Source organism: Coptis chinensis, chromosome 9, assembly GCF_015680905.1.
Source record: "Coptis chinensis isolate HL-2020 chromosome 9, ASM1568090v1, whole genome shotgun sequence".
Taxonomy (NCBI): Eukaryota; Viridiplantae; Streptophyta; class Magnoliopsida; order Ranunculales; family Ranunculaceae; genus Coptis; species Coptis chinensis.
This window is the reverse complement of record NC_141464.1, coordinates 74,444,061-74,588,239: the sequence shown is the minus strand read 5'-3', so window position 1 is coordinate 74,588,239 and position 144,179 is coordinate 74,444,061. Positions and strand designations below refer to the sequence as shown.

The following is a 144,179-nucleotide window of genomic DNA, read 5'->3' as shown; positions in this document are numbered from 1 at the left end:
TATTGAAATGTCATATAATAGTAACAACCTCAAACAATAAAACTTTATATTTACTTTAGTCATGCTATCAGAAACCCTTTTATTTTAGTATTTTATTGTATCTACAAATGTTATTTCTTTGCATTATCAAACAAAATATTAAGGAACTCTAACTCAACTTCATGCAACTATCATTCATCAACATGAGAGGAAGATAAACAATCAAACATATAATACTCTCATTCAAGCAAGAAAAAATGAATCATTTAAAACTATATAAATCATGAACATGAAAACAACCATCGAATCCTAATTAAGGAATGCAACTAAATCAAATATAACACGTATTCAAAAAAATAATTTTTCATATCTATCCATCAAAATTATATAGATTGAAACAAAACAATTAAGAAGAAATTCTCAACGTTCATTGTTATTATTATTATTATTACTAATTATTTTAAACGGTGAAAATGTTCAAAAATTAATCTCCATATACAATGACAATTGAAATAAGACTTGCTACCATATAATAAAATTTTTAAATTTTTTAGGATAATATAAACTCACTTCTAATATATCACCCACAACAAGTTATATTGGCATGAACAAAGTTCAATATATTAATTAAGAACAATAAATCTAAGACATATGTTTAAAAAAAAATACTTGAAGATGCAAAAATCAATGTGAAACTAATGTAACAATATAAATCAATCATGTCATAATTTATAGGCACGAAACACACTTATAAGACAAAATAAAAATTTGTTTGCTGTTGAAGTAAGATCATCATTATATTAAAACATCCTTTACATAAATTCTAATATGGTTTACGACTACCAATTATCATAACTATTTTAATTGATTATTACTAATGCGACATTAAGAAAACAACCTACACATGCATATTTTATTGGTGAAACAATATTATCATTATATACACACGGTAATAGTTCATCTATATACAATAGTATAAGAAAGTGTGTATATGCAAGTATACACATCTCAAAAGGAATATACACGTTATATTTTATTTATTTTTCTTTCTATTTCTAACTAATCACATCTAACAAATTAATCTTTTATACTTTAAAACATTATTCATCCATTAAAGTGTACGAGTGAGGCGAGATAGTTCCTCCAACACAGAGGCAATTAATTCCTTACTTAGTACGTCACAAAGCAGTTCATGAAGCTCATTCAATATAGATTAAAATATCTCTTGTTTCTTGAATAATAACATAACACTCAAATACGAAGTTCACAGACATGTTATTGCACTTAATCCATAATCCATGTGAAAAGGAACACCAACAATAAAACAATATTATAGCAGCATACATCATTTTGATCAAATCCGTAATAATTAACATATAACAAATGTAACTACTCCTTATATGATATGGAAAATAAAATCATTTCATATGCACTCCACAAAGTAACTAGTATAAATATACACATCACACCTACAAACAAATCAAGAAAAATATTGACTCACTTTATTTATTTATCTTTTTTTTTTTTCTTTTTAAAAATAAAACGACTAGCGCAAATAGTTGTGAAAATAATACTTCCTAAACACTACCCATAAACCACGATCTGAGGATTACTTAGATTCACCTAAGTCTAAGCTAACCAAATGCTCTGATACCAAACTTTCGCATTCCGAATTTCGACAAAATTGGAAAAACAATATTTGTTCCCGACTCTTCGATTTTTGAGATGTGATGCACTCTCAACTTTCAAAAACCCATAACCTGTTTAATTATTCCAATAATTGGAAACCAATAAAAAATTTTAAATAAACAAAAGTTTCTCTTCATTACAAAAAAAATCTCAAATATGATTCAGTTACAAATTTTCTTTCAACAACTCTTTAATTATAATACAACAAAAAACATTGTCTCAATTAAAAAGCTATTGCACCTCAAGGGAAAACAAAACATATCCTGAAATGAGACACTAGCGCAAACCACAAGCTGCAACCAACCTTCTTCAACACTAATCCTGTCAAGACTTATCAACTAGGTTCATTTTATGAACACACCCGATAAGCAAACATGCAAATCGGGTTAGCATTATAAACGATGCTGGTATGAGTAGCCCTAAAATACAAAATATACTTATACATATATATACACAATCAATAAGGTAGCTAGTTCCTCCACCGAGGCACCTTAACTTCCAATGACTAATACAATAATAATAAGGCATTTAGTTCCTCCACTAAGGCGTCTTAGCTTCAAACCGTACTAAATCAATTGCATCTAATAATAAAATAACAAAACTAAAACTTACTCTATACTTAAACTGGTATAGGCTTGATCACAGAGTGGGTCACCCCTGCATAAATAATCAATCCAACCCACCCTTCCACCTTGTGAATACAACATAAATTACAATAAATCATTTATTATAGATTTAACGTACACTTTGATATATCATCACCATTATTGTTTAGAGTTTCTTCAAGTGTCTCTAGAATCACGTCGTCTCTATGTCTTACCTAGTTTCCCTGGCTACCACAATCGCTCCCCAACGCCGAACATGTACATCCACATGCCTCCCCTCACGTAATAAACCACTCCGTGCGTAATTACCCTAACCGGGATATCGCATACCAGGTAACCCCCACACGAACGTCATTACATGAGTACTGCCACTATTCAGCATAAAATATCGCGCGCCTCGTTCGAATTTTGCAAATGAGAAAATCAAGTTATTATTCGGCTACGATTGCCCAACACATGGGTCAATCAACATCTTATATATACACCCTATACAAGAGTCAATCATATCACATACTCCCATCACAAGGACCAAATCACATGAGTTGTGGTAGCTAGGTTCTAGGATTTTTGTTACGTAATTTATTCAGGTGTCATACATATATATCTCATAATCATTCCACACTCTATCCGGTGTCAATAAAATTATTGCACTAAGCCACCATATTTGAAAATATCTCAATACATCTCATAACAATTTTCATTATTTCGCGTGCCAAATAAATTATTGCACTAAGCCACAATCCCGTGGGAAATATCCACAAATATTATACCACCTCATAGTAGCATCTCACAGATATAATAATGGAGCATTTGCATTTATTTATCAAAGATATTGTATTTAATAGATAGCCTAACATATGATATCATTTAACAGAACAACAATTTCAACATACCACATAATGTCACAATTGCTCCAAACGTATCGCATAATATTTTTATAGCATTTTAGGAATATTATGTCTCCTAAAATTGCACTCTCGTCACGTGTCAAAAATACACAATATCAACGTCAAATCTTTCTTAAATAATGACAAAAAGTTTATACAGAGTTCCACAACATTCTACCATTTGATTAGTCCATACAATTTAATATATAAAAAAATTGTAGCACAATTAAACAGTCAACAGTCAAATGTCAACGGTCAAAGAGTTGACCGGTCAACAGGTCAAGCATAACAGTCAACATTCCTAAACCGGTAGTCATCCAAACAGGTCCTAACCCAAACCCATATTTAAAACAGTTCAACCCATTGTCCCAATCTAATTAAACAAGACAAAGGCCCAAAACCAAGGCCCAAAACCAAAGCCCAAAAGTCTAAACACTTAAAGACTAAAACTGACCCATCTTAAGTCATATGGACCGGCCTAACACAAAAATAGAATTGGCCCAAACAAAATAAATGAAACTGGCCCAAAACACAAATGGGTTCGGCCCAAAAACAAAAGAAATGAAACTGGCCCAAAGAAAACAACCCAACTTTGTTCCGACCCAAGCCCAAGCCCAACCAAGTTAACAAGTCGTCTCCCTTCCCTCACCAACGCTCTCCTCCACCACCATCTCAACTTTCGGCCACCAACTCTCCTCTTCCTCCACTCTCATCCCACCGGTTTTACTCCTGATGAAAACCCCTAACACTTTAACAAACACAAAAATAAATTTCCTCACCTCACTCACTCTTTCCCCAATTGGATCGCGCCACCATTAATGCGTCTTCAAGCTCCCAATAGCCCCCATTCGACAGCCCTCACACACACTACACTACCCCATCACCAATCAACCAAAACAACTACAAAATAATTAACATCAATAACCCTTCCTCCACACTGGATCGTCCGCCATTAACGACCCCTCCAAGCTTTGACAGCACCCAACCAAACACCAATTCACATATCCAACACTTTACAACAACAACCAAACATCATTCAACCATACCACAACAAAACAACAAGATTATCAAGGTTCAAATCCAAAAATACTATACAGGGCGATTTCTGTGGGCTTGCGCCACCATTAACGGCCTATAAAGCTTCAGTCGTTCACTCTCAGAGTTTTAGAGTTTCAATAGTACTAAAATTTAACAACTTTTAACAATAACGATAGGACGAAGAATAATGACAAAAGAATAAGGAGAAAAAAAAGTGAAAACCTTGGACAGTAAAGCTATTTTTGTATATACGTGAAATAGAAAAAAAAAACTAATTACTCACCTTCGTATTCTGCAGAAAAAATATATATAATAGAAGACCAAAAATCAGATCCACAGCCAGATAAGAGATGCACACTCTGGGCTCCGTTCTTCTTTGTTTTAACTTGTCTAGTTCTAATGAAAAAATTAGTTTTCTTAAAAATCCTCCATTTTTGATAAACCATCCCATTCTAAAGAATTCTCTTCCATATTTTACTTTAAGAAACTATCCATATTTTCTCCCATAAATTACGAAATTATTCTCTCCATGTTTCTTTATTAGTAAAATCTCTACACTTCGTTTTAAAACTTAAAAACTTTCCTATTAAATCATTTTCAAACCAAACAAACTATTTTCCTTTTTTTTTTAAAAAATCAAGCCCATATTTACTATCCCGTTGACCAAGAAATAAATATCAAATTCCGAAATACTAACTATTGTTACAAAATAATATAAAAGTAATTGGGGTCTTACAATCCAGCTGACAAGCACCAGCTACAGGCAAGCTCAAAGTGAAGCAAGCACAAATCGAGCCTAGAGAAAAAGTCAATTTGGGCACAAATGATGACCCAAAGTTTGTGTATGTAGGGGCTGATTTAGACCCCAAGCTCAAGGAGCAACTTCTCAAATTTCTATCTCTCAATAAAGACGTTTTTGCTTGGTCGTATATCGATATGCCTGGAATCGACCCACAGGTCGCTTGCCACAAATTAAATGTAGATCTAACTGTAAAGCTCAAACTGGCACTCAAATTTCAAAAAGTCATCAATAAAGAGATAGAAAAGCTTAAAATGTTGGATTCATCAAAGAAGTCAAGTACCCGACTTGGCTAGCTAACATCGTAGTCCGTTCCTAAGAAGAACGGCCAGGTATAACTCCGCATAGACTTCACAAACGTCAACAAACACTACCCAAAGGACAGTTTCCCCCTACCAAGGATTGATATTCTGGTATATCAAACTTGCGGACATGAACTTCTATCGTTTATGGACGTATACAGCGGGTACAATCAGATACCACTTGTAGAAGAAGATCAGGAAAAAATGTCCTTCATAACCGAACAAGGACCGTTCTGCTACAACATCCTACCATTCGGCTTGAAGAACGCCGGTGCGACCTACCAAAGACTAGTCACTACAAGAAAGCATACATTTAGCCATGTCCAAATCCGTGGGCAAAGACCTTTAGCCACGGATATTGACTGACGGAAGACCATGGGGTTTCGACCTGTCGTTAAAAGTTTAGCTACAACATAAGTCTGTGGGTACATGCTATGGTCCATGTGACAGCTCAAGCCGTGGCAACTTCCCACTGATAATGACCGTGGGGAAAGCTATAGCAGTTGCCACTGACAATAGCCGTAGGAACAATAGTGGCAATGTCCACAGCTAGTGACCGTGGCATAAGCTGTAGCAAAAATTGCTTTGCTACGCACATTTTTGTACTATAGCTACGAACATTGGACGTGGCTAAAACATTTTAGATTTTTAAAAAAAGAAATATATATAATTATTGTTTTATCATAGGTCCACTTTTGCCTTTCAATCCACCTAATAATTCATCCATCCTAATAACAATACCATAAAGAAGACACATGCCCAATCACTATTCCTTGACCGAAAAACAAATGATAAAGAGATTAATATTCATACAAGTAAAAAAAAACACATAGCATTTACCATCCAAGGTCAATATAGATATGAATTTCCAAATGTTTCCCAAAAAAAAAATTCACCTCGTGCATGTAATAGCAAAATTATTGAGTATTGACCTTGCAGGTCCTGAAAATGTAATTAAACTTTTCTAACTTCCAAGAAATTTAGGTAGAAAAAAGCACACGTATTGACCTTGCAGGTCCTAATGACTACTCCTTCAGGCTTGATCTCGCCAAACTTCTTCCATTCCTGCTCAAGGTCAAAAGCAGAAATTGTAGACGATAGATTTCTAACATACACAGACTTTCCTTCACCTGACAGAGAACAAGATATTATAATAAGTAAAGACTCATTATGATCAGAAGCTCGTGAGAACATATTCATAAACCACAATAAAGCTCCACAAATGACAGTCCTCAATCAATTTTTTTCAAATTATGATCTAGTTGATTGAGTGAAACCGTTGTAGCATAGTAGTATATGTCTTAGATGATAAAAATCTATTTTCTTGTTTGTTATGAGAAAAATCAACTGACCTTTCTTGAGATCTAGTTGAGTGCATCGGCATAGCTTATGTCCAACTTGTTCATCCTTGCTGCTTCATCTCGCAGGATTGAATAGATTTCTGATATTGCATCTAAACCAGATTTCTGTCTATAATCATAATACAGGGAGAACTTTGACATCTGCATCAACCTCAGAGCCTCATCCACGTCACTCTGAGCTACAGTTTTTGAAAACCTGAGCCTTGCTAGAGCTTGTAAAGATGTAACTCGGTCAAGCTAAGCACTTGTACCGTCCAGCACATAATAACCCGATTTCATGAATGTGGTATATGGCTGTAGAATGAATGTATTTGAAATAAGGGAACAAAGACAATAAGGAGCTATGACTTACAGAGGATATCCACAGAATGCTGAGTAGGGTTCATGTTGGCAGATGCTGGAATATGCACTTGCAATATACTTTTCTAGGTCATTTGGGACGTATGGGGACACTTTCCTAGCAGCGGAAATATAAGCCCTGGTAATCAGTGGTAAGGCAAGGTATAAGTATCAAAGAAAGCAGTCCTCTCCGGAAGGTTAAGTCACTTCACAAATTGATGATAGCTGCATTGTATAGCAAACTGAAAATGGATTGGAAGAAAAATAATGGTACGTTATAGCGGATTTCGACACATCATGAGTGTCCTCTTTGCAAACATGCACAATTTACCGATCAAATTAAAAGAAAAAATGGAAAAGGTGGCAATCTTTTCAAAATCAATTGAAAGAATTTAGAGTGGAATTATCAACAGTCTAATGACAGTCTAGGGAAAGTAAGAAAATCATTACGGATTGGAAGAGTGCAATCTTAACAACTAAACTGACCTCTTCAGCTACTGTGGGATCTGACTGCACTCCTATAACTAGGATAGAGTCATCCATGAAGTGACTGGCCTGTAGAAAATTCCCATATCCACATCAAGGACTGGTTGCATTTGATTTTTATGTAAAAGGCCCCCTAATCACTTATATAGCAAGAAGAACCTCCAGAATACTCAGACTTCTCATGATACTAATAATTCTCACCTGCAAGAAACTATCAAGACATTTAATGTTCGTTGGAAGAAAAAAAAATGGATACGCATCAAAGTAACATAGCTATACGCAATAACTTACCAAACACTTGAATTGCATACACTATCTTATTCAACTCGAAAACTAAATCTGCATATTCTTGTGCTTCAAGGGACATGTGAGGTTGCTCTCACTTCATAACCTGCAAAAACCAATCAATTTCAATATGGCATTTTCCCTCCTTTATATGGGCTTGGGACCTGCAACACAAATATCTAGTTTGTGTTGGCGGAGCTCAAAAGGGGTTAGATTAGTACCGTGAATCCCGCCACCTGAAAAAGAAAACACACATCCACATAGCACAACCAAAATATCCATCAAACAAAATAACACATCCGAAGTATCCATACCAAAAAAACATATCCAGAAAGCAAAATAACATGTCCAAAATCCGGACTTGACTACAAAATAAAATACTTCCAAGTCCAAGATGAAAATGACACTATGTGTCTACTAAAAGAGGAGAAATGGCCTTCAACAATGAGGGGGGAGAAACTGCAGAAACTCCTTAGGCCAAATAATATTTCCCTGCCCAACTTCACCAAGGGTCCAAGGGTACGAAAGTGATTATAGTCCGGGCTCAGGCAATTCGCAAGAACCTACAGTAATCGCCTCAAGTTTTTCAATGGAAAACAGAAAAAAAAAAAACATTCTAAAATCATACAGATAACACAAACGTATCACTGACTAAGCAAACACTTTTAAATAGTATATATATATATATATATATATATATATATATATATATATAGGTGCTACATTGACTAAGCAACTAAGAAATAAGCTAGCTTATAAAATAAAGACTTACCGCCAAACCCTGTCATTGAGGTGTACCAGTTTTTTTATGTGTGTGCATTGTTACGTTCATATCACCCCGTTCAACTTCTTCCGCTGACACACTGTAGCGCCCCAAAACCCTATAACCTTGTTAGACACCTTGACAAAAAACATAAAAATTTCGACAGAATCTCCTCTGTATTTTCAACATTTCATTGACATAAATTCTGTCATAACCTGAAAATCAAATAATATATTTTCATGGCATATATTAAAATCTCATACCTCGGTCGTAAACCCAACTACTCAAATATATATTGATTCGTAGAACCAGCTACTTAACCATCTTGACCAATGCCAGTTAAGTTAAATAACCAATCCTCAAATAAAAAGACACTATAAATTATTTTTTACAAAAAATATTAGTGATTTGAGTGATCCAACGGCCAGATTTCTTCATCTAAAAAAAAAATCATCTCAGAACCGTTGGATCTTGCAATTGGGGGTATCACTAATATTTTTTTGAAAACAACTAGTAATGGGGTAAGTCTAACTAACCCTAAATTATATACAAATATTAAAATGAAAATAGCCTATACCTCACTTCTACTTATATCAGTGTTATACACCTCTATTAGTTCCAACTAGAGACACCACACTTCAAATATATATACAACAGACCTTCACACTACTCACATGTAAGAACCTATCTTCCAAAACAAAACTCATGAATTTTCCAACATCCGCATAAAATTGTCACATATGAAACGAAAGAAAACTACACGAGGACCTTACCTTTCATTAACTGCTAGGTCTCCTGTTGCTGCTCTCCATCTATATTCCATCTAAAGCTAGTTCCTCACTCAGAGGCATTTTAGTTCCTTATTCTCCTAACAAAATAACCAAAGTAACATATACACGATTATACAAAATAACTACATTTAACTTTACTTATACCTTTACCCGAGTTAGTTTCATAGGGTAGACACGCTCCCTGTACAAAGAGTTAGAAGGGTCTACCCTCCTGCAGATCACTGTTCAATCAAGCAAAAATAACTAATACTTAAGACTTTTATAACTGAACAATATCAATATATTTTATTCATAACATTACAAAAAAATATCTAATATAAAGGTTGCACCTTTACTACAAAGCTGCCAACGTATCCAAATCCTTTAAGATTTGGAATCAAGCCTTACGTAGCTCTTAAATTATCCTGTACCACAACTCTATCAATAATCAAATTTCAACGAATCCAATCTAAATGTAAACCCAACTCTTGGGTTTAACAAACCATGGGCAAAGAAAAATCAATAAATACAATGGAAATAACCACTCACAAATAATACTTTACCACTCATACTTTGTCACTACTTTAAAGTTTTCCTGTGGCTAAACAAATAATCATACATAAACCATATGACCCTATCGCACAAACCATGTCAAATCCTCAATTAAAATAAATGAGTAACCACTAACATTAGACAAATATAAAATAAAATAAGCACACAACCATTCTACCAATTTTGACAAATAATAATAATAATAAAACTATTTCTACGACAACCCAACAACCAAATTGTAGGATTTTGAAATCACGACAAATCATTAGTGAAAATAAGATCAAAACACTCACCTCTACGAGGATCGAAACTCAAAAACCCAATTTATTCCTTGTGGTTCCCCTCTGAATCCCAAGAGAGAGAGAGAGAGAGGACTAAGAAAGAGTAGGAGAAAAGAGTCCGAGTGCCAGAGAAAACCGATCCTGAGAGGGGACCCCCCCCCCACGAGACTTTTCTCCTGCCTTCTATTTTTCAGCCCACAAACCCCTTAAGCCCAAGGCCCAAAATAAAATACGGGGTTTTACTCAATAGTGATAAACTTGTGCTAGTGTCCTTCCCCACAGTTTGGTTCCCTTTGCTTTGCAAATATTTCTTGAGTCATAACATACACAAAAATAAATTACAATTTGTAAATGACTATAAACTGCCTAAGATAGTACCTTAAATTCATCCCGAATGACAATGATTAACAAAAGCTTTCCAATCCTCCAAAGGGATTCCATCCGTGCCTTCATTTTCACAATTTCCTCCTTACCAACAACATATTTCTTTTTAGTTCACCCTTTCCAAGCCGCTATGACTTTATCCCAAACATACTTACATAGTCCACCCCCCTTGTGTTCGTCAAAAAATAACAAATACAAAAAAGTGTCATTCGAGCTTTTAATGATTTTGTTATTCATAGTTAGCCAATCCTTATAGAAGCAAAGGATCTCAACAAACGACCACTAGATAGCCCACCGACACCTTCTTCAAAATCAAGTTGGTTATAGATATTAAGCCAAATTTAACTCTCTACCCCTGAAATGATCGGTTATAGGTAGAGAATGTTATCCGAAATACTGCCTATGTCAACAACTGGAGGTGATAATCCGGGGCTAAAATATTTTTCTTGTAGTGAGTCGAAGATGTTCAAAGACTTGCTAGGAGACACTATGGAAGTCTACATAGATGACATGGTAGTCAAGAGCTTAAAAGGTCGATCATTTTGGGGTTGCTCCAAAACAAGATGAAGCTCAACCCAACTAATCCTAACGCTTATTTGGAGTAGCCTCAGAAAAATTCCTAGGTTACCTCGTTTCGCAAAGATTCTAACCCGTAACAAATACAAGCTCTCCCCCCGAAATGCTTTTAAAGCAATAAATCCATTTTTGGCATGGTTTCAGCCCTCAACAGATTCATCTCACGGGCATCTTATATAAGAGCATTCCCAATGCAGGTGAAAAAGAGGGGGATGTGAAAATTTTCACCTCCTTTTGGTTCAAAACTAGTGCCCAATGCAGAGGTGAAAAAGATGGTGACCATTTTCCCAAGTCATTCCTAAGGTGAAACCTTCAACCGAGATAGTGGCTGACTTGTGAACTTAGGATGGGATGTGGGATTGTAGTTTTTGAAAAAATAAGTGTTTCATTCCGTCTCGCATGTTTTTTTTATTTTTTTTGGTTTTTTTAAACTTCAGACAAAATACCAAATGGGATGTTACATTCCGTCTCGATAAAAAAGCCTCCAGACGGAATCCAACATCCCGGCCGAGATTATTTTTCACCTTTGCATTGGGCAGCTTCACCTTATTTTTCAACAAATCGGTCATAAGAGGGAGAAATACTGCCTACGTGGAGGTGATAAGAGGGGGAAAATATTGACTTGCATTGGGAATGCTCTAATCGGAAGGAATCCAAAAAACATTCATTTAGCAATCATTTTGAAATGTATTAATTCAGTAAACAAATTAGACCTTTTAACACGTTTATTTAGCAAGTTTTTTTTTTCATGTTAATGTATTAATTCAGTAAATAGGAAGATGGGAGAAATTGAGACATGTACTAGAATGACAATATTGATTTTTTGAAATTGTGTGAGAGACAATGCTCTACTTCTTTAGGGTTTTTATTTGGTTTGTAAACTATCTGCAGTTTTAATTTAGTAACTATATGAAATAGACCGCTATATGTTAAAAATTCGGAAATTAATCGGAAATCGGATCGAATTGGATTTTGAAAACACATCCAATTCCGATCCAATTATTTTTTGGAAAAAATAGATATCGGAATTTCAGATATCGGAACACAAATATCATGACCAAATTCGGAAAAATATCGGATCGGAATTCGGAAAAATTGGGTTTTTGGAAAAAAGAGGCACCCCTAGTCAAAATACACGCTCATGTAGAATCACAAGTGGCTTTATAAAGCCCTGAATTTCCAAACGGTACCCAAGACAATATATATATATATATATATATATATATATATATATATATATATATATATATTTTTTTTTTTTTTTTTTTATTTTTTTTTTAGAAAAAATACTTAGCACAATATCCCCACTACAAATTTAAAATTCAAAGTTCACTCCACTAAGAACCAAACATTTCAAATGTCAGTAGTACTAACCAAGGATTAAATGGGTAACAAGAATTCATTGGGTGCCACTAATATTGCTTTCAAATAGAGTGACGAGTTCAAATACAAATAGCACCACCAACCAATTAAAGGTTAAATTCTTCCAAGGTACATAATGTGATCATGAGATCCAGTATCATGTGTATGAAAATTTACACTATAGATTAATGTTGGAGTTATCCTCACATAAAGAAGAATAGAGAAACAGTTACTGTTCGTGTGAAGAAGTCAGAGCGTGTGCTCAAATTGGTCGTGACCAAGGCGCGCCCACGCCCTTGTTGTGAAAAAGAAGATAGTTTTTTTTCAACCTCTCACGAAACATGTGTACTGGAGTTTGGGAACTGAAAAAATATGTCTGAACAAACCGAGTTCTTATTTTTCTACAGTAAACACAAAATTTCGCAGACGCGCCGAAATTTCAAATTACTATAAAAACAAAAGTTAGGTTTTGGATGAATAGAAACCCAATTTTGAGAGAAACCAAAATTGAGAGGAAACTCTTGCAAAGAGAAAAGCTTGTAAGGAGAGAGGAGTAATCTAGTAAGTTTGGAGAGACTTGAGAGAAGTGATTGTAATCTTCATTCCTATATTTATAAAAGGATTAGCTCTTGTGCAAGGGCGGACCCAGCATTTCAACTCTTTCTGGGCTAAACAATGATAACCAGAGTCTTAAACAAAAAAAAAATAATAGACACATTCTCTTAACTATTTGTTGAGAAGCCTAAATGAAAACTACATGCAGAGAGAGAAAGGTGGTACAAAAAATTAAATGACGGAAACGCAGCACATGGATTACTGAAAGCCTCAATTGTTATCGTCACTATCCATATATGTTAAACTAAATGAAAATGATAACTATTAATTAAAATCTAGATTGTTAATTTTAATTCCCATCATGGTGAGGACCAAAAGAAATGCCCACAAGTTTCTCAAATGTTTGCTCAAACATGAAACTTTACAGATTACTCCTCAAAGAAAACATGGTTTCAATACACTTGCACAAAAAAATCCTACCCATGGGGAGGCAGAAATGGTTTTGTAATTCATGAAATATCTTATTCACCCAATTCAAATTCAAACAACCATAACAAGATTATACTATAATTAGACCAACTCATGCAACTAAAGTCTATAAAAACAACAACTAAACCAATGTAACAAATTAAATGAACAACAAATCTAATTACCTGCCAATCTCGACAGCAAAATCACAACAAATAGTTCCAGGAGCAGACTTTGAATAGAAGAATCAAGAGACAAAGAGATAGAGAGAGACTGAGAGAGGGGGGTTTTGTAGTCGGAGGGAGAAAGAATCACCTTTAGTTTTTTTTTTTTTGGGCTAATGGGCATACTACTTTTTTTTTAACGAAACGACCCCAGGCTGAAGCCTGGTGCAACCCTCTCCTGGGTCCGCCCCTGCTCTTGTAGAAGTAAACATCATTGGTCGAACCACAGTACATTTTTGTGTTGTGGTATGTTTTACTTTCTCTATATTTCTATTGCTTATTTTGTAATAGTTATATTCATAGTTTAGGTTGTGGTTGTTGGTTGTAGTTAAAATTTAGATTTTTTTTATTGGAGTAATAGATTGTCCAAGTGCAAGCTATCTTAGTGGGGATCGATTGGTATCGTTTTCCCCAACAATTAAGTAATTCAGCAGCATTGTCGCACCACTATGCCTGAAAATGACATAGTATGCATCTAGGATATACTACTAGCCTCTTAACATGATATCTAACATGAGATTATATATACATATGCCTCGTGTGAACTAATAACTACATGCCACAACATACCATTCCCAAATGCTAATAACAAAATTACAAAATACTCTCAAATTTCCGATTTACTTCTGTATTTTGTGGATTCCGAAATTTTTGAAAATTTTCCGATTTTCCGAACTTTCCGAATTCGGAAAAAAAATAGTCATTCGAAAAATAATTGGATCAGATTTGGAAAGGATATTGCCATTCGAAAAAAATTGGAAATTTTTCTGAAATCCCTTTATCCGATCTGATCCAAAAGTCAACCTTAATTTTGACTCTAAGGAGCTCTGTTGAGCATATTTTGACTCATTTGGAGCGTAATTCACCCTTTGGTGCGTACTCTGACTCTTCATAGCGTGTTTGAACTCATTATGAGCATGTATAAATGGAATTTGCCAAACGAGTCCTTTTGTCAAAACTTTACATCTTTTGTGTGGTTAGAAGTTGGATATATATTTGTTATTGTATTTCTTGGAAGGGCAGACTAATAGCCTTAGGAGTTGTACATATAACATGTTTATTTGTCAAGTCAATGTTTCCTTTGAGATTGCATTGATGTTAGTAAGTTTTGTTTGTTGAAATTTTATTAGACACTTCTGTCTTTTCCGGTACTGAGTTACTTCGAATTTCGGGGACGAAATTCCATTTTAAGGTTAAGAATGTAATAACCCGGATTTTTTTTTCAATTTCTAATTATTCTTTTATATTTCAAAACGAAGAAATAGGCCTCACATCCCTGATTCTGATTCGGGTACATAAAAAACCCTCCCGTTCGGCCCGCACCACATAACCTCAGCTCTCTATAATTCATGCGGCGTTAAATAACCTCCCTATTTTTGAGAAAAAAGAAATCATGATCTCTTTCATTTATCTTCTTATTTTTTTTTCTCATCTTTTTACCCTTTGAAGAAAAAAAAAACCCATTTTCACTTATTGTTTCTCCTTCAATAAATTTAATTTCTTTACTTTCTCTTCTATTATGTTCAATTTTGAAAGGTCTTTTTAGAAAGTTTTCATTCATGATTCAAAAATCACGAATGATTATACTATAAAGGAGTTTGGTTTATTGGAAGATTTGATCTTGAATCAACTCATTCATCTCTTCAACTTGTTTTTTGAATGAAAAATAACGGTCTTAACTTCCAATTGGAGGGGTGGAATCAATTTTTAATTTCTTTTTCAATTCAACTTCATGTGTATTGAAAAAGATTATTAGTGCAAATTTATCTTTTCAACTAGTGGATTTGGATATGTTTTCTTTCATTCTTCTTTGTTTCTCTCTGGTTTATTAGTTTTTGACTTTTTGTCAAAATTTGATTTTCTTTCAATTGATTTATTTCTTTTCCAGTGTTATATATGGACATTTCAATGTGCAAAAGAAAATATGCATAGCAAGTTGACTATGTAAATTTATTTTTGCATAGAAATTTGACTATGCAAATTTAGTTTTGCATAACATATCGGTATATAAATTTATTTTTGCATAGATATTTGACTATGATAATTTAGTTTTGCATAGCATTTCGGTATGTAAATTTATTTTTGCATAGAAATTTGACTATGCAAATTTAGTTTTGCATAATATTTTGATATGTAAATTTATTTTTGCGAAGCAAATTGACTATATCAAATCGACTGTGCAAATTTATTTTTACATGACAATTTGATTATGCAAATTGATTTTTACATCGTAATTTTGAATTAAAATGTATTTTTGCTTAGCATTTTAACTATGTAAAATTGTTTTTGCATATATTTTTCAATATGCGAAACAGTAATTGTAGTGTATTATGTAAAAACAAATATGATTTTTCAAATAAATTTTGAATTATTTAGCTTTTGCTTTTCAAAACCACACATTTCTTAAAAAAGCATATGCTTTTAAACTTTTATTTTTGTGTTGAGAAATAAGTATTTTTACATTTATCTTCATCTTCATCTTCAGTTTTTATTTTTATTTTTTGAGATTTTTTGCAAGAAAAAAAGTTAGATATTTGTATTGGGTTTATTATTTCTTTTTATTTTTCAATAGAAAAAAGGACGTAGAAAAAGATGAGAATTTGGTTCTTTGTTCAGGAGCTAAGTTGCGGGAGGAATTTGTGTCCATTTAAGTTATGGTTTTGTTTTTTAAAAAAATAGGGAGGTTTTATAGACCTAATTATGCATAGACCTAATTATGCACTCAGGGAGATTTATCGTAAAACCTAATTTCAAAACTAGTGTTTGTGCGTTATATTGGGGTTGGGACCATAGGATAGTACCCTTAGTAATTTTGTTTTATCAACTTAACAAGACAGCTCGCTTTCCTTACTCGCGGCTGGGATTCAATCTAAGGGTGGATAAATCGAGGGCGAGGAGACTAGGACGCGTTGTAATGCAAGATTAGCATGATTAGAGGCAATAAATTAGGAATTAATTAGAGTCTTAATTATGGAAACCGAATAGATAGAAACCTTTTGTTATGTCATTGGGACTTTATGGTGAAAACCATCGAATTTCCTCTCCCTCCAGCAAACTCATTTCACACCAGCAAACTTCACTCGCAAAAACAATGCGAAAGAACTTGCCATTTTGTGTTAGGTCCCTCTCATTCTCAATCTCTCCTCTTTTTCGTCTTCCGCTTTCTCACTGCTCCTTTTTCACTTTTGTTTCATTCCAATAAATTTTCTTTTGCAATAATTGTAATTGAAGAGAGCTGCATTCCGAAGAAATTTCTTCTGATTTTGAGATAGACTTGGGGTTCTAAGTAAGTTTATTTTTCCATTTTATTCGAACTTTTCTTCTGTTTATTTCAATGGGTTTCTCTAATTTACTAATTTTTTTGTTCTTTTTTTCTTTGGCAATCCTATGTAGGTTAATGAGTTTGAGAACAAGGTATAATCTTATTCTACAATTTTTGTAGTTACTTCGATTTTGTATTATGGCTTCTACATTTGTACGTATTTGTGGTTTGCATTAAACAAGATACAACATGGTTCATTGAAAGTGGGATTTGAATTTTTTTTTTTATCCTCATGCTTCCACTAATACAGTTGACATCTTCAACCGAATGCATGATTATTTTTTTTTCCAGTTAGCAGTTAAGCTTTATTTGAATTATGAAGGGTTATGACAGACCATGGTTTTCATTCCATTATTCTCTGTGATTTTTTATCTGAGCAGATCATCAATGACAATGACTGATCAAGTTTGGGAGGCAGGTGGGTAACTTCTGGAAGCAGTTAGAACATCTATATGAAACAAGTTTTTCATCCGATGCCTACTACTTTAATAGTTTAATCTTCAAATCTCCCACTTTGTATTTTTTGGCCAAGCATTCTGGGACTATATATTTTGTCGTTGACTGATGAGAATAACCTAACCAAATGTTTCATTTTGTTGTAGATAGTAAAACTCAAACAAAAGGGACTATCCGATTGGTGTGATAGATGGGTGACATGCTACTTTGAGTATCATTTGAGGCTTTTGTTAATGATTTTATGCAAACTTTCATGTTGCATTGAGATATCATTCTTGTGATCCATCATCTAGCAAGGTGTTCCTTTGTTTGGGTCCCTCTTCGCTTTTCGATTTGTCTATGCTTTATCATTCTGTCACTTTTAGAATCACAAATTATGCTTTCTTATTACATATTACTTTGAAAACTTGGTCATTGTTATTGAACAGTTCAAGTGTCGTGTGTAGTTTTATTGAATGGATAAGTATAGGCATAGGGAACCAATAGTTTCTCTTGCTCCACTCCAGCTGATTGTGAGCAACGTTGGTAGAAGTTGTAATTTGTTATTTACGTGGCCGTGAAAGACATTGTGGTGGAGCTTAATTGGAGTTATATCATTCTGTTCAAGTTGTGAAGACCATCTACTGATTTGCATTTTATATATACTTTTTACTATTTTGACACTAATAACTATCGTTGATTAGAATGTAGTCATTTGCAATTTAGCAAATGCTGTTTTTCTATCAAAGAAATCATGGAAGAGCAAAAGGATGTAGTAAATCATTACAAAATAGGTCCGCCATTTATTTCAAATTTAAATTACACTATTTATAATTGATTTTCATTCATTGGGTTTCTATTTTCATATTTCTTGATTCATTGGATGATTTTCGTGTAGCATTCATGGGACCGACAAGTGATTTCTCTGAGTGTGTTGTGAGGTTAGTTACACCAATTATTTTTCTGTCGCAGTATGCCATTAATCGTTATGCAACTTTGCTAGCTTCATACTAACATTAGAGGCCAAGTAAATTAGAATTAAAGTTCACTCGACACTTAATAAAATAAAGGCCACTATATTAATTGGCCATAATTACTAACAGTTATCCCAATTTACAAAACCCTTCGTCTCCCCAACTCCTAATCACTCTTCTTTTCCTTTCTCGAATCAGCATTTTTGAAATATATTACATGTTCCAGGATTCTCTCATGTGCCTCGAAAGCCATGTGAGCAAGTTTACAACTACAGTTGAAGTTCATTGAATTCATGGAGGGAGTTAAGACCATCGCTTGGGTTTTCTCATAACCCAACTCCTTTCTTCTCCCTAAAACCTTTCTCACATCCTCCATGAACAATGTGCCCATTAAAAAAACCTCTCTCCCTTTTGCATGCACAAACTGTTGAAAAACATCTCTTCATATCAGTTCTCAGAGAGGATTTTCCTATAATCAGGTTGAGACTGAGGTATGTGCTCTCTTTAATTTTGTATTAATTAATTGGTTTTGATTTCATTTGATTGCCTTCTTTGTTATTCAAAATGCACTATGATTATTGGTTCAAATGTCAAGTAGTTACTGACTATCTAAAAATTTTCCGACGGTTTTTAGTTTTTAGACTTTGTTTTGGGCGTTATGTTTGTTTTGGGAACTCTAGAATGCACTTTTGGGTTGGTTCATCTCCATTGCACTTTTATCGCCATATTCTTTTTGTTCTTCTTATCCAGAAAAGCTTGACCAAGGAGAAAACTTGGTCGTTCTTCCAAATTAGGCAATCCAGCAACCCAAATAATAGCCAGGGATCAACGAAATAACTAATTGAGTATATATACATCTTATTGAGTTGATCTTTGTTTTTAAAATTATTGATTTATTTTTCTTCCTTTTTGTGGTTTGAATGCAGAAACGAAAGCATAGTAAAATTTTTGTAGCAGTATGACATGAATCGTTATCCAACTTTACTAACCTCATACTAAGGTTAGTTAGTTAATTGTTTGATTTATTTAATACTTTTTCAATTCCCACCATCAGAATCTCAAGAGAACTGACAAATTATTTCAGCATCCTATTGGAATTCCATGTAGCAAAATGGACGTCTTCATCGCCCTTTCGAGCTAGATAGCGTAAGAACCGATACCATGTTGAATTGTTATTTTTTTTGGTAGACGGGGTCAATGGGTGATCAAGATATACCATGCATGTTGAGACATTTTAATGTTACGCAGTCAAATTTGTAAATGTTAACTGGATAAATGGAGACCCTTTGGAGGCTATTGGAAAATAAGTCCATCCCCAAGATACTAAGTACCTTAGGCTAATCAAAGGTAACCAATTTGACTCATTTAATCTATTTCTCATTTTTCTTTCTTGCAAACATTAGATGAAGTATTGAATGCCAAGTCTATTAAGTGGACATTTTTGTCGTATGTAGGTAAAAAAAGGAGCTTAGTTTGCACTTCTGCATTTCACCTTTGTGGGCATGAAGCAGAGAATGAAACTCTTCATAGGTGTGGACCGGCTCAAATTTAGAACTGACGTGTTATGGTTGTATTGGTGAGTTTATGCCTAAAGTAGTTAAGTAGTTAATCATGAATTGTAAAAGCGCTTGAACTTTTAATAGCATTTTCCAATTAATTTAGTATATACTACAGGGATTACGTCTTTGATTAGCATTACCTCATTAGGCAATTGCATCCCATAGCTTTGTTTCCATAAATATTGTTAAACAATCGAAAAATGACCTTGAGCCTAATCCCCAAGGAAGAAGCTTCCAGAATATGACGAAGAATAGATAGTTCTCAACGAAGTAAAGCAATTAGAAATTTGTTATGTACCCTCTTTCCAAACATCATTGCTTTTGTTCCTAGGCCTCATAATTTGTTGATCTATATATATCATATAATTAAACTCAGTTTTAGTACATGAAAAGTTCCTAATAAAATCTTGGACAATTTATGAGAATACTTATAAAGTCGGTTGTCTGAAAGGAAAAAAAATACTTAATAAGTTGTAAAGCTAAGTCTGTTACTGCTACATGATCTCTTTGCTCATGAAACTGCATGAAAGAGAAGCAAGTAACCTTGGGATGACATAGTATTAACAAGAAGTAAATTGTAAAGCTTGCATATCCAGATTTTGCAAACCTTTGGAAACAAAGAAATGGGACTATTTACGCATAATACCAAACTATTATGTTAAGTTGGGTATATCAATTAGCTTAACTAAATCACTGACGCACACATGCTAACTTAGGCAGGTTGTTCTATTTTATTTGAGTCTAATTCATTGAACTTGGGTGGAAGAGATTTGTTTTTGGCAGGTTAAGCCAAAAGAGATCCATTGACATTTCGAGGGAGTTTTGATCATCTTGCAATTGCACCCGTTTGAGCTACATACATATAAATGTAAGAATCCCAACTACTACCTTTTTCGTCTTGCTTCAAATTCTTATTGTGCTTTTGTTTAGTTGAAGTTGAATATTGTCTTCCATAAGTCGCTTGCATGTAATGCCATGAGCATTGTGATTTGAATTTAAGTTGATCAAACCACTAACGATGATAAAGGGTGAGCAAACCATGTGAATCCTGGAGTCATTAGTTATTTATGTTACTTTATGAATACCTTATATTGGAAGAATATGTTTGTTCTCTTTTAATTAAGTTTCCTATTGCTGGATGACTTTTGTTGAAGCTAGTTAATCAAATTGTCTCATTCTTCAATTATTTGATAATATTGACATTTGTTGTAATTATTAGTTGGTCATTTCAGGGAGGAGATTAGTTGTTTGTGATGCCTTGAAACAAATGTGTAGTTGCTCAAATCAATCGTGGCGCTGGAAGAGGGGTCAACAAGCTAGGAAGTTAGGTTTGGATCTTCAAGGGTTTGGATAGAGTTATGTACACTCTCATTAACCATGCCCAATGGTAGTACAGGAGTGGTTTAATCATTCATAACTGTAAAGATGAACTATTGTCAATCCATATTACACACTTAACAAGGTTTTGCTCATAATTGTGGCAATACTTCTGTTTTGTATATTCTAATTTTATTTTCATTTGGTACCTACTGAAGAAACTTTACAGCTTTCAATATTTCCAAAACACAGATACTACTATTTTCAATATTTCCAATTTTAGTTTTCTCGGTTTGTATGGTTTCACAGTGGGTATACTAAATGCTGCTGGGTTTTGAAGTCGCTGCAATTACATGCAATGTGCTTCGGACTAAAATATATTCTTAAGCGGGTATGCATGGATGCAGGTCCTTTAGTTCAAATGAATGCATCAGGCCTTGAATCAAATAAGCATCCTAATTTAAATATAACACAATCACCAGAAAAGTAAAACGAACTGTTTTCTTACACGAAACTTGGCCAATGATAGTACAAAAAATACTTTTATGCTTATAGAAACTTCATTCAAATTATCATCTCCACTTTTTTTGTACTAAACATATTTGATTGGTGATTAAGAAGGTCATATACCCGGCCAATAAATCTTTTTTGTTGTTGTTGTTGTTGTTGTGTGTTGATATGTTAGGAACATACATACTAAATCAAAGGACTCTAAGCTGTGAAAGCACAAAGTTATGGTCAAAGACATAAGCGTGCGCGATTGGTCTATATTGTGTTGGTGGACAAGCAAAAAAGTTTGTTCCCAAACAAGCAGGTTTGATGTTCATGCGCTTCATTATAGTGTTAATTTACATATTCGTTTATTTTTTTTTTATTTTTTTTTTTTTCTGATCTTAAAAATATGGGTTATGAGTAAAGGAACTAAATTTTAAAGTTTGCAGTAATATTTTTTTATTTGTTCTTGATATTAGGCAAATCAAGAATCATCAAGAACATTTTGTTTCGAAGGCACAGAAATACCTATGTTCCATAGAAATGCAAATCAAAACAATATCGTAAAGACATCTATGCCGAGAAGGCACTATGTTCTATTGTTATTCCGGAAGCTTGAATTCTTGCACTGTCAAAATACTAAGCCGCTCCATTCAAAAAACTGTGTTGAATTAGTGTGGAAAGTCGGGTGGAAAGAGAGAGGACCAAGCTCCAAAAGTTTGTGATTCCGCCTTTGTGGTGGGTTTCTGGGGTTGAGGAAACCTTCGTCACGAGGAGTTGCCTTATTTTTGCTCAATAATTTATGAGACCTTTCTCCCCCTTCCCCCCTTCCCCCTTTTTTTTTTAGGTTGAGGCGAGTACAATGAGGATCGAGAACCGAAACCCCTTTGGTTAAAGACCCCCCATGCAATTCGAAAAACGCTAATCTGTGCTAAATAGTTATTTTTTTTTATATTATTATTAGGACGCTATGCATCTGCTCTTACTTTGTCTTTCATGTTTTTTTCACTCTGAGATTGTTCATCTCATTTTTTTTATGCACACAAACCCTACACATTCTTCTGCGTGCATGAAAACCTTATAACCTACATCTTCATTACTAACACTCTTTGCATCATACTACTTAACATGATGCTTTCTTCCTCTTTGTTTACATACATACATATATAATTGGTAATTTGTTTACTTTCCTTAAGGGATTCCGATTTTTCTTTTCTCTTTTTAAAAGTTGGCAAAAGAAGTTACTTAGAGTATTTCTTTTTTTCCAAATTCGATTTTATTCTATCTGTTGATTGGCATAGTTGTTAATAGTTATTTATGATATCCTGTGTGTATATGCTTTTTGCAATTCGGGGCAAGTGCATTATTACTCTCAAGGTGATTTTCGAATATTAGATTAAACAAAATTGGGGCCAGAAAATGGAAATTTAGAGTTGTCTCATTCAACCCAATGAGCTTTGCCACAACTATTTTCCAAAATTCCTTTAATGATATTGATTCCCTAAAGACTAAGACCCTCCCCTTTTATTGTGTCAACAAATACATTATGTGGACAACACATCAACAAATACATTATATGGACAACACATAAAATGATGTGATATGAATACTTTACTGGGAAATGCCAATTGGAGAATGACTTTTTCTTAATTTATTTAGTTGAATTTTTGTCTACAAGTAGAAGCCAACTGTATGAGTGTCATAAGACATTTTTTTTCTTAATTGTTTCTATAGACATTTTACGTTACACGATGTAATTAGTTTGACTATATAATGCTTTATGAATTCGTCCCTACTATCTTTCTTCTCCTTCCAACATTTGGGCAGATGGAAATGCCAGAGTAGTTAGCTAATTAACCAAGCACATTGCACTTTCTTCCTTAAATATTGTTCTGAATTGTGGATGAGTTCAATCATTATTGCATTAGACACGCACTTTGTTTAATAGTAACAACATATTCAAAGACAAATTGGGTGGTGGAGTGCGTGTTTGCATGCCTTGCTATTTTGAATAAGGTATGTGTACTATTTGACGGCATTTTTACCTTTTTGTTTAAGTAGATTTTGTATTGTTACCCCATTTGGTTAAAAAAAAACACAACCTATTCTTCTATTTGTTCTTTGTTTTCAGATTTCCTGTCCCACAGAAAACCTTTCTTTATCAATGTACTTTGAGATAACTTACACTTTTATGTTAGCTTGATTGAAACTATACTTCATTTATGTTATGTTTCAGGCCGTGGCTTTTACTAAACTCAAATAAGAACACATTAAAAAATTGTTGAAGTAAAATTAGGTATGCATTGCCACCTTTATTTTCGTTATTGCTATTATTGTTTTAATTCCAATTCAGGTTTTCAACTAGAAACTAGCGTCAAGCAAAGTGGATATTTTAGAACATTTAAAATCCCTTCAAGCAATGTTTATCATGGTTTTATATTGTTACTGTGACATTATATTGTTGGGTTGTCCATGATCAATTTATGACTGTACTTTTTTGGTTTTTAATTTGTTCCGGTGATGTTGCAAACATATTTAAGGAACTCTGTATGACTTTCAAGGGGGAAAACTTTTCCAGTGGAGATTGGACTAGAGGTGGAGGAGAGCTAAAAGTACTTTGCAAGCATGGAAATATGGTGCGAAGCGTTTGTTGGGTGCTTATTTGCTAGGATCTTTGGTGGAGCCCTGGCCTAAAACTTTTTTTTTTAAAGTATGTAGACACTATTATGTACTGCTCGAATGGTATTAGGAGGAAGTGATGGATTTTTTTTTTATGTAATCTCATCACTATACATTCTTATTAGGCTATTTTGCGAACAAAGCAGCCCTGTTTTGTTAACCACTTTTATGACAAGAAGTTAGCGTAATCTAACATTTGGATCTCTGCTTTTGTATACAATTAGTCAAAGAAAAAAGATCATGCCAATCCTCCACTTCATATTTCTCTTTTTAGTTTTGGTGTTTTTCCATGTATTCAAAATAGAAACAGAAATATTTATTGACATAAACAAAATTCAGTTTCTTGGAGGTTTTAAATATGATTAGTTTTTTTTGAATTATATTGACATTGCCCCATTATATGCACAACAAACTTTGCCATTATTAGAGGCATACATTTGATAAGAGCCTTTGTTTTATTTATTATTTTATTATTTTTTTTTTTTTTTTCCGATAATAAACATTTGATAAGAGCTTATCTACACAACAAACTTTTTATGTTAGAGGAAATCATTTGATAAGAGCTATCCATGCCAAAGTTACAACAACTATCTTGCAGGTGTTAATGCCAATTACAATTAAAAGACATAATAACTTTATGAAATCCGGCACGGGCATTAACTAGTCTATTATAATAAAACAAAATGGGGAGACAAAGGATGGTTGGGATCGTCTTGGGATCTGAGTTAGATGGCATAGGGATTTGTGTAGACCTTTTTAATGAGAGGGTTTTTTAATACAAATTCAATGCACACATTGGATGCCTAATGTAATTAATATTTCAATTAATAAAATATAATGGGCTAAAAAAATCATAATTTGTATTCAATTCATACACACATTTAAACAGATCAATTTAATACACATTTATACACATTTTAACTATACATTGGGTGCTATCTTCTATATTTGAGTTGGATGGGGGACATGTGAGTTAATTTCTACATCACTAAAATCATTAATTCCTAAAAACATTAAATTACTAACATTATTTCATTTAATTCCTAAAAAGGTTAAAAAAAAAAAAGGGCTTTGAGCCTAGATGGGCTGCGGTTTATATGGGTGATATACGTTTCCTAAGCACTTTTAAAGTCTCTTCTTAAAAGGAGACTCTAAATATTTGGCCATTCACATATGAAAACCAATCAAAAGAGTAACGTATCAATAAAAGAAAAATAACAGGAGAGGAGGCCAGGGGTTTCAGTTTTATGATAATGAATAAAATTAAGTACGGTAATTAAGGCGTTTCCAAAAGGCTTCAGCCGTGGGGCTTTACTATAAAATAGTCGAAAAACTGTTTATGATTTTCAAGAGTATGCATAACTCCACTCAATTCACGTCTTCCTCTCTCTACTTAAACAGAAAATTTTAAAGAATTTAAAGAAAGCTTTCACACAATTCTTCATTTTACAAAAAGACATGAGTGAAACTGAATTTCGCCTCTCACATCCTCATGCAGCTCTTAGGTAATTTCAGATCTGATTTAAGCTCAAATAGATTTGATTTTCGTTCGGTTGGATTTGGTGAAATAAAATCTTGAAAATTTGGTTGCAATTTGATCGTTTTAAATCAAATTTTTTTTTTATTGGTTATGTTTGATGTTGGAAGGACAGATTTTCATCAGTGAGTTTTTGAAGAAGGAATAATTAGAAAAACATTGATTGTTTAATCGTCAACGATGACAAAAATTGAATGGAGGAGGTTCTTTCCGGAAGAATGTGATTCTGACTAACTAATTATGCAAAGAATGAAGATCAGTCAAGCAAGGTATGAACCTTTTTAGATTTGCCAACTAGCAAAAATCTAATCTTATTGAACTTCTCTAATTGCGACAATTTTTACTGACCAAGCTTAAACCTAAATGCCTGGTACAATAGTTTATTGACACTTTTGCTTATTAATTTATTTTTGTTGTAGCTCAAAGTATAGCTTATTGATACTCAAAAGGTCAAAGGAAATTTCTGTATTCATGTTCAATGGGTGGATTTAACTTCTCCTTTTGTTTAGTATATGAATGTTCATGCTCTACAGTTTTTGCTGTTTTTCTTACAGTCATTTATAAGGAACTATATTTTCTCAATTTTGTTATATGAGCCTAGATTCTTAGACTCAAATCGTATAATGTGATTTGTTTGGTCAAGGTACAGTCCATCATACCAAGTTCCCATTGTAATTTTGATAGTTACATTTATTGTCTTTCCTGTTGTCATTTTGATGCAGGTACCTAAAACACATGTATTCATCTCTCACCATCAAAATTGCTTGGATAAAGGCTCAGAATTAAATGAGGTGCAGTTCCCACTTCCCAGATATAACCGAGTCTTTTAAATGGTCCATTCCAAGATTCCTTTTGGTATGTGCTTTGTCTCAATCTCTATTTTTTATATCTACATCTTCTTTATTTTAGCGCAAAATGTATTATTTTTATTAATTAGGAAATGAGTGTACATATGAAAATAGTCATAGAGGGAGCATTGTAGATGGAATGTGGCTTCTGAAGCTATTCAATGCAGGTTTTTGAATCTTGAAAAAACCAAGTTATGAAATTTCAGGGTTTGTGTGTTTGTTGTACGCTTGATTTCTTTTCTTCTTCATCGTTCACTTTTACAGATTTTTGGCATCATTCAATTTTCTTCTTCATCGTTCACTTTTATAACTACGATTACATATATTATTAAGGATAGATTCTATACGAACAAAGGACATGACGTGATGTCACTGTTTATGCATTATTATGTTTATGGAAACATAGGAGGATCTTATGAAATGTCTTCATTTTCTGATCTCATTTTATCTTCATGAAAATTGGCAATATCATAAGTGGAATTATTTTGGCTCTTTGTAGCAAATGGACTGCTTCAATTATTTTCCTAATGAAGGAAGAGAATGACAACTGAGTACATCTCTCAAGGTTGTAAGAGTTGCAAAGTAAACTGAAAGAGGGATTCAACAGGTTAGTGGCCGGAGACTGGAACCCATCTTGCAAACTGGCTGAGAGTAGAAGTGATTTGTTTTAGCTCTAACTATTACGAATTTGAAGTGAACCGCTTCTTGCTTTATACCTTACCTTATCTTTTTTTTTTGATGATACAGGCGCTACAACAGAGAATTCAAAGGGTACTAACTATACTAGGTTAGATGGCAACCAACCTATGGATACTAACTACAAAGGAGATGGAAAGGTTGCCATACAAAATGATATTTGGCTACACAATGAGAAGTGATCTTTCAAACCATGTGACTGGTGGGGCCTCTCTGTGATGTGTAGATGTTGACCAGCTTGATTGGCTCACCATCTCTCACTACATGACAACCTTGCAAAAGCTACCTCTAACATTAACTTGAAACAACCAAAATTTGTCGTTGGCCGCAGTTGTACCTGACTATGCGAGGCCATTAGACGATGACCTTTATGTGGCAATTGTCAATCAACATATATTATCTCGGTAATGAATCATAATTTTTCTTCATCTGCCTGTACTACTTCAACAAGTAGGTTTCATTCCTATTCATGTTCCCTATGCATGTTATCAGGAGATTGTGAATGCATATTGATAAAGGCACGATTAACTGCTATTTACGTTAATCTATCGATAAATGAAAAATCTAGCTAATGGTTATTCATTAGTCAACTCAATGGAAACAACATCATCTAAATGGACTGAGCAGTGACTTACTAAAAATCATATTATTTCTTAAGTGGTTGGTATTTGAAAATAGCTTGACATATACGAGTATTTGATCAATTTGTAGCATATCCTCTTAAGTGAATTAGGTGTCAATTGCTATAAACATATGTATGCACACTGATGCTGCAATTCTACAGGCACACCCATGTGTCACAGAATCCGAGAAGGAAGAGTTACGCTAGCTGTTGGACTGCCAAAAACTATCATTAAAACATTGCCCACACTTCCCCTCTGAGTGGTATACCAAGTGCTTTTTTTTTCAACAGCTCCAGTAAAAGACTTCAATTGCAGGTTGCTTCCATTGCACACATTGAAAGACTTCAGTTTCTCCCGCAGCTGCACTCAAAGCTTTTTGGCACATTGAAGAAGAGTGTCCCATACTTTTACAAATCACCTCAGTTCAATGGGGATGGCCAAATGTACGGGTTATACCTAGGTAAGCAAACCACCACTATTGCTTGGGAGTCCTCATGCAGTCTTGCAAGCTCCAAAATCATGAATTCTTGCCACTATTACAGAGAACGTTTTAATTTGTGTATGTGTGTTTTGCTTTATATAGTACTTTGGTTTCGGTTCTGAAGACCTCACATCAATGGGTTGAAGCCAATTCTGTTATTGTTAAAACATTTCTAACTTTTTTGTGTTTTAATTTCAAATGATTGTACGAAATGTGAGATGTCTCTGATTGGATTGTAATTATTATGGGAATCAGGTATAGAGAATTATATTTGAGAAAAATCCACCTATCTCAGGTTCTTTGTGCTTTTAATCTCGGAAAGTCTTAATTTATTTGAATTTTGCTTAATGGATCTACTCACTCAAAATATTAAATTGTTGAAGGAGCATTCACTGTTAATATGTTGAATGCATGCCAAAGGCAAATTGAAATTGGTAGATAATTTGTCTCATTTGTCTGAATTGAATATCAAAAGTTTTGTAAGGCATTGTCAGCTCAATAATTGCCAAAAGATTATTTGATTTTTCGGGTAGGATCCAATTTATAATTTATAATTGTCTAGAAGCTAAGAAAAACAATGTCAATTGCCATTCATGGGTATATGCACATAATAGTTCTACAAAAGTATTTGTTTGGGAGTGATGGAGCCCTAGGTTACATTTAGAATCACAATGGAACATCATATTGATTGCCATTGGCAGACCAATATGCACACTAAACTTTTGCTAATAGAACAAAGACTTAGAAATTTATTTTTCTTTTTTATTAACGATACAATTCCAATTCACTTGGCTGGTTTTATATTTTCTGATTTCTACAATTTAACAAGTTCAACAAATTCGATAAGCATTTGGTAAGTTTTCATTTTCATTAATTGTTTTCATTTCGATTACAGCTATTTTAGTTTGAATGAAATTGTGCAAGCCTTATTTCAGGTTGCGAAATGATTTTAGATTGCATCGTTCAACTTGGATAACTAATGAACTGACGTAGATTGTTTTTTGTTTTCTGATTACGTGCATTTCATAAAGACCATTATAGGAATCAAGGTTTCCATATATATATTTTTGCTTTTGTGGTGTTCTCGATTGTTAGTACAATATTGAGAATTGATGATGTAGACTAGATGTGTGCTCCATCTTACTTTTATAAACCAAGGGTCACCGAGGTGTTAAATATACTCGGTTTGCGATTATATTGGAAAAATTGACAATTAAGTTTAGCTTTTTTGCTACTTCAAATTCACTGGCCATGGATAGTTTTTTGAGTGTATGTGCAACCCAGATCCCCTTCTCCAAGTGCAAGTGATGCTTATAAGGAGTGGTGCGAAGGACTATGTGGACTTGGTATTTCAAGACCTCATTGGACTTCCTAATTGACTTTTGAAATTAACAACTAGAGATTAAAAGGTAAGTATGTTGGAAAGTGTTCCCAGCTTACTTTTCACATACGTACTATTTGTTACTCAAGCTGCTTAATTTTGATATTTTCTTGGTTGAAATTGTTTCATTTATCAAAATAGAGGGTGCAACAGCCGTGACCTGTGCTCCAGTTCTATGTGAGCCAGTGGACATCATGCCAGATCTGCGGTGGTGCTGAAGAAATACCAATTTTACATAATATTTTAGTCATGTTTTTCTGTAAAAGTATAGGTGTTTTAGTGGGGATTAACTTGTTAATAATGGTGGAATGACTTTGTAATGTTATTAATTTTGGGGTTGAATTTTCAGGGTTTTGGGTAAAAGCTTCAGTAGATATATCTAACAAAGGTTTTGCATGATAACTGACTTGAGAAGTACACTCATGTGTTTGATGCCACCGTAGTCTGTTTTTGTTGAAACGTTTGCTCAGTTTGGCGAAATGGCTTTGTTATCTCAGTTATCAAAGAAAGTTAAGACATGATGAATCTTCATAATTATTTTTTATCAATGGTCAATTTAGGAATGTTTTTTTTTGTATGTTTGCAACATTATTATGGTATGTAGTATTTTACTTTGAGTAAACATATTTGAACACATGCAAATAGTAAAGAACTGGTTCCACTAATTCAATATTTCAATGAGGTCCAGGCTACGAACACAAAGCTGTAATTAATAGATTTCAATGTGGTCCAGGATAGCCTTGAAAACAACTAAGCAAACTTCTTTTTATAGTCCTAAGGTTTTTCCTTAATAATCAAGTAATTTATTCATATATATTGTTTGATTATGTGAGTGTCATTTTACTTGAGAATATGGCTCACAATATGCTCAGACTACTCAGTGTAATTTTATTTTGAAAATTAGAAGATTGTCTTGAAAATCAATATTTATGTTTCCGTCTCTTGAGAAAGTGGGGGTGATTATTTAACATTTTTCCATGAATCATGTACTGGACAATGTTTTATATGACTATATATGAAGTAATGAACAAGGTCATAAAAAAGTGTTGAGGGTGTGGTAGAGGACAACTAGGGGTGTAAAATGGGCGGAAGGGCATATGATTTGAGGGGCCGGGCTGGCCCAGCCCCTTTATGTTATGAGGGGGTCGGGCCTGTGAGGGCCAACACTTAAATTATATTTGCCCCTCACCCCTCTTTAAAAAATCAAGGGCGGGCCTCGCATGGGCGGGTTGTACAACTTGTCTATTATTCAAACTCTTAATACAAAGTTGTATCGAATAGGCCACTCTTTTTCCCCTTATAAATTACATAATACATAAAAGCAACGCAAGTAGTAACGAAATCTTGCCTCATGGTGGTGGTTATGAAACAAAGCAAGAGTGATGAAGGAGACAAGGTGGTCGGGTGCATCCATAAATTTGCTTTTGATCTAATATGTTTGTTTCCATATTAGCGCTTAGAGTAGTGGCTTTAAGTTAAAATCACTTCACTTGTAGCATTTTTCTTACATAAGTTATGGGGCAATTTAGATGAAGCACCTAAACTTCCAAATTCCTCCCAAGAGTATCATCATTAAATAAAAATACTAACTACCCTATGTAATAATAAGTAAAATCTAAAAATTTTACAACTAAAATTTAAATTTTCTTACATACTATTATGTAATAAAAATTTACATAAAGCCACTACGTACTAAAAATTTACATAGTGGCTTTAATACCCCTATGTAATAATACTAAAAAATTTTCTTACATACTAAAAAAAATTTATATCAACCACTATACTTGAAATTTACATTTCTACCCTATGTAATAATAAGTAAAACTTAAAACCCTAAAGGTATTATATGTAATTTTGTTTAGAAAATCTAAATATTAATGAGGGCCTTAATACGGGCTTTGTGGGGGCCTTAGAGGGTCGGGCCGGGGGCAGCCCTCATGTTTCCATCTAGGCCCTTTTTTTTGAGGGCTTTTTTTGTTCATGGGCTGGGTCGGGCCGGGCGGGCTGAGGGCTTGAGGGCCGTTTTTACACCCCTAAGGACAACGTCCATGTCAATTTTTTCCTGAATTGACTTTCAATTGTTTTTGCTTATTTTTTTTCTAGTAATTTATGGATAGACTATAATATTGATTAGGTACAATTTATGTACCCAACTATCATTCATGTCTGAGTAATCAAATTATTTTGCATATATCAATATTCATATATTCAATTCATTACAATTTAACTTTGAAACCAGAAGTGAAAGAGTAGATGCATTTTGAAAAAGTGAAATTGTATAACCATATCAACTTTTTATTGTAAGATACATACCTCAAAGGCTTCAACTATCAAAGGGTACAATGTTTTGGTTTGAGACACAACCACATACTGGCATCCACAAAATAAACAACCACTTCAAAATAAATTGTCTACAAATTTCCACATAGGCCACACATTTGAAAATGCTAGGGTGTACCAAAATTAATATCCACAAGCAACATGATAATCACCTCATAACAAACCGTGTCGTAGACACAGATTATACCTAGTCTATTATAATAAAACAAAATGGGAAGACAAAGGGTGGTCGGTATTTCATGGGGATCTAAGTTTAATGGGTGGCAGATGTACGCTTTGAATCGTTTTGAAACATCTTTGAGTAGTAATTCTTAACTATTAGTTTTAATTTGTTAAATGTAACAGTTCTGATTAAGGGTCCAAAACACAATTTGTGAGTTAGCACATTAAAACATTATATATTGTTGACGGGTTTGTGGGTTGGGCCTCTAATAGACTCTTCATTACCTCTCATTAAACGGACTTGCATCGAATACTTTTCCTCTCCCCTATTGCTACAATTTCCTTTTTCTTCACCAAAAAATCAATTGGATTATTCAAGACATAGCCGTTACTCCCACTCTCATACTTATTAAGAGTTAGACCACCAGTGATCTTTTTGCCACCTTTAGACAAAAAAAAATGTATGAACAGTTTTAAGGAGTATCAGGAGGACATTAAACAATGAAACATTGCTACAATATATTAACTTGATGAAAACTGAAGGGGCAATGGGTGTTCTTAGGTCTCAATAAAAGCCTTCTTTTTGACCTCTCGAGCAACCCTATTGAATTTCTTCCTTCCTCGATTCTCCCATTGAAGATTGAAAGAGGCGAGTGGTAAGAGGAGAATCAATACACATTCTTTTACTTTGTTCCCGTATTTCATTGGTATACTCCCTCCCTTATTTTCATTTTGTATTTTAATTTTTCTTATTTCACCCATTTCAATTCCTATTTCTCCTTTTATAGTATCATAACATGTGTTCAACCAAAAAAACACAGACACGCAAACACATTATGTTGCCGCAATTCCAATTGATCAAGCAACGTATGTTATTTGGTTTTGGTCTAATTTTGTTGGCCTGACGATTTCTGACTTAAATTTGGTTTGATAATTTCAATTCATGTGGTTACCGATTTGTTCTATTCCACTTATCTTATCGTTAAACGACTTTATTGAGTGGAAGCTTACTTACGGATGTGAATTTCAGTATTTACTCATTGATGTTTTGGATCAAAAGATAAGTTTTCCATTTCTATATTTACTCATGGACTATAACCTCACACATTGTACTAGGTTTTAGAAAAAAGACACCTACCCAAACTGGTGCAATGTACACTATGTTTAGTAAAGCATTCTTGGAGCAAAGTATAATCCAATTGAAGTACCAATTAGCAAATCAAGTGATCCCCGTTGCCACCTTTTGACAATAAATAGATGAATCATAGATAGAAGGTACATGGTGTGTGCTTGAGATCCGCTAGCTATGCAATTCCATACTCTGTTGTTGTGATCTTACTTTTCTTTCCTTCCTCAAATAAATAGGCCATCTTTGCAATTCATTATATGTACAATTATTTATTTACTTACAAGTGTTCAATACTGAATTAATTTTTTTAAACCACGAGCAACATATATACATGTATTGTATGACGATGGCCACATTCGCAAATAACTTCTCAAAACTACTGGACATAGTGTTGCTTTTGTTTTAGTTTATTTTGTTTATATATTTCAGGGTAGTGTTGGTGGTACTTATATAACCATGATCCCTATTGCTACACATTTAATTAGTGTTTCATCATCATGGGCATTTATCTGATCTAATATATATTGTTATTTATATATATATATATATATTGTTATTTATTTTTTTTTAGTTTTGAATAAGTTTGCTAGCCATATTCTTATGCTTCTTATGTTTTTAGACATGCTTTTTGTAATAGATAATATGTGCCGATTGATTATTCTTTTATCTTTCTTTTTGTGGATTGATATATATGTAGGTTGTTATTCATCAAAAAGTCAACCACGACAAGTTTTCTACCCTCCTTCACGATACCTATTTTCTCATTTTGTGGTCTTTATGCATAAATGATTCTAAACGAAATATTGGACGCACATTTATTTTCATGGTATTTGTTCATGATTTCTGGTAAAAAAATGTTTTAACCGTTAGTGATCGACTTTAGTCATGCATCTCTTTTCCGACTCAAACCAACAAAGGCTCCGGTAACTTTTACATTACATATTACGTGTCCTCCTTCGTCACTCACGCTTGACAAAATGAATTTTTGCTCTGCTTCTTACTGTTTTTCTTTATGTTGTTAGTCCATTTTTTTTCCCGTGTTCAGTCTATAGTGATCATCGTCGTGAAACTTTGATTCAGTCTACAAGTTCAACATTGCGAAGTATTTGTGAAAATAACTATATGGGAGTTAAATGTCACTTTCAACATTTGGTTTATAACTACTTAAATGTCATTTTCTTATTCTCCATCTCCAAAAAGCATTTGCATTCTCCGTGGGATTGGGCTTGGCTTGGCGTATAACGCTCACCACACCTCAAAGCCTGAAACACACACCTTAAAGCCTGAAACACATGACTGTTTTTCTTTTCTACAATTCCACACTTCCACCTCTCACCCTTCTTACAAAGACACAAACTATCGGTCACCATCACTTTTTATTCTTCTTTTTCTCTTCATTCAATTTAGTTTTTTCTAATAAAAAATTATGATTAACAGGTTATTGGTTATTATTTCCCCTGTCACCCTTTACTGGTTTGCTGATGCAGCAAATTTCCTTGCTGATTAAAGTCATTCGATATACACACATTCTCAAGGTACAATAACATTTTATTTATATATTACTTCTCTGTTGATTTAACGACTCTACAATTTTGCCTAGTATGTAGTTCAAATTGAGATTGTTTGTCTGTCTTTTTTTTATGCCACAAACCCTAAAGATTCTTTGCTAGCATGCATGAAAGAAATGTAACTTACATTGCCATGACAAATGCTCTTTTCATTAGACTATATGAATGCAAAGTTAGATGAATGTGTGGCAATGCAAATATTATACCCTCCAATAATCTCATTGAAAAGGTGAGTGCATTTGGATACTCACTTTATTGTAGTACGTGGAATAAATGTATTTGTATTGATGCACTTTATAAAAGTTAGTTCTTAACTAATAGGAAGACTCATGATGTTGTCACTGACATGGTTTACGTGGTATTTGAGATACACATGGAATGGTTGTATGAATCTAGCTATGGATTGGTAATGTCCTATATAGGAAGAAAGCACAATATTGGAATATTAGGTTGAAACATTTTGGGACTGTTTTTGTTTCTCTCAACGGTTATTACAAGGTAATGGTTGAATTCCAAGATTTGGTTAAGTAAGCTCTTGGAGATTGCATTGTAGATTTGAAATTGGTGAAATTCCTGTTGTAGCTATTTTTGTTTTACACCTACCTAACAAGCTTCGGTGGAAACAAGTTTTTGTGGCTGTAAAATTTATGTAGAGACAAGTCTATACTGTGAATGTGATATGGAGAATAAACTTTAATTTTGTTCTTATATTTATTTTTTCCCATGAAATGTATTATGATATCATATGAGATTAGGTATGAACATTTGCATGCATTAAGCTAATTTTAGTGTGTTCTTCTTTAACAGGTATAATCAATTGGTTGCATTACAGGAAACAGTAGTTGTACAAAATGGAGGTCAGATTTCTTAACTCTTGCTATGTGCCCAAGGCAGATTGCTTTTTTGGTAGTTCTTCGTGAAACGTAGTTATATTGTATTGGCACATTATCTACAACAAGGACGTTTATACTGGATGAAGCAGTTGCAAACATGGTATTATTGCTACGTTTGGAGGATGCTTATTGATAGTTGAGGTCTATGGATAAGTTTGGAGGACACTAAGTAACAGCTGAGGGCATATGTCGTTGCTTATTATTCTCTTTCACATAATGAATACTTCAGGCTTACTGTCCAATCTCTGACCATTGCTTATTTTAATAGTTCTCATTATTGAAATTCTGATGGTGTTTTCTCCCTATTACAAGAATGTGTTATGGCCGCTATCTAGATTACAGACTTTTAATTGTTACTGCCTGATTATCTGGCTCGCACACATTTTACTTTAATTATCTAATTTGTGATAAATACACTTTTTTGAGTGAGTGTGAGGAAATAATATTAATAATTTTGCAAACCACGACTTCTCATGGGGAATGCATTCTTTGTCATCCCATACCCCAAGAATATATGTTATTATTGTCTTTCATTCTTTGTCTATGTTTTTCTTTTTTCATTACTTTTTGGTCAATCCTGATTCTAAACCAGGTAATGGACATCTGTGCAACAAGGTAACCTCAGTTTAGGAAATACATTATATTAGTGCATTGTTAATATAATTCTTTATCTGTCAAAATAAAAATAAAAATAGTGCATTGTTGATAGGAGACAATATGTGTAGCTCCAATTCAAAATAAAATACCTACAAATTCCCACATATGCCACACATGAAAATATTAGGGTGTACCATGATTAATACCTACAAATTCCCACATAATAAATACCTCATAACCAATCGTGGCTACGCCACGGGTAATACCTAGTATCAAATAAGGATTTGAGTCCATACACGACTCTTTTTGAAACCGAGAGAAACCTTTTTTTCTTCTCTCTCAATATGGAGGCAGCTTCTCATCAATCTTTTCTCATTAAAAGAATACTAATAAAAATAAAAGGTAGGAACTAATTAAGGATTAGATTGATCGGCAAAGGTTCCTGTTAAGCAAGTCATGGAGGGGATTATAGTTTGATTCTAGCATGATTGTTACCTTCTTCGATAGTCGTCTTTTGTTTTCGCTTTTGAGACAAGTACTCTACTTGCACTACCCTTTTCTTCTAGACATAGAATTTCACTCTTTACTGTAGTGATTGATTTAATACATGTTGATTTTCAAAATATTATTTGTGAATGGAATGCATCGATCTATTAGCACTTTGTGTATTGTAATGGTTCAGTATGATTTTGTGTTAATTTCACCATGATAATGAATACGTGATATATAAGGTTCAAATTATAATTTTTTATTCATATGTGTAAAGGAGCGTTTTTAGTTTCCTTCACATACAAGGGAGGAAGGAGAATGGAATTGGAATGGGATGAGGAAAAGGGTTTAGACTGAGTTCGTTGTTAAGCGAACTGCCTACGTATCTTCTCTTGATTATGGGGGGAGAGAAGAACCAGGTCTGACGTAGTTCCAGCGGGGGATATTTATAGCTGTTGAGCGTGAAGATCTGCGCTACACGTGTACTGATGAGTACAAAAGTGTGGTCGAGATCAGGGATGCGTGTAGGATTGGTGGTGGTAGGAAGTCCGCAATGATGGGGAGTGGTTGGGTTATGTCAGTACAGCTCTGGTAATGATTGCATCTGGATAATGGATGATGTCACTAGGTGGAACGTTTTGCGTGAGGGTGTGCGAGTTGAGCTACTCTGGAGCGAGCTCGGAGGGTGAATACCTTAGATCGGGTGTGCGAGCTGATGATGTGAGTCGCTATGAAGCGAGTTGCGGACATGAGGTCAGTGCGATATTTATAATTATGATGGACACGTGTGTGGTATTCATTGGATGTGAATACTACTCCCTCACACAGCCCCCTCTCAGTAGGTCTCTTTGTACAGCGAAGCGATCTGCTGAGAGAGAATGATAGCACGTGTTTAGCACATGTGAGGAAGTGAGTAATTGTGAATGGAAATAGTAACTGCCTCATTTTACAGAATTTGTGATGGGTTTCGACTGAGTTCATTCCGGACGAACTGCCTATGTATCAAGCTCTCTTTGGGGGAACCTGAATCAAGTCAAACGTAGTTCATGTAGGGATGATTTGGTGTGGTTGGGGAGAGCGGAGAAGATAGCGTGCGAGGCGTAGAGCCTAGGGCAGATAGAGTGGTCTCCTCTGGAGAGCGTGGAGGAAGATGGAGTAGATCTGGGCGTCTCGCGGAGGGAGTCGATCCAGCCCCAGTGGATGGAGAATAGAGTCTGCTTTTCTAGTCTTCTTGGTTATCGTTTGCCTTCTTTGATGGTGGCAGTTCATGAATAAGTATTCGGGAGACCTGCTCGGAATGGCTAGGTGATCTCACGAAGAGACTGTTGGTTCACTATGAAGTGAGCTGTCTTGAGCTCATCGGGAAGATGTTCTCTGAGTGACCGTTTGGTAGATCGGGTGACATTTCAATAGATTGAGTGGTCACTCCAACGTTGAGTTGCTCCTTGGTTTAGATAGAGTGACCGTTTGGTAGGTCGAGTGGCGTTTCTATAAGCCGAATCATCGTGTGGTAGGTCGGGTGGTGCTTCAGTAGACTGAGTGGCCACTCCATCGCTAAGTTGCTCCTTGTTTTAGATCAAGTGACCATTTGGTAGGCCCCAAGATAGCATAGGTCAAGGGACCTGTTAGCGTAAGAAAGCGTGCTGCTCGTGGAGAGCGTTTTCGCTGAGTTGATCCTATAGGTGTAGGTTATCAACTAGCAAGAACTGGAGAGGCTATGGAGTCTGGTAGCTCAAGAGAGTGTAGGTCAAGGGACCTGTTAGCTAAAGAAAGCGTATTGCTCACGGAGAGCGTGTTAGCTTAAGAAAGCGTATGGCTCACGGAGAGCATTCTCACTGAGTTGATCCTAGAAGTATAGGTCCTCAACTAGTGAGAATTGGAGAGGCTATGGAGCCTATGAGCTCAAGAGAGCGTGCTGCTCGCGGAGAGCGTATTAGCTGAAGAAAGCGTATTGCTCCTGGAGATCGTGTTGCCCGTTGAGAGCGTGTTAGCTTAAGAAAGCGTATGGCTCACGGAGAGCGTTCTCACTGAGTTGATCCTAGAAGTATAGGTCCTCAACTAGTGAGAATTGGAGAGGCTATGGAGCCTATGAGCTCAAGAGAGCATTTTGGGCATGAGCACGTTTGAACTCCTGAGAGTGTTTTGTTCTATAGAAAACGAGCTGTGAGTGGTTTTCTCATGCTGAACTGTTGTAGAAGATGAAGCGACCTTAGCGGAGCTGGTCTTGGGTGATTGTTTCTCGACCGGAAAAATGGAGATCTTGGGAACAGGAGTTGGTGTGACCTATGGGGTCTTGACAACAAGAGCGGAGGCGACCTCTGGGGTCTTACCAACAGGAGCTGGGGCGACCTCTGGGGTCTTGATAATAGGAGCGGAGGCGACCTCTGGGGTCTTGACAATAGGAGCGGAGACGACCTCTGGGGTCTTGTCAACAGGAAAGAAGTGGTGATGCTATGTAGCGTTTGAGCTCGAGTGAGCGTTATATTCAGCTGGGTGTTGTAACCCGAGTGAGTCTGTGGGCATCCTGCTTTGGAGATCGTCGTCAATAGCTAGCCTTGAATTGGCATGACTATAGTTAGCCCCAGTTTTGGAGCTTCATTGACCTGTAAAAATGCGAGCTAGCACCAAAGAGTTAGTACGAACTAACAGTAGTAATTTTGGAGATGCATGGATCATAATAATAGAATTGAACTTGTTTAGATGGCAACAATGAGCCCCAATCCGGAGATGGTTGTGGCTTTCCCCCAGTGTGCATTGGAGCTTGATTGACTTGCACTAGATCGAACTAATATCCAAAAGAAATTAGAACCAAAAACTGCTAATTTGGAGACTTTTCCCGCCGGAGCAGGGTAATGTGCCCGTTCATTGTGCCTAGTTAACCGACTAAACTCTGGACTTGAGCTTCGAGGCTTTCCATGCTTCGTGGGCTTGAGAATTTTTCTTTTTGGTGGTAGGATTTATGAAGTGGTTCTCAAGGAATTGAGACCACAGACGGCGCCAATGTAAATGAGCGTTTTTAGTTTCCTTCACATACAAGGGAGGAAGGAGAATGCAATTGGAATGGGATGAGGAAAAGGGTTTAGACCGAGTTCATTGTTGAGCGAACTGCCTACGTATCTTCTCTTGATTCTAGGGGAGAGAAGAATCAAGTCTGACGTAGTTCCAGTGGGGGGTATTTATAGCTGTTGAGCGTGAAGATCTACACTACACGTGTATTGACGAGTACAGATGTGTGGTCGAGATCAAGGATGCGTGTAGGATTGGTGGTGGTAGGAAGTCCACAATGATGGGGAGTGGTTGGGTTGTGTCAGTACAGCTCTGGTAATGATTGCATCTAGATAATGGATGATGTCACTAGGTGGAACGTTCTGTGTGAGGGTGTGCAAGTTGAGCTACTCTAGAGTGAGCTCGGAGGACAAATACCTTAGATCGGGTGTGCGAGCTGATGATGTGAGTCACTATAAAGCGAGCTACGGACATGAGGTCGGTGTGATATTTATAATTGTGCTGGACACGTGTGTGGTATTCATCATCACGATAAGGCGTGAGAAACCCTGACACTAAAGCGAACCCAGCATCCACAAGATAGTACTTACCATTTGGAATAGTAAGTTTATGCCCTGGACGAGACACTGCACTCCTCAATAACCTTCCATCGTGGAAGGATCCCTCCCACCCTGCAAGCATGTATGTGAATCTCATGTAAAATGTGCAAGCTACGAACACATTTTGGGTGACTTGACCTTTCCTATTACGATACTAGCCTGTTGCACCAATTCAATGGTAAAGTAATTTGAAAGTGTGTACCATCAACCGCACCCACCGCATCCTAACATAAAAAAACTTGATTAAGATTGACTAAACTACCAAACCTTGTAATCAAAATGATCCTAACAAATTTTCCAAAAGTTGACTCACCTTAAAATAGCAATGCCAATGATGTGTGTTGGAACAGTCGCGAGGAGAGTTCTCAACGATAGCATTTCTTACTAACTCTCTGAATAGACGAAGGATTGCAATCAACACAACATGGAAATAGCGGTGTACTATTTCTCCCGAACGGAAGAATTGAAATGTTTCATTCTGATTGCGCATATCATGCCCAACTGTGTTGAGAAATAGGGCCACTTGCTCTTCCACCGTAACATGTCTGCTATCAGCTAGGCCATGACCACGCAAACGATTGCACAATTGACAAAACATTGACCGTCTCATCCTCAACTGCTCATGGCAGAATCGGTCAGTGGTTGTATACATCCTACGCAAAATCAATTCTCCGCACTTGATCATAATTCGTACGAGGAGCTCTAGTAAGAGTTGGTGGAGCCCTATGCCTAGGCCTATACCTCCCCATATACCTTCTCCTATACCACCATGTCATCATCATATGGGCACCCATAATTATAATTAGAAATGCCACTAACCTACACTCACGTTCAGTCATCATTCTACAATACCTCAAAAAATAAAAAATTAATAAGGTATACAAATTATTAATTGTGTGTCCAATATCCACATATACAAAATCATATATCAACGTTCTTAAAGTTATATAGATTTCACAATATGATCTATGAAAATATTTGGCATGATTATTAACAATTAAAGACATACTAATTTCAGCACACTCAGCACCTCCACTAGCACACACAAACAAGTTCAAAATAATTTCAAAAGAGACGTATAACGAGTTCATAACGAACACAAATCCCAAACACAAGAGACAGTTTCATAATAAGTTCATAAGTTCATAAGTTCATAACAAGTTCATAAGTTCATAACACAGTACCATCAACTGCACCCAAGATAGTAATATCTAAAATAAATTAGCACTCCCAAATACAAACACGTTTTATTTTCAAAACATGACCACCCCAAGATAGACCAAAGCCTCACAACCCTGCTTGGTCAAGTGTCCCATCTTTCTTCATTATTTTTAACTTTGATCGGACATTGTCAGATACAACAGTCATATTTAGTCGTCGATTTATTTCATTAGCAATTCGCTTCAAGCTCGCTGTCGTCCACCCATTAGTAATGACAATATAAGTGTTCCTTCTCCCACTAGAAGCCTCCTCCAACAACACCTCAATCAAGATCTCTTCCATATTGGCATTCCATGTAACTCGGGAATTACCACTCATTGGATTAACACCACCACTTGCCATACCTAGTTTGAAACAAATAATAAAGAAAATAATTGACTTCCAAAGAAAATAATTGTTTGGATTCACAAATAATAAAGAAAACACCGACATCCTGTATGGAAAAAAGCACTCAATAAAGCAACATGCCAACCGACTTTCCCGCTTAACATTAACCCAAGTACCAAACAATTAAAAAAAATATTTAGTACGTTAAGTACGCAATAACACTTCATCCAAAGTCTCAATCTCACATCACTTCCATCTAACCATCCCTTATTTGAAGTAATTCTCTAACCTTTGATTGTAGTTTCTATAGCATGCTTAAAGAAACCTAATATTCGAGGCATTTATGCAGTGAATGACACATAAAACCCTCTAAAACACCCAATTCGAGGCATTTCCACTATGAAGGAAAAGTTCCTATGAATGAGTTTTGAAACGAACTTATATTAATGCTAAAGCCAGTAACATATCATAATCTTAATGGTTACCCTTACAAACAATTTGTGCCGGCGATGCTATGATTCTGTTTTATCTATAGTCATCTTAATTATTGATCAAAACTGCACTTATCTTTCTATTTAAACAAATACCTAACTATATGTCAAAGGAGTTGCTGATGCTCCAACATCAAGGCTTAAACAATAGTACAATACTAATCACTAGACAATTAATATGATCATCTTTATTTTGTCCACTTTACATCAGTACTGAAGACTACTAATAAAATTTGTTACCGTCGTTTCTGAAATGCCCGACACGCAAAATGGCAAGGTTTCCAAAACTTTCGGACATAACAATTTGTGGTTTATGTTTTTTAATCCAAATGCGTGAGTGTGAATTCGATGAAAAGTATCAGAAGAACAGATGGAAAGTCCAATGGTCATGTCTTTAAAATATTCTTAAAATCCTATTCATTCATAATAAGAGAAAGAGACTATATTGCCAGAACACAATAACAACGCATAGTTCTAAACAAGCAAGAGTTCTAAACAAATCTAGCAACAATACCATCCTTAAATAAAAAAAATAGTCCAAAACCAAATTTGTACCTAACGCAAAGAACTAGCAACCTTCTTCAATTTCTGAAAGTAACCAACAAAAAAAAAAATAGATGTTATCAATTAGAGAGAGAGAGAGAGAGAGAGAAAATTAATGAAGGAGAGATAGAGAACGACCGAGAGAAGTGAGAGAGGAGAGCAGATGAAGAGAGATGAGAGAGAGAGAGAGAGAGAGAGAGAGAGAGAGAGAGAGAGAGAGAGAGAGAGAGATGAGAATGAGTGATTACCTCTTGAGAGCTAGGGCTTGAGAGAGTTGCGGCTGTGAAAGAGAGCATTAAAGATGGTGGCAAATTATTATTGCCCTAATGGGAAAATAAGGGGTGGCAAAAGAGTTTAGGGGGGGAGCTGGATTCTATTTTCCCACTTTTAGTTGGAAAATATCATTTGCCGGCAAATATAGAATAGTGTTTGCCAGTGTCCTTAAATACACCCAAACACTGGCAAATTGTGCATCTAGTGGGAAAATTTTATTTGCCACCCCCATTTGCCACTAAACAAACACAGCCTAAGTACTTACTATAAAACTTTCTAAAAGAGATACAAAAGAGAAAGATACTAAAGTGTCTTGACAAGTGCCAGATAACTTGAGTACCAAACTAATATTGACTAAACAAATAAAAATATCTCTAACATAACAACCGGGTGGACACAAACACAACTAGAATTAATGACACTCTTAGCGATAAATATTTAAGTTATAGTAAAAATTACTCTTAGTGCCATTCCTGTACCTGTCTATTTATAACTAAATGACATACGTAAAACATTAAACCTGAATCACTTAATATCAGTTCTTCTAAGCAAAAAATAAGTGAGGACCCAATATTAAACAGATCACACTAAGCACGCTCTAACATATATAGTTATGAAATAAAACAACGATCAAACATCATAAACGAAGAACTCTACGGGGTGGGTATCTACCTACGGAAGCGGATGTGCCGGATGGCTGCCTACCTGTGTTGCATGGGTACGCCAATATTTCCTCTGTGTCTCATGTCGTGTCGTGTCGACATCGACACCGACACCGACATAATACAGATTCGTGATCTGAGTAGAAGAAAAAAAAATAAACTTTTTCAGAGAGGTAGAGAGGAGATATAGAGATAAGAGGTAGAAATATTGATTGGAGAGTCTCCCTTGCGCAAAGTTATTCTCTTGCTTTGGTCTTCATTCTTCTCTCTCTACCTTGTTTTTTCATGGACACTAAATCTAGGGTTATGCAAGACAAAAGGAAGAAGATGTAGTTAAGTTGGTGATGTAAGTAACTTAAATTGGGTGGAAATGGGCGGGCCAGTCTTGAAACAAATAATATGGGCTAGGCTTTTTTAGAATGGGTGTTCAAACTTCAAACTAGTAATTAATAATTGGTTCAAACTTTCAGTGCCCAATGGGCCTTATCCTGTGGATACAACCAAATTTGTGACCACAATTTCAAACATTATCATTTATAATCAAAAATCCAAATGCCTTAAGCCTTGTGTTTTTCAAGATTCAATGTTTTATAATTAAAATAATTTCTTTATTAAACAAAATAAAATAAATAAATTATACTATTAGCCGTGTCCCCGTGTCTTGATTTTCAAACCTCACCGTGTCCATATCGCCGTACCCGTGTCCAAACCCGACACTCGTACCCGTACCCATGCAACATAGCTGCCTACGTACCCTTTTAGGGATCAAGCTATACGTAGTTCTTCCAAAATATAGCACATCGACGTTATAACTCAACAAACCCATATAACAATTCAACAATTCGGTATTATATTTTGACAGTTCAATATAATAACTCGACAATTCAATATTAGAACTCAACAGTTCAACATCAATCAAACAAATGTTACGACAAACAATATATTGCATAGCCGGACTGTAGCGTTCATTTACAGATAAATAATTCAAATAATATCAGAACAATGTGAGGACAAAACCATAAAATCAACAACCAATACCAATTCAACTAAGCAAACTTTCAAACCTAACATAACTGTTCAGGTAGACAATAACATGAATAAACACATCTTCAATAATGCACCAATTTACTTAATAAAGAGAATATAACACACATAGATTTCTACTCGAATCAATAGCGAATCTTAATTAGAACTGACAAAGAGAGGAGATTCACTTCTCTTTAAATTGGAAAGAAACTCCCCCAAGTCAACTAGCTTCCAAACTAACATCGTCCTCTAAGCAAAATTCCACAGTCTTATGGTTCCATAGAGATTCACATGTTCCATTTTAGCAAAACCCCCAATTTTCCCATCCAAATCAAAGTCACTATCCTTGAATAATTTTCCCCGAAATATTGTTTGCCCAAAACCCTTACTCTATCTCATCCCCACAACAACCCTAATCTATCTCTTCTCCCCTCATAACAAACCCTAATCCATCTCTTGTGAAGACATTAGAGAAAAAGAGATCGAGATGAGGTCGAAGTCGAGAATCAAGGTAGGTACGTCCTGTTTTCTCTTTCCTTTCTTTTGTATTTAGAGCCTCCCCGTGGCTCATTACCAGTTGGTCCTTTTTCTTGACTCATGCCATGCATTTAGCGCAAGAAGCACCCAGAAATGTACTTTTGTAGAAAAAGAGAATTTAACTTCAAGCAAGGTTCAACAACACCAGATATTTCATATTTTTGAAACGCAGAGGTTTTATTTACATATTTGTTTACTATTTTTGCATCTCAAAATTGACATCAAGATTTTGACAACATCCTTACTACTTATGCTACGTGAAATCAAGTTAAAATAGAGCATAAGAAAGTACCTTCCTAAAGCCAGATGGAGATGGCTGGAATGCTAGCATTTGTTGCTCTGAGGGAAGAGATGAATACATAGGAACAGTTATAATATTTTGATTGCCTTGAGGTAATTGCTGAACTCGTTCTCTGACAAGCCTTTCTACTACATATTCTATCTCGTCTTTCCCAATCAAAAATATAAGTACATCACCAGGGCCTTCCTCCAGATGGATCTAAAATTGAGAAAGGAATTATGCTTCAGGAGGAGTCAATTTCATTAAACATTGAGTGGTTGAGCCCCTATGAAGAATTATTAACAGTTTAGCAACTCTAATTGCTTCTTTGGATCAACGCATAATGTCGAAGAAGAAATGGTAGACTACAAGGCTATTGCATTCTTCCAAAAAAAAAAAAAGGAAATGCGAGGAGTCAAACCTCGAAGGCGCTTGCAGCCATGGGCCAACGGCAACTCCATCGGACTTAATGCTAGAGTTCTAACCAATGAGTTTAGCTACATCCCCCTCAGATTTTTACAAATTAATCTTTATATATTGTAAAAAAAAAAGGGTTAGTTTGACTTAACCCCCTCACTAGTTGCAATTAGTGTTACCCAAATTTGTAAGATCCAATGGTGATGATTCTTCATCTGAAAAAAAAAAAATCATCTCGTAGCCGTTGGATTTTATAAATGGGGGTATCACTAATATTTTTGAAAATGGGGGTAACACTAATTGCAACTAGTAATGGGGGAGTAAGTCAAACTAATCTTAAAAACACACACACACACACAATCAATCAATCAGAATTTATGGACAATTTTTCACATTTTTGAATTCTAATTTCCAAGTAATGAACTTGAGACATAACCAGAGATTAGCTGCAGGCATTTAACAATAGGATGGTGCAACACCTTTAGAGAGAAGTTTAAACCGATAAATGGTGTTGGTCCAGACTTCATTCCTTGCATTGTTACTAAAAGTCTAAAACTGACACCCAAAGGTAAACCGAGATACTTACATGGAATTATGAATTTTGGAAGCATACCACCACTGCAACCCTTTAGATCAGAATGGACATTAAATTTTTTTGGCATTATACCCCACATACTCTATTTAAAAACTTTGCCATTTTTGCATTTATTATGTATAGTTTGTGTTACAAATGGATTATGGATAAGCTCAAGTCAACTCAAATTCATAGGAACAACCGAGCAAATACGAGCCTTGATTGCTTCTTTGTTGAACACTCAATCAGGCATCACCTAGCCAAATTCAGCTTGATGAAAAGTTCAAAGTCGGTGAATGGAATTTCGTGGAAAACTGTCATTAACGTGTTTCAATAAATAAAAGAAGACAATTAGGCTTATACATATACCTAACTGGCTATGGCCAGAAATCGTTAACCAAAGTACAGATGGCTAGGATTCTTCATGTAATTAGTATTGGAGGTGGTGGGAATTCCTTGTCTCAAGTTTCAGGGACCTTGCTTTTGCTATGCATGATTGTTGCATCTATCTCAATAATATCAATGGTTATCTTGGCATGTGGCCGTGAAGCTCATTATCCAGATAAACATCACAAACGATGTAGTCGTGGGTGGTTAGGAGTGGCTGTGGAGGCGGATGTGGTGGTGGTTGTGGAGGCTGATGAGGTGGTTGTTAAGTATCATATCAATGGTTACCTAGCTAGATATTCTATTTGCACCTGCTAAATATATAGTAGTACCATACCAATAACCAATTTGATTACATGTAAAATGAGAAGAATCTCACAGCAACATTTATTAGGGTATAGAATAACAAGAAATCACTAAGCCGTTTATGCTTATTACGTGTCACCCACGTGTCTCTCAGAAAGTAACCGATACTTTTCCTACTTAACGATAGATTTTCCACCTTCACTTAGACAGATAAAATGCTTTAAACAGGGGATTTGGTTTCAAATTAAAGTTTATTGATTTGAGCATTGGTAAATTATTATCAAATTATATAGGATTGGTAATTAGAAACTTGGTTTTGGAATCTTGGGAAGGTTTGAGGGTGACTGGATTTGCTTTTACAACATTGAAAAATGCTTGGAAGAATATTGATGTTATTGGCATTGGAGATAAAATCATGACCAACTTGAGGGGTGTCAGTACCCTCCACTCTCAACCACTCGTGGTAGACCACGTGTCCAGACTACAAGCAGGTCGTGCATACGACCTAAGGTCAGGTCGTCCAAATGACCTAGGAAATGTAACCGCTACAAGCTAGTCAACAACATCATTAATGAGAGATCATTACTTCGTAATGGAAGGAGTACAAACAATCGTTAAGACAGTGCAAAAGTAGGATCTACACCTATAAAAGGAAGCGTCTTCTCCATTCTTAGGGGTGGCTAATGCTCCATCTTCTCGATCATCTATCTCCATCTCCCATCCAATCAACCAATCAAAAGCTTGAACTACATCCGACTTGATTCGAGTTCACTAAAGAACTCGATACATAGGCAGCTCGACATAACCAAGTTCAGTCGAACAAATACTACCTCCACAATGGCGCCGTCTGTGGATCGAAATACTTGAAAATTCATCCACTCAACCTCTCTAAAATTTTCAATTTTCAAGCTCACGAAGCGTGGTAATCGAAGGGAAAAGCTACCGAAATCATAGATTTGCAAGTGACAATTGGAGAAAAACAAACTACAGAATCGATGAATGGCAGTTTAAATTTAGCAACTAGGTTAGGTTTAGGATCCAACAAGCACGTCATTGAAGTTTCCATGACGTTGGTGTCGATTATCAATGGCAGCAAGCGAAAAATCAACGTTCTAAGAGATAAGTTTACATTCAACTATCATTCATTTATACTAATCTTTAATCTTTGGATCAGTTCAGATAATCTGCGCACACTTATATGTTGCAAGATATACTTTATACTTACAGATCACTTGCAGTCGATCCAGTACAGACCCGAGGGCTGCAACTACCACCATGTCACACTTTCCTTTATGGCAAATTGGTGACAATACAGATTCAGGAATCCAGTTTACAGGTCGCTCCTTACCAGGTCAACTAAGGTGTTGGGTCTCCGCCAGGTCGTTCATCAGCCAGGTTGTCATCAGTCATGTCTTCCATCAACCAGGTCGTCCTCCGCTAGGTCGTCCATCAGTTTACCGCATCATCAGCTCAGGTCGGACAAAAATATAAAAAGATGAATTTGCAAGAGAAAACAGTGAATTTTGACCTAAAAAATGGCCACCACGGAGCATAGCTCAGCATCATCTGACTCAAATCCTCCTACATCCTTAGATCAGCTCATCCTCAAGTCAAGTCATCCTCAGCCAAGTCATCCATCAGATCAGCGCATCATCAGCTCAAGTCGGCCTCAGCTCAGGTCATCCTTAGATTAGCTCATTGTCAAGTCATGTCGTCCTCAAGTCAGGTCATCCTCAGATCAGGTTATCCTCTGATCAAGTCGTCCTCATCCAGGTTGTTCATCAGATCAGCGCATCATCAGCTCAGGTCGGTCTCAACTCAAGTCATCCTCAGATCAGCTCATCCTCAAGTCAGGTCATCCTCAAGCCAGATCATCCTCAGATCAGCTCATCCTCTAATCAAGTCATCCTCAGCTCAGGTCATCCTCAACTCAGGTCGTCCTCAGATCAACTCATTTTTAAGTCAAGTCAGAGCATGTCTACAACCTGGAAGAAGCAACCAATATTCCAACTATCAGTTCAACTCGAACACAATCATTTTCAGTTCAGCTTGTACACAGGTTGTCATCAGGTCACTGTAGATTGAACGAACATCAATATTCTAAGATGTCCCAGACTAACCACATCGCAAAGTTCACATCAATAATGTCAATCAATCTAAAAAGCTCGCTCGCCATGGAGTTATACCACACAAAAAAGGTTGACAACATATCCATCATCAGTTGAAATAACAAATCAAGGGGAAGCAATACTTTGTCGAATATACGAATCAACAATTCCAAACCGAGAAGCATCTAAGTGTTCCCGAATCAAATATAACAATTCAAAGCACGTAGTTCCCTCCTCGACAGTTCGCATATACTACAAACCAGTGAGTCGCTCGAATTGCAAAATGGAAGCTCACTCCCTTGCAGTTTATTGCAAGCCAATCAAGCTGGGGGACTAGCCATAGCCATTTCTGAACTGGGACAAGTCATTGCCATCTAAACATGTTAATCAAGCTCTAACACTGGGGCTAAACAATATTAACACCTACAAAGGGCTGCTTCTACTATGAACTAGGGGATAGCTACAACCATCTCTGACTTGGTCGCTCAAAGCTCCAAAACTGGACCTAGCAACATACATAACTATGGTGTCGCCCCCAAAAGGCTAGTTATCAACCATAGTGACGCCCCCAAAAGACGTACAAATCAACGTAACACCAATGCCAGGGCTAAGTTTGATCTAACTGTAATTACTACTCAAATGTTAATTATCAGTCAAATCCAATCCACGGTACCCCCAAAAGGACCACAAATCAACTTAAAGCTTCTGATAGGGTTAAATTTGATTCAACTATAATTACCACTCAAAGGTTAATTATCAGTCAAATCCAATCTACGAACTACAATCTACATACTACGAGCTATGACATACGATTTACAATCTATGCACTACGAGCTACGATTTGCACACTACGACGTAGGACCTACCACATCAACTCACAACAAAGCTCTAAGCAACAAACAATATCCAACCTACAAACATAGAAAATTCAATTCACAACAATCTCCATTTTCAACCAAGTAAGACACGCAGTCTCCTTTTTATTATCTTTCTTTACATCACTATTCTACAAACAATGATATAAAGAAAAGGGGTGCAGCTCCCCCGAATTTTTCCGACAATTGAATATTTAGATAAAAGAGCTCGATCCAAATATTCAACCGTCTAATAAACCAAGACGAGAGCGGGTTCGACTCACATGAGTCCAATTAAAACTAAAATATAAAACACCCTTTGAACATCGTGTTTAAAGAAATTTCAACAAAGTTTCCTCTGTATTTCCAACATTTCATAAATTTAAAACTTGTCATACCTGAAATTCAAATAATATACTTCCATTTAATATATAAAAAAACCTCAGCCGTAACCCAACCATTAAAAGATATATTGATTCGTGGCACCGACTACTTAACCATCTCGACAAATGTCAGTTAAATCAAATAGCTGCAGTGCCCCAAAACCAATATCTTACTCAAGCTCGGTCTTTCACACTTGGAACGCTCATTAACGTCATAATTTCTACCTAATGGATGTATTCTAATATGGATTCATTTTTAAAGACAATAAAGAAATAATAATTTATTACAACACACACTTAGAAGAAATAAATTTAAAATTTAAAATAAATAGGTGAAGGAACCGTGATATCTCTCAGAGTGCGCTTCATTCACGTTAAATTGTTCTTAACTTGCCCGTACGCCTTTTCTTATCTTATGGGAGCACCTGTTCATCCCTATGAAGATACTCCAATGCTCAACATTGGATACGTAGTCAATATATAATAATCAACTTGAAATGAATTGAAAACAAAAGACAAGGTTAACACATACCTTAAGCTACTTAATACCACTTACCGTTTCCTTATTAAATCCTCGTGAGTGCATCGATTAACATAATCTCAAGAAAAACGTTAGTATTCAATATAATTCAATATATCCATGCATAACACGTACAATTATATATTTCTCATGCCCAACTTTAACAGCGATAAAAGAATATTAAACATTCGTTTCCTTTCTCAAAGGGGTAGGGGTTTTTATGGAAGCGGCTGAGCCGGGTGGCTGCCTACGTACCCATTAAGGGATCAAACCAATCGTAGTTCTCCTATTTGGGGTAAGAATCTATGGGAATGGATTAAGCCATTCCGATAAGGAAGGCGGCATGGGCTCTTCACTCCCGTTCTAATCATGTAACGTCCACTAACCGATTCTCAATCTTGAATAGGTATACTATATCGTACATCCCTTTACTTTTAATCTTTCGAGGATTTTGCCGAATTCTTGAGCAAACGCGCAATATATATATATTACTCAACCTAGATAAAAGAAGTAATTCATGTAAGAGAACCTATGACAATCGCATGGCATTAATATACTTATCTCAATACTATTCTAACAAATAATTAATTAAGCAGGAAATAAAATATGCATGAATATATTAAAGCTTGTTGCGCTTGTGGCAGCCCGACAATGGCTTACAGTGACCTAACATGGCATGTAGCGGCCTGACAAATGGCATGGTGATAGACTCCTTGTGGCCTGACAACGGCCTATTGTGGCCTTTCGGAGCACAACTCTCAATTCAGATATCGAAATCAGTTCTTGCTTTGTTCCAGCAAGTGGTCTAGCTATCCAATTATTAATTTAAGATACAAGGAATTGAAATCTAGAGGTGTAAACCCTATAGCTGCAGGTCGCCACACGTAACTCCTCATATATATTCATGAGAAAGAAATTGTGTTATATATATATATATATATATCGGTTTAGCTAGGGTGACATCCTAACTGTGACATCCTTATTGTACATTCTATCAAAAAGTGCATTTTAACAATGAATTAGTGTATGATTTTTTGTAGATATAATCTACTCTTCATGGAAAAAAATCGAACATCCCCCAGATACCTCCTCTTGTATGCCTGCATAAAACTTCATTTTCTTTTTCTGTTCCAGCTAAAGTGTAGAAAACCCCCATACAATGACTGGTATGATGATTTAATGGAGAGAGTTCCTTTCTATTCACTAATCACTCATCACTATTCCCGTACTAACCACTCACCAGCTGTAGAGGTTTGGTGTTTCTGGACCAACGACCTAAAGTTGGGATTGATAGGAAGTGGCTGCACTTTTTCTTGGGATAAGAGTTGCCTACGTATCAAGTTTCTTAGGGTAAACTTGAATCAAGCCTTACGTAGTTCATCTCTCGCTACTTATAGATGTTTGAGCTGACTTGTCTTATTTGCTTCAGACCATTGTCAAGGGCAGATCCACATTGTGTGCAATCTTGATGATTCGCCATTACTCCTAATGTTACAAAGTAAATGTCTCATTGATTGGTGCGTTGACTGAACTCCAAGATTACGCTAGATGATTTGCTTCCATATATGGCCGGAACTGAGATTTGGGACGACTTGAGTTTGGGTCATTATAACATGTTGGTCAAGTGGTACGAGCTGGTGGGGATACGACCTGGTGTGGACACGTGTGTTGTAGTGACATGAGCGCAGAATGGAGGGTACTTACACAATCCCCTTTATTTTATTTGTTCTTTGGACAGCTATGTTGTGAAAAAGAAAAAAAATAGAATAAATGTCAACACGTGTCGCACAACTAGCTTTGCTAGGTTTTAAAAAATGTGCGAGAACTGTTGGATCTGACCTATGGGACCAAAATCACGACGGTTTGTGGGTGAGTTATGATTGCTTTCATGGGAATACAAAAAGGTTTTGTTGGTTTTCGAGGTTTGGGTAGCTAAGGGGTTTTGGTTTGTGAAAGGTTTCCATCTGTTCATTCTACCAAGAAAGAAAAAGCAGAGCGAAAGAAAGAGAGAAAAGAAAAAACTTTTCCACCCTTTGTTCTCAGGTGCGTCTTTTTATCTAAAAATTTGATCTTTGTTTCATTTCTATTTTAGTAATGTCGATCACTAGTGATAGCTTGAGTGGAGAAGTTGAGGTTGATCAGTGGAGAGAGAGAACTTTGAGTGAGGTTAATGATGTTGTTAGGACACGCAGTGGAGGTGAGGCGTCATCGTCCTCTTCATTGGAGACGATGAATGACGTGGCGGTGTCTAGGTCGATGTTGGATAACTTTGGGAATTTGAGAATGGAGTTTGGGATTATTAGCCCCAACCTGATGATATACGACCTGAGCGGTGAGAAGAATGTGTTTGGCTGTGATTATGTGCCTCGACACGGTGGGGTTGTAATTACGTATGGACAACTGAAGGTGGGGTTGAGGTTACCGTTCTCATGTCTGACCTTGGACGTTTTGAACTTTTGTGGTAAGCCTCCCTTGCAATCTGTGGGTAATAGTTAGAAGGTGCTCCACGTGCTGGATTTGTTGAGACTCAGAGGTTACAACATCTGTTTGTCTGATGTGCTAGAGCACTTTGCTATAAAAATATCTTCGCTTTGAATTTTGGTTTTCAAGTAATGAGGGGTAAGTCACCGGTGATTGTTAGTGTGAGTAAAGAGGAGTGGTGGAGTAGGCCTCTGTTGATTGTGGGGAATTATTGTCCACCTGGTTATGTGGTGTAGAATCGTAGTGTGAGAACTGATGGTAGGTCGTTGTTTTGATGTGGGTCATTTTTATGTTTATAAGCTGTAGGTTGCAGGTCATTTGTTTTGGTAATACATTTGATATGATAACGTTCTGATGTATATTTGTTTTGTAAAGATTGTAGTTCGGAATCGTACGTCCTCGAGAGAGATTGAAGAGTTCACTAGGCTGACTTTGGAAGAGAAGGCGTCTTTGTTGGGTGAGGTTGCGCACTACTTCAAGAGACAAGGTGATGGTAACCTAGGAATTTTCCTAAAGATTAACAAGAAGAAAGATAAAGTCTTTGAACATCTTTGCTCACTACAAAAAAAGGGGCTTTAGCCACGGATGACCCAAAGATGCCACGCAAAAGCATTATTAGCCACGGTCACCAGTTGTTGACATAGTTATAGTTGACGAAAAGGCACACTTTTTGCAACCTTAAGAAGGCTCGTAAGCTTGTTCTTGATTTTGTGTATGTTATGTAGGCATTAAGTGCGAGAAATATTCATAACCATGCAAAGCAAACAGAACCAAACTGCAGGGGAAGGACACCAGCACAAGTTTATCACCGTAAAATTGCAAAGGAACAAGGTGTGAGTAAAACCCCGTATTTTATTTTGGGCCTTGGGCTTAAGGGGTTTGTGGGCTGAAAAATAGAAGGCAGGAGAAAAGTCTCGCTGGGGGGAGGGTGGGGGTCCCTCTCTCAGGATCGGTTTTCTCTGGCACTCGGTCTCTTTTCTCCTACTCTTTCTCGGTCCTACACTCGCTCTCTCTCTCTCTTGGGATTCAGAGGGGAATCACAAGGAATAAATTGGGTTTTGAGTTTCGATCCTCGTAAAGATGAGTGTTTCGATATTATTTTCACTAATGATTTGTCGTGATTTCAAAATCCTACAATTTGGTTGTTGGGTTGTCATAGAAATAGTTTTATTATTATTATTATTTGTCAAAATTGGTAGAATGGTTGTGTGCTTATTTGATTTTATATTTGTCTAATATTAGTGGTTACTCATTTATTTTAATTGAGGATTTGACATGGTTTGTGCAATAGGGTCATATGGTTTATGTATGATTATTTGTTTAGCCACAGGAAAACTTTAAAATAGTGACAAAGTATGAGTGGTAAACTATTATTTGTGAGTGGTTATTTCCATTGTATTTATTGATTTTTCTTTGCTGCCCATTGTTTGTTAAACCCGAGAGTTGGGTTTACATTTAGATTGGATTAGTTGAAATTTGATTATTGATAAAGTTGGGGTACAGGATAATTTAAGAGCTACGTAAGGCTTGATTCCAAATCTTAAAGGATTTGGATACGTAGGCAGCTTTTTAGTAAAGGTGCAACCTTTATATTAGATATTTGTTTGTAATGTTATGAATAAAATATTATGATATTGTTCAGTTATAAAAGTCTTAAGTATTAGTTATTTTTGCTTGATTGAACAGTGATCTGCAGGAGGGTAGACCCTACTAACTCTTTGTGCAGGGCGCGTGTCTACCCTATGAAACTAACTCGGGTAAAGGTATAGGTAAAGTTAAATGTAGTTATTTTGTATAATCGCGTATATGTTACTTTGGTTATTTTGTTAGGAGAATAAGGAACTAAAATGCCTCCGAGTGAGGAACTAGCTTTAGATAGAACGTAGATGGAGAGCAGCAACAGGAGACCTAGCAGTTAATGAAAGGTAAGGTCCTCGTGTAGTTTTCTTTCGTTTCATATGTGACAATTGTATGCGGATGTTGGAAAATTCATGAGTTTTGTTTTGGAAGATGGGTTCTTACATGTGAGTAGTGTGAAGGTCTGTTGTATATATATTCGAAGTGTTGTATCTCTAGTTGGAACTAATAGAGGTGTATAACACTGATATAAATGGAAGTGAGGTATAAGTTGTTTTCATTTTAATATTTGTATATAATTTATAGTGTCCTTTTGATTCGAGGATTGGTTATTTGACTTAACTGGCATTGGTCGAGATGGTTAAGTAGTTGGTTCTACGAATCAATATATATTTGACTAGTTAGGTTTATGACCGAGGTCTGAGATTTTAATATATGCTATGGAAATATATTATTTGATTTTCAAGTTATGACAGAATTTATGTCTATGAAATGTTGAAAATACAGAGGAGATTCTGTCGAAATTGTTATGTTTTTCGTCAAGGTGTCTAACAAGGTTATAGGGTTTTGGGGCGTTACAGTGTGTCAACGGAAGAAGTTGAACGGGGTGATATGAACGTAACAAGGCACACACATAAAAAAACTGGTACACCCCAATGACAGGGTTTGGCGGTAAGTCTTTATTTTATAAGCAAGCTTATTTCTTAGATGCTTAGTCAATGTAGCACCTATATATATACTATTTAAAAGTGTATGCTTAGTCAGTGATACGTCTGTGTTATCTGTATGATTTTAGAATGTTTTTTTATGTTTTACATTGAAAAACTTGAGGCGATTACTGTAGGCTCTTGCGAATTGCCTGAGCCCGGGCTATAATCACTTTCGTACCCTTGGACCCTTGGTGAAGTTGGGAAAGCAAATATTATTTGGCCTAAGGAGTTTCTGCACTTTCTCCCCCCTCATTGTTAAAGGCCATTTCTCCTCTTTTAGTAGACACATAGTGTCATTTTCGTCTTAGACTTGGAAGTATTTTATTTTGTAGTCAAGTCGGGATTTTGGACGTGTTATTTTGCTTTTTGGATATGTTTTTTTGGTATGGATACTTCGGATGTGTTATTTTGTTTGATGGATATTTTGGTTGTGGTATATGTGAATGTGTGTTTACTTTTTCAGGTGGCGGGATTCACGATACTAATCTAACCCCTTTTGAGCTCCGCCAACACAAACTAGATATTTGTGTTGCTGGTCCCAAGCCCAGATAAAGGAGGGAAAATGCCATATTGAAATTGATTGGTTTTTGCAGGTTATGAAGTGAGAGCAACCTCACATGTCCCTTGAAGCACAAGAATATGCTGATTTAGTTTTCGAGTTGAATAAGATAGTGTATGCAATTCAAGTGTTTGGTAAGTTATTGCGTATAGCTGTGTTACTTTGATGCTTATCCATTTTTTTTTCTTCCAACGAACATTAAATGTCTTGATAGTTTATTGAAGGTGAGAATTATTAGTATCATGAGAGGTCTGAGTATTCTGGAGGTTCTTCTTGCTATATAGGTGATTAGGGGGCCTTTTACATAAAAATCAAATGCAACCAGTCCGTGATGTGGATATGGGAATTTTCTACAGGCCAGTCACTTCATGGATGACTCTATCCTAGTTATAGGAGTGAAGTCAAATCCCACAGTAGCTGAAGAGGTCAGTTTAGTTGTTAAGATTGCACTCTTCCAATCCGTAATGATTTTCTTACTTTCCCTAGACTGTCATTAGAATGTTGATAATTCCACTCTAAATTCTTTCAATTGATTTTGAAAAGATTGCCATCTTTTCCATTTTTTTTTAATTTGATCGGTAAATTGTGCATGTTTGCAAAGAGGACACTCATGATGTGTCGAAATCCGCTATAACGTGCCATTATTTTTCTTCCAATCCATTTTCAGTTTGCTATACAATGCAGCTATCATCAATTTGTGAAGTGACTTAACCTTCCGGAGAGGACTGCTTTCTTTCATACTTATACCTTGCCTTACCTCTGATTACCAGGGCTTATATTTCCGCTATTAGGAAAGTGTCCCCATACATCCCAAATGACCTAGAAGAGTATATTGCAAGTGCATATTCCGGCATCTGCCAAGATGAACCCTACTCAACATTCTACAGATATCCTTTGTAAGGCATAGCTCCTTATTGTCTTTGTTCCCTTATTTCAAATACATTCATTCTACAGCCATATACCATATTCATGAAATCGGGTTATTATGTGTTGGACGGTACAAGTGCTTAGCTTGACCGAGTTACATCTTTACAAGCTCTAGCAAGGCTCAGGTTTTCAAAAACTGTAGCTCAAAGTGACGTGGATGAGGCTCTGAGGTTGATGCAGATGTCAAAGTTCTCCCTGTATTATGATTATAGACAGAAATCTGGTTTAGATGCAATATCAGAAATCTATTCAATCCTGCGAGATGAAGCAGCAAGGACGAACAAGTTGGACATAAGCTATGCCGATGCACTCAACTGGATCTCAAGAAAGGTCAGTTGATTTTTCTCATAACAAACAAGAAAATAGATTTTTATCATCTAAGACATAGACTACTATGCTACAACGGTTTCACTCAATCAACTAGATCATAATTTGAAAAAAATTGATTGAGGACTATCATTTGTGGAGTGTTATTGTGGTTTATGAATATGTTCTCACGAGCTTCTGATCATAATGAGTCTTTACTTATTATAATATCTTGTTCTCTGTCAGGTGAAGGAAAGTCTGTGTATGTTAGAAAATCTATCTTCTACAATTTCTACTTTTGACCTTGAGCAAGAATGGAAGAACTTTGGCGAGATCAAGCCTGAAGGAGTAGTCATTAGGACCTGCAAGGTCAAGACGTGTGCCTTTTTTCTACCTAAATTTCTTGGAAGTTAGAAAAGTTTAATTACATTTTCAGGACCTGCAAGGTCAATACTCAATAATTTTGCTATTACATGCACGAGGTGAATTTTTTTTTGGGAAACATTTGGAAATTCATATCTATATTGACCTTGGATGGTAAATGCTATGTTTTTTTTTTACTTGTATGAATATTAATCTCTTTATCATTTGTTTTTCGGTAAAGGAATAGTGATTGGGAATGTGTCTTCTTTATGGTATTGTTATTAGGATGGATGAATTATTAGGTAGATTGAAAGGCAAAAGTGGACCTATGATAAAACAATAATTATATATTTTTCTTTTTTTTTAAATCTAAAATGTTTTAACCACGGCCAATGTCCGTAGCTATAGTACAAAAATGTGTGTAGCAAAGCAATTTTTGCTACGGCTTATGCCACGGTCACTAGCTGTGGACATTGCCACGTCTGTTCCTACGGCTATTGTCAGTGGCAACTGCTACAACTTTCCCCACGGTCATTATCAGTGGGAAGTTGCCACGGCTTGAGCTATCACATGGACCGTAGCATGTACCCACGGACTTATGTTGTAGCTAAACTTTTAGCGACAGGTCAAAACTCCACGGTCTTCCGTCAGTCAATATCCGTGGCTAAAGGTCTTTGCTCACGGATTTGGTCCGTGGCTAAATGTATGCTTTCTTGTAGTGACTAGTCTTTGGTAGGTCGCACCGACGTTCTTCAAGCCAAATGGTAGGACGTTGTAGTAGAACGTTCCTTATTTGGTTATGAAGGACGTTTTTTCTTGATCTTCTTCTGCAAGTGGTATCTGATTGTACCCGCTGTATATGTCCATAAACGATAGAAGTTCATGTCTGCAAGTTTGATCTACCATAATATCAATCATTGGTAGGGGAAAGTTGTCCTTTGGGTAGTGTTTGTTGACGTTTGTGGAGTCTATGTGGAGTCGTACCTGGCCATTCTTCTTAGGAACAGCTACGATGTTAGCTAGCCAGGTTAAGTACTTGACTTCTCTAATGAATCCAACATTTTTGAGTTTTTCTATCTCTTCATTGATGACTTTTTGAAATTTGAGTGCCAGTTTGAGTTTTACAGTTGGATCTACATTTAATTTGTGGCAAAGACCTGTGGGTCGATTCCAGGCAATGATTCCAGGCAAATAGTTTGTTTGGTTTGAAAATGATTTAATAGGAAAGTTTTTAAGTTTTAAAACGAAGTGTAGAGATTTTACTAATAATGAAACATGGAGAGAATAATTTCGTAATTTATGGGAGAAAATATGTAAAGTTTCTTAAAGTAAAATATGGCAAAGAATTCTTTAGAATGGGATGGTTTATCAAAAATGGAGGATATTTAAGAAAACTAATTTTGTCATTAGAACTAAACAAGTTAAAACAAAGAAGAACGGCCCGGAGTGTGCATCTCTTATTTGGCTGTGGATCTGATTTTTGGCGTTCTATTATATATATTTTTTCTACAGAATACGAAGGTGAGTAATTAGTTGTTTTTCTATTTCACGTATATACAAAAATAGATTTACTGTCCAAGGTTTTCACTTTTTTTTCTCCTTATTCTTTTGTCATTATTCTTCGTCCTGTCGTTATTGTTAAAACTTGTTAAATTTTAGAGTGATTTTGAGTTATCCCCCCAAAGTTATGTCAAGTTTTGTGTTTAATTAACCCCCAAAATTTGAATCATCACAATTAGACCCTCAATCTGTCTCAGACATCTAAAAACACTGTTCATTTTTTCCATAATGCCCAAACTACCCTTTTAAGAAAATTGCGGGAGCAAATTATTTTTCCCCCCAATTAAACATGGCCCACTCCAATAACTTAGATTAAAACCCCCAACTTAGAGGGTTTTATTTTGCTTCTCACTCTATTTCTCATCTCCTCGCTCGGCTGTTGAATTTAGGATTATTTAGTGTGGAATCCATGATCTTAGGGTTCTTACACTACTTCTCACTACTTCTTACACTAGAATCCACAATCTCAAACTCGAATCAACAATCTCACAGTCAAGGTAATTTTCACGTGCCTTATTTAGGGATTTTCATTCTAAGGTTTTTTTAAATTATATAATCAATGTCTGATAAAGTTTAAAGTTTAAATTATAGGGTAAATTATATAATCAATGCCTTATTGATAGCACAGTTTTAAAGTTTGGTTGTTGTGTCTGATTATTGTTTTGGTTTTGGCTTGGTTACGTTGCTGCAAATAATGGCCTCAATTAGGATCTTTAGGTGTCACCATCGGGGTAAATGGGTAGAGGATGGACAATATATGAAATATGTTGGTGGACAGTATGTAGATTCTGAGGAATGGGATTATGATTACGCAAATTTGATAGACCTTGTTGCTTGGATCACTTTAGCATTTGGTGTCCCATCTGGAAATGTATTGGAAATATGTTGGTTGCATGATGGAAACAAAACAAGTCTAGATACAGATAGAGATGTGTTGTTCATGTGGGAATATGCAAGAGTTGATGCAAAGGGGTTCACACATGTCTTTGTAAATTGGCATGAGTTGGATGTCATTTCAAGTGATTCAAGTGATGATGAAAATGACTCTGATGAAAATGAGGGGCAAGGTGAAATACCACATGTATATATATATATGCATGGCAGAAAATGTAGAAAGGGGAAGTTGTTTGACTTGGATGACTGGCCCACTACAGAAGACTTTGACTATGTTATGAAAAAGACAGCAAATTTGAGGTCCCCACCATTGCTATTATCATATTATTCTGAAGACAAGAAAGATAGTGGCCCTAGTCATAAAGTAAAGGGAAAGAGAGTTGTTCGAGAACAAGATCAACAACCCACATCCATTGAAGTTGAGGAGCTATCTACATCTACTAGAGTTCAGGTATGTGTAATTACATCCAAATTATTTTAGTAGCTGTCTACATCCAAATTTTTCCAAAGACTTCATTTGTAATTCTTGTATGTTGCTTGAATGATTTAGGTCTTGATGCAACTCAAAGTTCTAGATGTGAATTCAACATTGACCAGATAGATGCAGCAGAGCATTAATACATTCAAGATTCATCTAATGAGGAGTATGTACCTTCTGAAAATAATTCAAGTGGTGAAGAGTCTTTGTTTGATGAGGAGTCTTTGTTTGCTAAAAAAGAGGATGGAAATGGTTCAATTGCTGAAGAAGATGAACCAATACAACTAACTGTTAGGACACAAATAGTTGAGGATGATGATGTAATAAATGTGTTGGTTGAAAACACATTTAATATTCCAACTGATGAGGGAGAGACTAGAACTGATGATACATCAGTTAGGTTGTTTGTAGGTCAAAAATGGGCTGATAGATTCTTGTGTAGAGATTATCTGAGGTTGTGTGCTATTAAAAGAAAATATAGTATGAAATTCAAGAAAAATGATGCTCTGCAGATTGAAGTTATGTGTAAGGAGGAAGGTTGTAAATGGAGGGCTTATTGCAGGTGCATGACTAAGAGGAGTACATTCAGATTAAGAAGGTTGAATGATGTTCACACTTGTACAGCTGATAGAAACCCTATGGCAAATGCAGCTTGGATAGCAAAAGATATTGAGAAAGACATAAGACTTCATTTCAAGAGCTACAAACCAGCTTACATCAAGAAAATCATTTGGAATAGATATCAAGTTAAGATTAAGTATTGGCAAGCTTGGAATGCTAGGAACTTAGCAATGGAAATGATTCATGGAAGTTATGATGAGTCTTATGCAAAGGTTCATCAGCTTTGTTTGTTTATTCTTCTCACTCAACCCGTGTTCTATTGCTAAATTATCTAGAAATGCTAACTACATGAGTTTTGAATGGGTTTGTATTGCTTTCAAATCATGTTTAGATGGGTTTGTCAGTGGGTGTAGGCTTTTAATAGGTCTTGATGGATGTTTTTTAAAGGGGAAACATGGGGGGTGTATGTCTGTCTGTTCTAGCATTAGATGAAAATAATGGATTGTTTCCACTAGGTTTCTTTATTTGTATTTCAAAAAACACTGAGAATTGCACTGAATTTCTAGATATTATGGCACCATCCTTGAATTTACATCCATCTAGACTAACCATAATTTCTAATAGACAAAAAGGTTTAGGTAATGCAGTTGCCACAGTGTTTCCTGATTGCAATCAAAGATATTGTTTTAGACACATGGTGCAGAATATGAAGACAAGGTTTAAGGGTCTTGAAGTGGAAGCATGGAATGCAGCAAAAGCATTTGGGGAAGCTGACTTTAATAAAAATATGGAGTTGCTTGAGAAAAGATGTAGTGATGCCAAAGACTACTTGATGACTGAGGAGCCTAGGTTGTGGGCAAGGTCACACTTTGACACTGAATGTAAAGCTGACCACCTCTCTAATAACTTCTCTGAATCATGGAATAGTTTTATAATGGATGCTAGAGACAAGCCTATTGTGAAGATGGTTTCCAAGATAATGATGTTACAAATGAAGTTGATCTATGATAGAAAGGGGAAGTTTGTAGACTGGAATGAGAATGATCTAGTACCAAGGGTGAAAGATATCTTAGCAAAAAGAGAGAATGCAATTGGTGATTATGAAGTTGCTGGTTCAAATGAGGATAAATTCTGTGTGACACATAAGTCTGGACATTGGTGGATTGTTGATTTGGTACAATTAAGTTGTACATGCAAAGAATGGCAAGTGTGTGGAATTCCTTGCATTCATGTTGTGGTTGTTATTAAGCCAAGGAGAGACACTTGGACACAGTAAGTTTAAATTTGATATGTTATATTGCAATTTGTTGTGTTAAATTACATTATTTATTGTAATTTGTTGTTGTACTTGTTTTTAGATTTTGTAGTCCTTTTTCACTATTAGAGCATATAGAAATGCACATAGTCAGCACATAACTCCAATGGTTCATGAGGATGATTGGCCAAAGGTAATTCTTATTCCAATTTTCAATTCTTTTAATTTCTAGTTTATTGATTGAGTATTGACATGTGTTTTGTTTAATTGATGCAGCTTGTAGCTGCAGATTATGTTTATCCTCTAGTTAAGCATAGACAACCTGGAAGGCCTAGAGTTAACAGGAGAAGGAGTGCAAATGAAAATGAGAACTCAGTTAGGTGTTCTAGATGTGGTGTACTTGGCCATAATACAAGAGGGTGTCAAGGAGGTGAAGTGGGTGGTAATGTTGTTAGAGGAAGAGGGACTAAAGGAAGACCAGGTAGGCCAAGAAAAAGACCACTTCCAAATCCATTCTTGCAGGCACTAATCAACCCTGAAGATGGAGCTCAAGTTGCTCTACCAATAAGAGGCAGAGGCAGAGGTAGAGGCAGAGGCAGAGGCAGAGGTAGAGGCAGGGGCAGGGGCAGTAGAGGTAGTGGAGAGGCAACTGAAACTCAAAATTTCACTAGAGGAGGCAGGGGAGAGACTAAAACTGAAGATGGAGGAGGCAGAGGAGAGGCTCCCACTGAAACTATTAGAAGAGGAAGAGGAAGTAGGGACAGCAGAGGTGGAAGAGGAGGAAGGGGCAGCAGAGGGGGAAGTGGCAGTAGAGGAGGAATGTGTGCTTCTAATAATGCAACTGAGGCCTCATTTGCCTATTCCCAGCCCAGTCAGTCACAACCATCTCAGCCACAACCATCTCAGTCAGAACCTCCAGCACAACAGACTTCAAATGTCAGACCTCCATTGGTGATACCTACTATGCCTCCCATACAGCCACAACAACAGAGAAGGTACAACAATAGAAAAAGTACTTCAACAGAAAAGGTAATATCAAGCCAAGCCTCATGCTCAATTAATGAGAGACCAGCAAAGGGAGCAAAGAAAGGGAAATAGTCATGTTTTTGGTGATGGTGCTTATTTTGTGTTAGTTGCTATGTTGTATGTATGTTTTGTGGCTTTTATATTTTTGCCCAAAACAATGCTTTCAATGTGTTTTTTGTTGGAATTTTCTTTCAATTGTCAAGACATGATTACTATGTTGCTATGATATGTTTAGTGATTAGTATGTTGCTATGATTAGTTATCAGGATTACTATGTTGCTATGATTAGTTGTCAGGATTACTATGTTGCTATGATCTGTTTAGTGATTAGTATGTTGCTATGATCAGTTGTCAGGATTACTATGTTGCTATGATCTCTTAAAGATTACTATGTTGCTATGATCAGTTGTCAAGACATGATTACACATAACATTTATTTCATTTCCATTCCTCTCTTTCATACACAATTCATCCATGTGACAACTTTTTCACAAGTTCAGTTACTTCACTAGCATTTCCTTTCACCTTCATTTTAATAGGACCCTCAATTATGACCAGTAGCTTTCCCTCCTGGCACTTCATATCCTCTTTTGAAGCCTTTGAAGTACTGGCAGCAACTTCTTTGTTCTTGTCTTTGTCTAGGTGTCCCTTGTCTATCCAAATAAAACCCTTACATCCATCTCTATTGCATCTTAGAAATCTCTATCCAAAATTCCATTCCCTAGTACTCTTGTACATTATTTTCATAGTTTTTCCACAACCCCAAGGGCAAATGTGAGGGCATATATCTTTCCAATGGTTCAAATCACCACATTGAAAGCAACCAGTAGCCTAAAAAAAGAAAAACATAACCCTCAAATCATGTGCTAAAATTATGTTATTAACCCTTACTCTTTGTAACTAATTTGTAATTAACCCCCAAAAAACCAGACGAAAAAAAACGAGGAAGGAAGCTATAATCAAGAACCTAATCAAGAACAGTAACAGTAAGGACTCTAATAATAACAACTGAAGAGTCAAAAGTGATACTTACCTCAAGTGACATCTTAGCTGGTTCACCACCACCCATTAGTTGTTGTTGGAGAGAGAAGCGAGCTGGATTTTATATAGTTGGGAAAGAAAGGAGTTAACCAATATCGGATAAGTCAAAGAGGATGTCAAAAATTTCAAACGGCTCTTTAACTTTCTAACGGTTCTTTCAAAGGGGTAGTTTGGGCATTATGGAAAAAATGAACAGTATTTTTAGAGGTCTGAGACAGATTGGGGGTCTAATTGTGATGATTTAAATTTTGGGGGTTAAACACAAAACTCGACATAACTTTGGGGGGATAACTCAAAATCACCCATTATATAATTTAAAAAACCTTAGAATGAAAAACCCTAAATAAGGCACGTGAAAATTACCTTGACTGTGAGATTGTCGATTTGAGTTTTAGATTGTGGATTCCAGTGTAAGAAGTAGTGAGAAGTAGTGTAAGAACCCTAAGATCATGGATTCCACACTAAATAAAACCGAGCGAGGAGATGAGAAATATAGTGAGAAGCAAAATAAAACCCTAAGTTGGGGGTTTTAATCTAAGTTATTGGAGTGGGCCATGTTTAATTGGGGGGGAAAATAATTTGCTCCTGTAATTTTCTTAAAAGGGTAGTTTGGGCATTATGGAAAAAATGAACAGTGTTTTTAGAGGTCTGAGACAGATTGATGGTCTAATTGTGATGATTCAAATTTTGGGGGTTAAACACAAAACTCGACATAACTTTGGGGGGATAACTCAAAATCACTCAAGAAAAAACCCAACTCAAGTTTCTCTTATTTTATATATTATCGTTAGACCCCTAAAATGGAGGAGAGACAAATCCCCAATCACAAAATCACAAAATAGAGATCTCTTACATTAACATACAATAGACATCAAACACCTAATTACACCAAAACCATGAAGACAATCCCCGCGCCAACCAACCAAATTACAATTTTGGCAATAAAAAAGATTTTCTTTATTGAATCATTTTCCTTCTTCAATTCTTCAACAATCTTTAAAAGTTTCGTTTTCTTTCTCGACAAACGAATTACTCTTCCTTGATATCGATCATTAACTATCTTCAATGTTTCATTGCGACGTTGAAATTAAATCACTCAATGTATCACTGCGGCGAGGAAAATCAGTACAGTGCATCTGGTCAATTGATCTTGTTGGTGTGTCAATCCAACGAAAATAGGAACAAGTTTTAGGTGAGGTCTGGCTATATTTGCCACAACCAAAAAATCGGCTTTCTAGGTTTCGTGAAGTGGGCGAAACCTTCAAAGCAATTGGATATCCACATTCACAAATTTGACCTGAAGTGACCAAGGAATATGACATACTTTTTAGTTTTAGTTGAGTAAGGGCATCTCCAATAGGGGGTGTAAACCGTATAGAGTGGAAATTTTACACCCCAAATATAAAAAACTCTATCCAATGGGGGTGCTATACCATAGGTAATAGTGTATTAGCTAATAGAGAGGGTGAGGAATTCTCCCTCTCGCTATTAGTTAATAAAAAGCCCGGACGACACTCAAACTGACGTCTGAGTGAAATAATTTTCGGACGTCACTTGGACTAATGCCCTTTCTAATTCTAAAGTAATTTTTTAACTGGGACGTCACTTGGGAGTGACGTCACTTTAAGTGACGTCCCAGTTTAAATTAAAGAGGAACGTCACTTAAAGTGACGTCCGAGTTTAAAATCTATATTTTTTTTATACTTCTCCATTAGGGAGTATAGAATGTGGATATTTATAAGCTATACAATAGTATATAATTAGAGGTGTAAAATCCTAATGGCACCTACGTGGAGCCTAGGTGGAGGTGTAATTTTACACCCCCCATTGGAGATGCCCTAACAAATTTAATTCCTTAATTATTCTTAGTTGAGTAACCTAACCTTAACTTTAGTTCTAATAAGTAAACAAAAGGGGAGGAAAAGTTTGAGAAAATGGGGGAAAATTAGATGTTGTCATGAGTGACATGATGTGATAAATGTTTTGGTCAAAGTGTCAAATGGTAAAAAATGGATATCAAATTTTTGTTTAGTGAAAATATCGGTATGGTGATATGTGTTTGTTGTAAGAAATATTAGTTGGAGTCCAGATCACCGTGTCCACGTCAGCAAAAATGATTTGGGGAAATACTTAACAACGTAAGCATGCAGTCGTCTGATTAAATTTAACATCATGTCTAGATTGAAACTTTTTGAAACTTTTTTGTTTTTTTGAATAAAAAAAAAAGTACGTTCTTGTTTTTTGAAATCAAAATGAAAGTTTGTTGTATTTTTTGGTTATAATCTCGAAATGATTCATAATTTATTTTACAAGTATTTTATCCAAAAAATTGTGGAGTGAGAGATCGAAGTTATTATTAGGAAAGGAGGTTTTTGTTACTTTTAGGATATAAATAGTGTAGATCATACCTAATGAAGTAGATGGGATACATATATTTGATTAGTTAAGCTGGTTACTCCTTAAATTTACTTTGAAACAGTATAAAGCTAAATTAGGAAAAGCTCGAGCCAAACAAATTGGCAGTTATGTGGACATAAATCAAGGGTGGTTGTCATGAGAATGGAAATATAAATTGGCCAATGAAACTAAAGAACAGAATAATCCACAGTAAGAAAAAGGAGAAGGACGCGAAAAGTTGAGAGATAAGTAACAATCGAATGGCTCGTCCATTATCTCTCTCTTTTTTTCATCCTATTTGCATATACCCTATCCCTCACGACCATTATCCATGGATCAAAATATTATGGAGAAGGAATAGGAGAGGCATGTGGCGAGATTTCTTTTTCTTGGAAATGCCGGTGGAGGATTGCATAAAATCTCTCGGCATAATCCCTGTGCAGAACAGAACTAGTATTGAGAACATTTGTTCTGCTGCCATGACTATAAGTTTAAACAAAGCGAGAAATGTCATGAATTTTATGGAATCATACAGAAACAAGGATGGTTGGGTGGATGGGGGGATAGAAGTTTGTCTTAAAATTTATACTTTTGCAGTTCGGGACATTAAATTTGCAAAACGAAGCTTCGACTCCAAAGATAATACTACGGCTTACATAAAAATGATGGATGCATTGCATAGGAAAGACGAGTGTTCAACTATTTATGTAGACCTCAAAGCAGCAGATATGCCGGCTAGTGAAATAGAGCAAGATTACTACACATTTACCAAATTATCTCATGCCCTTGCCAAATATTTTTATGGTGGTTATATGTAATTCTTAGTTCTGAGAAAAATGGATGTAACAGATAAGAAGACCATATATATCTCTATTGGTAGTATAGCCTATAATGATCGTGGCCTCTTAAATTCATCCGGGTCTTTTTCTGACGCATAATACCCTTGATGAATAATAAAATTAGATGCCTAGATATTTATTAATGAGGACTACTTTGTCTTTTTATGCCTTTATAAATGTTCAGTACCGATATTGTCCTTAAATAAAAATATTGTTTAACACTTTTAAATAGGAGCAATCAGTCTTTTCATGTGGCAGTATATTAGAAAACCAAATCCACGCCATTCTCAATTGTACGCCTGACTATAAATGCTATAAATGCAATTTAATTAGCAATAATTGAGTTATTTAATAAGAGATTAAGAAAAGGAAAATTCTAATCAGAGAATACGAGCCGATTCTTTTCCCTTCTCTCCCATCTCTTCTGTTTCTCATCATTTTTTTTTCTCTCCGAAACTACTACTCTCATTCTTTTAATTTTGGACCATAAATACACAAAGCCCTTTCACTTTCCATCTCCCTCTCAATCTCCACTCTATTATCTCCCACTTTCTTAGTAAAAGATAATCAAATGAAAAAAATTCATATTTTCTTCTGCTCTTGAAGTTTAATTCATACTTCTCCTCCTTTTTGCTTTTTGCTTTCTCTATTTTTTCTGTTATGTACAACTACAAAAGCCCAACTCTTACTTGAAGTTGCTTCCAATGGAAATCTATGTCGTCTCAAGAGTAACAGCTTCACTTTTAACTTCTCTACATTTTTTTGGAGTAGATTTGGCTGTGGAACTTGATGTTGGAAAGGGAATAGCGGCAACAGTTGCCAGTATTAAGAATTCAAAAGGCGAATCGGCTCTTCATCTTGGATATGAGCACATAGTCCTTGTGCATTATCGTGAAACTTCAGAGGTTGGTCTGAACATTACCACTGCACTTTTATATTACCTTTGTTCACTCTTTGTTTCAAACGGTCAGCATACATAATTATAACTTATTAAATGTGTGGTTCATTAAGTGGCTTTCTTTTTTAGATGAATCTGTTCACAAGCGCTCCAAGTTTCTTTTGTCAAATTATCCTTTGAGTTTGATGTGATGGAGACAACCCCAAACAATTTAAAACAATAGCAATGTTGCTCCCTATTTACAACTGCAGGATTCTCCAGTCACACCTGTTAATTCAAATTATGCTTCCTCCTACTCCGATACATCTGTGCCAAGGCCTTTATCAGACGAAACTGATAGCGAAGCTAGTCATGCACTCTATATGGGTATGATAGATGTTTAATGATGCATTTCTTTTACATAGATATAGGCATCAATAACCCCCTGCCCTTTAATTTGAGCTACATGGTGAGCAATAAGAAAAGCTCTTAATATTTCATATTATATTTGTAGTGGCAGGATGTAGCACCGGGATATCAATGGTGAGATGGGCCGGGTCAGCATAGCACATAAGTCCGCGATCCACCGAATCGGGGTGACAGCGTGTGGTCGCGGTACGGAAACCCTACACATGGAGCTAAGAGGACCGCGAGATGGAGGGACAGGTGGAGGGCCATGATGGATGAAAAGAAAGGTATAAAGAGTAATAGTGGGGGAGAGAAAAAAAGGGGGATCCATTAACCTAAGAAAATAGGAGACCTAGGAGAGAAAGGAGAGTGAGAGGGCTGAGAAGGAGAATAGTGCTTAAGGGCTAGGGAATAGTGCTCATAAGAGAATTAAGGTTGTAACATTTGGCGCCGTTTGTGGGGAAAACGAAGTAGAAATGGCACCAAAGAAGGTGGTGGTAGGCCCCGAAAAGATAAGGGTCCCGCAACGTGATGCCTAAGCGGTGGTAGAAGAAGGGGAAGGACGAGAGGAGGGAAGAGCAGAAGAAGAAACGCGGCTTATGCGGGAAGAGATTGAAAGGCTGAGGGAGGAAAATGAGGAGCTGAGACGAGAGAAGGAGAGGGTGGAGGAGGAGACCGAGGAAGAAACAGGGGAGGAAGCAGAGAATGAAAAGGCGGAGGATGAAGAGGAATAAGGACCGACCCTAGTGGATAATCCGGTGACCGGGTTAACGGTCGAACAAGTACAACAAATGATTAACAGTGACCGAGTGGCGAATCTTCAACAAACAAGGGTCCAAACGGGCGCGGCCAGTCAAGTGGTGGCGGGGCTGAACCGCAACCCGCTTGCAGATACGATATGGACGTCGGAGGTACCAAAGCGCTTTAATCAGCCGAGATTCGAGAGATATGATGGAACGGGTGACCCGGCAGATCACATCCATCATTTTAGACAGCAGATGCCTCTTTGGCAAGAGGCGAGGTATGATGGTCTGCGGTGCATGATGTTCCCGGCCAGTCTTAAGGGTGGGGCTTCCGACTGGTACTATCGGTTACCTTCGAAGAGCATAACCAATTTCAAAGAGTTAGAAGCGGTTTTGTCGACCACTTTATACATCGAAGAGGAGGGTTGGGACATCGGCCTTATTTAACGTTAGACGAGATCCGCGAAATCGGTCAGAGAGTACTTATGTCGCTTCAAGGCAGAGACCCTAAAGGTAGAGAATTTGGATGAGAGGACAGCGGTAATAGCATTCGAAAGGGGGCTGCGACCTGGAACGGCAGTTCATCAGTCCGTGGCGAAGAACGAGATAGCAACATTGCACGAGTTATATCCGCGGGTAGAGAAGTATATAAGATATGAAGACACCATGCGTAAGAGTCAAGAAAGGAAGGAAAAGACGATATCGGCGTAGAGAAAGGGGGTGAACGCAGAAAGACCGAGGGAAGTGGCCGAGGCGGGGAGAGGTATCGCGGACAGTCCTCAAGGCCGGAAAGAGGAAGGGAGATAGCGCGGAGAGAGCAAAGGGAGCGGAAGCCATACCGCGAGGTGGAACATGTCCCGTTGGCGAAACCGTTAAGTGAGATACTATCGCTGATTAAAAATTTGCAAGGATATGAAGGGCCGCGAACCATTCCGGCCGAAATGCCCAACAAGCCATACTGTGAGTATCACCAAGTGCGCAATCACGAAACCAATGATTGTTATGCCTTGAAATGGTTAGTCCAGAGATTAATAGAGAAGGGCATGCTGAGGGAATTTGTTGGGGAAACTCCAGACCGGGAGCCTGGGCCTGCCGCGGAACGAATATTGGGAACCATAAATGTTATCTTCAGTGGAGAAGCGTTGAGTCACAATGCCCACCGGGATAAGGTCGAGAGGACAAATGAGTATTCAAGCAGTCAATGTGTCCCACGAGGGCAAAATACTGAGCGATTTAATGAGCGGGGAGGAGGAAATTACGTTCTCCAAGGCAGACCTCCGAGGCGTGGATACGCCACACGAGGATGCGTTGGTTATTACAGTGGCGATGGGCAATTATGTGGTCAAAAGGGTCCTGATAGACTGTGGTAACGCCGTGGATTTGCTATTCAGAGGAGCTCTTGAGGAGATGGGGATCAACCCGGGGCAACTGAAACTTTCGCGGACAAATTTGTATGGATTCAATGGAAGTGTGACAGAGCCTATGGGGGAACTTCTGCTGCCAGTAACAATGGGGCCCGTGACAGTGTTCTCAAGGTTCATGGTGGTCGACTCCAATTCACAATACAATGCAATCCTGGGGAGATGGATACATGAGATGAGGGCGGTGCCGTCGACTTACTATCAAGTTATCCGATTCCCTACCCCAACGGGAACATATGAGGTCCGCGGAGATCAGGTGGCATCCAAGAACAGTCACCAGAATACAATCAAAAGGATGTCCCGCGGACCAGAAGAGGAGTCGACGAGCTCAAGGAAGAGGCCGGCATAGCAATTACAATCTTGGAGGGCCGTGGAGGAGAGGAGGTCGCGGAGGATCCCAAGACTTTAGGCGAGATAGAGATAGTAAACTTGGGAGAGGGCGAAGAGGAAAAGTTCACATCGATAGGGTCGAGTCTTACAGAAGAATGGAAGGATAGGTTGGTCCAATGCTTGGTGAAGAACAGAGACGTCTTTACGTAGGGGATAGAGGATGTCACTGGGTTAGATCCGGAGTTTGCATGTCATCGCCTGCACATGAGGGGAGGACGCTGGCCGGTGAGAGCGAAGATGAGAAGCATGAGATCCAAATATGCAGAAGGAATCCGAGAAGAGGTTGCGAGGCTAAAGGGTGCGGGGATAATAAGAGAGGTGGAGTTCACAGACTGGTTGTCCAACGTAGTCGCGGTCCCGAAGAAAAATGGAAAGGTCCGGATGTGTGGGACTTCCGCGGACGAAATTTAGAGTGTCCGGCGACGGTTATCCGATACCACGAGTGGATGAGTTGGTAGACAGGACGGCGGGGTTCAGCTTCTTCTCGTTTATGGATGCGTCTATGAGGTACAATCAGGTGGCAATGTATGGACCTGATCAGGAAAAAACTGCCTTCGTAGTGGAAGGGGGCACATACTGCTATATTAGAATGCCATTTGGATTAAAAAATGCAGGAGCCACCTTCTAGCGTTTGGGAGAGAAGATGTTCGAGGGCAAGATCCGAAAAGGCATTGAGATATACATCGATGATATGGTGGAGAAGAGTATGTCAGAACAGGAGCACTTGGAAGGGTTGGAGGAGACATTTCAGATACTGCGAACACACAATTTGAAACTCAATCCCGAGAAGTGCACATTTGGAGTCACCACAGGGAAATTTCTGGGGTATATTGTGACACAGAGAGGAATAGAGGCCAACCCAGAGCAGATAAGATCGTTGGTGGAGATGCCATCACCAAAGACATGAAGGAGGTGCGGTTGTTTTGGAAAGGGTCGCGGCTCTCAACAGGTTCATCTCGAAATCATCCGACAAATGTAGGCCGCTGTACAGACTATTGAGAAACACCACAGATTTCACATGGACGGCAGAATGTGAACAGGCATTCCAGGGGCTTAAAAGGTATTTAGAGGGTACGCCGCTGTTGTTGCGACCCTAAGAGGGAGAAAAATTGTATTTGTACCTGGTGGTCACAGATTATGCAATCAGCTCGGTCCTCGTTCGAGTTGTGGATAAGATAGAAAGGCTAGTATACTTTCAGAGTAAGACTTTGATGGATCACGAAAACGGATCTGATCGGGTGGAGGAAATGCACCCCACCTTGATATTTTTGGCTCAAGTCGAAGCCCTATTTTTGAAGCCCACGCAGCGATCGTGGTCCGCGAACTTGCCTCTTAAGCGGGCTTTGAGAGCGAGAAGTCGGGAAGAATGTTGAAATGGGTCGTGATGCTAAGTTAAGTATGACATCCAATATCGAGGTTAGGACAAATGGAGAAGGCTTTCCGAGCGATGGCGGAGTTCTTGGCGAGTTCCCCGCAGAGGATCCTACATGGGGGGAGATGGTTTTGGAACCGAGAGGAAGAGGAACCGGATAGCTTGAACCCATGGGACGAACGAAATGGTTGGAGAGTGTTTGCTGATGGGTCAGCAACGGATGCTGGCAGCGGAATTGGTGTAGTATTGGTCACCCCAGACAACAACAGGCTAGAGTTGACAATGAAATTGGGTTTCGCAGCATCCAACAACGAAGCGGAGTATGAGGCGGTAATCGCCGGCATGAGAATGGCAGAAGGCCTAGGGGTGAAGGAACTCACTATATACTCTGACTCCAATTTGGTAGTGTGCCAGGCAAATGGAGGGTTCGCGGCGAGATGCCCCAGGATGGCAAGATATTTGGGAGTCCTGCGAAGCTGGGCGTCGAAGTTCGCACAAATCCGCTTTGTACATTTGAACCGAGGGGAGAATCGCCACGCAGATGCTCTGGCTTATGTAGCCGCGGCCATGCCAGGGTTAGAGGAAAGAACCCTCGAAGTGAGGAAGTTGGACAAGCCAAGTATCGAGGAAGCATTGGGAGTGATGAATACTGCGGAGGGTGACGAAGGATGGGTGATGCCAATCAAGCAGTTTTTGACAGGGGGTGAGGGGATTTGTTCCAGAGAAAGACGAAGGTTGGAACAGATATCCCGAAGATACACGTTGGTAGGAGGGGAATTATATTGGAGGAATTTCAATGGACCGTTGTTAAGATGCTTGGGGCAGAAACTGGCTCAAGAGGTGCTCAATGAGTTACACAAAGGGGATTGTGGGAGCCACTTTCGCCGGGTAACAACAACGATTACCGCGGTTTGCTAACACAAGGCTACTTACGGCCTCACATGAAAAGAGACGCCGTGGAATTAAGCCAAAAATGTGAGAAGTGTCGGAGGTTTTTCTCGGTTGATATTGGCCCCAGCCAGCCGCCGACCCGCGTGTAGTCTAGCCCGTGGCCATTCGCGATGTGGGCCCTAGACATAGTGGGACCGACTGCCCCATGGCTCGCGGGTAAAAGGAGATTCTTATTGGCGCGACGGACTATTTTACAAAGTGGATTGAGGCCGTACCATTGCAGCGGTGAAAGAGGTGCAAGTGATCAAGTTCTTGTGGGAAAAATCATATGCCGTTTCGGGGCCCCATTCTATCATTGCGGATAATGGAACCCGGTTCACGGGATCAAGGGGTTAAGAATTTCCCGCAAGCGTATCACATCAAACAGGGGATCTCGGCCCCTACAACCCCGAGGGAAACGGACAAGCGGAGTCCTCTAACAAGACCATACTTAACAATCTCAAGAGGAAACTGGAGGGCAAGAAGGGGACCTGGGCCGACGAACTAAATCGGGTGCTTTGGGCCTATCGGACAACCCCACGAACCTCGACCAAGGAGACCCCTTTTGCATTGGCGTATGGAGTAGAGGCCGTGATACCGATAGAAATGGTGGCGGCAACCACTCGGACCGCGCCTGTCAAGGATAGGTCAAACTGGGGCATTCTAGCTAGAGACATGAATCTAGCAGAAGAAAGGAGAGACACAGCGCGCATCAAACTGGAAGAATATCACCGCCGCCTGCAAAGGCAGTACAACAAGAAACTGAGAGTGAGGAAATTTAAGGTGGGAGACAAGGTGCTTCGACGAGTGACCCCCAGCACCAAGAAAGCCAGCGAGGGGAAGTTGGGTCCGACATGGGAAGGGCCTTACGTGGTGGTCGAGGTGGGGGGAACAGGCACCTATAGGTTACAAACTGTGGAGGGCACAGTGCTGGATAGGCCGTGGAATGTAAGGTTGCTGAAAAAATTTCACGAGTAAATGTAATGAGAGAAATTGAAAATGGCATGAGCTATTTGTACATATATAAAATCGTAGCACTTTTGAGTTAAGTATTATTGCATGAGTTTTCATTGCCCCTCAGAGTGAAGGGAAGGGAGGGGGTGAGCCCTCCAAGGACGAGAGGTCCAAACTTTAGTGGGGCAAAAAGAGTTGCCACACGAAAATGAGGTCCCACAGTGCCGGGGTGAGAGGAGTTGCCCCGGACCTATGTGAGATAGGGGCAAACGGAAGCGAAGAGGCTTCCGCGCCCGCCCACATGGCAGCAGGAGTGCCCGCCAGAGGTAGAGAGAGGCGAGAGGGCACAGTGCGGGGGCGTGGGGCAAGCAAATCAAATATTCCCAACCAATGGGGGTAAATACACTAATGGGGGCCGGTTATTACTGGATCCATATACGAGTAAGAGTATCAACAGAAACAATCCAGACAAACAAGCAAAACATAATATGAACATCCCAACTGGAGGGGGTGAAAATACAACAAAATGTAGCATAAAGAGTATGACAAAGTAGCATCAAAAGAAGCCTAGCCAGGGCATAAACAAGCTATTTTTAAGCCGCAGTATTTTCGCGGATCATGGACTCGGCGGCTTCTGCTATGATTTCATCCGCAGCCTCATCTATCGCCCCGGCTACCAACGCAGCGGCCCCTTGCCCTTCAGAAGTGGAGTCCGGAATTGGCACAGCGACCTCGGATAGTGGAGTAGCGACAGGGGCTTCAGGAAGGAGACGACCTTCTTTGGTGAGCCGGTCAAACTCCTCCTTGACCTTCTTGGCCACCCTCTTCTCGGCTTGGGCCCGAAAGCTGTTCCGGAGCTCGTCCATATCGGCCCGTTGGTTAAGGAGAGCCGATACCTCCTCCTGATGCTTCTGAGAGAGGGAGTCCAGAGCGGCGGCGTGCTTCTCTTGGAGGGTCTCGCGCTGATTACTCAAGCGGTCATTAACCTTGTCCATGTAAGCAAGGTGGGTGGCCTCTGCAGTTTTAAGCTCGTCCTGGGCCCTGAGCTTGTCCAGGTCCGCGGCCGCATTCTTCTTTTCTAAATGGGCGACTTCCTTGTCCAGCTCATCGATCCGGGCCCTGGCACCAAAGAGGCCGCGGATCATGAAGGAGATGTCCAGACTCATCTGGAAAAGGGAATAGGAGTTAGAATACTCAGAGAGAGGGAAGAAAGATACTTGAATGAAAAGAAAAGGTTACCTTCTCCCAGCCGGTGTAGAACGAAGTCCGGTGAGACTCAAAGGAGCCCCCCTCAGCGTACGCCATATCTTTGGGGAGATAAGACCCAAAGAACAGGGAGGAAGCCACTGCCGGATTTTCCAAGGCAGAGTCGTTGGCGGATTAGAATCTTGGTTCTGCGAAGTTTGAAAGCAGGGCAAAACGGAGGAACGGGTCCAGCGGCCCCCTTATCAGTCCGGGGTGCTACCTCCTTCCCGAGCCGCTGTTCCGCATGGGGAGGCGCAGTAGGTGGAGATGTGTTCTTAGCTAGGGGACCCTCTTCAGGAGCTGAAGGCCGTGGACGTTTGGAGGCTGGGGGAGGAGAGGAATGAGCAGCGGCGAGGGGGGCGGCAATGGGGACGACATCCTCATCCGAGTCACTGTCGAAGAGTTTGCGTTTGTTAACACCCATGTCTGAAGCTTGAGAAGTGGTGGAAGGGGAATGAGAGGATGAATATTGATCTTCCCAAGTGGTCAAGGATCGGTAGGGAGTAGGGACTGCGGAGGGAGAAGTGGCCTTGCAAACAGGCTTGGGACGGAGTGGGGGTTTCGTGGTATGGCGCTTTCCCTTAGGAGGTGGGGTGTCACGTGGCTTTCTTTCTTTGGGTGGAGGAGGATGGAAAAATGGGGAGCAGTATTTTCCCCTGGATTTCAATTCGGGTCGAACAAGAGGGGAGTAGCGATTGCAGGGTCAATCCCGAGTATCACGGCTTAAGCAGGTCCCAAGTCGCGAATCTTCTGGAAAGTGGTGGAGGAAATGTGTTCGTAAGGTCGCGACTTTGAGTCGGGGCGCCAACCTGAAAAAGAGAGCCGTCAAGTCAGATGAGAAACCAAAAGATATACATCAATGGGTGTAGATAAAGAGAGAGACTCACCACTAGGAAGAAAAGCCAAGTGGTTAAGATTCAGTTTGGATGGAAGATCCGCGGAGAGGAAATTGCCTTAGATATAAAGAGGGTAGTGATGCCACAATTTGTCTGAGGAAGTGACACGAAGAATAAAATGTCACTTTCTAGGGCGGACACAAAAGGAGTGATAGCCGACACTGACATCCTTGGTGCTCTTTTTGATGAAGAAGCGAGCGGTCATGTCGCGAATCGCTATCTTGGGTACTTTGGAACGGTTGTAGTGGTTCGCGGCATACATGACCCTCCAGAAATTGTCAATGCCTTGGCAAGGGGGGATGTTAAAGTGATTACACACCTCGACATCAAGACGGGTGAGGGGAAAACGCAGGGGCAACAACAATCTGTCCCTACCGTAGCCCGCGAGGCACCCCCGGCTGTAGGGAACTAGATCGCGGAAAATGAGTTAGGTCGGGCACATGCTCTAAGATGACGCCGTCAGTATCCCGTAAGCCGCTTTAACAGCCTCAAAGTTAGGTCTACGGCTGCGTGGTGGGGGCGGCGGGAGGGCAAAAGCTTGCCCAGAGGTTGAAGGGGCCTCGGTCTGGTCAAGGAGAGGTGGGGAAGCATGGCTACGGGACTGAGAAGAGGAGGAAGTGGCGGATCTCGGAGCCGACATCGTGGTCGGAGTGGAAGACACACAGCCACAACAAGGCGGAGAAGGAAGGGGAGATGAACAGATTCTAATACCAAGGACAAAGGAGAAATGCGCAATATAGCAATTAAACGGAGCTAGAGAGAAGAGGAGACCAACCTGAGGTAAAAGGAAAGCAGCCGGAGCAGGAATTTCCGCAGAAGAAACCGGAGAAGACGACCGTGAAAGCGACCGGTGCTGGGAAACAAGAAGAAAGGTAGAGGGAGAGGTTGAGAGGAACTGAAAGGCAAAAGAAAAGCTAGGTGAGAGAGGAAAAATCGAGCGGGCTTTTATAAAGAGGAGAGGGTAAAAAGTAATTTGAGGGGAGCTGAAATCGAGGGACACGAAAGGAACCAGCCCGATGAAGGGCTGGCGTGGATGCACAAGAAAGCGAGGGGTGCCCGGTTGTACTCACGTGGAAACTCGTGAATCCAGCGGTGAAAGGAAGACGGAAGGCTACGGTTGGAAAGTTTAATGTGGAGAACTCTCGACTCCCCGATCGAGATACTATCGCGGACTCGAGAGGGGGCATCTGTAGTGGCAGGATGTAGCACCGGGATATCAATGGTGAGATGGGCCGGGTCATCATAGCACATAAGTCCGCGATCCACCGGATCGGGGTGACAGCGTGTGGTCGCGGTACGGAAACCCTACACATGGAGCTAAGAGGACCGCAAGATGGAGGGACAGGTGGAGGGCCATGATGGATGAAAAGCAAGGTATAAAGAGTAATAGTGGGGGAGAGAAAAAAAGGGGGATCCATTAACCTAAGAAAAGAGGAGACCTAGGAGAGAAAGGGGAGTGAGAGGGCTGAGAAGGAGAATAGTGCTTAAGGGCTAGGGAATAGTGCTCGTAAGAGAATTAAGGTTGTAACAATATTCTTTATTTATTTGATTAGTCGATTACGTAGTATATATTGTTGAGTGAAAATTTTGGATTAGCTCATTCCTAGCATTAAGAGGGAGTTTACAGTTTTTATTCATCGTATTATAAACAAATAGAAGCAATTTGGCCTTTGTGGTACAAATATCTAATGTTGGTTTTATTGTGGTATAATAGGTTCTGATACATCTTTCGTTGGTGAATCTGTTGAGCCTAGCAGTATCGTTAGTGTGCAAAATCACGAAAAGAGACTTCATGAGATTAACACCCTCGAATGGGAAGACCTCTTATTGTCAAACGCTCCCAACAACGTCAACATAGACAGGAGAGGTGAAAGCATACATCTTATGTTTGTTTTTAATTTGAAATTAACTTGGGAAATCATTCTCCATGTTTTGTTGTTACAATTGACATTTCATCCCTCCAACAACAATATCAAATTGCAAATGTACGACTCCAGAACTAATGTAAGTAGTAGTAACATGGTTGTATGAAGTTCTTTATTTGTGGGATCTTGATCAATAATCATTTAATTGTATGTCACTTGCACTGTTTCTAATTTTAAAAGGTTTCAGGATGGCCTTCTATCATTGGACACTGTTCCTGGACAATCTGGTTTTGAGCCTTCAGTCCAGCTAATTGCTAGGAGTGGTTTAACTTTGGACTGCAACTCATGAAGAAAGATACATGGATAAATCGAACTGCAAAGGAAATTGAGAAATTGGAGCTTAAGATCACCCGTTTGCTGCTACTCATTACTGTGTACCTCTGTCACATGATGAGAAGCCATACATTCTGGTATTGCGCTGATTTTCAAACTTGTGTTTTAATCATACGTCGTAAATTTCCTTTATATAGACTTATTAATTCTTGGTTCCCTTAACATTTTCAGGCACAACTGGAGGAATGTGTGGACAAAGATGCTGCAGAGAAATCTGATGTTGTAAAAGAAGCAACTAAAGCTATTTTTACTCCTAATGCCGACAAGACTGTCTCTAAGGGAAATGGTCAAATTCAAGAGAAATAGAAGAATAAGGGCAAAAAGAAACACAAAAGGACTACCGAGCTAAAGGTTTTAGTTCTATACCTTTTTTTCCCTTGCCTTTCAGTTGTGTAATAATTAGGGGCTAATACATGTTGCTTGTAAATTCAAACCTTTGGTGGTAATGACTAATGAGCATTTTCTCCTTGACCAGAGAAATGAGAAGCAAGTGTAAGTTTCTCTCTTTCTCTTACGAGACATAAATACAGGAGTTCTCATATTTCATGTCCTTCGCCTCTATTACTTGTCACTATGAGTTTCTATATGGTAGTTTATGATTTATAGTTGTTCGTATCATAAACTGGTGCACCTTCCAAGTCTCGGCTAAGAATAAACCATCCCTTGGAATATCCACCAATTCTTCAATACTTCCACTCTGGTAAATTCATTTCATAACATTCATGATTTAAAGTACTGATGAAATAGTAAGAATCTTCTTCACAAGGGTGACCACCAGGTTTTTCTGCGGAGGGAAGTCGAAGTACTATCCACGAACACACACTCTGAATTCTCCCCTCCCTAACTAGAGTTCAACTAAAAATGTTCTTCTAATGTTTGGGCTCAGTCTTTACACAGGCACACACTCACACGCACTCCGAATTTGAGGATAAAAACATTAGTAGTATATACAACAAACGTAAAACTAGACATAAAATGAACATTTGAAATTAAGACAACCCTTCAAATCTTAGACATGAGAAAGACAAATAACGAAAAATAAAGTAACCCTCTGCTCAAACTTGCTCCTAGATACCGAGTTGTCGTCTTAACGTTTGAGCAGTTGCCAGACTTTCTTATGACTGCATAGCTCAATCCTTTGCAGCAACAGTATTTACCTACTTCGTAAGATAAGCTTCATATATACCCACAACAAGGCGGGGATCTTTATCAACTATCTCCTGATATTCCTCTTGCTTTGCTTGTCCATGTTTTCCGTGATCAAAGACAAAGATTTTTCATGTTGGTTTTTTGCATTGTGCTAACTGGAAAAGGCAAAGCACATAAATACATTCTCTGCATTCAGCTTCGATGTCAAAATGTTCTCACAGTGTGACTTAAGATGCTTCACTTGATACTTCTCTGCTAATGCCAAAAGGTCACAAGCCATTTGCTCATCGAGGGAAACCTCAGCAGTGTACAAGAACTGAACAAAAGAGTGAAGAGCATCATAAGTCACTTCACTAATCTTGATGGTGCCGCTTATGCTCTCCTCCATCTCATTTTCAAGCATAGCTTTAAATACTGGGGATCTACTTGTCTGATGATTATCAATTAAAAAAAATATATGTTAATCTGATGTGAATAAACACCAAATATATTAGTGCTTTCCTTCAATTAATCTCCCATCGGGTTCTTCACCTGTGTATTACATTCCATCGGGTTCTCTTCTACTCTTCTTCCATGTCTGAATATCATATTTTGTAGTTTATTGGATTGGATTTCTACATTTATTAGCAGTTCTCTTGCACATCGTGATTCACTCACAAAGACGACATCCCATACCCGCTTTTTTGTGTTGTATGTTGAAAACATCAAGGTTTCTAACGGTGGGTATCGACAAGGTTTGCAAATTCTTCTTTCATTGTTTTGATTATTGGAACAAATGATACTTTCAATTATTGGATTGTATTTACACTTTTTAATTTTCTATTGTTTCACAAGTTAATCGTCCTATAATATATATTTTTAAATTATTAACTAATTTCTTCTTTCGATTATTGTTATTCTTTTGATCGATCTTTTGTAACTCTGATTTGATAACTTTTCATTTCCATAGGATTTCACCATGAAAAAGACTAATTCCAACTGTAGTAGGTAAGCTCACTTTGAATTATAATATGTATTGCTCGTGGTTTTAAAACATTGTTACAATTGGCTGCTATCTTTATATTTTCCTTCTTAAAACTTGACACTATTGCAAGCAGGTATTCTGTGTAGAGTGGCAATGGGTTGGATCGGTCCGGATATAGGCAAATCCAAAACCGATCCGCTTTTCAACAATACAGACCTAGAACCGTACTAGACCCGAACGGATATTTGAGTTAAAGAACCAGAACCGAACCGAAAACTTTTTTTTTATTCCAGATCCGATCCGTTCCGAACCAATAATCTCAATTTCAACCCGGTAAACCGAGTTTTTAATAATTGGATCCTAATTTTCGTTATATAAATATTAAATAATTTTTTTTTGCTAAACACAAAAACAAGATATACAAATAAAAAAGGCATAATGAATGATTTGAAATCCAAATTTGTAATAGAAACCATCTTTTTATTATGTAAAAAAATATCGTAATATTACATATGTATTTTGCATATCTTATTTTGGAACTTTAAATATTGCAATGTTGTATAAGGTAATAGAAATATATGGTGGAGGAAAATTAGAAAGAATAAGACTAAAAATTTTAATTGGATTAGGCCTATAACGGTTCGGTACATACTTAATCCAAAACCAATCCAATAAGAGTCCGATTCTGATTTTCAAGACCCAGAACCGGTCCAATATGCTAACTACCTGTCCCAGACCCGTTTTTATTGGTTCGGACCGGATCGGGTATCAATTCTTACCCGACCCATTGCCAGCCCTAATTCTGTGTGTGCAATTTCTCATTCTTCGACTCCTGCTTTTGCTCTGTCTTCAATCTTCGACTGGTACTGTTCACACGTAAAGGACTACTATATAATTTCTTCAATCTTGAATATTTAGCATCTTGATACATATTTTTTTGTGGCACTGTTTTGTTGTGATTATCTATTCAAGATCTCATTGGAGATTCTGGTGTTGGCAAATCATGTCTGCTCCCGAGATTTTCTGTAAGTTATACTTATGGCAACATTTTTAATATTCACATCTTGAGGGAATCAAGCCTTTGGAGGTTAGCTCCAAGGTGTTGGGTCTGATTTCCAAATTTGTATGTCATTGAGATTTGAGAAGTTGCTACTTCTCTATCTGTCCAAATTGCTTCTTTGCCATTTGAGAAATATTTTATTTTTGTTCTAACTTTTGATAGGAGATTCCGTTTTCAAATCAGTTTGATGATCCATGCCCTTGATCAATTGTAATCATTCTACCTTTATTGTACACCATGAAAAATTATCATTGAAGTAGAAAATTGCTTAGCCTACAGTTCTCAATTTTCCTTTTTGATTGATGCCCAACAAATGATATTCTAGATGTCAACATTTAAACAAAGTCTATGCAGTTTGTTCATATATGTTTGCTTAAGTGATGGAAGAAATGACCACTTGATATATCCATGAAAGTGTCTCTTAAGTTTTCACCGATTACGTTTATATTTAGTAATGGTATTTGATAAGTGAATGGAATATTATGTTTGAAATCTTTTCTAGGTCCAATGTACAGTCCAGACAGAGTATATATAGATTTAACCGCATCACTATTGCAAGTACTGAATGGATGATGTCCACTTCAAGCCAAGTCATTGACTTAGGGTTTGCACATATCTTTGGCTGGCAGTGTGTGTAATGATTGTTGCTAGCTTCTTATCATGCATGTGTACATGAAGGTTTTATTTTTCTTTTACAATATATGTCTTTGGGTTTGAGGTGTTATAATAGTAATCTATTTATGTTTCATACTATGATTGTTGCAATGAACATCCTACCTATTCAACTTATCTGGTATAAGCATATTGATACATGCTTTATAGGAACACTTATTTCATAATGTTATTTGTGTTTCTTATTTTCTTCCTTCTGACTTCAGCGAAATTTAATCGGGAGGGAAAAGTTAAACTGCATGAAAAGAGAACGGCCATTTCTACTGTTATAATATCTAAAATGGAGAAGATGTATATTGCAGTGAATAGAAACATTTAACCTGCTGGCTTGGATACATGTCTACTTGACCAAAGAAGAAATACCGCAGGGAAACAAAAGAACACCGTTGCATAAGAGGTATTTATTTTGGAATTACATATAACTGCTCTTCTTTTCAAAACTTTGTCCTTTGAAAAGAATGTAATTATAGTTGTAAGCCTCTTCATAGTCCTTAATCTTAATTTGATGTTAGTACTTTTGTGCCCATCTTCTATCCTAAAACTATACAGTTGGGTAATTGATGGGATGCGTCACTTTTTCCAGACGAAGAATGGAAGGAGAAAGTCTACAAACTCATGGTATTTTTTTATTTTCTCCTTAGCATTTACTATTTTCATTGTCAGAAGATTTCCTTTACAATGGTAATATGCTTTTCTTTAGTTCTGGATCCCAAAACACAAGGTTTCATGTTAGAATAATTCTACACTACTAACACAGTTTTATAGTCTGATTGTATTAGTACCTATGGCCAATTGTAGGGTGTGCAGGGCAACTTGAAAGCAGACAATGACGGGAACAATCTTCTTGGAGCAGAGAAGCAACAGGAGCTCCAGATTTAGGAAAGCAATACACTGCTAGACTCCGACGAAGAGATGGACGCACAGTTGGTCTTGGGCTGTAACACTCTCTTTTTATCCTAGTACTGTCACAACTAGGTCCGATAACTTTGGCTTTCACTGCATAAAATGGGGAATTTTTGTTCATGTTGTTTTGATTATAAGGAAATTTCATAGAAATGGGGAATATTTGTTGTTTTGTCAAGGGTTATTTATAAGTACTTTGATGAATGTGGTGTTATGTTTTCTGGGTTTTTTGAGCTTCAGGGAAGCTCCCATGCAACACTTTTGGTTGTTCTTGAAGCTCCTTTTGTTTACTTGTAGTTGTTTTTTAGCTGTGCAAACTACAAAAATCTATTCTTTTTTGTGAACATTGATTTTTTAAAATGGTGGTTTTGTTCAATTTGTTTGTACAGATTGTTAGCAAATATATGAAAGAAGCTCGAGCTCTCATTGCAACCTATGACCAGAGAGGATCATTTATGCTCTCGATCTTCTTGATGCAACCCTCGCGCTGTCTCCCCAATTTGAAGATGCTCTCGAGCTCAAAACACGATCACTTCTCTATCTATATGACGATTCAAGGAAGTTGCTAACTTGCTTCAAGATTATATACCCAGCTTGGCATGAAGATTGATCTTCATCTGACCATGCACGCGTAATAGTGGTGTTCTCACCTGCAAGGATGTCATGTTCTACTACAGTTAGCAAGAAAATGATACAATTGATTACCATTTCACGGTTGCTGATCAGGCCCATCATTGGGAATGAGTCGTCAGCTACTTGTATTAGGAGGGCAACAAGAGATCTCTGAAGAGTTTTCCGTTTCTAAGGAACAGTTTCTTTGTTTGTGATTTGTTGTATTGTATTAAGGTTATCCAGTTTATTATTTTTTGTGTACTATATAGTCATCCAATACTGGGGCGAACTACTTTGAAGATGAAAATCTTGTACGGGATGTACTTATAGTTATTGAAATGCTTTTATTATATATTGAAATGCTGAAGTATTCACTTAAATTTTGTCGACTATCTTCTCATCAAGTCAGACAAGGTACTTTCTTTGCCTAGCGTATCTTGAGCTTCTTCCTTTGTAAACATATTCAGTCAGACAAATTATGTTTACACTTTTCGGTAAATTTTGTTTGGCATTGCGTGCAGAGCACGTGCATCTTGCTAGTATATATAGTTAGTTAGCTTTGCCTTTTATTTTTCCTTAGAAAATCATCTTATTGGAGGGACAGGAGTGTGGTATCATTTATTTTTTTATTGGATATCATTTATTACAAGTACGTGATGATTTCCCACCAACATAAAAATACAATTAGTCAGTGTATGTGCCCTTGTATGCCTAAGTACCAAATTGTTTTTCCCTTGTGATTTACATTGTAGAATTACTAACATATATCTAGATGTTTCATCAGCACAGAAAACTTCACATATTCCACATTTTGGCAATGAGTAGTGATGCAAGGCTTCGAATGCTTGATATGGAACTGCACGACACAAAGTTTAGATAGTGACTACTTTTCTTCTCTGTTTTTTTTGTTTTAATTTTTCCTTAAACAAGTGAATTTAATATTTTTTTTCTTTTTTGCAAGAGGCCTTAGACAATTTAGTCAAAGTCAGTTTACCGCTGATAGGGGCGACTTGGACCTATGTGTCTGCTGTTCCATATGTTCATTATGTGATGACAATATCTAAGACGATGTCATGGCTTACAAAATACTGGCTGCTGCTTATTTTGTTGTCTTTCCATTCTCTATAGTCTATATATACTTAAGCTAATATGTATATACTGAGAAGTGGACACAGAGGAAGTAGATTCATTTAGTACCTTCAAAGCAAAGCAAGCTGAGCTGATTTTTAAGTTCATTGCAAATGGAGACGGTTGAAGATATTGTGATTGTTGGTGCTGGGATAGCAGGACTCACCACAGCCCTGGGGCTTCATAGGTATATACTCTGCTAAATATATTCCCAATTGAATAACGATATGCCGTTGATTAACTTTAGATAATTTGTTTTGTTCTAAATTTAGAGGGTTTAAGGATTAGCTAGTAGCATTACTTACAAAAAATGATCAAGTTGAATATAGGTTGGGATTAAGAAGCTTGGTTTTGGAGTCGTGGAGTGATTTGAGAGTGACCGGATTTGCGTTTTTAAATTGGACAAATGCTTGGAAGGCTCTTGATGCACTTGGCATTGGGGATTCCCTTAGGCAAAATCATCAGGAACTTACAGGGTAAGTAACTACGAAGGATTTGGATGAATTAGAAAGTAGAAGACAATCACATGGAGGCATCGTATCCATATCCTAAGTGATATATTGTTGTATGTTTTGTCCTCTGCAGTGCTGTTGCTTCATCTATTGTTTCGGGATTGCCTCTGTCGGAAATGTCATTTCAAGTCAAAGCAAAACAGTGAGTTTTCCCAGAACATATACATTTATAAACGAATATTGTAAATTTGTTCTGTTCCTACACACATAATCCTATTTAGTTGATGTAATGTTGTGGAGTTTTCTTGAGAAATTGGCAGTCTAATATACATCGTTAGTTTTATTTTCATAAATTCATTCAACTTGTATAGAGCTAATCAGTTAGTGTTAGATAACGTCGTTCAGTCAATTTCATTATCATCTATGCCCTATCTTTTCTCCCGGCTATTCATACATGAAGATCGTCGTATGTTTAGCAATATATTAGCTTGTTTATATATATTCCCCTAATTTAGCAGTATATTAGTATAGTACTAGACAAGAAATTACAGGGACGTCGCAGTTTGGAAGTATATGGATCCCAAACGACCTTAGCAAAATCTAAAATAACTGAATGCGGAGACTCCCAACGTTTTAACCAGTAAGGTCTAGCCTCATACACAACTTGATTTGAAGTCACAAGGTTACTAGCATGTTTGGGTGCCTGATCTGCCGCAAAATTGGCCCCTCTCCGCACACTAGAGATGACGAAAAGACTGTAGCTGTTGCTTGTACAATTTCCATTTGGCATCTAATGTACCAAGGTAGCTGATCTGTACCAATTGCCGTGATAGCATCTACTGCATGCTCAGTCGTTAGCACTGTGCAAAGATGACAGAAAGGTTTTCGAAAACTTAAAATCTAGTACAAGAGTTTTGTCATTCAACTGAGATGAAAGTAAATACTGATGACTATACCTGCACACAATTTTGAAACTTGATCATATATAATACAGTGGATATCACGAAGTTCGTTGTGTGAGAAGGATGGTGTTGCTTGAAACCCTTGCAAAGGGCCTGCCTCCTGGTACTATCAGATTCTGTTCCAAGGTTGTATCAATTGAAGAAGCAGGGCACTTTAAATTGGTGCACCTGGCAGATGGATCCATCCTCAAGACTAAGGTGAAATTTCAAAAATACAGAGATTACTGGATACATGCAGTAACTCAGTAAGGTATATATGTCGTAATTTCAGGTGTTAATCGGGTGTGATGGAGTAAATTCCGTGGTTGCCAAAATGTTGGGTATTCAGAGACCAACTTTTACTGGGAGGTGTGCAGCACGGGGCATTGCAGAGTTTCCCGATGGCCACAACTTTGAACCCAAATTCATGCAATTTTCAGGAAATGGCTTCCGATCAGGTTTCATTCCTTGCGATCAAAACAATGTGTACTGGTTCTTCACATACTCTTCGTCCAACAAAAGTAAGTTTGATTAATATTCCAAGTCCCTATTTGAAATCCTTTATAGGGTCTCACTAGGTTTATTCACCGACCTTTTGGCATGGGGAATATTGTCCCATACTTGCACTCTAACACTTGGGAGTGAAATATGTATTCCCTCCCCTCAGTACTTGGTATTGATCTGAGTCACCTCGTCAAAGAGTGATCCAGCTGATTCACAACAGATTGCTATCAGGGATATGCAATTAGACGGACTTAGGAAAATGTTTTGCTCAAAAGGCATTAGCACTGAATACATAGAACAACATTCATGCATGGGTTTCTATTTTTAATTATTCTTCTAATGAATGGATAACATTTGACATGGAATTGTGTGTGTAGACAAAGACACGGGAGAGGAAGATGGCCCAGCTAAGCTGAAGCAATTTGTACTAAGGAATCTTGGTAACGTGCCCAAAGACTGGGTGGATGTCGTGGAAAAAACTGAACTGAGAAGCATCACCTCCTCTCCTTTAACGCTCAGGTGGCCATGGAAGGTATTATGGCCTGGAGCAATCTACATAGAAAATGTTTGTATTGCTGGGGATGCTCTCCATCCTATGACCCCTGATATCGGGCAAGGGGGGTGTGCGGCGCTAGAAGATGGTGTTGTTCTAGCTAGATGTCTAGGAGAAGTCTTTTTAAGAAAACAAAGCGGAGAAATAACCAATGAAGAAGAAGAATATAGCAGTATCAAGAAAGGTGTAGAAAAGTTTGCTAAAGAGAGGAAATGGAGAAGTTTTGAACTTATTACTACATCTTATATGGTAGGTGTGATACAACAAAGTAGCTGGAAGGTGATCAACTTCTTCAGAGATAATGTTTTGTCGTCGTACCTGGTTGGGATATTATTGCAGAAGGCAGATTTTGATTGTGGGCTGCTCAAATTTTCTTGAAACAACGCTTAAAAGAGACAACCAGAGAGCTGACGTATTCAAATTTTCAGTTTGCTGTCTCAATCATATGATTACAAGGTAGATGTACTCGAAAGTCTACTAAAATAAAAAGGTAAAAACCTTGATGAATACATTACTGAGATTTCTGATGATGCACTTGGTTTAACATATGCGTGCTGTGAATGTGGGATTTTTTTCTATAGTTTTGAGAAGGCACAGAAATATCTAAGGAATTATCATCCGGTCTTAAAAGATAAATTTTTGTTTGGTAGCAGACTTTAAGTGTTTTATGTTGTTATCTATGTGTGTACCCGAGTGGGTTTGTTCATGATTGTAAGGGTTTATAGCCTAGTGTTGTTGTAGAGATGATTCTCCGTCTAATGATCATATTCTGAGGGTTCACTAAAACTATTGTCTTTTTATCATCCACTGAGTAAACCATGAAATGATTTTCCCATGTAAGAGTGACTCATTAAATGGGATTCACTATAAGTATTTTGTAATTTTGTTATTATCATTTGGGAATGGTATGTTGTGGCATGTAGTTATTAGTTCACACGAGGCATATGTATATATAATCTCATGTTAGATATCATGTTAAGAGGCTAGTAGTATATCCTAGATGCATACTATGTCATTTTCAGGCATAGTGGCGCGAAAATGCTGCTGAATTACTTAATTGTTGGGGAAAACGATACCAATCGATCCCCACTAAGATAGTTTGTACTTGGACAATCTATTACTCCAATAAAAAAAATCTAAATTTTAACTACAACCAACAACCACAACTTAAACTATGAATATAACTATTACAAAATAAGCAATAGAAATATAGAGAAAGTAAAACATACCACAACACAAAGATGTACTGTGGTTCGGCCAATGATGTTTACTTTTACAAGAGCAGGGGCGGACCCAGGAGAGGGTTGCACTAGGCTTCAGCCTGGGGTCGTTTCGTTAAAAAAAAAGTAGTATGCCCATTAGCCCAAAGAAAAAAAAAACCAATGCAAAGGCGATTCTTTCTCCCTCCGACTACGAAACCCCCCTCTCTCAGTCTCTCTCTCTCTCTTGTCTCTTGATTCTTCTATTCAGAGTCTGCTCCTGGAACTATTCGTGGTGATTTTGTTGTCGAGATTGGCAGGTAATTAGATCTGTTGTTCATTTAATTTGTTACATTGGTTTAGTTGTTGTTTTTGATAGATTTTAGTTGCATGAGTTGGTCTGATTATAGTATAATCTTGTTATGGTTGTTTGAATTAAAATTGGGTGAATAAGATATTTCATGAATTGCAAAACCATTTCTGCCTCCCCATGGGTAGAATCTTTTTGTGCAAGTGTATTGAAACCATGGTTTCTTTAAGGAGTAATCTGTAAGGTTTCATGTTTGAGCAAACATTTGAGAAACTTGTAGGCATTTCTTTTGGTCCTCACCATGATGGGAATTAAAATTAACAATCTAGATTTTAATTAATAGTTATCATTTTCATTTAGTTTAACATATATAGATAGTGACGATAAATAACAATTGAGGCTTTCAGTAATCCATGTGCTGCATTTCCGTCATTTAATTTTTTGTACCACCTTTCTCTCTTTGCGTGTAGTTTTCATTTAGGCTTCTCAACAAATAGTTATGAGAATGTGTCTATTATTTTTATTTTTTGTTTAAGACTCTGGTTATCATTGTTTAGCCTAGAGAGAGTTGAAATGCTGGGTCTGCCCTTGCACAAGAGCTAATCATTTTATAAATATGGAAATGAATATTACAATCACTCTTCTCAAGTCTCTCCAAACTTACTAGATCACTCCTCTCTCCTTACAAGTTTTTCTCTTTGCAAGAGTTTTCTCTCAATTTTGGTTTCTCTCAAAATTGGGTTTCTATTCATCCAAAACCTAACTTTTGTTTTTATAGTAATCTGAAATTTCAGCGCGTCTGCGAAATTTTGTGTTTATTGTAGAAAAATCAGAACTCGGTTTGTTCAGACATATTTTTTCAGTTCCCAAACTCTAGTACACATGTTTTGTGAGAGGTTGAAAAAAAACTATCTTCTTTTTCACAGCAAGGGCATGGGCCGGTCACGACCAATTTGAGCACGCTAAGTATTTTTTCTAAAAAAAAAAAAAAAAAAAAATTCTTGGGTACCGTTTGGAAATTCAGGGCTTTATAAAGCCACTTGTGATTCTACATGAGTGTGTATTTTGACTAGGGGTGTTTCTTTTTTCCAAAAACCCAATTTTTCCGAATTCCGATCCGATATTATTTCGAATTTGGCCATGATATTTGTGTTCCGATATTCGAAATTTCAATATCCATTTTTTCCGAAAAATAATTGGATCGGAATTGGATGTGTTTCCAAAATCCAATCTGATCGGATTTCCGATTAATTTCCGAATTTTTAACATATAGCTAGGGGTGTTCATGGGTCAATTCTTATGGGTTTCGGTTCTGAGTCTATTTTTAGCGGTTCTTATTGGGTTCGGTTTTTTCGGATACATATATTTGATTAGTTAAGCTGGTTACTCCTTAAATTTACTTTGAAACAATATAAAGCTAAATTAGGAAACGCAGGTTAATCGAGCCAAACAAATTGGCAGTTATGTGGACATAAATCAAGGGTGGTTGTCATGAGAATGGAAATATAAATTGGCCAATGAAACTAAAGAACAGAATAATCCACAGTAAGAAAAAGGAGAAGGACGCAAAAACTTGAGAGACAAGTAACAATCGAATGGCTCGTCCATTATCTCTCTCTTTCTTTTTCATCCTATTTGCATATACCCTATCCTTCACGACCATTATCCATCGGTCGAAATCTTATGGAGAAGGAAATTTCGTAGGAGATGCATGTGGCGAGATTTCTATTTTCTTGGAAATGCCGGAGAAGGATTGCATAAAATCTCTCGACATAATCCCTGTGGTGAACAGAACTAGTATTGAGAACATTTGTTCTGCTGCCATGACTATAAGTCTAAACAAAGCGAGAAATGTCATGAAATTTATGGAATCATACAGAAACAAGGATGGTTGGGTGGATGGGGGGATAGAAGTTTGTCTTAAAATTTATACTTTTGCCGTTCGGGACATTAAATTTGCAAAACGAAGCTTTGACTCCAAAGATAATACTACGGCTTACATAAAAATGATGGATGCATTGCATAGGAAAGACGAGTGTTCAACTATTTATGTAGACCTCAAAGCAGCAGATATGCCGGCTAGTGAAATAGAGCAAGATTACTACACATTTACCAAATTATCTCATGCCCTTGCCAAATATTTTTATGGTGGTTATATGTAATTCTTAGTTCTGAGAAAAATGGATGTAACATATGAGAAAACCATATATATAGAGCTCTGCCTTTTATTTTTCCTTAGAAAATCATTTTATTGGAGGGACAGGAGTGTGGTGGTTTGGCCGAACCAGTGTCAGTTTTTTAATTTAATTCTTTTATTGGGTATCATTTATTTTATTGGATATCATTTATTACAAGTACGTGATGATTTCCCACCAACATAAAAATACAATTAGTCAGTGTATGTGCCCTTGTATGCATAATTACCAAATTATTTTTCTCTTGTGATTTATATTGTAGAATTACTAACATATATCTAGATGTTTCATCAGCACAGAAAACTTCACATATTCCACATATTGGCAATGAGTAGTGACGCAAGGCTTCGAATGCTTGATATGGAACTGCACGACGCAAAGTTGAGATAGTGACTACTTTTCGATCTTTTCTGTTTTTTTTGTTTTAATTTTTCCTTAAACAAGTTAATTTAATATTTTTTCTTTTTTGCAAGAGGCCTTAGGCAATTTAATCAAAGTCAGTTTACCGCTGATAGGGGCTGCTTGGACCTACGTGTCTGCTGTTCCATATCTTCATTATGTGATGACAATATCTAAGATGATGTCATGGCTTACAAAATACTGGCTGCTGCTTATTTTGTTGTCTTTCCACTCTCTATAGTCTATATATACTAGCTAATATGTATATACTGAGAAGTGGACACAGAGGAAGTAGATTCATTTAGTACCTTCAAAGCAAAGCAAGCTGAGCTGATTTTTAAGTTCATTGCAAATGGAGACGGTTGAAGATACTGTGATTGTTGGTGCTGGGATAGCAGGACTCACACACATCAACACATACAGATAAGAACATAATTCAAAGGACACAAAACCTTTTCCACATCTGTTGGAGTGTTTTGACTAACAACTATATAAACCCATGACGTCCCTATGCATACTCACTTCCTGCATCCATAGCAGCATACACCCATTTGGACACGTTTCCTTGTTGAATTCTTCAAGTTTTCTCTATGAGATCGAGTACAAGCATAACTTCTTTTTCTACACGTACAGTAGATCATATTGTTGTATCCTGGGAGACAAATTGTCGTACGCACCATATATAGCAGGGCAATATTGTCTCAAGCACGTACATATCATAGTGTCAAACACTAGACTCGATCGGTTCTTCTCTCTTGATTTTCATATATAATACCGTAAATTCTTTATTTATTTATTTATTGTGTTATTTTTTATATACAGAAAAGTGGTGTATTTTTTGTGGTTATTGAATCATGGTGAGATCACAAATATATCTACGCACATATATTCAAACGTACACAACTTTGGGCATTTGGCCGTTTTAATTTCAAGTAAATTTTTGGTCTTCAGCTTAAGTTTCTGCATAGGGTCAGAGGGAAAAGCTGGCACGGCCAAACAGGCTTAGAATATATACTTACGCAACATAGGATCAAAATTTCAAAGCAAAGCTTCGACCATCCAAACAATAGTCAGTTTATATGAAATATCAGACTGCTTATATAAAAATGACAAATGCAGTTAAGGCGATGCCGGATTGAAGTACTGTATGGCAAGATTTCAAACTAACAAGGTGGACGGGCCGGATTACAACTCAGAATGCATGTGCCAGAATAGCTTTAGGCACTGTCAAAATGGTTCGTGGTGGTGCTCTTCTATAATTCTTCGAAATGTCAAAATAAATAAAGAATATAAAAAGGTGATGGTAGTTATCGAACTTTCATTTTGGTTTTAAATAAAAGTAACGTATTTTTTATTTAGAAACAAGGTCCTTTCAAAACTTGGTTTCAATTGATTTGTCCGAAATTGAATTACAGGGTTTAAATCCCCAAATTTGGTTTTTGGTGATGTGGACTCTAACTAATATTTCACACCACAAACTCATCTCACCACACCGATATTTCACAAAACAAAAATGTGATTTCGATATTTGACTAAAGCATTTCTCACGTGATGTCACTTACAACGAAATGAAAAAACCCAATTCAAGTTTCTCTTATTTATATATTATCGTTAGACTCCTAAAATGGAGGCAGAGACAAACCCCCAATCACAGAATAGATAATAGAGATCTCTTACATTAACATACAATAGACATCAAACACCTAATTACACCAAAACCATGAAGACAATCCCTGCACCAACCAACCAAATTACAATTTTGGTAATAAAAAAGATTTTATTTATTGAATCATTTCCCTTCTTCAATTCTTCAACGATATTTAAAAGTTTCGTTTCCTTTCTCCACAAACAAATTACTCTTCCTTGATATCGATCATTAACTATCTCCAATGTTTCATTCTAACGTTTTTTAAATCAATGTATCATCTGTTGGTGGAAAAATCAGTCCAAAAGCATGGTCAATTGATCTTGTTGGTGTGTCAATCCAACGAAAATAGAAACAAGTTTTAGGCACTACACCATTTGGGTGATTTTGTAACATTTGGGTTTTTTTAATAGTAACACTTATCCATCCGTTAGCAAATTATTCACACTTATCCATCCGTTAGCAATGCTATCAACCGTTGCTGAAATACTTGAATTATTTTCTAACATTTCTTGAGATATTTAGTGACGTTTCCCTATACGTTAGAAATTGTGAAATGGAAAAAAGAAAAGAAAAATCAGGTTGGAAAAAAAAGGAAAACTTAAGCGGGAGTTTTTCACCTCTCGCGCTCATCGAAAAGTGGAAAAGAGAAAAACCCTAAACCGTAAGGTTGTTCCTCACTCGGTGAGTCTTCCTCTCCTTCTTGCTCTTCTTCTTCCTTCCTCCTCCTACAAATTGTCTAGAAGTTTGATTTTGGGTGGCTAGGGTTTTGATTTTCGTTTTCGTTTTGTATGGCTAGGGTTTCGAGATTCATTTTAGGCATAATTGTTCGATCTATTGAACAAAAGGTTCTCTTCAACAAAGGTAAGTAACTATTGGTCGTGGTTGTGGTTTTCCTTATCTGCTGAACATGTATAATTTTGGCCGTTAAATATTAATTTCTAAGTAACAAGTTTATCTCTGTTTTCGAAGATTGTAATTCAAATATCAGACAAGATGAGAGCTTTTCCATTTTTTGTTCATCAGGTTTTTATAGTCTTTTGAGTTTTTAATACTTTGGTTTTGAACCAATTTTCTTAATTTTGATTATTCTTTGTCGATTTCATTATTTGGGGTTCAGTATTTTAAGTTTTTTGAAGGTTTTGCCATTAATTGCTGTTGTTGATTCTTAATATGTGCTTGATCTGCTCAAGGTAACAACTAATGTAGTGTTTTTAGTGTAACAGTTTTTGACATTAGGCTTTTAGCTCATGGGTTTGGCTGAATTACTTTAAATTTTTATGTAAAAGATTGTATCTTTATAGCTTCATATATGGTCCTTTCATGTTTAGTTTCTAGTGGAAAAGGTAATTTTGGTTCTTTTTATGGTTGGCAGTCATATGGTTATTAACTTTATTATATAGTTCATATAAGTTACATTAAATTTACACAACATGCATTTGAAATGCACTGTCTGATCAATGTATGTTATGTGTCCATATATATTACTCAACAAGTGTGCTGCTTGTTTAATATATTTTGTTGAAAATAATTTTGTTGTCATGTTTTATGGAACTGGAATTATTTGTAATGGTTCATTAGAGTAGTGGAGTTCTATTTCCTTTGTTTTAATGGTTCTTTGGGTCAGATTTCGTAATGTATAGTCTGTTTTTCAGTAATAGAAATTCTAGCAGATTCCGGCAGATACATCTGTGGCAAAGGCAGTAAATTTTTTATCTGATGCCAACATTATGTATGCTCCTGTTAGGAATCCAAATGCGGGAAATAATGCGGATTAGAGGGAAAGGTATATAGGCATGATAGATTACTCGGCTATCATTCTCTGGGTTCTGGCAAATGCAGAACTAGCTGCAGTTGCTTTGTCTGCGGGATTTGCAATAGTAGCTGGACCAGGTGCAGGTGCGGTCGGTGCTCTTGGAGCACTAGCAGTGGGTGCTACTGGTCCCATTGCAGTTGTCGGATTTACTGCTACTGTTGTGGATGCAGCAGTGGCTAGTGGTATAGCTACAGAAAAAGGAACTAGAAAAGATGGCCCAACTGCCGCCAGTAGTTTAGGAAGGGATTTTTATAATGTTATCCTTCAAGAAGAACCTTTAAAGTCCACCACGATGGTGTTTTCCTCCTCGAAGTCTTACGTGAGAAATCTTTGCTTTATAAAATTACCTCCTGCATAGATTATTATGAGTACCTAGGACCTAGATTCAAAATTGTTTCTGAAAATGAAACCTGTAATGTTAGTTTTAGGGATGCTCTATAAATCCTTTGAAAAGAAAAAGAAAGAAAAGAAAACATTCTTTTGTACGTCTAGCCTTTCCTCTCTATATATTCCTTTAGCATTTTGGTGTACCATTGTTTTTATGTGTTGCGGTGTTGTTTAGTTGCATTTTATATTCCATATTTCATTTGTATGGCCTCTTCCTATTATTTTTGTAATGAATATGTCCTTGTATTTTAGGTCAAGCAAATCATAAAGTCCTTCGAGATGGGCTCCTTTTTTCTTCCCTCTGTTGCCATGACAACTCCATGTTGAGTGTCTTGTTGTTGCTATCAAAGTACAGATTGAGGAGTGTGCCCATTATCGAGACAGGAAATCCTTTCGTTAAGAATTTTAATACCCAGTCAGCAGTGGTGCAAGGACTCCAAAAATGCAAAGGAAGGGATCGTTTGATTACATTGCAAGTCACCCAATATTTGATTTTGGACTTCCTTTTACGTCGTATGAGGAGGTGAGTTACTACTATATAGGTTTACTGGTTGACCAGTCTATGTTTCTTGGAACTTAGGGCTCACATTGTGTGGCAAAGAAATTCTAACAATAACCTTTTGAAGTATGACACTGATTTCCTCATTTCCACATCCCAGTTGATCTTTTCAGCACATTTCTATCATTAGGATGCGTATAACATAAACTGCTGCAACCATATGTCAGGAACCCCTTATTAGGGAGTCATGGTTTATTTGTTTCTATCCTATATATAACATAATCATTGCATCATCTTATGCGTTCTCCATCACTAAGACATTTACAATCAACTATTCATGTTAAGCGACATGTATATGCTATATAGGAGTTGATTGGGGGTGGAATTTAGACGTTGGAGCTTATCTCTTTATGATCAAAGAATATTCTGCTGGACAAGGTATTGATATACAAAATTTGCAACTTGCTCTTAAGTGGCAATGTGTGTTTCATAGACTAATTCTATATATGCATCGATTTATGACTCAATTTCGCAAATTTAATTTAATTATCCATTAGATGTAATATTACTGGTATTGATATTTGATGCAACTAGTTAGCAAATTTATTCACATTGATTTTATTTGGTCAAATAGTAATGGTCAACTAAATGTAGTACACTAAGTTGCGCCCTGGTACGTTTGATATTTTTGTACTTGTTTTCATAGTATTAATCAATCCAATTACTCTGTGTGAGCATCTTGAAGTGGATCCTAATAAATATAGGAGAGCCTCATGGTTATATACTTCTATATGTATGGGTTCCACACCTTATGCTATCTAGAAAATTTTAATTGGAGGTGGACATGCAGGATGAAGAGGAGGTGGCTTTCACTAAGGTATGCTAAATTTATTAACAAGTTTGTATTGGTTATATGCTACACACCTCCTATTGAACCAAACATGAGCTGGTCTGCTCCAATACCCACATAGACATATATAAAAAGAAAATAGAAAGGGGTATCCACTGTTTTTCTCCTCCATTTTTCAGTTACCTTATATCAATAATAAAAAATGGGTGAGGGTTTTAATATATGCTTTGCTTAGTTATTTGACCCCATATACATGTACATCACATGATCACACTACTTTGATTTGTTAAGATTTTATTTTTTTTCAGATTTGATTATTTGGTCTTGCTTGTTTCATATGCTCACAGTCTATTTGATGAAAGTTCCTTAAGGGCTTTAGTTTTTATGCTTTTACTGTTTTTGAAAATTAATAATTACAAACAATGGTTAGTGAGCATAAGCTGAGTATAAGCTGGTGGTGCCTAAGCTTAGTGAGCACATTATAGCTTTACACTTTATAGCTAGGACCACTAAATCCTGAGGTATTGTTTTACTTAGTTCAAGAGCTTGAGAATATTTTATCAAGGTTTATTAATTCGACATATAGATAAGTGGTGTTGATGATTAATCATCTTTTTGCTGTTTGAGCATATGACGACTAATACTTTAAGTGACAAGTATCAAGCCATGTTGGACAACACCAACTTAACTAAATTCACCGTTATAGTCATAGAATAAGCTCCAATGACTTATTGACCCTGATCAGGCCTTTAATGGGATATGCTAAGGATAGTGCCCTTTTTAAGCCAGTGAAGCCCTTAAATGACATGCTTTAGCTCCAACAAGAAACAAATGAGGATGGGGATAAAAAACTTATGGGAATTGAAATTTCAGCTTATAACGGTGAATTTGACCATGAGCAATCTACGGTCAGTGATAGGTTCCAGGCTCCGTCAACTCCACAGTTGAAACAAGGATGTAGATTTCTAGACGATGGGCAAAGTAACTGCTCATTAGAGAAAGAGCATGGGGACCTAGAGGGAGAATCAAAATCTGTCGAAACTACCTGCAACAATTCAGTTGCTGAAACTACTTGCGACAATTCAGTGGAAGTAGTTAGTGTCATGGTTGATTCTTCTTTGACATCTAAGGAGGTCGCCGTCAAAGAGGAGAACTCTGTCGAACGTTCTAGGAGTGGAAATGGTTTATCTTGTCATTCACAAAAGGTAGAGAAGAAAGCTGAATCCAAAGGTGATAACCCACAGATAGAAGCCCCTCACCCTAATTCCTATGGAAAAAAGACTAACAGGAAGATCAAGGTACTTAAATAATGATAAAAAAAAATTCTTTACTATTTGTAATTCTTTGCTCTCTTTCTCTGCTGAACTTGCCCTGGTGTGTTATTTACAAGAAATAATGTTATATTAGTGATTCATGCATTGGAGTCCATCAAGCACTGTGATTCTCAAGGAAAACTTGTTCAATTGTGAGATATTAGTCTAAGCAAAAGAAATGACTCTTTCAACAAGTTGGTTTCTCAGTTCTACAAGTTTCTGTTGGCGCTGACTTCTCCAAGTTTTATAGAACCTTAAGCCTAATGTAATTGGTTTGGACTATTTCCCATTTGACGCATCCTATGTTGCCCTTCATTTCCGACATTCTTATATTTACAATTAGATTAGATTATTTATCTTTATATGTACTGATATGTGTGTATGCACATGAGATTAAACTTCATTGATATGCAGAGGTATCGGATGCATAGAAGACACATTGTGCCGAAGGATGATGATAGAAGATGGCAGCATCCAAGAGGACCCATTGTGCCCCAAGGGTTTATCCACACAAGCCCATCATGCTTGTGGCTCCCCATACCATACTAATCATAGTTTCACACCAAATCAGTTTTATCCTATTTGGGGACACCCTAACAATCACCATTCAAGCATGCAGATGTGGGGTCACCCTGGCTTCCCTACCTGGCATCCTCAGGATAGCTGGTCTTGGAATACACATCCATGGGTAATTTTGTTATTTTAGCTGATGCAGATATAGAAGATTGCTAACTTAAATATCAGTGCTAAAGTCGTTCTTAATTTGCTCCACATTCAAATATAGCAGTGTAGCCTTGTGCTAATTTTATGAATATGTTATATATGTGTTTCAGATGCATGCAGATGCATGGGGCCGTCCTATGATGCCGCCATCTCCGGGGCCTTGCTCCAACTTCCCTTAGGTGAGGCTAATGACGTGTCTATACTCACACTGAATACATACGCTTTAGTGCCTTGCTAAATTGGATTTTAACATTATAGTGTCATTTTCTTAAAATGGTGCAGAATGCTTCTGGATTTCATAGTTTGCACCCATTTGAAGAATGTATCAACTCACCAAGCAATTCCTTTGACTTTCATCCGGTAAAAGTCTTCTCAGTTATATTTTTCCTTATATATTTACTCCACGTACTATGTACTAGCCTTTTGTTATTAAGAGGTACAATCACTTAACAGGTCCGATAGTATTTAGCATTTATGTTTGAATGGTGACCCCATGAATCTTTCTGTACAGTCCTATTGGGGTCCTGACCTCAAAGCCGGCTATTTTGTATAGGTGCCATGATGCAGTAGAACTCCATTCCATTATTTTATCTATATACTGTATAGTATGGTTTACATTTAGGGTTGGGGTATCGTCATACGTACGCCTTCACCAGAATTTTTTATGTTAAACAACTACAGTTGAAAATATTCCTCTTCTATCTCTAAGTAGGCAATATAAACATTTACAACTTGACCTTCTGTCCTAATGTCAAATAGATAATGGGGCTGCACATAGTACACCATCACATTAGCAAGGACTTAAACCATGACATCCTAGATTCCTAATATCCTACAGAGGTGTGGATCCACTAGACTGTGGAGTTTGCAGGATTGTTTTTTCGTTTGTATCTTGTGGTGAAAATAGTGTCATAATCAAATGACACTAGAGTGTCAATTTCGTTAAAAATTGTATTTATCCCATAGTATAAATGAATACTATAGTGCAAGGTAAATAAGGAAGCTTCATTATAAACTGGGTTTTTTCATCTCGCTTTATTGATTTGTTCAAGATGCTAACAGTGGAAAATATGTCGACTTTTAAAAGTTTATAGAATTCCAAGTGTTTCCATGGATCCAAAATAAACAAATTTCTATGTTGAATATATTCATACAATAGCTTTATAGTTAAATATCTTTTTTGGTAAATTGTGGCTTCATTTCTAACGGTTTGAATCAAGGGTTTGTCACCTTATCTAATATAGTATTTGGTTCGTTCATTGCCTATGTGAAATTGTTCTTATTTGTATGGCATCTTGAATATGGATTGAGAAAACTAGGCTGATAAAAGTAATTCCCACCATCTAATAAAATCTTTATAAAATCAAACAATATCAACTTTTGTGGAGTTTACTTCATACTTAAATTCTTTGACATGAAAAGTTATTATATTGTTACAGTTTGGGTGTATGATTTAAACTTGGTGTTTTCATGGAAGTCTACATTTTGAGATAAGATGTTTTACATTATTGAGTATCTTTGTCATTTCCTTGGCTTTATTTATGAACTTTGCTTGATTATAGATATGCCAAAACAAAAATCCATCTGAGTTAGCAGTGATAGACATCTTTGTGAGTACAATTGATCCTCCTCAAGGAGCCTCCACTTATCATTGCAAATATTGTTCTATCGATCCTTGTCGATTCTCCAATCGAATTAATTTGATTAAATAGAGAGCTACTAGGACTTATTCTATCCATGCATTTTGTTTACAAAAATTATTTTACTAGTTGTTATTATATTCTTGGTTGTTTTCTCATTGTTGAATCTAAAACACAAATTTTATTTACCCTAATACTATGTATCGATCCTCTCTATTTTCTTAATTTCCTTTTGGTGTCATTGGTTAGGACCAAAGTCTAAAACTTTTATTTTTTATTCAAAAACAATGTGAGAGAGAAAAAATGTTTCAATTGATATGTTAGGACTTATTCTATCTATGATTTTGTTTAATAAATACCCAAATGATTTTTGGTGATTGGACTATATTTTTGGTTATTTCTCATTGTTGAAAAAAAAATGTAAACTCAAGTCAAGACCACACCGATATTTAAAAAAAAATGTGATTTCGATATGTTTGGTTCAAAACATTTCTCCGCGTGATGTTGTTTACAAGTGTATGTTTTAAAACCCAATTCAAGGATGGATAGGTTTATATATTATCGTTAGATATATATAAATGGAAGCAGAGACAAACCCCAATCACGTAATAAATATTTTTTTTAATGTTTCCATAATTTAACACCTAATTACATCCGTTAACCATGAAGACAATCCCTCTAAGTAACCAACCAAATTACAATTTTGGTAAAAATTGCTAACATTTTATTTGTTGAATCATTTCCCTTAAGAACAAAATTAATAAACGATATTTAAAAATTTACTAACCTTTGATAACAAAATTAATTTCAGTCCATTTGCTAACCGTCATAATTTGCTCACTTTACTATCTCCAATGTTTCATTCGTTACGTTAAAATTTGTCACTCAATGTATCATGCGGTAAAAAAATCGTTACATTATCCGGTATTTTTTGTAACAGTGTCAATCCGTTACAAATAAAATAGAAACAAGTTTTAGGTGAGGTCTGGCTATATTTGCCACAACCAAAAAATCGGCCACAACCAAAAAATCGGCTTTCTAGATTTCGTGAAGTGGGTGAAACCTTCAAAGCAATTGGATATCCACATTCACAAATTTGACCTGAAGTGACCAAGGAATATGACATACTTTAGTTTTAGTTTAGTAACAAATTTAATCCCTTAATTATTCTTGGTATTTGTTATTGACAGACCCCATATTGTGTTGGGCAGACTCCAACAAAAAAAAACAATTATTACAAGTATGTCATTGGTCCCAAAAAATCCAAAAAAAAAAAACAAATATTACAAGTGTGTCATTGGTCCCAAAAAATTGAATTCGAAAACCCTAAGCTTAAACGATCCGGCTAAGTCGTTCATTGTGCAAACCCAACGATGTGGCCACACCGTTCGGACTAAGTCCCCAACGATGTGGCCACACCGTTTAGACTAAGTCTCAAATGGTGTGGCCACATCATTTGGACTAAGTCCCAAACGACTTGGCCATATCAAACGACTTGATGATCATATCGTTTACTTAGTCCAAACGGTGTGGCCACACCGCTTGAGATTTTGAATTTTGAAAAAATATAAAGTTCTTTTTTTGCGTTTGAGACTTAGTCCAAACGGTGTGGCCACCGGGTCAAGAAGCCAAAAACATAACTTTATATTTTTTTTCAAAGTTCAAATCCCAAACGGTGCGCACCCACCGCTTAGACTAAGTCTCCAACAATATGGCTACACCGTTTGGGATTTGAACTTTGAAAAAATATAAAGTTCTATTGTTTGGCCTCTTGACCGGTGTGGCCACACCGTTTGGACTAAGTTTCAAACGATGTGGCCAAGCCGTTTGGACTGAGTCCCCAACGATGCGGCCACATCATTTGAGACTTAGTCCAAACGGTGTGGTCACATCGTTGGGGACTCAGTCCAAACGGTGTGACCACATAGTTGGGTTTGCACAATGAACGACCTAGCCGGGAACGACCTAGCCGGGTCGTTTAAGCTTGGGGTTTTCAAATTCAATTTTTTGAGACCAATGGCACACTTGTAATATTTGTTTTTTTTTTGGACTTTTTAAGATTAATGGCACACTTGTAATAATTGTTTTTTTTTTTGGAGTCTACCCAACACAATATGGGTCCATCAGTAATAGGACCCTTATTCTTAGTTGAGTAACCTAACCCTAACTTCAGTTCTTATAAGTAAACAAAAGGGAAGGAAAAGTTTGAGAAAATGGGGGAAAATTAGATGATGTCATGAGTGACATCACGTGATAAATGTTTTGGTCAAAGTGTCAAACGGTGAAAAATGAAAATTAAATTTTTGTTTAGTGAAAATATCAGTATGGTGATATGTGTTTGTTGTAAGAAATATTAGTTGGAGTCCACATCACCGTGTCGATGTCAGCAAAAATGACTTGGGGAAATACTTAACAACGTAAGCATGTCGTCGTCTGGTTAATTTAACATCATGTCTAAATTGAAACTTTTTGAAACTTTATTGTTTTTTTGAATAAAAAAGAAGTATGTTCTTGTTTTTGAAATCAAAATGAAAGTTTGTTGTATTTTTTGGTTATAATCTCTAGATGATTCATAATTTATTTTACAAGTATTTTATCCAAAAAATTGTGGAGTGAAAGATCGAAGTTGTTATTGGGAAAGGAGGTTTTTGTTACTATTAGGATATAAATAGTGTAGATCATACCTAATGAAGTAGATGGGATACATATATTTGATTAGTTAAGTTGGTTACTCCTTAAATTTACTTTGAAACAATATAAAGCTAAATTAGGGAAAACAGGTTAATCGAGCCAAACAAATTGGCAGTTATGTGGACATAAATCAAGGGTGGTTGTCATGAGAATGGAAATATAAATTGGCCAATGAAACTAAAGAACAGAATAATCCACAGGAAGAAAAAGGAGAAGGACGCAAAAACTTGAGAGACAAGTAACAATCGAATGGCTCGTCCATTATCTCTCTCTTTCTTTTTCATCCTATTTGCATATACCCTATCCCTCACCACCATTATCCATGGGTCAAAATATTATGGAGAAGGAATAGGAGAGGCATGTGGCGAGATTTCTTTTTTCTTGGAAATGCCGGTGGAGGATTGCATAAAAGCTCTCGACATAATCCCTGTGGAGAACAGAACTAGTACTGAGAGCATTTGTTCTGCTGCCATGACTATAAGTTTAAACAAAGCGAAAAACGTCATGAAATTTATGGAATCATACAGAAACAAGAATGATTGGGTGGGAGGGGGGATACAAGATTGTCTTAAAATTTATACTTTTGCAGTTCAGGACATTGAATTTGCAAAACGAAGCTTCGATTCCAAAGATAATACTACGGCTTACATAAAAATGATGGATGCATTGCATAGGAAAGAAGAGTGTTCAACTATTTATGTAGACCTCAAAGCAGCAGAAATGCCGGGTAGTGGAATAGAGCAAGATTACTACACATTTACCAAATTCTCTCATGCCCTTGCCAAATATTTTTATGGTGGTTATATGTAATTCTTAGTTCTGAGAAAAATGGATGTAACATATAAGAAGACCATATATATATAGAGCTGTGCCTTTTATTTTTCCTTAGAAAATCATTTTATTGGAGGGACAGGAGTGTGGTGGTTTGGCCGAACCAGTGTCAGTTTTTTAATTTAATTCTTTTATTGGGTATCATTTATTTTATTGGATATCATTTATTACAAGTACGTGATGATTTCCCACCAACATAAAAATACAATTAGTCAGTGTATGTTCCCTTGTATGCCTAATTACCAAATTATTTTTCTCTTGTGATTTATATTGTAGCTAGAATTACTAACATATATCTAGATGTTTCATCAGGACAGAAAACTTCTCATATTCCACATTTCCACTGCCATCACATTGGCAATGAGTAGTGATGCAAGGCTTCCAATGCTTGATGTGGAACTGCACGTCTCAATACTATTCAAGGTTTCAGAGTTGAGATAGTGACTACTTTTCTTTTTCTTTTCTTTTCTGTTTTTTTTTTCTTTTAATTTTTCCTTAAGCAAGTTAATTTAATATTTGTGATCGCTGTTTACAAGCATATACCTTCATCATTTTACCAAAGATTGCTTAGTCAAGCCTATACAGGAAGGAGAAACAGATATCAAGGAATACCGAGTGTAGTTAAGAACTCAATTACTCAATTGAGTTATTCAAAGTTGTATCTTGACTCGGTTACTATTTGACTTGAATATGATAAAGGCAATCATATTTTGTATATCCTCACTGTAAAGTGCGAACCACATACTTTCAAAGTTTGTCTGCATCCATTACTGATTTGATAGGCAGTATTTTACACATGGAAATATAAGTTGTTGCTGAGCACAAGCCACTATTTTGGTTGCTTTGCATCGCCAATTTTTTTTGTTTTTACTTAGACAATATGATTATGACTGGTTTTAATGATTTTACATTTCGAACAGATGGATAGAGCTTCTATACTTGGGGATGTGATTGAGTACTTGAAGAAGCTTCTGCAGAGGATTAATGACCTTCACAATGAGCTAGAATCTACACCTCTCAGATCTTCATTTCCTCCTAGCTAGTACAAGTTTCCACCCCTTGACACCGACTCCACCTACTTTACCCTGTCGTGTCAAGGAGGAACTTTGCTTGAGTTCATTTCTGAGCCTAAATAATCAACCTGCAAGGTAATAATCCTGATCCTATAGTGGAATTGCTCAGTTCCCTTTTTAGTTGAAGTCCTGGTTCTCAATTTAAGCAAGTGGAAATGACAAATTTGTGAATGCTTGTTTTCATTAGCTGCATTGATCCATCTTATTCCATTTTACGTCTGTCTTTAGATGATTAAGATAATTTAGTTGAGTCTGAAACTCATAACTAGGATCCGTTAATATTAATCCTCATTCCCGTGTGAAGTGAACTTTCTGTTTTATGCAGTTATTTATTATAACACCCAGTCTTTTCTGTTATTTTTCCTAGTATAATAATAATAATAATAGGTAAAACAAAATATATGATAACTATTGGTTAAGGATAAAAGCCCCGTAGATAAATAGATAACTTTCATCCTTGTTTTTCAGTGGGGGTTTTAAAAAAAAATAAAAATAAAAATGAGATGTAGAGTTTTTGGGGAAAAAAAAAAGAACACAGAGAGTTTATACACAAAAAAAAAAAATAAGAGACGGAAGGGAGAGTAACATCAGTGAGTGGTTGCTGTTTGAGAGTAAAAAGAAAAAGTTTTGAACGAGAAAGATTGTCTTTTTCGCACGACAGTCGACTTCGGTCTTTCGGGGTTTTTCCGCTTTCGGAAATCTAGCTGTTCGGTTTACAAATAGTGAGTAGTCTGAAGATGTTATTTTAAATTTTTGTTTTATGCTAATCATATCCGTAATAGTGATTTCCTTATTTGATATCTTGTAAACTCTGTTAATGGTGCCGGCTGTTAGATAAAATTTTGAAGTACTACAATTGTATAAAATTCTGACGAAAATCTTAATTTCATGATTGTTTTGCTGTGATGATGATGAGAATGTGTATTAGTAAATACCCAATTCATTGTTTAATTTGATTCGAATAGAATTCTATTACCAGGATTTTGTTTTACTGCTATTGTTGGTCTGTAGGATTTTGTTGGTGGTTGGAAGTGTTTTGTGGTAAGGAGATGATCTATATAGGTTGTGTGGGTTGCCGGGAAATGAGTGGTAGTGGTGGAATTATGGTATGAGCGCTGTGAAGCTTTGAACATCCATTAATGGCGGGTCGAGCGCGAGTTGTGAATTGTGAGGGTATTGAGATTTGAGGGTATCAGCAGATTGGGTTTTTGGTAGGGATTAGAACCGTGTGGTTTAGTAGTGGTGGTGAGTGGTGGTTGGTGGCTGTGGTGGTGGAGGCGCTGGTGAAGTGAGGAAGAAAAAGAAGAAGACAACGTCCTGTTCATTTCTTTTTTGTTGGGCTTGGGCTTGGGCCTAAATATGGCATGTGGTCTTAAGTGTTTAGTTGGGCTTGGAAAGGTTAAAGACTATGGGCCTTAGTCTTTTGGTTTTTAGGGTTAGATAAGTTTAGACTGCTTGACTGATGTTGACCTTTGACCGGTTGACTGCTGTTGACCAGTCAACCCTTTGACCAGTTAATCAGGGTTGACTTTGACTAGTGGACCAGGTGTGACTTTTGACTATTTGCTAGGATTAGGTCCAGTAGGATAAGTGTAGGGCTATTAGGGTGTTGGGCTTTAGGCTAAGTCTATAATTTTTTTTCCTAAGTGTGTACGTGTATTAACTACTATGTGAATTTCATTTATTATTAAAATTCTGTTAGGATATACGATGCTATGACACTTAGACATCGATATAATTAATAATGCATAAACAAAAATACATGAAATAAGATACTCCTCCATTCTCTAAAATAATATATACAATAAAATTCATTAATGCATAAACAAATTTATCGCACCCTTTTAGAACTCTCCACGCCTCAAGTTTTGGAAATGAGTTTCATGACTGATGATGTCATATGTTAGGTGGGCATTTATTGAATGTGCCATAAATGGCTCGTTAGCATTATAAAGGGGTATTCATTGAATGTGTCATGAATGACTCGGGTATTCATTGAATGTGCCATGAATGACCAGATTGTTTGGACTACCCTAGAGAGGAACTAAGGTATTCGTCTTGTGGGTTAGTTGTATTCCTTGAGTGTACGGGAATGTAAGGTTGGGTATTCCTTGAATGTGGCGGGAATGAACCAGGGCATTCATTGAATGTGCCTTGAATGGCCCGTTAGTGATATGATAGGTATTCCTTGAATGTGGCAGGAATGACCTAAGGTATTCATTGAATGTGTCATGAATGACCTAAGTTTTTATGCCCAAAGAGGATGGGAAATATGTGTATGAAAGCCCAGAGATGGCTATGATATCATGGTATTCGGTGGGAGAAAGGCACACAGAAATGTGTGATTTGGCAAATGTGTGGAGTGCAAATCGTGGAGTAGGTACTAAAGGGTGGGTGTATAAGAAAAGAAATTAATTAATTGATAAGAGAAATTAATTTGATTATGCGAGTGTGTTTGGCCTTACCTTTGAATACTTATAGGATATCTACATATGTTATTTAGAATTTCTAACTTTCGTTTACAGGAGGGTAGGACTTAATAATATTTTGTATGCGTGTAGGGGACGTTGTCCTACCCTTATACAGAAGTGGATATCGGTAAGTTTTAATTCAATTACTTAGTTATTAAAATGAGTTATTATAATGAGTTAATAGAATGAAAGTCTTGCTTGGGAAGAAACTATCTCGATTGAAATGACGGAACTACCTGTCTTCCAAGCTGAGAATGATTAAGATATGGGTACATATAACGTGTTGGTTGGACGATTAAAGTATGACATTATTTTTATGTTGTTAGTCTACTCATACCAGCAAATTCCATTTTGCTAACCCATGTTTACTTTGTTTTGGTAACTTGGGTGTGTTCTTGGGAACATAGGTGGAAGGCAGTAGAACCACGGCGTGTGATTTGGATTCTTGCCTGGAGCAGTCCGTTAATTCTTTTATTAGGTCTGATTCTTATTGGAAGGATGTAATAACGTAGTTTATATATTCAACATGACATGAGAACATGGTAGTGAGGACTTTTATTCTTAGAGTTTGTTTGATGTTTTGTTTGGACAGAAGATAGCTTAATAAAGTGATGGTGGAAAATTCTTGAGTTTATTTAATTTAAGTTGATTCTTTTATGATGTGGGTTTTAGGTTTTGGCATGTAATGTATCCACCCGTCATAGCCCTGGTTTTAGACAATTGAACATAGCGATGTTTGAGATATTTATATTTCAAATATTCACTTTATAATTGTTTAGAAATTTGGGTTGTGACATTTATTTTCTTATTCATATATGAGAAATTCCATTGCTCTAAAATCATTAATATTATATTACAAAGATAAGTACAATTTGTTAGGTTCCCTCTCTATTTGTTTTGGTTGATTTTCTTATGTTTTTCAGCCAATAAAATTTTATATTTGCATCACTTCAAAACCTCATTGATCACTCATTATTAATCGATTATATGACGTAAATTAAATCTTAGTCATAAATATTTTCTTTATTTGCACTTTTCAGGTGGAAGTTAGGTAGAGAAGGGAGGGCTGTCAACATCCACATGTTTTGCTCCCAGAGTACAAAATTAAAAACTAAAATGTGCTGCTATGCTTACGCCCCACTACTATGTAGTTATTCTAGTTTAATTTAATTAGATGTTTAGCTTCTATTATATTTTATTTGTTTTTATGCTTGTAATCATTTTAATTTGTTTCACCTTTTGTTGTCTTCATCTTAGGGCACATTGTTTCTAGCATTAATATGACTTAGGAATTAAGTCCTACTTATAACTTATAAAAAGAATCTGTGTGAAATGGTGCAGGACTCTGTGAAGGTTTTCGATAAGATAATGTCAAGTTGAATTGGTTGAGGAACAACACCTTGATCACTTCCTGGAGGTGAGCTTGTTTGTTCTTCCACTCATTTGATTTTGAGTAGTATCCAAGCATGTGAACATGATGCTTTTATAAACATGAAATTTTACAAAGTTTTAGTTATTCTAGGAATGCAAATTTTAGTGTAAGTGTAAGTCGTGTACTTTGTTTTGTTCTTGTTATGTGTGTGTATCTATGTGTTGTTAGACACTTACACCAATCGTGGTTACATTTGCAAGTGCCAGATGAAGTATATATATGCAATTGGTATGGCCAAATTAATTGGATTAGATAGTATCGATTTTTTCTCTCTGATTGTAAAATATGATTCGGAGGAGTGTGTCGATCGCATCAATGATTTCTTAATTAATTCCCAATGTGGTGGCTCTTAAGCAATTTTTTGTATTAGGTAGTAGCTCATTAGACATCTAAGGATATTAGTAATCGTTTGGTTTTGGTCATTGTCCCCGGTAATACATAGTGTGGGTATTACATACCAAAGTTTATAAGGGAAATAATGGAAGCTTTATTTGATATTTTTTTTGAAAATAAGGTCTAAATTGTCATATCCACTTTAGCATTCTATTTTTTTATGGTAATCTTCTTTATTAAGTTATTACCTCTTGATCATTGATCGTGTAGATGACAAACTTAACACACAAAATACCTACACACAAGATGAACTTGATGTTGTTCGACTTGAAATACTTAAGTTTATCCAGCATGGTGTCTAGGTTCGAGCTGACCATGTTGTCTTCACTAGCTAGGTTCGAAGTTAAGGTTTGGGGATTGATCTTAGCATTTGCATATTGGTGTTGCCAAAGTCTTTGAGGTGGAACAAATATATTACTCTTTTGATATTTTGGAAGGAACAAGTTGGTCATTATTTTGATTTTCTAAATGGAACAAGTAGAATTGGATGGTTCTTTCTTTATTGACGCGGAAAAGTTATCAAATTCTTTTAGCAATACATTGTCGCATGTTGGATTTCTTTTTTTTTTTTTTTTTATTGCACGATAAGCAATGTGCTTTTTTAAATCAGTGTAGATATGGTGAAATGGGTAGGTTATCAATAATTTTGCAGGTTGAATATGATGAAATTACTTAAATCAGGGGATTTTTTTAAAAAAAGTATAAACCACGGTTTTGTAAGAACTGTGGTTAAAGAATATTATATAAACCACAGTGTTAATCACACCGTGGTAATTATTATTAACCACGGTTTTGGATAAAACATCCAAAACAATGGTAAATAAAATATACTTAATACCACGGTTTTGTTAGAAGTATTTGTCACGGTGGCTGGTACCACGGTTTTAAAACAATGATTAAAGGACTTTTACCACTGTATATAACAGTGGTTAATGAACTTCTCTGTAGTAGTGCCAGCATACTTGAATTTAATATTTGAATTTGTGACCAACATACTTGGAGACCCAATATGCATGGACGATGCTACATCCAAGAGGGAGAGGTTAAGCATGTATTATTGTGAACACTGATTTCTCCTTTCCTAGTTCAACAACTGTGGAGTTGGGCAAGGGTATTAATGTTGATATAGCATTAGAGTACAACTGGATACCAACACAATGCAAAAAATGCAATATTTTTTGCCATGATGATGCTAAATTAAATGTCCCTTGCAGCAAGGAGTCTCAACTGAAGGAGAGAAGGGAAAAGTGCAACAAAATCCACAACATAGAAAGAAACAACCTTTAAAGCAAATATGAACACCAAAGAAAAGTACCAATGCTTAAGGTGTTACAACTATAGATTTGGATCCATCCTCTTTTGTCTCGGTTACAGATGGACAGACCCATGTGAGTGAGGAACCCATGCCATGGCAGTGCCGAGAGGTAGTACTGAGGTCCAAGAGAATGTAATTCAGCCAAAAGAAAATGCAGAGCACGAGGAAGGTGAGATTGCTGACACTCAACTACTCCCCGAAGACAGAACTCCAATTTGTACTCGGGAAATTAATCGTGGAGATGGGGATTGTGAGGTGAGTCCAATTACGGTAGCATATAGCCAACACCATGTTGAGGTACAAGTTGAGCAGCATGAGGATGAGCCACTTCATCAAGATGTTGCTCTTGTACACATGAATTCTAAAATTTATAGTGTAAGCTTGGATGTTGTGGTTAAATAGGATACTGCTACAGTACAGGTGGATGTTGCTGTAGGTACAAATGATTCTCAAAACCTCTTGATTAGTGAGCAGTCTTGTGCTCCCATAGAACAACAAACAAGATATAAAAGCACAACCTATCTCTCCACCGGTACAAGGCGAGAAGTACGAAGAAACTCAAGCCGATGAGGAATGGACTACGGTAAAGTCAAAGATAACTACCAAGAAACCCTCTCCTTGTGTGGTCTTTTTAGTCGGTGAAATTAGTCATACCTTAGCTATGATTAAGCAAGCTTCCAAGGTAAGATATAAAGGTAAAAACCTTGATGGATATATCAAGGAAATTTTGGATAATACTCTTGGTCTAATATACACTTGTGGTGAATGTGGGAAATTTTCTATGACTTCGAGCACGCACAGAAACACCTAAAGAATGTGTTTGGGTGAGAACTCACGCAAACACACCAATGATCTTGTTGGAGAGGTTGATATGAAGTAAGAGAGACTGTACCACCAATGGCTGCCTACGTATCCAAATCGTTCTCTGGAATCAAGTCTCAAAAATGCACGTAGTTCTTTGTTTGAAATGATTGTTGGGTATTTATAGGAAAATGAATATGTTAAGATTCTTATTGCTTAAATTACCCTTTCCTTATTTGATAAGATATTTTCCTCTTTGTATGAAATCTTTCCAAAAGCTTTATATGGAAAAAAATCCCTTGACATATCTTCGGACCTGCTATATATAACTTGGGTGCTATATTAGTGGGCAGTGTCATTGCTCCAATAAAGGGTATGCCCAAATGCCACACTAATAGGCAAGCGGGAATGTCACAGTAGCGGGCAAACAAGCATGCCTCACTAGTAGGCAAGCGATGCCACAATAGCAGGCAAGCAAGCACGCCTCACTAGTAGGCAAGCGGGAATGCCATAATAGTGGGCAAGCAAGCACGCCTCATAAGTAGTGGGCGGCTCTTATAGTAGTACCCAATGATGGTCGTTCATAGGGATGGAATTCGTTCCTTGCGGCGAAGAATAAACATTATATTACTGCAAAAGAATGAAATAGTGTGATTAAAATATCTGCGATGCAAGTGCATGACAAAGTTGATAGTAGCAACCGCCCGTTTGACATGGCATTTGTTAATGCTAGTATTGGTATTGATGCCAAAAGAGTTAGCTAGGGCAATTTACCCGTGTGTTGAGCATCGACCACATCATGTTGCTTTAAACCATGAGGCTGTGATTACTGATATTCTTGTTTTTGAAAAGGACGTTGAAACTATTGAGAAGCAGCCACCGTTTACGGAAATCGAACGGGTCCAAGCCGCCCCCTATCATGTTATTGAAGATGGGACTAAAAATGGTGTGCCTGGTGTCTCCTTGTATGCCACAAATGGTATTCCAATCCACAACATGGATCACATTCCCATGGTATATCTTGATGATGATGTGATAAAGGCGCTAAAGCCGACAGATGATATAGTTTTCTCTACTGAGATGGTCGAAGAGTATATGAATAATCCATTGGTAATGGAGATGAGTTCAATAATCACGAAAGCGTGGATGATATTTCAGACATGTGTATTACTGGGATACACAAATTGCAAGAAGTAAAACAACTACATATACAAATATATACTCCTTGTTTTGTTGTTTGATATAATTTATGATAAAGAAGCCATTTGTATAACTTGTATAATGAAGTTAGTACAGAGCTTTTATGTATATATTTAACTATGATTGCGTTGAAACCACATGACTTATTAATTCGTAGGTGGTTGTTGTACTACCCACTTTAAAGACAGGGTTCAAGTTGCAAAAGAACTATATGTTTGTTTATGGGGATATGAGTCGATGAAAAAGGACTTGTGATAGGATGCACTTGTGTGGGCTAAGACTACTAAACGTTGCTTATGATACGCTATGTTGCGAAGCGTGTTATTTGATTGGGGGTTGAGGCTATGACTCGATTCCAGCTTAGTGAATCGTAAGACATTTTTGCCTTTGCAACCTGGGGTATGTTGGTAATTCATGCTCTTCTTGCATGAATAATATTTTTGCTTTAAGCATAGTGTTTGTTGGTGTTGCCACTGCTTGCTTGACGATTTTTTTTTTTTTTTTTTTGCATGGAGAGAGATGTTGAAAACGCAAACTCCACGGCTTTTTGGTGCATGGAGAGGTGTTGAAAATGCAAACTCCATGACTTTTTGGTGCATGGAGAGAGGTGTTGAAAACGCAAACCCCATGACTTTTTGGTGCGTGGAGAGAGGTGTTGAAAACACAAACTCCATGACTTTTGGTGCATGGAGAGAGGTGTTGAAAACGCAAACCCCATGACTTTTTGGTGCGTGGAGAGGTGTTGAAAATGCAAACTCCACGACTTTTGGGTTTGTATATATTTTTTATAGTTTAGCTTTCCTATCAACTGCTTATCTTTAAGAATGGTAATTGAGTAATTGATATATATTATTTTTGACTAACTAACTGAATGAAAATAAAGAAATATGGAATAATGCATTTTATTGATGAGTGATAATCTGAAAAACAAAAGAAAATTACTTCAAGGACCCGGTTCTAAGGAATTGTCATTAAACTACTAATTATCTGGCTTGATAAAAGCCCATCCTAATCCAGAGCCGGCTTTGTTGTGTTAGACGTCCGTGTAAACTATCTATGAATCGGGTGATGGGGCCACAAGATTTGTTGGGCCTTCCTTGCCCCCAACTACTGGCGCTTCACTAGAGATGCCCTCGTCTTGGTTGATTTCAGGGACAAAATCGTTAATTGGAAAATCTATCATTAGAGATGCAAGGGTGTGACCCTTTTCTGAAATGCGAGGTTCAAAGACAATGTTGTAAGCGCTTAAATAGATGCCCTATTTAGCCAGTCTACTTGATTCCTGAGCACTGCAGAAAATTTTGCGAAGTAGGTATTCAGTGTATACCTTGACCAATCTTCCTTGGAAGTATGGCTTGAGGCATCTGGTAGCATGAACCAATGCTAGAGCGATTTTTTTAACTCTCACATATCTAGGGTCTTACTAATGAAGAAGATTGGACGACCGTCTTCTCCATCGATGAACAGTGCACTGACTGCAGTGTCTGTAGCGGCCAAGTAAACTCTGATAGGTTACTCTGTGGCTGGGCTGGCTAACATTGGTGGCGAGACTAAGTATTTCTTGATGGATTGGAAGGCATTTTCACAGTCATCATTCCACCTTGCTGAGTCCTTTAAAGTCTGAAAGAAAGGACGACATCTGTCCGAGTACTTAGAGATGAAACGGTTGAGAGCTGTTAAGCGTCCTGTGAGTTGTTGAATCTCCTTTTTTGTTTTTGGCACTAGCATGGCTTGAATGGATCGGATCTGCTCTGGGTTAGCTTCGATGCCTCAACGAGTTATCAAATACCCCAGAAAATTTCTGGAGATTAGCCCGAAAACGCATTTCGAAGGATTGAGCCACATGTTGAATTCTTCAATTATGTCAAAAACTGATTGTAAGTCAGAGATGTGATCTCCCTTATGATTGGATTTTACAATCATGTCATCAATGTACACCTCCATTATCTTGCCTAATATATCTCCAAATATGGTGTTGAACATCCTCTGATAAGTGTCACCCGTGTTTTTTAAACCAAAAGGCATGACCTGGTAACAAAAAATTCCCTGATCAGCTATGAATGCGCACAGTTGCTTCTTGGTCTTTAATAGATAGCAAAATCTGGTGGTACCCTAAAGAAACATCCATAAATGATAATCATGGGTAGCCAAATGTGGCATCTACCCGTTCTGATATCCGCAGAAGAGGGTAGGGATGAATCGGGCAAGCTTTGTTAAGAATCGTGAAATTGATGCACACTCTCATTTTACCATCTTTCTTAGGCTTTATTGAGAGTAGGTGATCGATCTCCTCTTTGACCTTGAGTTTTCTATCCGGTGTCATACGCCTAGGTTTTTGTCGCACTGGCTTGATTGTAGGATCAATGTCAAGCGTGTGGCATGCAATATCTGGGCTAAGTACAGGCATTTGTTCTACTGACTAAGCAAATATCGTTTTGTTTTTTCTGAGGAGGACAATCATCTCTGCTTGTTCGCTTTCTGACCGCCGATATGAAAGTTGTTTCGCCGCTTGAATTCCTAATCTGCACTTCTAAGAGGCAGTCTATAGTTGGCGGCCCTTTATTTCGTGAACTAGTAATACAAATATTGTGTGGTACTGATTCTGACTTAGACACCTCCTACGAATTGCTGAGAACTGTATTTCCTCGCATATCAGACTAACGATACTCTTCCAAGACATTTTCGTGGCAGCTGTGGGAAGCCATTTGGTCGCCCCGTATCTTACAAATTTTGCCGAGGGATGGGAATTTGACTGCCTGGTGAAAAGTAGAGACTACTGCCCCCATACTGTGGAGCCAATCCCTTCCTAAGATTGCATTATAAGGGGATTTGCAATTCATCAGAAGGAATTCAATGTCTGTCATCTTGTCCATGAGTGTGACTGGTAAAGAAACTCTTCCTACTGGGGTTGTTAATATTCCATCGAAACCCGACTATTAGATTATTTTCTGCAACCACCAAATTCTTTAAAAGCTGCATGTTCTTGTAGCAACCTGCAAAAATGACGCTGACAGAACTCCCCATGTCTATCATTATGCATTGAACTCTCCATAATTCAATGAAAGCAAAGATGATGACCGCATCATAATGAGGATGATGGACGCCCATTAGGTCTTTATCACTTAAAACATAAGGGACTGGGTTCGGTAGTTTTTGAACGAAGTCCTTCTACAAAATCAATGTTATTTACGTGATAAAATTCTTGCAAGAAACCAAACTTGGCTCATTGCTCATACTTCTGCCTTGTTCATGAAATGTCATTAATTTTGGCATGACCAGCTAGGATGACATTGTAGCCCGTCATTGCTAAATTTTGCTTCATAGTCTTTGGAAGTAAAAACTCGTCTAACTGTCCTTTTTCAACTAACCTCTGTATCTTTCCCCTAAGGGATCTGCAATCTTCAATTTCATGACCGAAATCATTATGGAAGTGACACCAAAGATTTTTGTCACTCCTAGACTTTGTGTTTTAAGGTAAAGGCATTGGAGGAAAAATTAAGTTACATCCTTTAATCTTCTCATATATTGCTGCATATTTGGCATTTAATGGAGTGAGCTTCATTTCTTCGCGAACCGTGTCTGATTTTTGTTGTTGTCCTTCCGCAGTGTTTTTCTTCTATTTGGCTTTACCATCCCTTGAATCTTTACTTTGAAAATAATCTTTGTATCTTGAGGCTTTTGCTATAACATCTTCTTCGACGTTAATGAACTGTTGTGCTCGTGTAAACAAATCGGACTTCGATTCTTGGGGGGTCTCATTACAAGGGAATTGTAAATTCCATTTTTATCAAAATGTATTCCTTCCTTGAATGCATGAACGATCATTATGTCAGGGACATCAGTAACCTCTGCTTGCACTTGGCGGAAACAAATTACAAAATTTGCGAGAGTTTCGTCCTTTTGCTACTTGGTATTTAGCAAGATGTTGATATCCTTAGGACATGTCCAATTATGCTTGAACCGGTGCGTGGAACCGACATGCTAATTCTTGGAATGATGTGATAGAACGAGTTGGCAGGCTGGAAAGCCAACGGATAGCTTCTCCTTTTAATGTTGACGGAAAAAGTTTGCATAAGAAGGGGTCATCTCCATGCGAGAGAATTAGTCTGCTTTTAAATTCCATAACATGATCGTTCGGGTAACCTCCTACTTCATCAAACTTAGGAAGATCGGTTGTTTGAAGTCGCCTTGATGTTTTGCATTTTGTATGATCGAGAAAATCGCCCAATGACATCTTCGTTCAACGCAAAGGTCTTTCCATCGAGTTTCAAAGCACCACCCACATTGGTCATTGTTTTCTTGATAATGTCTCTGATTTGTTGTTCCATAAATGCTGCTCCTACGGCCTCTTGACTTGAGGAGTGACTTCACTATGTTGCATCTTATGGTGTGGTAGCCCCCAGTTGTTGCTTACTTCTAGATTTTGCTGGTGCCTTGGACTATGGGATCTGTGTTGGTAAGACAAGCTAGGTTGCTGTTTTGGGGAGTAGTTCCTTTGGTGTGGTTACATTCTAGGCTGATATACGTTAAATCTTCTGTACCGGTTTGCCGCATTCAAACCATGTCTAAGGTCGTAATGCAATTCGGCTCTGAGGTCATGATCTTGGCGACCAGCACTGCCTCTTATTATGGCTGTTGTCCACCTTTCTGACGCTCTACGATCAACATTCAATGACTTTGTCCTATTAAGGGAGGTATGATGATTAGCTAACAATGTGTATTATTGTTCTTCGTTCCCTGTGTTATGACCACTGCTACACCTAGTGTTGTTGGTATTTCGAGATCTAGATCGCCCTCTTGAATGGGATGAATGTCTGCTTGACCTCGAGTAATCTTGACAATGTTCGGGGATGGGTTCCAATGGATGGGATCTACCATTATTATCTTGTATTCGGTTGAATACACTCCGGTTTTTGCCAGATCTGGGGGCTCTTGCCAATGTGGAAGATGCAACATCAATGTCATCCCTCTGTGCTTGCTTCCCTTGGTCCAATTGTTTTTGTAAGTTTTTGTTACATTCCTTCTCTCTTATGGACTTTTGACGCATCATTTCTATCGTAAGGTAATCATCGTTTGCCGCCATATTTTCAGGACCTACTTCGTTTGCATTTGTAGCATCTAGATCTTGAGGATGAATTACTGGAGCCTGAGGTGGTGGATGTCTAGATCTGGGTTGTCGTGGCACTTGGAGCTATGAAGGCTGATCTTGCAGATATGTTGCAGTGGGTTGATCTATCACTTCCTGATTGACTAGAACTTTCGGATTTTCTTCTTATTGTTGTTGTTGTGTTCTTGCATTCTTGTTCACCTGGGACCTTGTAGTTTTTGCCATTAATGGTGCTTGGAAAAAGTACCGTGGAAGAGGGCTCGTCAATAAGGACCACGGACGGCGCCAATTACATTTGGGTGAGAACTCACGCAAACACACCAATGATCTTGTTGGAGAGGTTGATATGAAGTGAGAGAGACTGTACCACCAATGGCTGCCTACGTATCCAAATTGTTCTCTGGAATCAAGTCTAAAAAATGCACGTAGTTCTTTGTTTGAAATGATTGTTGGGTATTTATATGAAAATGAATATGTTAAGCTTCTTATTGCTTAAAATACCATTTTCTTATTTGATGAGATATTTCCCTCCTTGTGTGAAAGTTTTCCAAAAGTTTTATATGGAAAAAAATCTCTTAACATATCTCCGGACCTGCTGTATATAACTTGGGTGCTATATTAGTGGGCAGTGTCATTGCTCCAATAGAAGGCATGCCCGAATGCCACACTAGTAGGCAAGCGGGAATGCCACGATGAGAGAGCAAGCAAGCACGCCTCACTAGTAGGCAAAGCGATGCCATAGCCATAGTAGCAAGCAAGCATGCCTCACTAGTAGGCAAGCGGGAATGCCATAGTAGTGGGCAAACAAGCACGCCTCATTAGTGGGCGGCTCTTATAGTAGTACCCAATGATGGTCGTTCGTAAGGGTACGAGTACACTGGTACATACAAAATGATCACCCGGTCTTAAGGGATAAACTTTTGTTTGGTGGCAGACATTAGATGTTTTTATGTTGTTAAGTTTTTGTGTATGTACCCGAGTGGGTTATGTTCATGAGTTTCTCATGATTGTAAGGCTTCGAGCTAGCCTATTATTATTATAGTAAGGATTCTCCCTCCAATGATCATACTCTTGGGGAGGTATATGTAACTCTTTGAAGTTTAATCAACAAGTAGGGCTTTGCCTCAACCCCGTAACCAATTCAAATATATATATATATATATATATATATATATATATATATATATATATATATATATATATCTTTTTTTCTTTTTGCAAGTGACCTTAGACAATTTAGTCAAAGTCGGTTTACGTGATAGGGGTGGCTTGGACCTCGTGTCTGTTCCATATCTTCATTATGTGATGATAATATCTAAGATGATGTAATGGCTTACAAAATACTGGATGATGCTTATTTTGTTGTCTTTTCACTCTCCTCGAGTTAAGCTAATATGTATTTACCGAGAAGTGGACACGAGGAAATATATTCATTTGGTACCTTGGAAGCAAAGTAAGGTGAGCTAATTTTTAAGTTCATTGCAAATGGAGACGATTGAAGATATATTGTGATTGTTGGTGTTGGGATAGCGGGACTCACCCACACCTTGGGGCTTCATAGGCAGTGTCGGAGCCTGGAGGGTCCCAGGGTATGTACACCGTGGCTCACCCTCATTTTCTAAAAAAGAAAAAAAATATACTTCACTAGTTCACTCTATACCAAAAACCCAACCTAATTTTTTTGAATACGGTTAGGCTATAGTGACACCCTTATTTTGCCACCCTTATCTCACACCCCTCCTAGTCCTTCAGATCTCATCTTGAGATCATTAGATCTAATTCATTTAAAAATCGCAAAATTTCAAAATTTCAAACTATTTCAAAAACTAAAAAACGAAAAAACACTAAATTTACAGACAAACTCTAATGCTCTTCTTCTTCTCCACTCCAGAAACTCTCAAATGAGATACCTTTCCAAACCAATAGTGATTAAACAAGGGTTTCACTTCTCTACAGGCGTGTTGAGCTAAGACACCTCAAAACAGCTATTTCATTTTCGTCTATTTCATTTCCAAACCAAGCTTCTAGAACTCTCTCTCTTCAATTATCAAGCAATTGTTTAATTAAGGTATGCTCACTTCGATTATCAATCAATAATCAAGCAATTTTTTATTATCAAGCACTTTTATTTAATTTGTTTAATTCGTTTGATAATGTTTATTTTTTTATTCATTATATTCAAAACTATATTGATTAATTTCTGCAAATACAATTGTTTAATTTGTTTTACTCGTTTATGAAAACTTGGTATTCTGCGTTAGTAGAGGTCAAAGCGCTCGAGCACTTTGTTTACCCTTCGACGGTAGCGCCCTGCATGATGCTTTTGTTTGGGCTTTTATGCGAACAGTCTTTTGTTTCATTTGTTTTTGGTAGGATTGGTTCGGTGAAATCACCGCTTGTTTGTTTTAGGTTTAGAACGCCAAAATCTAACGCACTTAGTATTACATTAGCTTCCTTGTGTATGTGAAATTTATGAAACACATTGCAGCCTGGAGGTCCTTTTATGGTAATTTTGAAATGGTGAATCTTTTGGCGAAGTCATGGCGACTACTCTAATTTTTCATGCTGTTTATCAATTTTTCTGCTTCAGAAAATGTTAGTCAAGTTTAATTTTTATGTAAATGTTTATTGATTGTTTTTCTACGAAGGGATTATGGGGTGGGATAATCTCTGGAGTTGGTCTACAGACCATCATTCTTATTTTACTGCATCTCTTTGATTTGATTCAATTTGAGTATTTCTTTTTTCAATTTTATTTGTTTTAATCAATTCACGGTAATGAGTTAGAGCTCATCCTTCCGGATTATTCTTGTTTTTGTGGAAAGCGTGCACCCATTCAAGTTTCTTTCATAGACAAAAATTCAGGAAGGAAGTTTGCTAGATGCAAGAAATTTCCAAATGGGCATTGCGAGTTTTTCGTATGGGTTGACAAAAAGATGAATCCAGGGGAAAAATATAGGGAGTTATATATGAGGCATGAAGCACTGAAGCATATGCATGAAGCTTTGAGTGATCCAAGGGTGAATTCAGGGTAAAAATATCAGGATTTGTGTATGAGACATGAAGCACTGAAGCAAAGGTATGAAGCTTTGAGTGATGTGAATGTGGAACTGAAGAATTTGAACAATTTATTAAGAGATTCCATGGATGCTGAGAAAAGGCGCAAAGTGGAGTTGCAGGAAAAATTGGATGAAATGGAGAACAAGTATTTAGCTTGTAGGAAAGCATGTAAGAAACTGTTGATTTTTATTATTATTGTCGTTTTATGGTTGTTTCTTAAACGAAATTAGTTGCTCATGTTTTCTGTTGCTATGTAATCATTTTTTTTTTCCGATAGACTTGCATTCCATAGATTTGTTAAAACTTACAACCAAATTGGTTCAAGGTTTGCCTCCGCCACACATTTAGGCAGAGCTTTCATAGATACATGATGAAGTGCCCATTGAGCGAGTTGGTGAGCATCATCATTAACAGTCCTACTTATCCAGTTAAAGCTAACCGATTCTAAAGTACTACAAAGTCTTGTTACAGCAAAATGAATGGCCTTCAGACTCCACCTACACCCTCCACCAGTATAGACCTGGATTATCTCTTGACAATCTCCTTGGATCACATAGTTGTAACTACCCAGATAGCACGCCAACAGAACTACTACTTCACTTGCTACCATCTCAGCCTCCTCAGGACTTGTTGCGTTAAACTTCCTAACAGCTGCTCCCACCATATCACCAACATCATTCCAAGCCATACACCCAGCACTAGCAGCTCCAGTGGTCCTGTGAAAAGCAGCATCAAAGCGTATCAGAATATTGTTATTGGGGATGACTGGAAACAAGTTATTCAACACATTAATTAGAACAGGATTGTTAAGGGGGTTGGGATGAGCTTCTCTGAAAGCTTTGCAGCAGCTTGCTGTGATAGCTGAGCACTTCCTAAGAAGCCTTGCTTTGCTGGGGATCTTCTGTTCAAACTTTGCCTCAATCCTAGCTTCCCAAATCTGATAGAGCATGACACAGCAGTACACTCCAGCTTGGTTGATATGCTCCTCTCCACTCAAGCACCACATCATAAACTGATCCACCCAATCTCTGATAGTAATATCACTATCATTCTGATTATGAACTCCAAGGTCCGAGCCAAACCAAACACTCCTGATCCATTCGCATCCAAAGAAAAGATGCAAGTCTGATTCCATGCATGGTACTCCAGCAAAAAGGGCATGCAAAGTCTCCATGTAGCTTTATTTCCATCAGTAAGTCCCCCATGGGTAGGCCTCTTTTATAGACCTTCCATAGGAACATGTGGATATTAGCTAGGAGACTTGATCTCCAAATTCTAGAGATGGTTCTTTGGCTGAAACTGTAGGACTGCCCATCCCAACTCTTTTGAGTCAAAAACTGATAGGCAGTCTTCACAGTAAAAACCCCTTTTTTATCCCCCAGACCACACCATCTTATCTTTTTGAGCACCCATAGGCCTCACCACCACCTCTTGTATGTGCTTGTTGGCAAGAGGTGGAAACATCTGATTCAGCCTTTGGGCATCCCATCCATTGCCACTAGGGATGAACAAGTCTGCCACATGAGCAAGCTTAAGATCTGGGTGGTCAATTCCCAGTTCTTGTAAGGTAATAGGTCTATTGTCTTTGCATAGCCAGGGGTCCTGGAGAACAGAAGTGGTGAGCCCATTGCCAATAATGTTCCAAATGAGCCCCCCACTTATAAGGTTAAACACCTTATGCACTCCTTTCCAAAAGTAAGAAGTAGATCCAGGAGGTTTAAGTACATCCCCAATCCAGTTTTTGCTATAAATACTGGTAAAGACTTTAGTCCATAAAGACTCTAAGTCAGTAGCAGCTTTCCAAGGCAGCTTAGCCAGCATAGCAATATTCATATCTCTAGCTTTACGAAAGCCTAATCCTCCCACTTGTTTAGGTCTACACAATTGCCCCCACCCAATGGTGTGGACACTATTGGACTTCTAAGATCCATTCTAGAAGAAATCCCTATAGGCTCTATCAATCTTATCACAGGTAGATACAGGAAGGAGATAGGTAGACATGGCATATAAGGGGGTGGCCTGAGCCACAGATTGTATAAGGGTAGCTCCTCCCACTTGTTTAGGTCTACACAACTGCCCCCACCCAATGGTGTGGACACTATTGGACTTCTAAGATCCATTCGAGAAGAAATCCCTACAGGCTCTATCAATCTTATCACAGGTAGATACAGGAAGGAGATAGGTAGACATGGCATATAAGGGGGTGGCCTGAGCCACAGATTGTATAAGGGTAGCTCTCCCAGCCTGGGAGAGCACCTTAGCTTTCCACCCCTTCACTTTGCCATGGATCCTATCCACCAGGTAGTCAAAGTCCTTTGCTTTTTTCCTGGATAACATGATGGGGACACCCAGATACTTGTCCTTTGGTTTAAACATTTTCATTCTCCATAATCTTTTCTGTTTGAGATTAACTTGAAATCTAACATTTCTACTGAAAAAAATACTAGATTTGTCATAATTAATCATCTGACATGAGGCCTCACAGTACCCCTGTAAGATAGTCTTAAGATGTCTACTATCTTCATGAATAGCTTTTGAAAAAATTATCAGGTCATCTACATACAGGAGATGAGAAATAACTGGAGAGTTCTTTCTGATTTTTATGCCTTGGAGCTCTCCCCTATTCTCAGCTTGTACAAGCAACCTTGATAAGGCCTCAGACACCATAATAAACAGATATGGTGACAAAGGATCACCCTGTCTCAGGCCTCTTTCAGGTATAATTTTATTGAGGGGGGATCCATTCAACAGAACCTTGAAAGAGACAGTAGTAAGACATTGCAACACCAGATTTCTCCACTGATCACTAAACCCTAAGTTTTTAAAAATGCCATCAAGGAAAGACCACTCTTGTAACGCCCGTATTTTTAAAATACGTTTTTATTTATTTATTAATTAATTAAATAATTTATTTAAAAAAAATTGGTTGGATTGGACTCAGGACATGTGGGCCTGGTTTTCGGGCCCGAGTCTGTTTTGGGCTTGGGTTTCGGACCCAAGTATATAAACACATTGTTCTGGAAAATAGGGTTCAGAGAAAAATAAAATATTAAAAATGGAGGCAGAGCTAGAAACGCGTCGGCTAGAGCGTTGGAAGCTGACAGCTCGGACTTCTGAGGGATTCGTCGAAATTCCTCATACAGTGAGTAGTTATTTTGCTATTTCACCGGATTATAGTTTTCCGTGTACCGGCGTATACTGTTAAAAGTTTATGTTTATGTTTTGGGTTCATTTTTACATTATTATCGTTCGTACTGTGGTTGTTAAAAATATATTGGATTTGAACTGTTGCGCTTATTGGGCTATTTGATGTTGAACTGTCGAAGCTTCGGCCATGAGAGATCAATAAGCAGCCCAATCCGTTATCGTGTTACTAGGATACTGTGGGGGGCTAAGTGATTTCTATGGGTGGCTAGTCTGTGGTTAGCATAGAGCTGTTGGAAGCTCCCAAGAGGCGGTAATGGCGCCGAACACCGTTACTGTGTTACTGAAGGTTTTGGTTTTGGGTTTTATTTTAGGTGTTTGAACTGCGTTTTGGTATTGTGAGTGGGGTTTGAACTGGCTTCGGTGGCGTGGGGGAGTTTGGGCGTTGATTGAAACTTCAAGGGCGAGAATGGCGATGGCGAACCGGTGGTTGGCTTTTTGTTTTGGTTTAATTGGGTGTGTTGTTTTGCTTTGTTGGGTTGAGGTTAAGTTGTTATGTCGGATTTAAATGTTGGAGAGTTGGGTGGGCTGTCGATTGGAAGCTTGAAACAAGCTTTAATGGTGGCCGAATTTTATCTAGATCTAGTTTGGAGGTAGGAGATGGAGTTAGCAAATCGAGGTGGAGCTTTCATTAAAATTATAGGGTTTGTGCTTTGGGTTAAAACCGCCTAGTTAAAAATGGGTGGTGTGTGGAGGAGTGGTGGCCGGATTTTGGTGCCTGGTGGAGCTGCTGGAGGAAGGAGATGACCGGCTGGGCTTGGGCCTGGGTCGGTTTCTCCTGGGCTTGTTTGGTTGGTTACTTTGGGCCTTGGGCCAAAACCTTTTGGTTTTGTTTGGGCCCGGATTCTATTTTAAGTTGTTGGGCCGAAATGTTTAAGTGTTTTGTCTTGGGCCGATTTCTTTTAGTGGCTAGGCCGAAATTTCAATGGTGGTTGGGCTGAAATTTGAGTTTTTAGTTTTAGAATTCGGTTTTCGGTTCAATTTTGGGTGAACCACTTAAATGTTTTGGGCGGTTTCTAATATTGATTGGGCGATCCATTGGACTTAAAATAGATCTACATGGGTCTTTCAACTTTTTAGACTTTTGAGGTTCTAAGGTTTGGGTTTTGGCGGTTGGGTCCGAACCATTACCTTAACCATGAGCCATGCACCTTTGCCCTTAGCCATGAACCATGGCTATGACCCTGAACCTGTCGAACACGGAAACGACATTTTGACTTTGACCAGGACATGTTGACCTTTGACCATTTACGGTTGACTTTGACTTTGACCATGACATATTGACTTTGACCTTTGACCGTTGACTATGAAATGTTGACTTTTCCAGTTTTTCACCTATTTGATTTGTATGGACAAATATAGTAATAAAATATTGTCGATATTATATAACTTGGTTGGTCATTATCTAATTTAGATTTGACGTGAGTAGTGTGTAAAGCATATATGTATTGGGCTTTGATTGTGGACTGTGGACTGTCTAATTGTGTTACGTTTTATGTTGTATATTATATGGACACATATAGTAATAAAATGTTGTGGAAGCTTGTATAAATTTGGTTGTCATTATCTAAGAAAGATTTGACATTGATGTTGTGTATTTTTGACACGTGACGATATTGAGATGTTAGGAGACATTATATTCCTAATATGTTATAATAAAAATGTATGCGATACGTTGAAGCATTATGACATGATATCATATGTTGGGATATATATATTAATGTGATATCTTGGAGAAATTTATATAAACGCTCCATTATTATATATGTGAGATGCTACTATGAGGTAGCATAGTATTGGTGAATATTTGCCCACGGGAGTGTGGTGTAGTGTAATAATATATTGGCACGTGAAAGTATGAAAATGGTTATGAGATATATTGAGATATTTCTATATATTGTGGCTTAGTGCAATAAGGCAATTGACCTGCACGTGATATAGTGGATTTATTATGATTCATTAATGTATGACACTTGAATAAATTACGTAACGAAAATCCTAGAACCTAGCTACCACAACTCATGTGATTGGCCCTTCTAGCGTTTCAGTTAATCTGAATGGCCTTCCTTTCCTTTCCGGCGTTTCAGTTAATCTGAATGGCCTTCGGGCGTAAGTAATGTGATTGGCCCTCCTGGCGTTTCAGTAAAGCTGAATGGCCCTCCTAGCGTAGCCGAATAGTGGTTTGATTATTCCGTTCGCAAAATAGAACGATGATGCGCAATATTTTATGCCGAATAGTGGCAGTACTTACATAGATTTGGCTTCCGTGTGAGGATTTACCTAGTGTGCGGCATCCCGCTCAGGGTAGTTACGCACGGAGTGGCTCATTATGTAAGGGAGGCATGTGGATGTACATGTTAAGTTGGGTAGCGATTGTGGTAGCCAGGAAACTAGGTAAGACATAGATACTGACGTGATTTTAGGGACACGCAAAGAAAGTCCGAAATAATCTTATTATGGTAATATGCTTGGTTGATTATTTGTTTAGTTGAACCTAAAACCTCGATGGAGGAACTACATGCCTTATTTATTATCGCGATAGTTTGTTGTGGTGGTTAGTGGGAAGTTAAAGGCCTCGATGGAGGAACTACCTGCCTTTATTATTGTGCTTTAAGGATCTTTGTATTAGTCGTTGAAGGTTAAGGCCTCGGTGGGAGGAACTAATCTGCCGTATGGATTGTGTATATATATGTATATTATATGTTGTATTTTAGGACTACTCACACCAGCATTATTTATAATGCTGACCCGATTTGCATGTTTGCTTATCGGGTGTGTTCATTCAATGAACATAGTTGATAAGTTTTGACAGGTTTAGTATTGAAGAAGAGTGGTTGCTACTTGTGGTTTGCGTTAGCGTTGCATCTCAGGATTTGTTTTGTTTTCCCTTGAGGTGATATAGAATTTCAGTCTAGACAATGTTTTTGTATTTTTCAATTGTAAATTTTATTAAAGAGTTATTGAAAGGAGAGTTGTAACCTAATCTTATTTGTGAATCTTTGTCATGAAGAAGACTTTTGTTTAAGTTAAAATTTTTATTGGTTTTTATTATCCGCATATTTAAACTGTTTATGGGTTTTTGGGAGTTGAGAGTGCGTCACACCTCGGAGATCGAAGAGTCGGGAACAAATAATGTTTTTCCGAATTCTGTCGAAATTCGGGGTGTGACAACTCTACCCTATCATAGGCTTTTGCCATATCCATTTTTAAAGCCATCCAACCACTAGTCTTAGTTTTCATCTGTTTCATGTTATGGAAAGCCTCACAGGCCAACCCAATGTTATCCCCTATACTCCTCCCCTTAATAAAGGCTCCTTGGAAAGGGGATAAAATCTTATTGATGTGACATTTTAGCTTATTAGCCATCAACTTAGCAATAATCTTATAACTGAAATTGCACAGTCTAATAGGTCTGAACTTGGCCATGTGATCAGGGTTAGACACTTTAAGAACCAAGGCAATAAAGGTTTCATTAAAGCTAGGATTCAGACTACCAGAGATAAAAAAATCTTGGACAAAGGCAGTGATACTATCTCCAATAATATCCCAGCAGTCATGATAGAAGATACCTTGAAACCCATCAGGCCCAGGAGCCTTAAGCTTCCCCATCTTCCTCACCACTTGCCAGATATCATTAACAGTTGGTACAGCAGTGAGCAATTCATTTTCTCTAGCAGTAATAACAGGCTTAAACAACTCCAAAATATTATTGTTTTCATCAGGGCAATCAGAGGTAAAAATATGCTCAAAATAGTCATTGACAGTTTTACCCACATTAGTTCTTCCCATCTACCAGTTATCATTATTGTCTTTTATGCTCTCAATCCTATTTTTCCTCCTTCTATAGATAGTAGAAAGATGGAAAAATCTTGTATTCTTACCTCCTTCCTTAATCCAGTGATTGGTGGACTTTTGTTTCCAATAGGATTCTTCCTTAACATACCACTCTAACAAATCTTGTATTCTTACCTCCTTCCTTAATCCAGTGATTGGTGGACTTTTGTTTCCAATAGGATTCTTCCTTAACATACCACTCTAACAAGGTGGCTTTAAGAGCCTTAGCTTTATTATGGTTCTCATATATAAAAGGCTTTGACAGAACATTTTTCAACTTGCGTTGAGTCTTCTTGATATTCTGGAAAATGTTCCCAAATACATTCTTGTTCTAAAAATTAAGATTATCTTTTGTGGCTTGCAATTTATTAATAACATTTTTATCAGGCATATCATGCATCACAGACTTCCAAGCTTTATCAATACAAGGCTTACAAGAGATATCAGACAACCACATGCTAAAGAATATAAAAGGTTTTAAGCATCTATCTTCTGGATTTGTGAGAGAAATATGCAAAGCCAGGTGATCTGAAGATGCATTAGCAACAGTTCTCACATAAGCATTAGGAAAACAGGTCAACCACTAGGGGGTGGCCATAGCACGATCAAGTCTTTCCAGCACATGAGCTCCAGGGGTTCTATGGTTGTTCCAGGTGAATTTGGGCCCCTTGAAGCCCAAATCCACCAACCCCAGGTCATTAATAAAATTGTTAAACTCCATCATGTACTTGGTAAGTTTGCTCGCCCCCACTTTTCACTCAGACAAGAGATCACATTAAAGTCCCCAAAAAGGCACCACGACCCTGGCACTAGAGGAGCTACGTCCCTCAACTCAGCCCAAACCCTACCTCTACGACAAGGCACAGGGTCACCATACACAAAGGAAAAATAAAACACGACCTTATTGTAGTAATTTGATATTTTACCTGTTATCTGGTTCATGGTAGCTCCCAGAACTTCCAGGTCCACTCCATCTTTCCACATGAGTGCTAATCCACCACTCAGACCATCCGCCGGTACACAGAAACACCCACCCATCTTAAGCATCTTACTTGCCACCTCTACACGTTTTGCATTCACCTTTGTTTCAGCCAAACACAAAATATCAAAACCCAGCACCCCCATTTGGTCCTTTATATGTTGAATCGCCGTAGTGGAACCAATACCCCGACAATTCCAGGTGTAGATCGTCATTGGGGTGAAAGTGACTGTGTAGGGACAGTCATCGCGAACCCTTCTGAAGCTTTTGCATACGGAGCCTTTCCTTTATTAGTGCTGACCGAACCACTTGACCAAGACATATCCATAGTCTTCTCTACTGATCAAACATAGTGTTCCCAAATGCTCTCATCATCACTATCTTCTGGAGCTGGGGCTGGACCAGAGCCTTGACCTTGATATTGCTTTCTTCCAGCCATGTTGTGCCTCATAGCTGAATCATCTATTGCCAGTGGTGGTGGCTCTGAGACCGTCTCATCTGAATCATAATCCACCCCCTCTCCCTTATATGGGATCATTCTTGTTTCTCGACCTCTATCTGTCTTAGTTGATTCACTGGATACCGATATGATTTGTGCATTCCTTGGGATGAGGGTTCCCCCTTTTCCTTTCTTCATCAGTTCCTCTGCTTCAACCTTTGCCTTTTTTGATCTATTGACCGCGTTCTGAACTCCTCTCCCTAACAGCTCCTCTTGCTTTTTTATTTATCCGCCATGTTAACACTCAGTTGAAGAAACTTTCTTTTGTTATTCTAATCTGGGCTGGAGTGATAAAACCCTAGTTCTAGTGGATATGAAGTAGATCTATGGATAGGTCTGGTTTTGTGTTTCCTAGCTAGTCTGGGGTTTCGCACTGCTAGCTACTTGAAAGCCTTACCATCTTTTCGAACCAGCCTAGTATACTAAAAGTGGGTAGCATGGTCAATTGATTCATTTCCTAGATCTTGGATTCCCCCATCTGCCCTAGATAGCCTTAGCTCAGTTTGGTTTCCAAGACTCTCCTATAGATCTGATTAGGTGTCAGAGCGAGGTGGTTTATGTCTGGGGAATTCAGCTCACACAACCTAATCTCTGAGGATTTGTACTCTGAGGACCAATCCATCTCAATATCTGCCCCATTTTGGACTCCACACTGAACCTCCTAGGCTTGGGCCAGAAGGAAACATCCTCCTCCAGAGCAAGATCCCGATATCAAACCCGTATCCGATATGGATGGGCTGGGCCCGAGCTGTACTCTATTATGTGGCCCATTGGGCTCAGGAGTACCGAGCTCTGCATCCATCTCCATGTGCCCCTCTGTGCTTCTAGCCGTTGGTGATACAGATGGCCCCCTTGTCTGTGCCTCTGTTGTAGTACTCTCAACGGCTATATTCCAATTCAAATTTGATGCCATGTTGGCTTTGTCCTTCTCTGATCGTCCACGTGTCCCCGATGGTCTCCCCTGGCCTGAAAAGTCTGCCAAATCCGGAGCTGGGATCTCATTGAACCGAGGTTGCCTTGGACGCCCAGAGATAGTCACAACTTGTTTCTCTTTGCATGTTATCCCATTGAAGAAATTGTTTGCCTTCAGCATGCTAGTTAATTAAGTTTGGTTTCACATCCTTACCCGATCCTCCACATTTAAGCAGTTCATATCGATGCTGGGCTCTCAGCCGGCAAGCATGGTGGTCATGACCTATGATCCCACAGAAATAACAAAATAGTTCTAACTTCTCATATTTAAACTTAACATGGAAAGATGGTCATGTTTCAAGCATAACTGTTAAATCCTTAGTGAGTTTCTCCTTTATATCCAGCAATGCTCTGACCCTAGCCACCGGTTGGTTGAAATCAAGAGGACAAGATGTATCTACCTTAGAGACTAACCCCAGTTCCTTTCCGATTATTCTGATATTCTCTCTATTTATACGCTCCCTTGGCAATCCCCATATCTGGACCCAGTAATTGATCATGTCAAAATTATAGTCTTCCAAGCTCTGCAAACTTACCCACTCCATGATAGACAAAATATGACCATGAATAATCCAAGGACCATTTCAAAGAACATGACTGATTTCCTCTTGCTTCTCAAAGATGAGCTTGACATGATCTCTGGTAATGAGTTCCATGGAGATTTGTCCTCTTGTTTGCCATATTCGATAGAGTTCTTTGCCCAAATCAACTAGGTTGATTGGATACCCCCCATACCACTTGCCTACTACCATGAGCTGTGTATTCCCATGGTCTTCTGTGTTAATGCTTTCTAATCTCACTTGTTTTCTTTGTGTGAACAGATGCTTCATTTTCTGCTGTAACAGTTCCACCTTTGCATCGGTGGCTGAGCTTGATGATTCCCCCATGAGCAGGGGTTGTTATGTGTAGGCCATTTGACTGACCCCAGGCTTGGAAAGAGAAGTGGTTAGCTTGGGTTGGTTGGAGGAGAAGTGGTTAGCTTGGGTTGGTTAAGATGGACTCAGGGGAAGAGAAGACAGAAGGCTGTTGTTGCCCGCAGGAAAGGCACTCGTTCAAGCAGCATATGTGTGTTGTTTACATATGCTATTGTGGATCCTGCAGGCATTTTGTCATTATTTTGGTGTAATTGCAATTGTAGTTTGCTAAGGATTTCGTATTTTGGTGTAATTGCAATTGGTGTAATGGTAGTACATATGCTCAAAGCTTGGTTATTGCTCATGTTAATCACAAATGTAGTACATATGCTCAAAGCTTGGTTATTGGGGTCCTAATGCAGTGTACGTGTTAGAAGAATGCATGTCAAACGAGAGGGAGTGATGCATGTCAGAAGAGCCCAAACAAAAGCCATGAGCGCGTGCGCGCCTGTCAGAAGGGTAAACGAAGCGCGCATGCTTTCACCTCCACTACCCCTGAGCGCATGTGCGCCTGTCAGATGGGGTAAACTAAGCGCACGCGCTTTCACCTCCACTAACAGGCAAACTTGTATGTGCACACTTGGAAGTTGGATTGATATACATATAACATTCTAAGACTTAAAACCAAATCAGGAACTTGACTATGACTGGCATAAAATGAGGATACAAGGAGCTACTACAATTAGCAGTTCTATAACAACGCAATTAGCAGAACTGCAGAAGCTAATACATTGTCGAATACACAATCCCAGCTAAGATAATAATTTTATATCAACTAATGACAAATGTAACCTTATAGAGAAACATAAGAATAAAACAATTCCTTAAATCGTAAATGAAACATCTAATGAACTGGTCTTCAACAAAATCCAAGTAGCTAATAGCAGTCCCATCCCCCATGATCAGTTGTTCAAGGTTTATTTAAGGCTGCCACCACTACACACTGCCACCACCACACACTGCCACGAAAAATGGGTGGTGTGCGATAATCAAAAGGCTGCAAAGTTAGATATACAGTTAAAACTTAGAAGCTATAGAATCAGTCCATATATCAAAGATACTTCGTAGAAACTATACTTACATTTCACAGACATTATTATTTTTTCTCCGGACAATTTCTCGAGTCATGGTTAGCAATTTGTCCACATCTGTGACACTTTCTTCCTGAATTGTTTAGGGCTATCTCTCTGGGGGATTTCAATCTATCCGCTTTCTTCTTCCCCCTCCCTTTTGTTTGAGAAATGTTGGGATTCAAAATCAATAGCTGAAATAAAGATTTGAAAGTCAAAATAAACCGTAAATTAAAATAAATATTTATATCAAATTAAACATTCAAATAAAAAAAAACCTGTGATGTATTAACTGAAGGTATCGAAGGCTCTACAACTGGAGGCTCTTCATCATCTGCGTCTCCTTCGTAGGAAGTTTCATTAAACTTTGAAATTCCAATAGCCATTTCACCAATCTTGTCAATAAAATATGAATAACCCTCAAAAGTATGTGACGCATTGTAAGCCACTCGAGAAGCAACCTTGATACAATGAGCCATTCTCAAAGGTTCATGTGAGACATTCCCGACCACAAATCCAGTATCAAACTCCGCTCTATAAGTGTTAGCCTTTTGCATCCACCGCGTCAATCTAAAATGGCTTGGAATCTCTTCAATGTCATAACGAATAAAAACCTTCAAGATGTGACCACAAAGTATCCCCATAAACTGAAAATACTTGCATTCGCAGTCTGCCTCTAAGGTTCCGCTATCGAAATTCACTTTCCAAACGGACTTCTTCTACGGGTCTTTGAACTTCACCATATAGCTTCCGGTTCTAGTGTTGTCCATCTGTTGCCCATCAATTTTGTACTCCATCTTTACCTTTTCTAGTTTCTCCTTAAATTTATTGAATATTGAGATCACATAGACCTTCGCGGCATGCATAAGGAGGAAAGCATCATTAGGCACAATCCGTGAACTATGCTCGGTGTGGTAATCAGAATCTCTTTCTTTCCTAGCAAGCAAAGCCAAAGACTTCTCATTACCATGTACAAACTGCATAACCGTAGTCGTCGAATTGACAAATTGGTCATAATGAGCATTCATCGATTCACTTCGACCAGTCGTGTGCATATATACTAGCAACAAAGGTGTCACTGAGATAACAAGGAACCCATTTCTCCCGCATTGAATATATCTCTCTCAACCAAGGATTTTCAGACAACTCATACTTCTCAATGATTGTACACCATCGTCTCTCAAAATCAGAAATCCTATACGAAAAAGAAATAGTGTTCTTCAACTCAGTTACCAATGTCTTAAATTTGGTAAAGGACATCTTCTCTTGGAATTTCTGAATAATATGCTAGAGACAGTAACGATGATGAATACCAGGAAACACTTTAGCAGTAGCTGCGGTCATCGCTTTGTCCTGGTTAGTGATGATTGCAGTTGGCGCACGACCACCCATGGATGCAAGCCAGGCCTTAAACAGCCATATGAATGTATCTTCTGTCTCATCAAGCAACAATGCGCAACCAAACTGGATCGACTGATAATGATGGTTGACTCCAGTAAAAGGGGCAAAAGACATGGAATATGCATTGGTACGATATGTGGTATCAAAAGACACAATATCCCCGAAATAGTCATACTGGCATCGAGACCTCCCATCAACCCATAAAAAGTTCACCGCAATCCCATTTTCATCTAAATCAATAGCGTAGTAGAACCGGGGATCCTCAGCACTCTTCTGCATAAAATATTTCAGCACGGCAGTTACATCACCTTCTTTAGGCATCTTTCTAGTCAAACCATAATGATGGTTCCAACAATCCTTCTATGTGAACCCAACTTCCTCTCCATGGAAAACAGATGCCACTTTCCCAACAGGTAAACTATTATCACTAAACATCTCGGTCAAGCACTTCGCTGCTTCAGGCATATGTTTGTTACTTTTCATGCAAATTCTCTTCGATGGGGTCACCAGACTGGGACTATGGTCATTCTGAGCAACGCTGACCTCGTATATCTCTTCATGTATTCTTTTCTTAATACGAATTCTAGCTTGACAACCACACTGGACAATTGATGTATTTCTTAATTGGAGTTGATCTCTCTTGTTAGAAACCCCTTCACGTGAGCAAACCAGTAAACAACCACTAACCAAATCCACATGATTTTGTTTCTTAGTCGTCGTCCGAACAAGAGTCTCAAATCCCTCTTGTTGACCATACTCTTTGTAGTAAGTCTTTGCTTCGTCAACACTTATAAAAGTCATTCCTATATAAGAAGCAGACTAATATTTGTGTGCCTTGAATGGGGATTTAGTAGAAGACCCAACTCGTCTTCTTTGATATTGATTGATGTCTCTGTCTCCATTTCTATAAATCAAAAAATTAAAAATATAAATAACTTAAAATGGACAAAAATCCCAATGTACATAAACAAAGTAAATAACTTAAAACGCGAAGAAAATCCTAATTAATGTCATTTTTAGGACATATTTTCGATGGTGTATGTTAAAGCCCAAACAAAATCCCCCAGAGCGTCTCTTTTGTCCTGACATCTGAGAAGCAGAGTGTATTCTTATTAATCATCTCAATAACCATGACATTGCAATATAAATGAATTATCAAACGAGTTAAACAAATTAAATACTTAAGAAAGCATACCTTAATTGCAACTCGAGAGAGAGAGAGTGAAAGGTAGTAATGGAGTTTATATTGCAATTTGTGAGGAGTGGAGAAATCAAGTTTTGGCTATACCATAATGTTGGGTTTTTGTTGGAGATTAAAACCGAGCGGTTTCGGTGGGGTTTGGTCGTTGGTTAAGTGTTGTCACTATAGCTCAGGTGGTCGTTAATGGCGTCAAGAGAGCTCTCTCTTGAGTGATGGAATTGGATTTTAGTGAGAATTTCGCGTTTTTCGTTTTTTAGTTTTTGAAATAGTTTGAAATTTTAGAATTTCGCAATTTTTATTTCGAATTAGATCTGATGATCTCAAGATGAGATCTGAGGGACGAGGAGGGGTGTGAGATAAGACTGGCAAAATAAGGGTGTCACTATAGCCTAACCATATATATATATATATATATATATATATATATATGCTTCAACAGGTTTTATATAGTCTTGGATTAGCTTGTTATTGATCAATTCTTAGTCCTTTGATTTATGGAAAGCAACCGGAAGAAGGCTAGAAGATCAAATTAAAAGGTTTTCTAACTTTTTACCTGGTAATGGCTCATGTTCTGCCTCTTTAAATCTAAATTGCATTAGTCAAATGATAAATGTCTATGACTTGTGGTAACCAGAGTTAAAGCAAAAGCGATATGCACACTATGGATAGTTGATCCGAGACACTATACTGAACCTAATGATTGACTTGTAATTCTAGAGATGATGATTGAAGTTCCAAATTACTATTTATGACCTCGCAATCCGGTAAAAATAATTTCAGTTCGTATATAATTCTTCGAAGAACTTGGAATAATCTCTGTATATAGTCTCGGCCCCTTTCAACCAAAAACAAAGCCTCTCTTTGAACAATTGCATCACTTTATGTGACATTAGTAAAACCTAATCATATCTATAACACCTAAGAGAATTAGAAAATAAGAAATGTAGATGCACAAGAATTGTTGAAATTATTCATAAAAATCTGGACATTAGTACATAACAACACTAATGGGTCTAGAGATTTGCACTAGCATTTAGTTTTGATTCTTTTCATTTTGTGTGACAAATAATAATTTCAAATAAGAGTTGTGAATAATTAGTTTAAAAAATGAGCTTTTTTTTTATGCTTGGTTGGGTCTGGGTTGGCTCACCCTCACTCAATTTCCTGGCTCCGCCACTGTTCATAGGTATATACTCTGCTAAATATATCCCAAAATGAATAACGATACGCCGTTGATTAACTTTAAATAATTTGTTTTGTTCTAAATTTAGAGGGTTTAAGGATTAGCTATTAGCATGACTTACAAAAATTGATCAAGTTGAATATAGGCTGGGATTAAGAAGCATGGCTTTGGAGTCGTGGAGTGATTTGAGAATGACTGGATTTGCGTTATCAAATTGGACAAATGCTTGGAAGGCTCTTGATGCACTTGGCATAGGGGATTCCCTTAGGCAAAATCATCAGGAACTTACAGGGTAAGTAAACTACGAAGGATTTGAGTGGCTTCTTATTACCAGTGACTTTTCCAGTTACAATAAATTAATTGGATGAATTAGAAAGTAGAAGACAATCACAAGAAGGCATCATTTCGATATATTGTTGTATGTTTTGTCCTCTGCAGTGCTGTTGTTTAATCTATTATTTCGGGATTGCCTTTGTCGGAAATGTCATTTCAAGTCAAAGCAAATTAAACAGTGAGTTTTCCCAGAACATACACGTTTATAAACGAATATTGTAAATTTGTTCTGTTCCTACACACATAATCTTATTTAGTTGATGTAATGTTGTGGAGTTTTCTTGAGAAATTGGCAGTCTAAATACATCGACAGTTTTATTTTCATAAATTCATTCAACTTATATAGAGCTAATCAGTTAGTGTTAGATAACGTTGTTCAGTCAATTTCATTATCATCTACGCCCTTTCTTTCCTCCAGGCTATTCATACATGAAGATCGTCATATGTTTAGCAATATATGTTTCTATTCCCCTAATTTACCAGTATATTAGTATAGTACTAGACATGAATTTACAGAGATGTCGCAGTTTGGAAGTATATGGATCCCAAACGACCTTAAATTAGCAAAATCTAAAATAACTGAATGCGGAGACTCCCAACGTTTTAACCAGTAAGGTCAAGCCTCATACACAACTTGATCTGAAGTCACAAGGTTACTAGCATGCTTGGGTGCCTGATCTGCTGCAAAATTGGCCCCTCTCCGCACGCTAGAGATGATGCAAAGACTGTAGGTGTTGCTTGTACAATTTCCATCTGGGGTGTCCCAAGGTAGTTGATCTGTACCAATTGCCGTGATAGCATCTACTGCTCAGTCGTTAGCACTGTGCAAAGATGACAGAAAGGTTTTCAAAACTTAAAATCTAGTACAAGAGTTTTGTCATTCAATTGAGATCAAGTAAATACTGATGAATATACCTGCACACAATTTTGAAACTTGATCATATATAATACAGTGGATATCACGAAGTTCGTTGTGTGAGAAGGATGAAACCCTTGCAAAGGACCTGCCTCCTGGTACTATCAGATTCTGTTCCAAGGTTGTATCAATTGAAGAAGCAGGGTACTTTAAATTGGTGCACCTGGCAGATGGTGTTGGAAATGTGAAGGAATTTGTGTCCTCATGGGTTTGAACCCATGACCTTTTTATTCTACTACACTCTAATGTGGGGGCTTTAGTCCCACATTGGTTACTAAACTTAAAACTCTTAAGTTTATATTGGTTGTGTCCTTATGGAGGGATAGTGTAGAGAGATATAAGGAGGTGCTCGCGCGCACAAGGCCTCCTGGGTTTGGGGGCTCTCGGGAGGTGGGAGCTCTAGAAAACCTTAGTGTGATTTTGCAGGAAGGTTATAAAATCTGCAAAGGTTTCCAGGTTGCTTCCATAATTGAGAAACTCCATTCCTCGTGGAAAGAGTACAAAAACAGTCTCAAACATAAGAAGAAAGAGTTGAAGGTAAAAAAGAAACCATATGCGAACAAGAATAATCATTGCTATGTGTGCGGATCACGAGGTCATATAGCCCCAATTCTGAAATTCATTGCTATGTGTGCGGATCACGAGGTCATATAGCCCTAAAAAGAAACCTTACAATTCTGAAATTCATTGCTATGTGTGCGGATCACGAGGTCATATAGCCCCAATTCTGAAATTCATTGCTATGTGTGCGGATCACGAGGTCATATAGCCCCTTGATCAAATTCAAAAAGGTCCGAATGATGGGAAGAAAGATAAGGCACAAGCAAATGTAGTTCGTGATGGTAACTTTTCTCTGCTGTGGTTACCGAGGTTAACTTGGTGAAGTAACATGACCGACCGGGTGGGTAGACACTAATCTACCAAACACATCCGCGGGCACTAAAAGTGCATTTAAGTCCTTCACTCCTCCGGGAGAAGGAGAAAGTCCGTTCATGGGTAACTAACTCATCCGCTTCTAGAGTTGAAGGAAAAGGGATCATTAATTTGAAGTTCACTTACGGAAATGTTCTTAATTTGAAGGATGTTCTTTATGTTCCCGATATTAGGAAAAATCTGGTTTTCTGGTTCCCTTTTAAGTAAGAAGGGGGTTCAAACTTGTCTTTGAGTCGACAAATTTGTTCTCGACTAAAGGGGAACCTTTGTGGGTAAAGGTTATTTAGATGAAGGCTTGTTTAAGCTCAATGTAACCGATTTTTGAATTTAATAAAGCATCTACTTCTTCTTATATGGTTGAGTCATTTGATCTGTGGCATAGTAGACTTGGACACGTTAATAATGTTTCAATTAAAAACCGATGCATCTAGGTAACATATCCAAGAATACTATTTCTAAAAATAAGAGATGTGAAGTATGTGTAGAATCTAAATATGCTAGGAAACCTTTCAAAAGGTAGAAAAAAACACCGAGTTGTTGGCATTGATTCACAATCGACTTATGTGATCTTAAAGGTTACATGACTAGAGGAGGTAATAAATATTTTGTTACATTCATTGATGATGCTTCACGCTTTATTCATGTTTATCTTCTTAAGAGTAAGGATGATAGCTTAGCTAAATTTATTTCCTTTAAAACCTGAAGTTGAGAACCAGTTAGACAAGAAAATAAAAATAGTTAGGTCCGATAGAGGAGGTGAATATTCTCGGTCCTTTCAATAAATTTTGTGAAAATAATGGTATTGTACATGAGACCACTCGCCTTTTATGCTCCCCAATCCAATGGGATAGCAGAGAGGAAAAAATAGGACTCTCAAAGATATGATCAATTCAATGATCAATAGCTCGGGGCTTCTATGAACCTATGGGGGAGGCTTTGCTAACGGCCCGTTATATTCAATAAGATACATTTTAAAGACACGATAAAACTCCATATGAGATGTGGAAAAATAAGACACCGACTTTAGATTCTTTTTAAAGTGTGGGGGTGTTTGGCTAAGGTATCTATACCAACACCCAAGAGGACTAAACTTGGCCCTAAACCGTAGATCAGGTCTTTATTGGGTATGGGATGAGAATAGCGGTGCCTCTGAGTTTTAGTTTTCAAATCTAAAATAAATTTGTTGATGATAATACCATTATTGAGTCTAGGGATGCTGTCTTTTTTGAGGATAAATTCCCATTTATTGAGAGATCGGGAGGGACTCCGAGTTCTTCTACACTTGCTCCTAGAGTTCGAGAAGATTCTTCTGCTGAAGATGAAATTGAACTTCGGGGAGGAGCAAGAGACCTAGGACTAACACCTCTTTTGGACCTGATTTCCTTACTTTCTTGGTAGAGGATGATCCTCAGACCTATTTAGAGGCAATGTCATCTTCTGATGCCATTTTTTTGGAGGGAGGCCATTCTAAGTGAATATGAGTCCATTATAACCAATAACACTTGGGGGCTGGTTGAGTTGCCCCTGGTTTGTAAAACTATTGGGAATAAATGGTTATTTAGAAAGAAACTTAAAGGCGATGGATCCATTGATAAATATAAAGCGAGATTAGTAGCAAAAGGCTATAAACAGAGAGAAGGGTTTGATTTCTTTGATACTTACTCTCCTGTGACAAGGATTACATCTATCAGAATGTTAATAGCCTTTGCTTCTACTCGTAATCTCATCACCAAATGGACGTTAAAACGGCATTTCTAAATGGGGAATTACAAGAGGAGATATATATGGATCAGCCAGAAGGGTTTGTTTTAGAAGGCCTTGAGAGAAAAGTTTGTAGGCTAAAGAAATCTCTTTACGGTCTCAAACAAGCTCCTAAACAGTGGCATGAGAAATTTGATAGTGTGCTAATCTCTAATGGTTTTAATATTAATGAGGCAGATAAATGCATTTATTGTAAATTTGAGAAACAATCTGGTGTAATTATATGTTTATATGTGGATGACATGTTGATCATTGGAACCAGTTTAGAGACCGTCAATAAGACTAAATCTTTTTTGAGTAAGCATTTTGACATGAAAGATTTGGGTATCGCTGATGTCATTCTTGGCATTAAGATAGTGTATAATTCTGATGGAATTACTTTGTCTCAATCTCATTATGTAGAGAAAATGCTTAAAAGATTTAATCAATTTGACTGTGTACCTGCCAGAACACCATATGATCCTAGTATACATTTGACAAAAAATACTGGATTAGGTGTATCTCCTTTAGAGTTTTCTAGGGTTATAGGCAGTCTCATGTATCTTATGAACTGCACTAGACCCGACATAGCTTACGCCGTAAGCAAACTTAGTAGATACACCATAAATCCCAAAAATGAGCATTGGGATGCTCTTATCGGTATTGAGATATTTGAAATATACTTCAAATTATGGTGTTCATTATGGCGATATCCAAATTGCGGCTTGAGGGTACAAATGATGCCAATTGGATTGCGATTCTCGTGAATCTAAATCCACTAGTGGTTATGTGTTCACTATGGCGGGTGCGGTGTCTTGAAATCATCTAAGCAAACTTGCATTGCCCGCTCGACTATGGAATCGAGTTTATAGCTTTAGACAAAGCTAGTGAGGAAGCAGAGTGGATCGAATTTTTGATGGATATCCCGCTTTGGCCTAAACTGCTCCACCTGTCTCTATTCAATCGTGATAGCCAAGCCGCTATCTTGAGGGCCAAAAATACTTCCTATAATGGGAAATCTCGACATATTCGTCGAAGAACATAACAACGTCGGCGGTTGTTAAGAGATGGGATCATAGCTATTGACTTTGTGAGAGTCAAAAGAAAATTTAGGCGATCCTTTAACTAAAGGCCCGCTAGAGAGTCGGGTTTTAGTACATCGAGGGGGATGGGGCTAAAGTCTATTAAAGACTAATTGCCTATTTAATTAAATCACCGATAACCCACACCCAACCTTCGTGAATGGAGATCCCGGGATCAAGGTTCAATGGGGAAACAAGTTATCTCGTGATTTGTGGGGGTACTACACCTAGAGTGAAAACTCTGTACCCATCCCTATGATGTAGTAGTACCTTACAGATCATTTAAAGGATGAGTGAATACTCTTAATGCTTTCTATAGCTGGTTTTTCGATTGGGGTGTAAAGATACAAAGACACTCCGATAGAGGCACCTATATGAGTGAGGAAGTAAAGCCGCTTCCTATGAGAACTTATAGGCTTGTTCTCTAGAGCACTCATGAAACCCGGGAAGCTCATGGCTATACTGAAAGCACAACCGAGGTAACTCTATGATGATTTTTGAAGTTATGTGTGTTACTGTTGACTTGGCTTACATATATGTTGAACAGTTCAAGACTAAGGTCACCGGTCAACTAGTAATCCCGACAGACAAACACCACCGCTTTAAGGTTCAAGTCGATGACACCTTCACCCATTCATAACTTCTTCATACTCGAGACATTCTTGTTTTTGTTTTTTCTTTTCTTTTGTTTCTTAATAATTCCATTCATGTGGGGGATTGTTGGAAATGTGAAGGAATTTGTGTCCTCATGGGTTTGAACCCATGACCTTTTGTATCTACTACACTCTAATGTGGGGGGCTTTAGTCCCACATTGGTTACTAAACTTAAGACTCTTAAGTTTATATTGGTTGTGTCCTTATGGAGGGATAGTGTAGAGAGATATAAGGAGGTGCTCGCGCGCACACAAGGCCTCCTTGGTTTGGGAGCTCCAGAAAACCTTAGTGCGCGTGTGCCCACACACGTCGCGCGCAGGGGGGTGGTGCAAATCCACCCAATTGGGCTTCGCGTGGGTGCGGTGCGGAATCTTTTGGTCTTCTTTCCAAAACTAAAACTGTAACCATTTCAAAATCTTTCCTTACTGATCACGCTTTTTTGCGCACATTAAAAACTGGAGTCGTGACTCTCGCCTTGAGTGGCGAG

General features: G+C 37.5%; 5 protein-coding genes and 5 long non-coding RNA genes across 16 annotated transcripts; 7 read left to right on the top strand and 3 right to left on the bottom strand.

Annotated features, from left to right (window-relative positions):
- Positions 1–6,072: 6,072 nt before the first annotated feature.
- Positions 6,073–10,298, bottom strand: LOC147478011 (uncharacterized). The gene is made up of 7 exons (XR_015208201.1): positions 10,149–10,298; positions 9,307–9,401; positions 7,777–7,876; positions 7,486–7,686; positions 7,013–7,138; positions 6,652–6,904; positions 6,073–6,429 (listed from the first exon to the last, which is right to left on the bottom strand). It is a non-coding gene; the product is annotated as an uncharacterized LOC147478011 (long non-coding RNA).
- A 46,781-nt stretch (positions 10,299–57,079) lies between these two features.
- Positions 57,080–59,141, top strand: LOC147478010 (uncharacterized). Of its 2 annotated transcripts, XR_015208264.1 has the most exons (5): positions 57,080–57,482; positions 57,633–57,773; positions 58,119–58,244; positions 58,353–58,605; positions 58,828–59,141. It is a non-coding gene; the product is annotated as an uncharacterized LOC147478010 (long non-coding RNA). The 2 variants fall into 2 exon arrangements; XR_015208263.1 differs by lacking the exon at positions 57,080–57,482 and having other exon boundaries at positions 57,538–57,773.
- A 15,140-nt stretch (positions 59,142–74,281) lies between these two features.
- On the top strand, positions 74,282–75,124 carry LOC147478009 (uncharacterized). The gene has a single exon (XM_086586143.1). The coding sequence runs from the start codon at positions 74,282–74,284 to the stop codon at positions 75,122–75,124; it is 843 nt and encodes a 280-aa protein (XP_086442269.1).
- Positions 75,125–80,631: 5,507 nt separating this feature from the next.
- Positions 80,632–82,226, bottom strand: LOC147478008 (BTB/POZ domain-containing protein At4g08455-like). The gene is made up of 4 exons (XM_086586142.1): positions 82,170–82,226; positions 81,820–82,068; positions 81,121–81,186; positions 80,632–80,691 (listed from the first exon to the last, which is right to left on the bottom strand). Exons 1-4 carry the CDS (start codon positions 82,224–82,226, stop codon positions 80,632–80,634), a joined length of 432 nt encoding a protein of 143 aa, XP_086442268.1.
- Positions 82,227–83,405: 1,179 nt separating this feature from the next.
- LOC147478007 (uncharacterized) lies at positions 83,406–86,258 on the top strand. 5 transcript variants are annotated; one of them, XR_015208516.1, is made up of 6 exons: positions 83,406–83,465; positions 83,575–83,627; positions 84,637–84,731; positions 84,884–84,952; positions 85,133–85,309; positions 85,627–86,258. It is a non-coding gene; the product is annotated as an uncharacterized LOC147478007 (long non-coding RNA). The 5 variants fall into 5 exon arrangements; XR_015208515.1 differs by having other exon boundaries at positions 84,541–84,731; XR_015208513.1 differs by having other exon boundaries at positions 83,412–83,627.
- Positions 86,259–86,727: 469 nt separating this feature from the next.
- LOC147478006 (monooxygenase 2-like) lies at positions 86,728–90,213 on the top strand. 2 transcript variants are annotated; one of them, XM_086583047.1, is made up of 6 exons: positions 86,728–87,164; positions 87,307–87,453; positions 87,563–87,631; positions 88,424–88,589; positions 88,663–88,828; positions 89,252–90,213. In XM_086583047.1, exons 1-6 carry the CDS (start codon positions 87,091–87,093, stop codon positions 89,803–89,805), a joined length of 1,176 nt encoding a protein of 391 aa, XP_086439173.1. In that variant the 5' UTR covers positions 86,728–87,090; the 3' UTR covers positions 89,806–90,213. The 2 variants fall into 2 exon arrangements, with proteins under 2 accessions (XP_086439173.1, XP_086439172.1); XM_086583046.1 differs by having other exon boundaries at positions 88,663–88,891.
- Positions 90,214–97,694: 7,481 nt separating this feature from the next.
- Positions 97,695–100,527, top strand: LOC147478005 (uncharacterized). The gene is made up of 3 exons (XR_015207776.1): positions 97,695–97,901; positions 98,244–98,315; positions 100,455–100,527. It is a non-coding gene; the product is annotated as an uncharacterized LOC147478005 (long non-coding RNA).
- A 52-nt stretch (positions 100,528–100,579) lies between these two features.
- On the top strand, positions 100,580–101,414 carry LOC147478004 (uncharacterized). Its single transcript, XR_015209587.1, has 3 exons — positions 100,580–100,728; positions 100,874–100,942; positions 101,046–101,414. It is a non-coding gene; the product is annotated as an uncharacterized LOC147478004 (long non-coding RNA).
- Positions 101,415–105,481: 4,067 nt separating this feature from the next.
- LOC147478003 (putative invertase inhibitor) lies at positions 105,482–105,904 on the top strand. The gene has a single exon (XM_086586141.1). The coding sequence runs from the start codon at positions 105,482–105,484 to the stop codon at positions 105,902–105,904; it is 423 nt and encodes a 140-aa protein (XP_086442267.1).
- Positions 105,905–136,010: 30,106 nt separating this feature from the next.
- Positions 136,011–136,451, bottom strand: LOC147478002 (protein FAR1-RELATED SEQUENCE 8-like). Its single transcript, XM_086586140.1, has one exon. It carries the CDS (start codon positions 136,449–136,451, stop codon positions 136,011–136,013), a length of 441 nt encoding a protein of 146 aa, XP_086442266.1.
- Positions 136,452–144,179: the final 7,728 nt, after the last annotated feature.

Excerpts from the sequence above, each read along its gene's own strand:
- LOC147478009 (XM_086586143.1), top strand. The coding sequence starts at position 74,282 with ATGGCGGAGTTCTTGGCGAGTTCCCCGCAGAGGATCCTACATGGGGGG.
- LOC147478008 (XM_086586142.1), bottom strand. The coding sequence starts at position 82,226 with ATGATATTCAGACATGGAAGAAGAGTAGAAGAGAACCCGATGGAATGT. Across the intron at positions 82,069-82,169 it reads CGATGGAATGTAATACACAG|ACAAGTAGATCCCCAGTATT; the intron begins GTGAAGAACCCG and ends GATAATCATCAG. Across the intron at positions 80,692-81,120 it reads TCTTAGCCGAGACTTGGAAG|CATCTTTGTCCACACATTCC; the intron begins GTGCACCAGTTT and ends ATTTCTCTGCAG.
- LOC147478006 (XM_086583046.1), top strand. The coding sequence starts at position 87,091 with ATGGAGACGGTTGAAGATATTGTGATTGTTGGTGCTGGGATAGCAGGA. Across the intron at positions 87,632-88,423 it reads TTTCAAGTCAAAGCAAAACA|TGGATATCACGAAGTTCGTT; the intron begins GTGAGTTTTCCC and ends TATATAATACAG. Across the intron at positions 88,892-89,251 it reads ATACTCTTCGTCCAACAAAA|ACAAAGACACGGGAGAGGAA; the intron begins GTAAGTTTGATT and ends TTGTGTGTGTAG.
- LOC147478003 (XM_086586141.1), top strand. The coding sequence starts at position 105,482 with ATGCCGGTGGAGGATTGCATAAAAGCTCTCGACATAATCCCTGTGGAG.
- LOC147478002 (XM_086586140.1), bottom strand. The coding sequence starts at position 136,451 with ATGACTTTTATAAGTGTTGACGAAGCAAAGACTTACTACAAAGAGTAT.